The sequence below is a fragment of the Cupressus sempervirens genome, chromosome 10 (genome assembly GCF_028749045.1).
Source record: "Cupressus sempervirens isolate cs-2001-9-10 chromosome 10, ASM2874904v1, whole genome shotgun sequence".
NCBI lineage: Eukaryota > Viridiplantae > Streptophyta > Pinopsida > Cupressales > Cupressaceae > Cupressus > Cupressus sempervirens.
Window position 1 is genome coordinate 406797831 of NC_143127.1, and position 136357 is coordinate 406934187.

Below are 136357 nucleotides of genomic sequence, written 5' to 3' on the forward strand. Positions count from 1 at the left end.
CCCGATGTTATCAAAATAGGGCCTACAAGAATTATACTTATCCAAGGGATATTGATCCCATTCACACTCAAAAGATGGAATATCTTGCCTCTGATCCACCCTAAAAGGTCCTATAGTCATAGGCCATATCCAACATATTTTGTGTTGCTTTCTAACTCTGTCATATCTAGACAAGATTTGTCGAGAGATCTCTAGGAGAATAATTCTATCACTAGGATACCTAGGGAGCTTTTTAGGGTTGAGAGTTGTACCTGCTACCCTCAAATATGTAAATGTTTGAAACTAGATATAGTAAGCTCTGACTTCTGATATCTTAGCAGTTGCCTCTTCTGATATCCTCTTTGCATAATCCCCCTCTATGAACCGGACTATCGTGAATATGAAAGCATCATTTACAATCTTATATTCTTTACTTTGCTCTAAATGCTTCTTCTTTACTAGCTAGGGATATACAATGTAGGGTCATGCGTTTGCATCTTGCATGTTACCCTTCTTATAGAGTCCTAGATAATCTATCGCCCTTGTGGCTAACAAGTACACCAAGTATGATATCATGTAAAATTTTCTATTATTCTTCACCGCCACCAACTGCTCACCCAATTTCTCACTGAGAATGGAGGCCCAATTAAGTCGCATCTTTGCCATCTTGATGGTCTTGATAAAATGCACCATCCAAATGTTCAAATGCCCTGATGCTGGCAAACCCATGACTCTACTCAATAGTATGATGGAATATCCAATGTCTTCCTCCATGTACCCTCATATCATATCAAATTTTCCTACTTTTCATCTTAGAGGAGTCTTCTCAATAAGGTATGACGACTGTATGATTTTAGAGGCTTCCTCCACATGTTCCCTATACCATCTCTCTGCTTGGTGGTAGGTTAATCTGATAAATTGATCCACCCTTGGTAGATGGAACACCTTCTCTATATTGTTAGGTTGGAGGTCCAAGATGATCTCTCCAGTATATTTCTCTGCTAGTGTCATGATCAATTCTGAGGACTACACTAAAATTGGATGTGATGCTACATTTACTAGTCTAGAGTGAATCAGAGCGGATATCATCGGTGATCTTTCTATTGGTTTATTACACGGTATCAAGAATGAGCCCAAATCTATGTGACCTAACTCAATGTCCCAGATCTCTAAGTATTCATCCTGAAATCGTGATTTCATTGGCACACCCTAAAACATGAATACCATCAGCTTTGGAACCATCTTTGTAGCAAGGGAAGATGATCAAGATTCCATTGAATCTACATAGAAAGCATGTACATTAGTTTAAAATTGAAGAAAAATTAATTAATGACACCCTAATACTAATCTGAACCAAAACCCAAAAAACCTAATAGATAAAAAAAACCTAAAAACTTGGCCTTTTGACCCTTTTTTGCAAAAAAGGGCACACCTGACAAGTATACCTAGTGTTCCATTTTCCTTATACAAGTTTAATACATGGGTGTGCATCATCGCACCTCATGGGGTGTGCTGATGCGCACCCTTTTTTTTGCATAAAAGTAATGTTGTTTTTTTCTTCTTCTTTTCTAGTTGCACAGTAGAACACCTAATCAGGTGCACTACTGCGCACCTCAATTTTATGTTAAGGTTTTCTTATTTATGCATGTTTCAAAAAAAAAAAAAGGAGGTGCGCTACTACACACCTTAGTCTTAATGTTTATTTAGTAGTTTGCAGGTATTAAAGAGGTGGAAAGGTGCACCTCTGCTGATGCAGAGATGCAATTCGTGGGAGCAGAGAAGAGAAATGATGGAGAGAGAAGAGGGTCCCTTGGGTTTTATAGACCCAGGGACCCATGCACCCCTTGGTGTTGCACAACTATGTTGTTGTGCATCACCAAGGGTGATGACCTTTACCAAGATTTTTGGCACACTAGCACACCTCATGAGGTGTGTTGGTGCACCATTTTTACTTTGCAAGATGACTAATCTCCTCCCAAAACTCATTTTTTAGAATCAAGATCTTTGAATTAGGACCTAGACATGAACTAAGAAACTAAATAAAACCCCAAAAAAGACTCAAACCCCGGACTAGGGTTCTAGAAAATAAAGTAGGGGGTCCCCATTTCTAGTCAAAATGGGGTGTGCATTGTGAAACCACAACATGAATCAACTCCAATCTTCTTTGGAATAAGACAAAGGAAGGTAGAGTTAATCTCCTTCAACATTCTTTTTGCTCCAAAGAATTATTTGACAACATCACACACATAATTACCAACCATTTTCCATTCCTTCTGAAAGAAAAACATGGGGAAGCCATCTGAACTAGGGGACTTATCTCCTTCAAAAGAGTAAAGAACTTTGAAAATTTCCTCTTCCTTAGGGATCACGCTTATCATTTTATTCTAGTCATCAAAAACTAGCTAGGGGATAACTTCAAGCAACTCATCCTATTTAGTTTCATCAATATTCGGATTAGAAGACAATAAAGATGAAAAATATGAGACTATTTCATTAGAAATATCCTTTTCATTGGTAATTATTTGCCTTCCTTTATAAAGGCTAGAGATATGATTCTTGGCTCTATGTTTCATAGTAGATAGATGGAAAAACATCATGTTTTTGTCCCCTTCTTCTAGCCATATGGATATGGACCTTTGCCTCCAAAAGATCTCTACTTTAGAAATGATGTCATGGTATTTCACCAATTTTTCATTTTCTTCCTTAACTAACTCCATTGAATATCCTTCCTGTTGAATTCTATCTTATATAGATTTAAGATCATCTTTCATATTAGATTTACTCTCAAAAATATTCCCAAAGGATCTTTTATTCCATTCTGTAACTTTCTATTTGACATTTTAAAGTTTAGATGCAACTTGGAACAAATTCATTCCTTCAATATTCATTCTTTCGTCATATCCTCAAACTATGGATGTTGCATCCACATTTTCTCAAATCTGAACGGGAAATTCTTCCTAGCTTGAATAGTCTCCACCTTAAACAAAAGAGGAAAATGATCAAAGACAATATTCTAAATAGCATTGAGATTACACACAAAATATTTTGTCCAATCTGAAGATATAAGGCCTCTATCCAAATGAGCTTGGATGCACTCATTTCAAACTCTTTTATTACTCTAGGTATAATCAATCCCTTGAAGATCCACATCCATTAATCCTTCATTGCTGATAAAGTCCATAAAGTCCAGGCTTCCTTCCACTTAACTAGCATTACCTCCTTTTTTCTCATGTTCATAAAGAGGAACATTAAAATCCCCCAACAATAACCATCTACCATAATAATCAACACTCTTAATCTTAGACCAAGAATTTTAGAACTTTTTTCTAGAGTTTTTATTATTAGGAGCATACACATTAACAATATACCAATAATTATCCTAGGATAAACTTTGAAACTTAACCGTAATAAAAAAATTTATTGGCATCCATCAAAGAACTAGCTAACAAAGAATTTTTCCACATTATCATCATTCCCCAAGAAGCTCCTTCAGAGTTACTAGCCAAAATAGAGTAGTTACTAGAATATTTCATATTTTCAGCTTTATCTTTGTCTATTTTAGTTTCCTAGAGCACCAGAATATCAGGTTTTTGCTCTCTAAAAAAAAATTGAACAACATCAAGTTTATGCATACTATTCATCCCCCTAATATTCCATGTAATAACTTTCATTATGAATTTCTAGGGGTATAATCCATAATATTTGCATGTTTTCCATTAGCAATATTCTAAATACTTTCACTTTTTGTTGTCTTCCTAGTTGATTTTCTACCCAATTTCTCTGGGGTCCCAACATTCGGTACAACTTAAGAGAGCCAAATTCTAGTTTACTTCTTTGGGTCTCAACTCCTACTGGCAATGGGTTATCTTTTTTATCTAATTTCTTCCTTTGACCCTATTTCTATTTAGGTTCCATCTTATCAATTATCAAATCATTAGGATCTAAAACACTTGCAAAAAGAGGAAACTCTTGACAAGGAGGGCTCAACAAAGAACGGATATCTTCATTCTATAATTCCTCTAAGATTTCAATCTCATCCAGTTGACCACTTCTTTCCTCAAGAATTTCTCCTTTCTTGGTCTCCTCTAATTCTTCTAACTCTTCTAGCTCGATATCCTTATTTTGATATATGACCATTTGGTTCTTAGGACTATCAACATTCTCAATATCCTTCATACTCAAATCCTCAATGTTTTGGATATTCTCATCTACTTCCTTCATCTTCTCCTTATTAAGATTAGCTTGATCATCTTTCAATTCATTTAAGACCGCCTCTTCGGGAAGGACTTCAGGTTTCCAAACCCTTTTTGAACCTTTTTTTCCACATTTACTATCTTTTGTTTATTTTTACTTTTTACGGGACAATTTTTTGCCCAGTGACTATTTTTTACAGACAAAACAAGCATTAGGCAGATCTTCAAAAGCTATCTCTTGCACCCACTTTCCTAATTTTGAATTTAATTCCACCTTATGGGCAAGGTCCTTGAGGTGAGAAACATTCACATAGATTCTAGCACAATGAAGTTTAGATCTAGAAGCCATCATATTATCAATAGCTATAAGTTCTCCAAAAGAACCATCTATCCCTTTAAAAATGTCTTCATGCCAAAACTCAAGTGGGAGCCCTATGAGTCTAGCCCATTCCGATGTAGTAAGGAAGAAAGCATTAGAAAGATCAATATTTGGTTCCCACTTTTTAATCGTTAAAGTGATATTACCAAAAGACCAAGGGCCTCCACATAAAACCATATTCAAATCTTCCTTGCAAGTAAAAACAAAGGAAAAGAACCCTTTCATCATTAAATCAATATCCACTTGACCATGAATAGCCCATTTCATTTTAATCATTTTTCTAAGAGCATCAATATATGGGTGGGCCCCCAGAAATTTCCCTACTAGGGTAAAATCCATAGTCAAAATAGAATAATCAACTATCGAATCCAGGATAAAGATCTGAAACTCACCTTTTTTCCAATAGGATTTTGAAGTAACAGGTGGAAAGGAAGAGTTTCCTTGTAGCCTTTTCCCAAATAAATAAGACCACTTTCATTGACCCACTTCAAAATCCTCCTACTCTTGAATACATGATCCTTCAGTGTCCATGCCCACATCCACTAAGAGATTACCATCCTTCAATGGGTCCCTTTTTTGGACTGAACTCTCAGTTAGGGGATCAAAATGATCAGAAACAAAGACCCCACATATTCTAGAACAAAATCCCAAAAAAACTTTGTCTTCTTCCTACTCCAAAAACACACTAAACCTTGAATGTAACTTCCCTACAACCCCTGTTGAACTCCCTGCTCCTAGAGTCCTTGCACCACCAGGGTCAATTCCTATTGTTAAATTCCTGCCAACTAGATTCCCACCTACCAGAGCTCCTCCCAATATTGACCTTCTTAATTTACCAGATCCGTGCCTATCAAAGCTTCTCCTGATATTGACCTAAATTATTTGAACTAAACATTGTTATAAAAAGATTGGAAATAAATTAGGAACATTTATTAATGTCGTGGAAATGGTTGATAAGGAAACTTTACAAATATTTCCAATAATATGCATAATGTGGAATGATTGTCACCTTATACCAAAAATGAATGAGGTTTTTTGTGAGGGGGAGGTTTGAAGGTAGCTTTTGTCTATGGAAGAAGGTTTGATGGTGTGTGAACATTGTCTATGTAAGGAGCATGATTTAGAAAAATGTAAGCAAGAGGGGCAACAAAAAGGGAGGGAGGATGAAAGGCTACTAGATAAGGCAATTGAGATGGATATAACAAAGGTAGGGACGCAAGAAGAAAATAAGAAGAGTTTAAAGGGGGTTGCAGTAGAAGTAGAAAGTACTATGGTCTGGAAAACTAGAGAAAATAATTGTGGAGATAGTGAATTTGGTGAGGCTGGAAAAGTGGTGTATGAGTAGGAGGTAGTGTGTGGTGCTAATGTGGATAGAAATAAGCAACAGGAAATCTAGGAAGAAAAGGATGGAGGGGCTAACTTGAAAACTAAAGTTATGGAAGGAAATGAAGGGAGTGTGGGCTTGTAATGGTTAGGGGGGAACAAAGAAGTGGAGGGTAATAGTAGTGTGAGGGAAGAGCAATTAGCTATCATTGCTAGAGAGAAACCACAAATTTTATGAAGTGATGTGTGTTGGTAAGGAGATGGGGTTACAAAAGCTAGGGATTCACAAAAAGGTTGTGAGGAGGAAGAAGACTTAAAGGTTGTTTCAGAGGAGGATAGGGATAGCTGTGAAGTGGAGGTTTTTAAAGATATTGAAATTTTCCCAATCAAAAACTTAAAAGGGGGCTCTAGAGTTTCTAGTTCAGAGGAGAGTTTGAATGAGGATGACCTAGATAGGGAGGATGTGGTAGAGTAGGATTACCTAGGTTTGGAGAAGAAAATGGCTCTTAAAGAGAAAAGAACTATAGAAAAATCAAAAAGTAAAAGGCATAAAGCTTAGGTGGGGGAGAGCCAAAAGAGAGAAAGAAGAACACTAAATGCTTTGATTCAAATTGCAGGGAGTGCAAGAGGCCAAAGTAAGTTGCAAGCGAGAAGGGGGGAAAACCCCTCCCAAAAGGGATGAAGGTTCTATCGTGCAATGTCAGGGGTTGTAATGCCCCTAGCAAGTTTTGCTTGATCAAGAGAGGCCTTGATCAAGCAAAACTAGATGTGGTTCTATTTCAGGTTACAAAGATAAAAATTAAGGATTTGGATGGAGTTAAAAGGAAGTTTGGAAAATGGTAAAGTGATTGGGTAGCTGCAAAAGGAGCTTCTGGTGGAATAAGTGTATTATGGAAAGGGGATTTGGTAACTGGGGTGGTGATGTAGAGGGAGAAAAACTAGCAGAATAATAGAAGACCGAATTTTGTGAATATAGCAGAAAAGTTGGATAGGTTTCTTTTAGGGGGAGATTGGACACGAGTGGAATGGATGGTGGAAGTTGAAATTTTACCAATCTATAGGTCGGATCACTTTCCAATTAGTTTGAGAATTCAGGAAGAAAGTTCCCCTGATAGATGCCCCTTGAAATTTGAAGCAATGTGGCTAAGAGTGGATGGTTTCAAAGAGATGGTTGAGCAATGGTGGATAAATGCCTCTTTTTGGGAGAGGAATAAAGCTTTCAAAATCTTTAAAAAGCTATAGCATATCAAAGGAAAGTTGAAGGTTTGGAACATGGAATCTTTCCAAAATATTTTCAAAAGAAAAGAAGAGTTGGAACTGTCTTTAAAAAATCTAAATGAAGGAATCATTCGACAAGGAATGAAAGAGGGGGAATTTACTAGAAGAAAAGAAGTTAAAAAAGGAATATGAAGAGATTATATTAAGAGAAGAAGTGTTTTGGAGGTAGAAATAAAGAGAAACATGGCTAAAAGAAGGTGACAGGATACCATGTTTTTCCATAATTTAGTCAAAGTTAGAAGAGGACACAATAAGATTTTTTTCATAAAAAATTCGGAAGGACTGGTAATAAATGATCTAAAGGAGATTAAGAAGGAGGCTCAAGAATTTTTTTAAAGTAGAGGAAGGCTAGAGGTTGAAGGGGGGGATTTATAAGGGGAAGTTTTGGAGTGTATTTCACAGTATGTTACAAAGATGCTTAATGTAATGTTAAGTGCAGTAATAACCAAAGAAGAGGTAAAATGGGCTCTATGGGGATTAGGAAAGGATAAAAGCCCAAGTTCGGATGGTTTTATAGGAAGTTTTAAAAGATTTTTTGGGATTGCATGGGGGATGAAATCTGGGAGATGGTGGAGGAATCAAGGAGAGGAGGTTTTTTTTTTAAAAAAAGATTTAAACAATACCTTCATTGCTCTAATGCCAAAGAAGGAAGAGTGTAGGTCTTTCAAAAAAATTAGGCCTATTTCTTTATGCAATATTTTGTATAAAATCATCCTAAAAGTGATTGCAAAACAGTTAAAGTTGGTTCTAAATGATGTAATTTCAAAGGAACAGAGTGGGTTTGCACCAGGGAGATTTATATTAGAAGGGTTGATTATAGCCCATGAAATGATTCACTCCATAAGAGTAAAGAAACTAAGTAAAATGATGGTGAAATTTGATATAAGTAGAGCCTATGATGAGGTGAATAGAGGTTTTTTGTTCAAAGTTTTGAATAAGTTTGGTTTTAATGATGTCCAAGTTCTATAAGATTTATGGTCTTAGTAAATGGAAGTTCTCAAGGTTTCTTTGAGTTAGAAAAAGGCATAAGACAAGGGGATCCATTATCCCTTTTTCTTTTTATCATTTCAGTAGAAGTTTTGGGGAGATTGATCTAAGAAAAAAACAATTAGAGGTTTGTCGAAAGGTGTAAAAGTGGCAAGGGAAGTGGATCCTATTTCTCATCTTTAGTTTGTGGATGACACCTTTTTAACAAGGGAAGCCTCAGAGCAAGAAGCCAAATTGATGAAAAAGACTTTGGAGATTTATGGAAAAGTTTCAGGACAGAAGATTAACTAGGCAAAGTTGGAAATCTTCTTCTTCAATACTCCTGTTAGTAAAAGATTGGCAATATGTAGAATTCTAAATATAAAGCAGGGCTTACTTCCAAGTAGATATTTGGGAATCCCATTGTTTTAGGTTAGAAATAAAAGTGATGTGTGAAAAGGTTTAGCAAAGCAGTGTTTTAAAAAAATGGAAGGCTGGAAGGGTAAGTGGATGTCTTCGACAGGGAGAATCTTAATGTTAAAATCAGTAGTTTCTATAGTTCCTATATTTTCAATGATGTGCCTTAAAATCCCAAAAAAGGTAATTAATAATGTGGAAAAATAGATGTGGAGGTTCTTTTTGAGTGGAGCAAGGGACCGTAAGAAATGACCTCTGTTAAAATGGGAGAAAATTTCCTGACCAAAAAAATATGGGGGAGTTGGAATTAGAGATTGGAATCTTATGAATACTGCCTTAGGAGCTAAATTAGTATGACAGATTATAACAAATGCTGATCTAATCTAGACAACAATTCTAAGGGGAAAATATCTAGACTCAAATAAAGAAACAAGGATTTTAAGAGTCCAAAACTATATGAAGGGGTCAGCCATTTGGAATTTTATTTTATCTTATAGACATGTCATAATAGACCACATTTCGTGGGTGACTGGAGATGGTAATCAAACCAATTTTTGGGAGGATTCCTAGAATGGTTAAAAAACTTTAGATGAGGAATGTGAAGATAGAGATTTGAAACAAAAATTATATGGTTCATGAGGGAGGAAAGTTAGAGATTATGTTATTGAGAAGGATGGAATTCTAGGTAAAGTGTGGGAGTGGAAGGATTGAAGGGTGGATGTTCTTTCACAGGGGCAACAACAATATTTTAAGGATGTTTTCACTCAAAGGAAAGTCTTCATTATTGCAAGTAGGGATAAGATTTGTTGGAAATAATCAAGACTGACTAGGTTACTAAGAGGTGAGGGGTGAATCAGTAACCTCAAAAACTTTAAATCAATTCAATACTTGATCCATTCATCATTCATTCATCTAATCTATTGTATGCATGAGAAAGATAAACATTTATAACACATGAACACAGAATTTTGGTGACCCAAAAACCTTCCAAATAGAAAGTAAAATTGGGGTGGGGATGATACCCACAAAACTTTGCTACTGTAGTATGAAGTTAGCCTGTTAGGGCTTACATTGATCACTTCTGATGATTTGCCCTATTAAGAGAAATTTGGACCACTAGATCCACCTTGTTAGAGGATTTACAAACATACAATGAAGTATGCACTCTATTAGGAGATTTACACAGAGACTATTAAGTCTACCTTGTTAAAGGATTTACAAAACTGATTCACCTGTTAGGATGAAAAAGTGGATCTACTTACAACTTGATTGCTGATTAGATCCTTGAAGTATAGATCACCTCTTGTGACCGATGAATCTTTACTACTCCTTGTAGACCTTGCAGAATACTCTACTCTGCTGCTAATTCGCATTTATTCTTCTCAAAGCATTACATGTCCATTCCTTAAAAACATATTCATATATTGAAAATGATATAATACATTACATATATACCATTCCAATAATTACAATTGCAAGATCGACCAAAACACAAGTGAACAAAATATTACTGAGTCGGCCAAACAGTAGAAAACTCGGGTTCTTCAAGCTAACTTGGTAACCTTCTGATACTTGACATCCACTACATTACTCGGCATTGTCATGCACTTAGTAGAAATAGAAGCTCGGTCCAGACTAATCACACAACATAGCTTGGAACTCGATAACCATTGGAGACTCAGTAGATATAGTATCACTCAGTAAAAACTGAATCCTTCATTTACCTTGCTTTCACTTGGTAAACACTACACTTCCATCACTCGGTAAACACTGGCTTCCATCACACAAACTAATGACTCGGTAGACATTGTGAAGCTCGGTGAACACTGTAGGCTCAGTAGATACTGCTAGACTGCACACTCACTCGATAGCTTCATGAATGCTCAGTATGAACTACTAGACTGCACACTCACTCGGTAGGTTCAGGAATGTTCGGTATGAACTACTTAAGTGATGAACCTACAAGGTAACCACTAAATGCTTGGTATACACTATCGACTGAGTGATGAACTCAATAATCATTCATAATCGAATAAGTGTTGTCACTAATGACAAATACAATATAATGCCAACAAAGATTAGTTGGTGTTTGGCAGCCTCAAGTAAGTTCTTAGTAAAACTTGGTTATGAATTAATAGAAGCTAGAGAAGATGTAAATTTTGAAGCTGGTGATTTATGCTGGAATAAATAAAATTTTCCAAAGGCTGGAACTTTCTCATGGTCAGCTATTCATGGCAGAATCTTGACTAGGGAAAGGAGAAGGAAATTAGGTTTTCAAGGACAAACAAAATGTGTTATGTGTGGTAAAGAAGAAGAAAATGTGAATCATCTATTGTTAAATTGTGAGGTAACAACAAAATGTTGGATTTATATTCAAGGAAAATTGTGATGGATGGGACCATGAAGCCCCTCTCTATTGGCCTTCTTCATTTCACAGCCAAGAATGACTAAGAGAAATATGTTGGAATGTGTGTGGAGGGTAAGCCCTTCAATTGTTATTAGGGAGGTGTGGAAGGAGAGGAATAGGAGAATCTTTTAGAAGGTGATAGAAATGGTGGAACAACTCTTGCAAAGAATTGATCACTTGATAGAAGAAGTTGTAAGTGCAACAATTTTTAAGAAAGATTTTTTTAAAAAGAGTGTTTATGAGCAAGGATAGAGTTATTTAAAAGGAATGGCCTAGGATCAAAATTGGACAGGATGGAACTAAGGGAAAGAGTATTTCAAAGGTGAATCTGAGAGAAAAGGCAAGGTGGGAATCTCCAAAGGAAGGATGGATTAAAGTAAATTTTGATGGGGCTACAAGGTGTAATCTAGGCAAATTAGGGTATGGGTGCATAGTTAAAGACCATTGTGGGGAGACTTTGGCTATAGAGGCTAAAAGATTACCTAATTGCACTAATAATGAAGCAAAGTTCCAAGCAACACTCTTGGAAATTCAATGTGCCAAGAAGGTGGGAGGGGTTAAAGTGATTGTGGAAGGTGACTCTATGGTAGTGATACAAGCGTTAAGAAACAACTCAATCTTTGCATGGCACTTGGGAAATTTATTGCTCTGTGTCAATGAGGAGTTAAAATTGCTAGAGGAATTTAAAGTTTGTCATGTTTATCGAGAAGCTAATAAGGAAGCATATCAACTTTCAAAATGGGTGGTTGAGTGTTTGGTGGAAGAGTCAGCTTGTTTTGAATGGTGTAGTTATTGGGAGGGAGTGTTTGATTATGATTGATGCAAAAATGGAAGTGAAGTTTAAATAATGGCGTAAATGATTGAATGGAAATGGCATAAACAAGGTCAATCAGTATGCAGTAAAGTTGTAAGATTTGGGAGATTTTGTTATAAATGCTCACATGATGAAAAGATGTGCAAAAAGTAGATGAAATTATGAAACTTTTTGATGAAAGGAAAGTAACACAAAAAAGGAGACGAGTGACATGCTTTAAATATAGTATAACAAATTTGAATAGATATTTTAAGATCTAGTGAAAGTGATAGGATAAAAGAGAAGAAAGATGAAAGCTATCTTTACTTTCAAAATGCCAAGACAACAAAAGGCGTTGTATGGCTTGGTTCAAAATAAGAGGTTGAGGTTATTGTTGAAGTGTCTATCGCAAGGAGTTCTGGAGGCAATTAAGGAAATGGTGGGGGAATTATTCTAAAATTCCACCCACCAAAAAAAAAAATCAATGTAGACATAATAGTTATGGTGATGGCATGGGGTCTTGAATTAGCATTTCCAAAATAGGAGGTTGAATGGGTGATGAAAATGCTATTCCCTAAGGACTTGATTGTAGGGATAGAATCTCTATGGGAATGGGTGTGGCTAGGGCAAGGGTTTGATTATAGTGAGTGTTTTGAAAATGAAGAGGAAGGCAAGGTGAGAGTAAAATTTGGGTTTTTCTAGTGGCCAACTAGGATGAATAAAGAAGATTACAAAGTAGAGATCAAATTGGCATGGTTGCTAGTAGTGGAGGAAATTCACATTTTTCAGGGAAAGGGAGGGAAGGAAGGTTGGTCTACCTCACAATAGATGTGTGATCATCATGCCCAAAGCCTGACTTAGGAATAATTTATTCAATCTAAGGATTATTTCTCCCACCATGAGGTGCATTTAATTTTTCAACCCAGGGACGTATACTTGAAATGGTTGGCATGGTATGTGCACTAGGTTCCTTGAAGAGTCATTATGCTTATGCTACAGGAAAGTGAAATGCATACAAAGAACCTACACTGGTGTTGTAGGCAAGTAACACACTTAACTCCTTACTGAAATGAATGTTGGAAATGCAACTCTATGCTAACCTATATTTCAACCTAGACCATCCACTATAACTGCTCTTGCAGATGCTATAGGAACATTCGCAAAGTATGTTGTTGCAGGAAGAAACTCTAACTTCTATCCGAAATATTAGAAATGTTGGAAGTAAATCTACACTACTCTAATCTAATCCACTCCCAAGTGGGCCCCCTTGGTTGGCTTCTACTAATCTACTAACACAGGATGTAAACCAAGAATTACTTCATTATTTTTCAAAAACTCCTTACATAAGAACAATACATAAAACTATAAATAACTCACTACAAGATACAACAATGTTTCTCCATAAACTTTTTCCAACCTCTTTAAACTATCAATCCAATCCCTATAAATAGAGGATTGACACTTATTCTAAAATAGAAAAGAAAACAAATAGACTGAAGATCCGCCAAAGAAGAAGAGGGAAATATAACAGCCTGCGGAATAAGCAATAAAGTTTGGGCAACCAATTCAGCACAATGGTAAACGTAGAGGGAATATAGCAACACTTCATCCCTGCATTCCTAGAATAATGGCTCCTCCTTTGTAGTAGCCATGTCTTCTGGTGTCATAATGATTCCTCTGTCGTAGCTAGGCCTTGGCGGTCCTTCTTGAATGTTGTCAACCACTCTCCAGCTTCTTCCTTTCCTAGCAAGTTAGTTGTGATGCATAAATATTTACGCAAATAAGAATAATCAAACTAAATCCAAATATTAGAACCCACATTCTGATGGTTATATGAAATATTGCATTATATGTATAATATTGGCAAAATATGACATAACTATCTACCCATGGTTTAATAGTTCTATCTGGACTTTATCATAAGTTCAACCGGTTATGAGTTCACAAATGTCCTAGCAGTATTAAAAATAGAGTATTAAAATTAATATAAAATAGAGGCAATAATTAGCCTCATCAAAGGTGACGAGTTTTTTGGTTGCCCATCTAAAGTGCCAGAGGAGTGTAGGAAATAGGAGAATCCATAGGGTGGTGAGGGTTTGATTTCTAGTAAACGTGGAAGATTAATTTGTAGAGAGGTTGTCTTGAAGTTTTTGTTTTTCACTTTTTCACTGATAAAACCAGAGTAAGGTTTTGAAATTTTGTTTTTGTAAGAGGGACCCGAAGGATAAACCTTGAAATGAATGGTGATGGGGCTAATTTTGTGAAGAAGACCAGCAAATGGCAGATTTAGGATAAAATTTGAGGAGCTGGTATGTGATGGCATTTACAGAAGGCAAAGCTTCACAGGAATATCAAGAAAATCGACTATGGCAAAAGTGTTTAATGAGTGGAGTTGAAAAGTGGAGCAGTTGTCGAATAGAAGTGAGGAAGGATAGTTGGCGAAATTATTATAAGGTTTTTTGTATAATATGGCATGGGATAAATATTTATTGTAAATGATGTATAGCCTATGAAAAGGGGCAATAGTTTGAATAGGGTGAAAAGATTAGTGGATGGGTTGATTACTAAAGTTGTATCAGGGAAGGAAAGACTAATTAAGAAAGCCTATATATGTATTGATGTGAAATCTTTGATATAAATAAAAACATATTACTAACCAAAGAAAAAAGATATAAAGAGAAATTTAATAGAATATTAAAATTAATTAATTAAAAAAGGATAAAATGAAAAGCATGAGTATTTAGAAGAGGATTAATAACAGGCATTCAAGAGCAAAAGGTAATAGGTGTTAACCATGTGGAAGAATATGAGACCAAAACATAAATACAATGATGGGCATAAAAAAGTGCATTGTAAAGCACCATAGAGGGTATTTACATCCTTTTTGGATCATTTATTGATTATATACCTCGAAAATAGTCTTAATTTACCTATAATATGCCTAAACAACTTCTAAAATGGTATTTAATTTTGTAAACTAAGGACATTCCTGATTTGGAATTACTTTTATTTTAAAGGGTGATGTCTTTTTACCTAAAGGGGTATGAAAGCTATTCAAGAATATATGTGTGTATGTGTGTGTGGTTTAAAATGTAAATATGGAGAAGGAGAAGGCCTGAAAGGTAGAAGAGATATTGGTTGTACTTTATATGAATATTTTATGGAGAAAAAATAATGATATGAGAGGGAGATTTTATTAGTATAATTATTTAAGGAATTGTATGTTTATTTCCTTTTGGAGAGAGTTACATGTGAGAGTCAAAAGGGCTGAGAGGGACTATTTTTGTGGAATTAATTATTCTTCAATCATTTAGGTTTGTGAAATTGGAGTGGGTTTGAATGATGCATCTCAAGTGGATTTATTTTATTCTACTTGTCTCCGTTCTCTTATTTTCACAAGACTTGAGTTATGTATTGAAAATATTGATTGCATTATTTATTTGATAAAAATATGTTTATTTATATGTTCTCATGATGTATTATATTTGTATACCCTGCTATCATAGTTATTTAAAGGTTTTGAGCTCTCTCTTTTTTGTGAAAATAGATATGTATTTTCCTATAGTGTTTAGCCACTAGTTTTTGAGATATATTTTCTTTTAGAGGGTTGTTGGTAAGTAGAGGAAATGAATATTGTATTATGATATCTTCCATGTGTTCTTATCTATGATTTTTTTAACATTCTTTATGTTTTTATTATAAGTTTCAGAATTATATGTGCCTGATTTAGGGGATTTAACCTTGTTGACCTCTTACTTGGATTTGATGATTGTAAAGACATATGTTTATAGTATTTATGCCTTATGATTTTTTATGTATTGAGGTGCTTATATGATGAGTTAGGGTCTTGTTTAAACTAGGGTTATTGGTCCCTAGGAATGTTGCTCCCTAGACTCTTCTATGATTTTGGTTTTGAATTTGTGAGTAGGGTAGATGCAGGGGCTTGAAAGTGGTTGCCAAAGGATCTTATGTATTAGAGACCAGAACCTTGTGTAGGCTAGCTCTATATGTGATTTTTTGCAATCAAGTGGAGATTTTAATAAAATCGATGGTTTAGGGGATTTGAGAATTCATATTAATTAAGATAATAAGGATGTATTGTTGGAGTACTTAGCAATAAGACAGTCTTTGACTCAAGGGAATGATCCCAACACTAGAGGACCATACATATCTCGTTGGAGTACTCAGGGAGAAGTTTTGTGCTACATTATGGTCTTTGGCTCAAGGGAAGGATCCGAACACTATAGGAATGTATGATGACACTCACCTAGATGTTGGTGAACCCCTAAATTTTTATTTGCTTATGATTTTCCATTTTCCTTATGATTTCATTTTGGCCATTATGCTTTGTGTGGCCTTAATTTTTAGGGTATACGCCTTAGATTACCTTAGAACCTTTGTGGATCGTGGTCTTATCTCCTAGTTTAGGGGAGTGGACCATTTATGGCTCCATGTGGTTGGGTAATAAGATATTTTTGAGGTCTTGATCGAGTTTTCATGGATGGCTTTATATGGCTCCTTGTTGAGAAATTGTTGAAGATCAATTCTTGAAGTCTATTTGTTGCATTTTCTTGGAAGGAATCTATGTGATATTATAATATAAAATATTTAAGAAGGAACAAGCCATATATATATGTATCATGAAATGAAAATGTATGTAATAAGGGTAAAGGGTATCTCAAGGAGAAATAAAGGGAAATGTAAACATATTATATTATTTCAAAAGATGAATGAAGTGATGATGCCATAACATTGTATATTTTGCATTTAGATGAATGTGTGATGAAATAAAGAATCATTTACTCTTTATAATGTTATTAGTGAATAGAAGGTGATTTAGCTTACATGTATGGTTAATTGTTTAAATATATTTCATGTATCTTTATTGCATGTTAAGTAGATCCATTTGATTGTAAGGACTAGGACATTTGTTCCTAATTTGGAAAGGGATATTAGGATGGATAATGTATTAAATTATGAGTAGTTGTAACACTGATAGATGGATTAATTTAAGTAGTAAGGATGAAATATTAGAAACAAAATTAATTAATGTTGTTTAAGGGTGACATTAGGGAGCTTGTTAGGACTTTACATCCATGGTTAACTGAACTTATCAAGAAAAATATGATAAAAAAATTATTCACCAAACTTCATATCAATATGTCCTATACTTTCAAGATTCCCTGGCATAGCATGACAATACAATTGTACTAAATATATGGATGAGAAATATAATTGAATTTGATATACAATTAGGTATGCAATTGAATTTGATATATTATCAAGTATGAATAAGAATGTATAGGATGTGACAAGATGAAGAAATGAAGAACTTGAATGATTTGGAATGATAGATCTCCTTCTTACAACCCAAACTCCACTACCACCTTGAAGGAAGAAGCTTGACGCAAGAAGAAAATACTTGACCTTGATGAATGCTTTAAAAAAAATCTAAGTCTCATGAACACATACATTCTTGATCTTGGTTTCTTGTAGGATGATGTATGTGAAAATATGATTGTGGATCTCATAATGAAACAAAAAATCAAGAAAAAAACAAAAAAATAATTTTTATATTGAGGTCTATTGAGCAGGTTGACTTGGTGGATAAGTGTCCAGACACCATTCCATGAGGTCACCTCTTCCTAGGGCCCTAAAACTAGGCCCACCCAAAAAAAAATGGGAAGATTTTGGCAAATTATTTCTAGATCTACAACCAAAGATTTGCTATCATATTCTAGGACATAGTAAATTCATATTTTTATTGTTAGTTTGATAATGGTTTTCCTTGGTCAAGACCTAGATTGAGGAATCAACCTTGAATTGAAATGTAAATGTATGTAAAGAAAAATGGATAGATGTAAATATTCACCTTACTTTTAAAAACCTGGTCAATAAGGATTTTTCCTTGTTGTATATTGTAGATGTTGAATTTGGTTTTTAGAAGTAGGATGTCTCCACAATTACGATGGATTTACCAAAACCAAATCAGGAAGACATGGATGTCAATGTACATCAATGAGGAAGACGATGAATTATTCAATGTAGATCTCCTTATTGACATTAAGGTCAATTTATCTATCAGTGACTCGACACTTTTTCAAATGGTTACATTGCTACCGAGATCATCATTCATCTTGTCGTATTAACCAACTGTTTCAGTTGCTCCTGAGCTAAGTAGTTAGAATGCAGTGTCTACTGATGACCTGAGTCAGTTTACAGCGTTTGCCAAGTTTCACAGTGTTTACCGAGCATCAAAGACTATGTATAGTACAAACCGACTGCAGCAGAAGCTACTAATTTATTCAGTGGAAGTGAAGAAGATCGTAGTGTTAACCGAGCTCTAGTATGTTAACCAAGTTATACTATATATACTAAGCTCATAGTGTTAACGATGTGAATCTAGGGTTGACCAAGTTATGTATTGTCAATTGAGTGATTCAGCAACTACCAAATCTCTTAGTGTTCACTGAGTCGCACAATGTTGACCAAATTTGAGTTACTTGGAAGTGATTACTATGGATCGAGCTTCAAGTTCAACCGAGTGCCAAAGATTTTCGAGCGTTGATAGTGTTTGTTGTGTATCAGAATATCATCGAGTTTGTCTTTTGAACCTAATTTATAGTGGTTGGGCCAATTTTGTGAATTATGGTGAAATTGGTATTGTAGCTGACTCTAGTAGGTTATTATTTGGATTGGTATATATGTAATGCATTGTATCATATCCAAAAAATATAGAGAGAGAGTATTATATGATGTACATGAGTGTAAATTAAAGGAGGCTACAAGTAGTATAAGGGACAACAGAGATTTATCTATCACAGTCAGGTGATCATTGCAATACAAGGAATTGATGAGACCAAAATATGGTCTATTCTATCATTTCATTTTCAATTGAATTTGCAAACTTTCTAAAAAAAGTAATGTTTAAGAACATGATGTTTATGATAATTTTAGACAAATGTGTACATAATTACTTTCCAGGACTAAAATGAATATGCTATGAAATGATATGTCATTTGATTACAAAATAGTGAGAATGATGTTTTTCTTCCTTGGCTAGGTTGGGTAGTTCTCCTACAACAATGTGACATAGGGCAAACTAATTTAGATGACATACTTTGAATTAGTCTTGATGTATGTTATTACTTTGGAGGCACTAATATTTTGCAGATTTAAAGGTGAAGTCAACTTAGCTAAGTAGAGTCAGTAGCCCGAGCAAATGGTGGTAAAATTCATTAATGACCTTCCACATCACCAACTATTTCGTCCATAACAACCAGTACCTATTTTCAGGAAAGCGAGAAATCCAAGGGTCATGAGCTCCTAAATTTATGTTCCATTTGGCGCCAAAGTTAATACATCTCTTGTAATATTCAATGTCATCCATTGTTTCGGTAGTTGATGGAGTCTAAATCTAGGAATTATGTTCCTAGTTTGTGCTTAAATAACTATAAGTCTATGTTCCAAAGATATTAATTTAATTAGTGGTTTTTAGTAGAATGAAGAAGTTTTCAGATTTTTTGAGTACTAAATGTAATCTTGATGTTTATTAGTATGTACGTTTACTATTGTTATGAATAAAAAGATCATTTCAGGTTTCCATCTTTGAGTAGTTCTACTTCACTTCTCTATGGGGGCCCACATAGGAAGTGAACTAATTAATTAACATAGGACTTGCATTTAGTTCATAGAACTAGAGTAGACTGCTGTTCCTACAGCCACTGATAGTAGAATTAGTGGATTGTTCCTGTAGCATAGGCAGTTGAAGTAGTTCTTAGCTGTATTTTCATGCTTTGTTGAAATAGATTTGATTCTCAGTTTTAGCATATATTTCCTGTACTATAATCATTTGAATTTTCGTAGAATAATTCTTAAGTTGAGAGAAGTTTGAAGCATATACTTTGCAGACACCATTTCAAGTTGACGTCCCTAGTTGATAAATTAAATGAGTCCAAATGAGTTGGGTTAAAAACACTCGGGATGTCCAATCCTAGATTAAGCAGTCCATTGTTGTAGTATTTTGATTCCTTTCTTTGGCCAAGCAGGAATCTCAACTAGAAAATTAGAGTTGCAGATCAGAGATCAATCACTAGTTCATCCTAATAGGTGCATCTATAAAATCCTTTAATAGGGTAGACTTAACAGTCTTTTGCTAAATATCCTAACCCAACACATACTTCATTATATGTTTGTAAATCCTTTAATAAGGTGGACCTCATAGTCCTTATTGCTCCTAACAGGGTAGATCACCAGAAGTGGTCAATTGTAAGCCTTAACAAGTTAACTTTATACTACAATACTAAAGCTTGTGGGTATCATTCCCACCCCAGTTTTACTTTCTAATTGGAAGGTTTTTGGGTCACGATATCTTGTGTCAAAGTGTTATGAATGTTTTAATGCTTTCATTCTTTCATGCATGCAATTAGATCAGAATATTATATGAAGGATTAATTGGTGAAATAAGATAAAGTTTTATTGGTTCTTGATTCACTCCTCCCCTCTTAGTAACCTATCCTACCTTATATTTCCAACAATTGTTATCAAAGATCTCGATTCTCACATTAGAGGTTTAACAACTTGAGATAAGATCAGAGGCAATGGAGGTATACAAGCTAGATAAGGCTATTAAGAATGAAAAATTGGATTTAGAATTAGCCATTGGTCAACTGAAGAAAGCATAGGAGAAACTCTCTCAATCATTGAAAAGAGGAAAAAATCTTGTAGTACAAATGGATGATAATCTCTACATTGGAAATACAATTGAAGACCTATACCCAGAAAGAAATTTAGATGAAGTTGATGTAGTAATCAAAGACCTATTAGAAAGAATTCCAATCTTCAAGAAGAAGTTAGAAACCTGAAAAGAGAGCAAGAAATTCAATCAATTAGATTATCTGAAGTCATGGAAGAAAAAGACAAAGCCAGAGAAGTAATAGAATAAAAGGATAATGAAATTCAACAACTATCCCTTCAACAAGTAGACTTTATTGATCAACTCACCAGTGCAAATGAAGAACTCATGAATCTAAGGTCAAAGAATGAAAGACTATAGAATGATCTTAGCATTGAAAAGAAAACCAATAAAAGAATGATGAAATATTAGGAAAGAATGAATCTATTGAATGAGAAAAGTCAGTATAGACACAAAGGAGAAGCTGGATTAGGATACACAGAAGAAGGTGAATCATCTTAGCAAGGAGCTCAAAAGAACAAAAGGCCTACTTGTAATCATTATAGTAAGATAGGCCATACATCATAAAAATGTTGGAGCAACAGTAAAGCAAAATTCAATGGAAAGTGTTATAGTTGCAACAAGCATGGTCATAGAGCAAGTGAATGCATGAAGAAACCTAAGTTTGAAAGAAAGTGTCACAATTACAAGAAACAAGGACACAAATCTTCAAAGTGCAAAACCAAGAAATGGAACCTAACAGAACAAATATGAAAGCAATATTTGGATGGGATTACAACACATGGTATAGATGTCACTGTTGTGGTGAGTTTGGGCATATTGGAGCAAACTGTGTGAAATGTCACATGAGGAAAAGGGATACTACAAAGAGATGTTTTATTTGTATAGAATTTGGACATCTTGCCAAGAACTGTATGAACATGGGAAGAATTGAAAATAAAAAGAAAGCCAAAGCTGATAATATTAGAAAACAAATAGGCACCAATGGGTGTCAAAATCTATAGAGAATGCAAGCCAAAATCATGAAGTGAACCCAAATCATTGAGTTGGGTGGCATTATCATTTTAACTTAGTTTCCTATGGAGATTATTGGAACTATGATTAAGAAGAAGTCATCTAACATCAGTTCCAACTAGCAAGTAGAATAATCCAGTCAACATTCAAGATGCACAAGGATCACCAAGTGATGGTGGAAATTCAAGACCTTACTGAGCTAGGTTGGGTCACAAGACCTTATGAAGTGAGGTCAACATACACTAAACACTAGACATAGATGTCAAGTTGTTGGTGACTCTACCGAGCTATGAATGCCTCTTAAGCATTAAAAGCCACACCAAGTAGAGGACAATCTATCATTGAGTGAGTATAAGTAAGAAGCATTAATGACAATTGAATAGAGGAAATTTGTTAAAATGAAGAAATAGAATGCATTATTTCACCACAAATTTCCAAAGCTATTTGTGAAGAATGAATTTAGAGCCCTTGAGTGATTTGAGTATTTGTTGTTGAAGGATTCTTGATTTTTCAAAAACCCTACTGAGCATGGCATCATCAAACAAGAAAGTCAAGAAAGGTTTTGAAATGTTAGTTTGTGGAGTCAACTGCAAGGCACCTACTTTTAAGTTAAGTTCAGTGATTGCAAAAGCACTCAACCTAGTTGGTGCGCAATCTCAAATTCTGCCCAAGGTATTACTCGTGCACAACCTCTGTTCATTTTACCACTATTCTATTTAGGAACTCAGAACCCTAGAAATTAATGAGGCATTGAATGAATTATGTGTGGATGGTGCATTAAAACCTGAGCACCAACATTTGGAAACCAAGGGTTTGACACATATTTCACATAAGCCAAGGGATTTTCAAGTCAAATGGATAAGACTTATCCTAAGTCATGTTCACAATGGGCAATTATGGTTGGATCAACCAATTTAGATTATGAAGAAAAATAATTCACAAAATCACTGACTGCTAATGCTAAACAAAGCAAAGACGACAAAAACCCTAGGTTAGGTTGAATTGGTTAAGTGAACTCTTGCCAAGTGGGACGAAAGAGGTATGAAGTTGAATGGCATAATAGACATGGAGCTAAATTTTGGCATACATGTGATTGCTTGCAAAATATACAACTCTAGTTGGTTGAACAATGTATCATGTGAAGTTGTTGATCTTGCGTACAAGGTGGTAAAGAATAATCTACCTTTAATCTCGTCGAGTTGTTGTTGAATCAATTCAACAAGAACATGGAGAGCATCAGAGTGTCAAAGAACAACTCATGTAAGTTTGGTTCCCTTTTGACATGTTTATTCTTCTTTGTTAATTTTTTTTTCCCTTTAAAAGGTTCAGTAGTATGGAGGAAGGATGTTCCAATTCTATATCAAATCAATGAATATATAGCAGAAATGGGTGAGAATTTTGACAACATCATGGATAATTATTTTGAAACATTCAAAGAAAAGATGCAAAATAGGTTTAGGATACCCAAGAAACTTGTGGAAGACTATGAAAAAGATATCTCTTTCATGATTGACTGTGACAAAGTATACATTCAAGCAATCAGACCTAATGTAGCATGTGTTAAGTCTCTGGAGTATGAGGTTAACATTGATGACACAAAAGATATCATTGAAGCTTTGTTGAATGAGCTTATAGATCCCAAAGCCACCTATTTCAAAACATATGATGAAGCAAAGGCAAGAATTGAGCTTGAGATCAAGAAATAAACAAAGGAAGGAAGAGAATAAAAATGTTAATGAAGAACACAAAGCAAGAAAGTTCTACTCTCATGCTGACATAAGGCAAAGGAGATGATGTAGAAGATGATGATGAAGAGGATGAAGCAAAGGAATCCAAATCTAAGAAGGAAGAGTCTCCCAAGAAGAAAGGGAAGGTCATTATAAAAAAGCTTGCCAAATCCTCCCCTATTGTATTCACAAGAAGGGCATCCAAATCCAAGAAAAAGTTTAAGTTAGGCAAAGATGAAGCTAAACAGATTATCTTCAAAAGATCTGCACCTACATTCCAAGAAAAATTGAAAAAGATGGAAGAAGGAACTAACATGGCATGTTTTAAGTTTCTCAAGTATCAGACAAGAAATGAAGAAGAGAAAAGGCAGTTTGAGGACACTCTTGTGACTAAATTGGGTAAATGGAAGTATTCAACAGATGAGCTCTCACAAAAAATTCCCAATGAACTCATGAAGGCAATAAAACCTAGATGGGAAAATGCAAAGAAGACTGCAAAAGACATCTTTGAACAGACTTTGAGGCAACTCGCGTCAAATCTTAGTGAGAAGGAAGTAAAGGAATCCTTGAAACAAAATGAGAAGAAGCTCACTCTCAAGTTAAACACATGCATGATATTGCTTAAGGATATTGAATATGTGGTGAAGGCGGCTGTTGCTACATGGAAAACTATTTATTTGTTGCATCAATCTAGTGACTTTATTGTGCACATTGATGACAAGGACGATGAAGATGAGGAAGAAGTAGAAATAAAAGACGATGAAATAGATTATGTGAATCTTGATAATGAGGAAGAAGAACATGAAGCTACTAGAGGAATCCTTCTAGAGATACAAAGCATTGAGGAAACAGATGCAGAGAAAATTACAACAACAATCATGGTGCTTAGTGCAATTTAGCTCAAAGATAGCTTCTACCAAGTTGGTTGTGGATACCACTACGACACAAAGCACCCAACCAAGCTTTGGATCTGTTCACCTGAGTGTTACATTGACCGAAGTGCCCAACACTTCCTCTATCAAGCATCAAGTTCCTCCATCATTAGGCTTGACCAAGCAACAACAAGGCATTCCTATTATTAGTGTCATTTCTACATTTGTTGCTAGTCCATCAATTTCTATAATTGTTTCTATTCCAAGTGTATCGACAACTAGTGCAATGACAGTTGAGAACCAGTCTCAACCAAGCACTAAAGTCTTAGATAAGGGTAAAAAAATTGTTCGTACCACTCTTAAAGAAAAGGGTAAACAAGAGGAAGCAATTGATTTGGATGAGGATATAGTTATTCCAAATTGGGATATCTCTACCCTCACCCCTGATCAAATGGATACCCTGGGAGAAATATTAAAGAAAAGAGCTAACCAACAGAAGCTTAGAGAAGAAAAGAAGAAAGAAAATCAAGTCTTTGAGGACATAAAGATCATATTTGTTGATGCTCTAAGTATTGAGGTTGATAGTACACAACCTATTCTTGATTAGCTAATTGAAATTGTCCACAAATTCAATGAAGATTAGAATGGATAGGATAAGCTACTGCAAAGAGCTGAAAGAAAATTTGAGAACATGGAACAAGTTGCACAAAAAATTGCAATAGATCAAGTAGAGTTATCTACTATTCTTGTTTCACTGGAAACATCTGTTAATAATGTTATTTCATTATTTTTCAAGTTGAGTGACACATCTATCTTCACAAAGGAGATCACGGATAAATTGTCCAAGATAGAAGAAGATATGAAGGCAAGTGCACACCAGTTGTCACTCAACCCAAGTTATGGTTTTGCACATTTCTCAAAGATTAGTTATCTGAGAAATCTATTGGTAGAATCATTAAGGGAAGAAGCCAGAATCAGGACCACACTTGTAGAAATTTAGGGCATGATTCTTCCAAACATGTATGCATTGCAAAAACACATTGCACGTGCAAAGATACTCATCCATGACAACAACATCTCTATAGCTGACCACATGATGGAATTATCAGCAGAAGTTCATATTGCCTTGCATGCAAGTAAGGTACTATAGGAGAATTGGGACAAGACTATGGTACTTATTCTGAAGGTACATTATGATTTCTTGTCATGTTTTGGTATTAACATATAAATATTGATCGCCTTTGGTATGTAACGCCCCGCCAAGGGATCCAAAAGAATTAACCTAAAGTTTCACTAAGTTTGCTAAACATTTTTTTTTTTTAAAGTAAGAAAGTATGACATACACATCAAACAAATAGTAGCGGAAGCACTAATATGTAATCATCGACAAACATACATTGCAAGTTACATTTCTTAAAGATCCCAAGACGTTGAGTCACGTTTAAATTTAATTAATTCTAAGTCTAACAACTAACACATACATATAAAAGAATAATCAGAAACTCCAATGTCCATAATATACATTTGTTCCGAATGCTCCTTGGCAAATTAATTCGGAATGCTCATTCATCCACTGTACATGTCATAGGGTATGAAAGGCTTAAAAGAATATACATATGTAAAGATCAAGATACAATATCCTCAAATCCATGATACAAAGTACAGTAAAAATATATGAAACTATTCACCATACATGATACATCCATACATCCATAATGATAAAACATCTATCATAAAATCTAACCATCCATCATAATAATCCAAGAACATAGTGAAGTTAAATGCCAATCACAAAATCTCCAGCCACGGTGACCACAGAACAGATCTCAATGGTAAGAGTAAAAGCACTACCACCCGACCGCGTGGAACCTAAATGGTCCACTCCCACCGCGCTGAGGAGATAGTCTCAAGTCCCAAATAGGATAACAAAACCCATAATCATAAATACTCTCTAAGTCCAGGAAATCCTATAAGTATGCTAACTCAAGGGTTCCTAAAAAGATCGACATCTAAATCCCAGAGGTACCACAAGACACGTAGGAAACCTAATATGCAAGCGGGAAAGTGTCATCGCAAAAGTCATGTAGAAGTTACCCGAGCAATCCCTTAGGAATCCCGGGTCCCTACTGATCCTGCGGCCACTAGTATCCTCTTGTACTGACGAGGCATACTATGAAATGCAAGGTCGTAACCAAGCGTCCTCTCTACCCCATCCTAGTCTGTACTAGCACTCATGGCATAGGAGAGAACATACAATTATCTTGTTAGGTTCATTTTCTCTCATTTAGTGTAAATGTTTTCACTTATTAAAAACGACTTACAATGGGTTTCTCAAGGCAGCCTCTTAGGGCTCCGACCCCCATTGCAAGCCACTTCCCGACTCTACACATAGATAACCTACCCTAGCTCATGAACTCATAAATCAAAGAATCATAATAAAACCATCTCAGTCCTATACGAGCAACTGAAAATATCATAAAAAGATAATCCACAAAATATATCAGTTCTTCATGAGCAACAGATAACATCAAATAGTAATCAAGTAATCACGACAGTTCTCTATCAACAACTGAAGGCATCAATGATAAGTCACAAAATCCAATGGTTCTCTAATGAGCAACCAGAAAGTAATACAAGTATAACTGATCGAGACTCAGAAATGGTTATCAAATATAACTGATCGAGACTCAAAAATGGTTAAGTTAGGTATTCTCAATACATACACCTCAGCTTCACACAAGGAACTGGAAAGCAATCACAAACAGTAAACACAATCATGTCATAGAGCACTTCATCACATTACCATGGTCAGGTTAAGAAAGATCGAGACCAAATCATCAAGACATCACATTCACAACCCCGAGCCTCTGGTAACAACCTGAACTGGTCAACGCTAAACCAACCCCAAAACATTCAAAGTACAAAGACAACATCAAAGTCTCAGAGATTGGATCTAAAAGTATATTATTTAAGTTAAGGTAAGGTTTGTGATTTAGTTTAATGTCGAATTCAAGTAACGAAGTTTTCACAACTACCCTTTTTCGAATAACCCATTTCTATAATAACTTTCATTAAATCAATATCCAAATTTATAATTTAGTCAAATAACATTCATTAATAATTAACTTAATTAAACTAATTTTAATTAAATTAATCAATATTTATTAGATCTAATTACTTATTTTAATCCCACTACTAATTGTTAACTTATTAATATTTAAGCAAAACTATTAATAAATTAAAATCTACAACTATATCTATACAATTAATATTTATTTATTAAATATTTAAAAAGTTTAATATATTATAAAAATTGAATATATTATAATTTTTATTATTTAAATTTTTTAATTAAATAAAAATTCATTTTTTTAATAATTAAAAAAAATTATAAAATTTAAAAAAAAAAAAAAAACGAAATCTCACAAACGTTTATAGCCCGTCGGCTTTGGCCGCAGGCCTGCGGTCGCAGGGCCTGCGGCGGCAGGTACTCTGTACCTGCCGTCGCAGTACCTGCGACGTAGGTACTGTCGGCCTGCACCGACAGTGGGGGCGGGTACGGGGTAATTCCCTCCCCCCCACTATATATATATATATATATATATATTTTATATATATATATATATATATATTTTTTTTATATGATTTTATTTTATTCTAATACAAATAAAATAAGTTTTTTAAAAAATTAATTTTGTTTAATCCTTTTTTTTTTTTATAAAAACAATTTCTTGCAAAGGGTAAATATGTAAAATATAAATATATATATTTATATATATATATTTATTTTATTTTTTATTTTTTATTTATTTATCTAGAACTTTTCAATTTCATTAAAACAAAACCCTTATCAATTAGATCTTAATTTCTAAATCAAGAAAACAATGGTTCTAATTAATTCATCCAGTCTCCATGGATACAAAAATTATTGACGAATAATTAATAACTTCACAAGATTTGAAAGCTTAAAACTTTTATCACAGAGAATTCAGATCTACAAACCCCAGACACGAAGAAGGCAGGAAGGGATAATTGCAAATTTAATGGATAAAAAACACAAGACCCTACCTGATCCTGATGCTATTATGCAACCTCCAGAAAACTGTATGTGAATTCGCTCCTCTCAATAACTTTCCCCTTCAAGACTTTCTTCGTATCAGCCTTCTGAAATTTGCTTCCAAAAATTGTCTTCCTCCAAAAATTCTCGTCCAAATTCGTATCCCCCAACAATGAACCCCCAAAGTTGTGATAAGCAAATTCTCCTCAATTCGGGGCACTAATTGTGCGTTTACCCGAGAAGACTCTTTGCACAACTCAGTTAACTCAAATTAACTTTTATTATCTTTTCTAATCCTTTTGCATTCAACTTTCATGCACATTAAGTTGAATGATTAAATAACTTTATTTAAAATTTCACTTGACTTCAATTCTTAATTATTTTATTACTTTAAATCTTATGTGCACTTTTAAGAAATTAAAATAACATTATTAATTTTTATAATTTAATCTTTTAATTTAATTCTTATATTTAACTCATGATTAGATCATGCGATCTAGAATTCTTAATAAATTAATATCTTTCAACTTTTTAATTCATTTTAGAACTTAATTGATAACATATTTTAATTAATTTAAATAACAATAATATTTAGCATTTATTTAAAAATGAACTCCAAATATATTATTATTAAATTAAATAAATATTATCCTGTTCTAAATATATCTTAAACTTTAATTTCCAACTTTAATTCTTTTATTTGATTAATTAATTAATTAATTAAATATAAAGATATCATAATAATTCCTTATTAAATTAAATCATTAATTAGTCTTTTTAATTAGACTTAATTAATAGAAAATACACCAAGGACTCATAAAGCAACATACGAAAACCCATCATAGAAAAATACATACCAAATCAAACACAAGGGTTATAATCACCAAATTACATCATTTGATGCATTCGGAGAGTACTTAACTCAGATACTTATCCTAATTATCAATTAGGACAATTGGCTAAAGGGTTTAGGATTTGGACTTAAGAGTTTATCTCCCCTCTCTTACCATTGAGACAGTGCGATAGGGTACGCTCATCCTGACAATTCAGGGAAGTCGATACCCGGTACCTGCAACCTGCATAAAATCCACGCATGTACAAACACAATATTCTAAGCTAAACAGGCAATGGCAGGAAGTGGTGCATCGTGTAGATCCCGACTAGCAGGTGACTACGACTCCCTTCCTTAACCATATCAAAAACACCATACATAAATAAAACAGCACGCACACCATACACATGCAGTATGGGGTAAGTATCCATAAGAAACACATGGAATAATGAACCATCTAACTAATTATCATCGATAACTGAAACCATTGAATAATCATCATACATGCATGAAATATAGAGTACCAAGTAATCTCATCATATAATAAGCTGAGTGTAAACATCATCTGATAATCTCTAAAATAATAATACTACTCATCAACATAAATTGGCCTAAAAGAGTTTGGCAATCATATCATAAATGTAGCTCGAAAAATGTAAACTAGGGGCAGGCACTACATGGTATTTATGTCAAAAAGAGGGAGAAGTAAATATGTTTACTATAAAAGGAGGAGAAGATATAAGATATTGTATAAAGAAGAGAAGTATAGTATACTCCATAAGCATGTACATTATATATATATATATATATATATATATATATATATATATATATATATATATATATATATATATATGTATGTATGTATGTATGTATGTATGTATGTATGTATGTATGTATGTATGTATGTAGGTATGTAGGGGGAGTAGTATAGTATTATAAAGATACTTGTATAGACAAGCAAAAAGCATCTTTACAAAAGCAATTTTGAAAAATCAGGAAAATAGAGTATGTTACCGAGCTACAACAATAAGAAGTCAAAACTATGTTGAAGACTCAAAATGATGATAAAGGAAGTTTTTTTTTTTTGAATTATAGTTTTGAATTTTAGATTTTTGGTTTGATAAGTGTTTTTACCACTAATGCCAAAGGGGGAGATTTTTGACACACACACACACACACACACATACACACACACACACACACACACACACACACACACACACACACACACACACATATATATGTATGTATGGGGGAGTAGTATAGTATTATAAAGATACTTGTACAGATAAGCAAAAAGCATCTTTACAAAAGTAATTTTGAAAAATCAGGAAAACAGAGTATGTTACCGAGCTACAACAACAAGAAGTCAAAACTATGTTGAAGACTCAAAATGATGATAAAGGAAGTTTTTTTTTTTTTTGAATTATAGTTTTAAATTTTAGATTTTTGGTTTGATAAGTGTTTTTACCACTAATGCCAAAGGGGGATATTTTTGACATTAAGGTCAATTTGTTTATCAGTGACTCGACACTTAGTCAAATGGTTATAATACTACCAAGCTCTATAATTGCTACCAAGCTCATCATTCATCCTGTAGTGTTAACCAACTCTTTCAGTTGATCCTGAGCCAAGTAGTCAGAATGCAGTGTCTACAGAGCACCTGAGTCAGTTTATAGTGTTTTCCAAGCTTCATAGTGTTTACCAAGCTTCAAAGACTATGTACAATGCAAACCGAGCATAGTAGAGGCTACTGACATATTTAGTGGAAGCGAAGATGATCGTAGTGTTAACCAAACTTTGGTATGTTAACCAAGCTCTACTATATCTATTGAGCTCATAGTGTTAATGATGTAAATCTAGTGTTGACCAAGTCATGCAATGTCAACTGAGTGATTCAATAGCTGTCAAATTTCTCACTGTTCACCAAGTCACACAATGTTGATAGAGTTTGAGCTACTTGGAAGAGATTAGTATGGACTGAGCTTCAAGTTCAAGCGAGTGCCAAAGATTGTCAAGCATTGACAATGTTTTCCATGTATCAAAACATCACCGAGTTTGTCTTTTGAACCCGAGTTACAACAATTGGGTCGACTTTTTGAATTATGGTGAAATTGGTATTGTAGCCAACTCTAGTAAGTTGTTATTTGGATTGGTATATATGTAATGCATTGTATCATATCCAAAATATATATAGAGAGTACTATGATGTACATGAATGTGAATTAAAGGAGGCTACAAGTAGTATAATGGACAACAAATATTTATCTATCATAGTCATGTGATCATTGCAATACAAGGGATCTCAACCAACAAATTAGAGTTGCAAATTAGAGATTAGCCATTGGTTCATCCTAACAGGTGCATCAGTCAAATCCTTTAATAGGGTAGACTTAACAATGTTTTGCTAAATCTTCTAACCAAGTGCATACTTTATTGTATGCTTGTGAATCCTTTAACAAGGTGGACCTCATAGTCCTTATTGCTCCTAACAGGACAGATCACCAGAAGTGGTCAATTGTAAGCCTTAACAAGTTAACTTTATACTGTAGTCCTAAAGCTTGTGGGTATCATCCCCATCCCAGTTTTACTTTCTAATTGGAAGGTTTTGGGGTCACAATATCTTGTGTCAAAGTGTTGTGAATGTTTTAATGATTTCATTCTTTCATGCATTCAATTAGATCAAAATATTATATGAAGGATTAATTGGTGAAATAAGATAAAGTTTTATTGGTTCCTAATTCATCCCTCCCCTCTTAGTAACCTATCCTACCTTATATTTCCAATACTCCTCCCCTGATTCCAATTAAATGTTAGGTATTGAAGAGGAAATGTTCACAAAGGATCCTTGAATGCTTGATGAAAAATTCCTTGCTTGAATCCTTGAAATGCTTGAGTGCAATGAATACTTTGAATGAAAAGTGTGGGTACCTTGTGATGTCTAGATATTATAGAGTTTGGATGTGAAAATGAAGATCACAAACCTCCTTATAATAATAATGTGGAAATTGGTCCTTGGTGTGAGGCTTGCAAACTACCTCATATGCCATAACAATGTCTGGTAGCAAGAAGCATATTAGAAGACAGAATTCACTTGAGAGATGACCAACAAACTATGAATATGTTATCATCTAAACCATTTTAGGGAGAGGATGGCTCTTCCAAGGAAGAGTATATCCCTGATGTCCATACGAGGAGAACAAGACACCAATATACTTAACAACTCTTCTTTGATAACAATGAAAAACCAATACTAGAATATCATTTGAAGAAGAAATAAGGGCTTGTACAATTATAGTAGATGAACAAGCAAGGAGTAATTACAAGCTGAGAAATAAGACTATCAATGTGGATGTAGGAAGAAGAATGGAAGTACCTACTTTACATAAGAATGATAAAGAGAAAAGGATTTCCAATTATCAACAACAAATGAACCCACAGGTAATCCATCCTACAATAGGTAAACAACCGGTGAGTAATAATTCATTCATTTCTAATACTTTAGGCACTCAATTGAAAATTTTAGTAACATTTTTAGAAATTGTTAAAATTCTAGAATATGGAAAATAAGTCTTAAATATTTTGTCTAAAACTAACAAAGAAGGGTGTGTCAATATTGGTGAGACTTGTGTTATTTATTTAGGGACAAATATCAATAAGAATGCCCCACATGTGGACCCTTTTCACTTAACTTTACTAATAAACAATAACTTAATAAGAAATTGCATGGTGGATTTAGGAGGAACTATGAACATAATGCTTGCCAAAGTTATGAAAGAATTAGAAATGACAATAGACATCCCCTATAGAAAGTGGTATGCTATGGATAACAGATCAATACCCATAGTGGGTGTAGTAAAAAATGTTGATTTCATATTTCCTACCTGTCCTGATATTTCCTATAAAATATATATTACTGTAGTTGAAGGTTCTTCTTACTATGGCATATTTCTTTCAAGACAGTGGTCAAATTTAGTTGGAGGAAATATACAATTGGACTTGTCCTATGCACCTATTCTAATTAATGGCCATAACATCAAGATTGATAAAGAACCAAGATATGAATATCTTATTGAAAACTTCCAACCTAATAAGATAATAATTTTTTGTGAGACAAATATTGATAATTTCCAGGTAAGTATAAGTAAACCTATTCAAGTTTTAGAGGACAAAAAGAAAGTTTTATTATAGGAAGAAGATAATGAGCTATGACAAATGCATTTTGATGGAGCATGTAGCAAGGAAGGCAATAAAGCCATCACTATTAGGTAAAATATTTAGGTATCCCTTTCCGTTGAATTTTGAATGTAGAAACAATATTGTTGAACATAAAGCCCTGATTTTAGGTCTATACATAGCCAAATTTCATAAAATAAAGTTACTTTTAGTGTTTGGTGATCTTAAGTTAATAATATATCAAAATAGAGATAAATGTATCACGAAAAAATCAAGATTAAAAAGGTATAGAAATTATGTATGTGATTTATTAGATTTTTTTAATACATTTTCAATTAACTAGATTAATAGGACATATTTATTTTTGGTTGATATAATGGCCAATTAAGTCATTAAAAAAATTGACATCCTGTTGCAAGAAGTGGTTCAAGTTGAGATGAAGAATAAACCAGTTGTTCTTGATAATGTGCAATAATTGGCAAGTTTTCAAAGATTATAGGATTTACTACAATTCTTGACATGTGAAAAGGATTACCAGGATATTGTTATTGTTTGGAATGGAATGGCTGAAAATAAAGGTGGAAAGGATACTATCTTTGGAGAAACAATTGCGCAACTTAAGTCCAATAAGAAACTAAAAGGATTGGTGACTTTAGAGCACATTTTTTATGAATGTGAAAAGCTTAAAATTCATTCCCCTGTTACTTTGCAAGAACAAGTTGAGAGAGTTAATCTTGGGACTAAATACTCTCTAAGGGAAGTTTTTATTGGGAAAAAATTATCAGCTAGGATAAGATCAGACTTAATTGCCTTGTTCAGAAAATATAGACATGTGTTTACATGGTCTTATGATGATTTGAAATCATATAGAGAATATTTATTTCGGCATGAAATAGTTTTGAAATCAGATGCTAAACCTTTCAAACAAAAGCAAAGACCAATAAACCCTATGCTAGCTCAAAAAATGAAGGAAGAATTGGTTAAAATGAGAGACATTAGCATGATTTAACCTATTAGATATTCTACATGGGTCTTTAATTTGGTTCCTATTAGAAAAAATAATGGAGATATAAGACTTTGTGTTGATTTTAGAAATCTGAATATATCATCATTGAAAGACAATTATGCTATCCCAAACATGGAGGTTTTGCTACAAAAAGTAATGGGAAATTAATTGTTATCCACGACGGATGATTTTTCTGGCTATAATCAAGTAAAAGTCAAAGAAACTAAATAATACAAGACATCATTTACTACTCTTGGGAAGATATGACTATACTAGAATGTCATTTGGTTTAACAAATGTTGGAGCAACTTTTCAAAGAGTTATAGATGTTGCATTTGAAGGGCTTATTGATCATATTTTGGTAGTCTACCAAGATGATCTCATTGCTTATTCTAAGAAATCTTAAGATCATTGTAAACACTTAAGAGTTTTTTTTTAAGGAGACTCTTGAATAAGGGATGTCTCTTAATCCTAAAAAATGCCATTTTTGAGTCACAAAGGGAAAGTTATAGGGTCATATTATTTCCAAAGAAGGAGTGAGATTAGATCCTAAAAGAGTTACAACAATTGATAACATAAAAGTCCCTAAGACTATAAAATTTGTTCAATCATTTTTTGGGAAGATTAATTTTGTAAGAAGATTTGTGTCCAATTTTGCATAAATTGTTGAACCCATATCTAAAATACTGAAGAAAGGTGCTAAAATGGTCTGGGATGATGAACACATAAAGAAAGCAATTAAAGAGGCCCATGTTCTTAAAGCTCCATACTTTGAAAAGTCATTCCAAATATCTTCCTTTGCATTGTATCATACAATTGTTGTAGTCATGCTTCAAAAGAATAAGGAAGGATATGAACAACCTATTGCCTTTTTTACCAGAAGCCTACAAATTTCAGAGCTGAATTGTGATATAAATGAGAAGTAAGCATATGCTTTGGTAAAAAAAATTAAATGTTTTAGGTCATACTTGGTTGGGGCAGATGTAATAGCATGAAGTTCTTAATGTTGTAGTTAAGGATATCTTCAGACAAACTAAGACTACAAGGAAAATATGCAGATGGATTAATCAAATACAAGAATTTAATATAAATATCCAAATAACCAAGTTGGTAAGAGGTCAAGCAATTATAAAACTTATAGTGATTCAAATTTGGAAGCAATGCAGATAAATCAAGAGGAATAAGAATATCCCCAAGCAAGTATTGAAATGTGGCCTTGGTATTCCAATATTGTCTACTATTTGAGGTACATGAAATATCATGAGGGTCTAAGTGAGAATCAAAAGACAACTATAGAACTACAAGCAACAAAATACATTCTCATTCAAGGTGATCTTTATTGGAAAACAGATATGGTATTTTACATTTTTGCCTGGATATGGGTCAAGCACTTGTGATCCTTAAAGGAATACATGACGAGGTTTGTGGAGGACACTTCTCTATAAAAACCACTACTTATAAAATCTTGTGGGCAGGATATTAGTGACCCCATCTTTTCAAATACTACACTACTTATATTAGAAAATGTGAAGCATGCCTGGAATTTCAGGAAAGCTTAAGTATGTTGGAGCCTTTCATCTTAGAGCCTATAAGATACAAAACCATTTCAGATGTGAAGAATTAACTTAATATGTGAAATCAATAATAAATCAAGTAGTGGACTATCTATCTATCTATCTGTAATTTTCTTCTAAGAAAATTACAACTTTGTGAAAGGTGATATTATTTGGCTTACTCATCTACATAGATATATTTTTTCACCCATCATTTTATTTGCATTTAAAAAATCTTTTCAAACTCTATTTCTCCTTGAGAAAGTTCTTGCTCATTCAAGAGTATAAATTATAAGTTTGCATTCGTGATTTTTCTCCTTTATAAAGGTCAAGATAGAAGGTACAACCAACAAGGTTTTGCAGAGCATAAAGTGTGGGGGTTGATTGATTGTGTCTCAACTTTCTTTGCTGACCAAAATTGTGTTGATTTCCCAGCATCAAGCAGACAACGCTTGTTACTCCCTAATGTCATTCATATGTTTAAACCACTTGGAAGCTTTTTCCAACTAAATGGAACAAACATGAAAGTAGAAGTGCATAACACTATAAGCCTAAAATGTCGACTTCACATTAAAAATTTCCACATCATAGTTTGATGTGTCGATTTGATATAATTTGAATAAAAAAAAATTATTCTCAGTAATTGAACATAAAACCTTCAAGGTAGCCCCAAAAGAAGGAAAAATCATCTCAATTGAGAGGAAAATGAGACAATGTTGTATTCTATGAGGCCTTTATGAAGAAAGAGCCTCCAAGATGGCTCTAAGTACATGGTTGACAATTTTGTAGGAAATGAAAAGAGGCACATATGGTTAATGATTATCCAAAGTTTATAATAAAGATAAACAATATCCTTTCAAAAAATTACTTGCAACGAGGAATAGAAAATCATAAGAAATAAATTCACCTTGAGGCACATAAGAAATGGAAATCTCCAAAGCTTTAAAAGGAACATCATATAGAGATAATGGTGGCAATTCCCTAATGTTTCTAAATTTTGTCAAAAAAACAAGTCACACTTCCCCTTATGTACCACTATTAAAAAAATTGACATCTTACAAAGGAAACTATGCACAAAATTCTTACATTTATAAAGTAAGTTTATAAAAAATTCAAAGACAAATATGCCTAGAAAATCAATCCTAAATTTGTTCTATCTTGTTATATGCTTTCAAACTTACACTACAATTAAAATAATCAAACTCAAACAAAGCAACTCCAAATCTTGAAAAAATGTAGTTAGCAGATTTGGGTGAGAATGGGGAGGAAGAACTATCAAACCCTATTAATTCTACCAATAACATGGGAGTAGGGAAAATTTGTCAGGATGAAATGACAAGTGCAATGAAGAAAACACCAATTGTTGAAGTGAAGAAGGGGATAGATTCAAGCAATATCATGGTGAGTAGGGCTCAAGCTATTGATGGGTCTCAAAGAAATAAATTAGAACAAAGGCCTATGTTTGGGATGTTAATTGAAAATGGTTTTATGATCCCTTTCAACTTTTTTGGGTTTCCCTCTACAATAGCTCAGACTATAATTTGGAAACCGAGTTTCAATATTCAAATTGGGGATATAAGTATGCAATGTTTTGGAAAACAAGACTAGTTCCAGGAGAATAAATCAATCTCAAGCAAGAAATATGTGTGTATGTCAACACAAAATAGTACAAAATAATCCTAAGGCATAGGAAGATCCGCCAAGATATGTATGTAAGGAGGGGAAGACTAACAATGATACATCCAACAACTATGCCAAAAGTTTTAGAAATCGTTGAGCAAGACAAGCAAGAGCAAAGTAATGGAGAGGAAAGTTAAAAAAAATTGGGTCTCTCTCCATGGATATTGGGGTGAAATCACATGCAAAAGACATGATAGAACTAGGAGAAAACATTACCATGAGCACATACAACCCAACTTCTACACCCCTATGAGCTTAATGAGCTTATGTTCATGAAAGAGAGGATCTAAGCTTTAGAAATAAGAAGTCATACAGAGGATAGTAAGATAAAGGCAATCATTGAGGACAATATGAAGTTAAAATGTGAAAACAATCACTTAGAGAACATGTTCAAAAATTACAGTACAATATGGAAAAAGGGGACTGTGAGTTGATTCTATTAAGACAAGCAATGGAGGAAATAAAAACAACATGAGGATGCAAAGTAATGAAGGATAGAAGAGATGATCTACAGATTAAATAAATACAATTTGTAATGGCAAACACGGAGTTAAAGGAAAACCAACTTAGGGAACATATAGAAGAAGTCAAATCATGGACCCAAGTAGTAAAGGGATTGTCAAACACACCAATTGACCTCATTGAAAAACATGTAAGGAGACATATTCGAGATGAGAAAGATAGAAGCGATAAGGAAATAATTATCATCATTAAAGGGTTAAAAGACACAAGATTTGATAAGGGATTTCCTTAAAGACCATTTAGAGTAGCACAAAATAATCCAATAAGCACGAAGAATTGGGAAATGCACAAAAGATAACACAAACATGCATGTAAGGGTCTTTTTGAAGAGAACAAAAGATAAGAACATGATACTAAGGAATAAGGGGATCCTCAAAGGTACACACATATATGTTGATTACAATCTTATCATTTTCAACAAGAAGAAAGAAGAAAAGAATGGGAAAAGGTAAATGCAACAAGGGAAGATGGAAAGTGGCCATGGTTGAAAAATGGTAAGGCCCAAATTAGTGAAAGAAAAAACATAAGAAATAGGAACTTTCCCCCTAGGAATACCTGGACATTATCTTGCTCATGGAAACTCATGAACATGATGGGTGTAGAGTGCTAGAGTTTGAGGGATACAAACAGATTTTAGTCTAGAACAAAAGAATCAATAGTGGTGAAGGGCATGATATTATCACCATTTTGTTTAAAGAGGCTTGGGATATATGCATTAGTATAGAGAAAGAAGACCCAAACAAATAATACATATGGCTGAAAATCATAGAGAGTCTGACTAAGATAAGGGTGACAACTTGCTACTTTGCACAAAAGGGTTCAAAAACATACAAAAGGAAGAACCTAGATCGGGATAACCCTTATGCATCACTAAAAAAGGATAGCTCTATCTTTAACAATCTTGGGGAAGTCCTTATTATCAAAGACTTCAATGCTAGGAAAACAAATAATCAATCCCTCGATCTGAAAAGAAGTGATAAAGAAGAAAGTGACACTCTATGGTTAGTAGAGGAACATGATCAATTTTGGAAAAGAGCTTCAAGGGACAGTGAAGACAAAGTCAATTATTTTGGGGCATAATTACTGAGCTTGTACATCTTATATAATATGGCAATATGCAATGGTTTGAAAGGGTAGCCAAACTCAAGAGGCATTACATGCAAAACTTATAATGGGCAAAGCGTTGTTGACTGTGTTATTTGCTCTCAAGCTCACACCAAAAGAGTCAAAGAGATGGAAATAAGAGTGCCCTTTTGAGCTAAGGTCAAACTACAATCCAATTTTCTTTAAAATGGCCTTCTTGAAGTAGCAACAAGGAGACAAAACACACTTTAAACAAACAAAAGGGTACTCACATGGAAATTTTTTAATGAATCAGGAAAATCAGAAAATATTTAATGATGCTCTTAGAGGCATGATTTGAATTCCCAAAAGAGGATATACTTTCACATATCAACAAAGGGTTAGCAAAGACAACTTAGTTTTTATAATTCTTAAGGTATTAGAGAAATGTAAAAGAACCAAGCCCAAGAAAGAGGCAAAAAATACTTTCCTAACAAATTTGTAGTTTGATGAAGAATGCAAGTTGGCTGAGAGAAAGTTGAGAAAGAGCATGAGTAAAGAGAACAAAAAAGAGTACAAGGAGTTGTTAAGAGGTAAAAAGAGGCTTATGTGAGAATGAGAAGATTGAAGCTGATCATCTTAGGCGAGCAAAACCCTAAGAAATTCTTAAAGGAACTGCAACAAAAGAGAAAACAAATAGTTAACAATATCATAGGGACCCAATGGCTTGAATATGCAAGGATATTATATGAGTGCAAAAAAGACAAGCATAAACCTTCGATAATCAAAGCTACAAACAAGCTTTTTACTATGGAAGACATATTCCAAGACATAAAGAAATTGACGGGGGGCAACGCCCAAGACATTGATGGGCTGCAAGCTGAATATCTAAAATGGGGTAGCGATAACTTGGTTCCTCATATTTACCACATCTTTAATGATGTCATTGGGAAGGGGTTTCTTGAAAATTGGACTACTAGCATGGTTATCCCTCTACATAAAAGCGGAGACATAACTAATTCGTCAAACTATCAAACTATTATGATGAACCCCCTCTTGGGAAAGCTCTTTGGTAGCATGGTAGAACGCAAGATCAACAAGTGGGTTGAATCAAAAGGTAAAAGAGCTAAGGGGAAGGCATATTTCAGAACAAAACACTCCACTTTTGATCACGGGGTAACACTAGGATTCTTGGTTGAAAAGATTTGGAACACACAGGGCAATGAGGCCTTTTGTTGCTTTATCAGCTTTAAAAAGGCCTTTGACATAGTGCCACATGATAGGCTTTGGCTTAGAATGGAAGAGCTCAAAATTTCCACTGAACTTAGGGTTGCGACAAATAGATTATATGAGTACGTCATTGTTAAAATCATAACTATGGAAGGGATGTCAGATAACTTTGGCAACGATATAGGGGTCAAACAGGATGCCCCCGTTCACCTACACTATTTGGGTTATAAATTGACAAGTTAGAAGAATGTCTAGACAACAACAATGGCGATGGGGTCCAGATGGCTAAGTACATGATAAAGCTGCTTCTTTATGCAAATGACCTCATTTTGATTGCTAAAACTATGGATGGTCTGAGGGAACACTTGAAGGCGCTTGAGGCCTTCTGTCAAGCAGTTGGGATGCAGGTGAACACTAGCACAACCAAGGTGATGATATTCTCTTTGAAAAAAAAGAGAGGCAACAAAACACCTTTCTTTTTAATGGCAACCCATTAGAGATGGTGGACAAGTACAAGTACCTTAGGGTCAGTTTCAACAACAAACTTAGTTGGGAAACTTGTAGAGCAAAAAGAATTCAAGGAGGATGGAAAGCGCTATACTCCTTATAGAATATATGTACAAGAATGCAAAACTACGGGATTGGAAAACCAAAAAAGTGCTCTTTGGCTTGTTAGTTACCCCAGTGATCCTATATGGATGTGAGATTTGGGGAATCAACATGTCGGATCAGAAATGGAGATAGGTAGAAAGAATCCAAAAGTATTTAATCATCAACATTCTCAAAATTAAAACCACAGTCCCTATGAGATCCTATTGGCGGAAACGAGCATCTTCTCATTAGAGGCATCAACAATGGTTTGATCATTATGCTATTTACAAAAAGGCCAAAGTATGGAAAGCCATTGTTGGCCGAAGCTGATCATGGAAGACAGGTTAGATAGATGAAAGAACATGTGGATGAAACAATATGTTAATGGATGAAAAAATGGAATATAAGCATACATGAATGTTTAAATAACAGTGCTGAGATAAAGAAGTTTGTGAAGGAAAAATTCAGGAGTTGTATAGCTGCATATGATCAAAACAAAATGGGCATAAAAAGGACTATTATATCAAAGAATTCAACCCAACAAGGGCCCTTGGGGAGAAAACATACATAGAAGCAAATATTAAATGGAGAGCCAAGATGCTTATTGTGCAACTTAGGACTAGCTCTCATCATTTGAGATGTGAAACAAGTAGATGAACGATACCCAAGGAAGAATAGGAGGAGAGAATATGTTTGTTGTGCAACTTAGGATGAGCTCTCATCATTTGAGATGCGAAACAAGTAGATGAACGATACCCAAGGAGGAATAGGAGGAGAGAATATGTTTGTTTTGCAACATAGGAGAAGTCAAGACCAAGCGCCACTTTCTCATGGAATGTACAACATACAATGCCATCCGCTCCAACTATCGAGATATTCTAGCAAAAGACAAGTTAGATACTCTTTTTGAGGAAGAGTGGTTGAACATGACAACATATTTACTAGTCAATATTCATTGTTGAAGGGCAAACTTAGAGAAGCAACTCCAAAAGGCATAATATTTTTATCACATGGGGATACTTGTCTTTTGTCTTGTGGGTCCCATAGGCTACTTTGGCCTCACAGACGTTATTAAAATCATTCATTAATTCATTCATCCAACACAAAGAAAGCAACTCTAAATCTTGAAACTTCACCACAATGTACACAATATATACTGCAATATGCTAGTCAACATACCAACTATATCATTGCACCTCAACCTCAACTATTAGCATCGACATTGCACCTCAACTATGACAATACAAAAGTGACCAATAATTTCTAATACCAATTAAAGCATGATAATTGGTTATTTCGATGTCTCATTTTTTATATAGTACACCGTAATAAAATATATGAAGTCTGATTTTTTTTTTTTTCCAGTGTCCCCTTGGTAAGACATGCGCTATAGTTTGCTGTTAACGTTGCCCTACATATGAAACTATTTCATCAATGTATTGAAAAAAAGACGCGAGCAATTTTTCTCTGTCTATAAAAGCATATTTCCTTTCTTAAACCCTTTAAAAGCCCTAGCTGCAGATATTCAAAGGTTAACAGAGCGAAGCGCAACTCAAAACAGACTAATCTCTCTTGAGCTCGTAGCATCGAGCGAGCATGGGTACTTCTGTAAATTTGAAGAAAAACTTTCGAGGCATCCCCGCTCTACAGAAATTCTACACAGGGGGACCTTACAGGCTTTCTTCAGACGCCTCTTTTCTTGTCTGCGCTTGTGATGACCAAGTTAAGATTGTGGAGGTGGCGAATGGCTCCGTCAGAAGTACGTTGGAGGGAGATTCTGAGCCTATCACTGCATTGGCACTCACCCCTGACGATAAATTACTCTTTTCTGCCAGTCGAAGCGCGCAAGTTAAACTCTGGGATTTATCGTCTTTCACCTGCATCAGATCGTGGAAGGTAATTCATACATTTATTTAGTCGTCTCTTTATTCTCTATTTATTCTTGTTTACTGTTTCCACAGTTTTAGTTTTCTGAATGGCAGTATTGGATAATAATGTCATACAGGAAAAAGTTGGGGATTTTTAAGCTTCAGAGCTTGTCTTACGAAGGCTTTGTAACCTAATTGATGCTTTATTTAATTTCGTTTTTGTAATTCATATCAGAAAGCTTCTATTAATTTTGTAGGCGCATAATGGTCCCGTGGCAGACATGACTTGTGATTCTTCTGGAGGATTGCTTGCAACTGCTGGTGCTGACAGAAATATTCTTGTGTGGGATGTGGATGGAGGATTCTGCACGCATTCTTTTCGAGGGCACCAAATGGGTGTTACAAAAGTTCTATTTCATCTGGATCCTCGTGGACGTCTTTTGGTATGTTGTGACTCTGTAATTATTGAATCATTCATGACATGTTTTTTCCAGCAGCTTTTAATTTTTCGTGTAGAAATCCAAGTGCCTTCTTAAATGTAAATTTTTGCGAATTGAAAATGTTACCATTATATAGATCTTCTTTTGAAGCATCCTTCTCATGATTGCAAAACGCCGAGTTTTGCACAACCTGGTTGATAACTTGATTCTGTGATTTACAGGTGATCTCTGGAAGTGCAGATGCCACAGTACGAGTATGGGATCTCAAATCTAAGAAGTGCATTGCTGTTCTTGAAAAACATTTTTCCGTTGTGACTAGCTTGGCAATCTCTGAAAATGGGTGGATTCTTCTTAGCGCTGGTAGAGACAAGGTACTATTTAATACAAAACTATAAATGTATGTGGTTATTTCTGTGTATCTGAAACTAAATAACACCTTGGCCCTGTCTATTTGATACAGTTTTAGGTATGCCTATTACTCATTTCTGTGATGTATATGCTTCTTAATCCTTCACATGCAATTTTGGAGGATTTTTTTCGTGCACTGCATTGATTGATTTTATTTTTTAGGAAATTCGGCTTATCTAAACTAGTCCCTTTTACAAGAACAGTTTTGGCTGGGGTGGTTTCTGGCACCAACCGTAGTTCATAAAGATGACAGCAAGGTTTAAGGAAATAAAGCAATTTTCCCAAATCTCTTTTATAATTTTATTATATTGAATATATATTTAGAATATTTATCATGTTTGGTTTGAACAAGAAAAAGCTCCAGTTGAACTGAACTTTTTGGTGATGAGCTTGATTTTTCTATTGGCTAAAGATAACTAGGGTCAGGGAGCTTAGACTTGCAAAAAAGTTTGCAAACTGCCATCACTCATATCGTATTTGTATTCACACATTAAGTCAAATCGAGAATGATATGAAACCTCTAATCCAGAAGATATATCAAATTCATCTGTGGGTTTAAATTGTACATTCTGCATCTCATATATAACAAGTAAATTGGGTAAGTGATCTTCCAAATAGGGGCCCGACCACCTTAGAATGGTAGGGGCCCACCCATCCTGCAATCTATAGCCTCCAAGACTATAGTCTCACCCAACTTGGCCCAGAAGAAATGAACTGTGCGATTAGGATTATTTTTCAGCTTAAATCATTGTCAACGGTGATCACTTTTGCGAATCTGCACCATACATCAAGGGAAATTAGCCCCCTAATGTGGAAAGCAGAGATATTCTACATTCTCCCTATTTGGCCAAACTTAAATAAAGCTGTGGTCAAAAGGGTCTTTACCTCTCTATAGTGGTCATCAACTGGTGAGAGCAGCTATGGATGTGACTGAATGAATTGCATCGGAGCGATTCTTGTTTTCTTCTCTCAGGTCTGTTAAGCAAATTCAGCAGACTGGACAGGAATTCCACTCCTTTTATTTTTTCCTTTTCACTTGTTTATAGATCAAAGTTTCCAAATTGGAACTGAGAATTGGTAAAGGTTTGGGTAACGCTTTTTTTTTCTAGCCAGACATTGTGGGAATTTTTTGACAAAAAGACATAAGAACGATAAACATATACTCGGCAGTTTAAAACACGGGAATTAAGAAGAGAATACTATATACAATGCACATGTTAGACAAAACTGCCACAAATTTGGTGAAAATCCTTGCCCTGGCCGAATTCACAAGCAAGTTGAACTCATTTCTAGTTCTAAAGTGAATTTTACCCGTGTACATGTTATATGTTTGGCCAACTCAGTAACAGTTCTCAATAATAAGAATCATAAAAAACAAAATCAAAATAAGTGTGAATCAGCAGTATTTTTCCAATCTTCTTGTGTAAATTTGATCTGAATACTTTCAAGAAACAACTGAGACACACATACACACTACTCAAAACACATTACTAACTCTTAAGCATATTCAGTGTCTACATTACTGATAGAGAAAGAAGAGAAGGCAAATGATAATTCTTCTCAAGATATGTTGTTCCTTTAACAATCACGTAATCCCTATTTCTCAGAGTAGTTATAATAATTGATGCACATTGATATACCCATACATGATAAACAATTAAAGGATAGGTCCTACTGAAAGGAAGTCACAAGAATTTTGAAGGATTGAAAAAGGTTTAAAAATAATCTACTCTTTTTTCCTGTAATATTGTACTTGTCACTTTTGTGCAAATTCTGAAGATAAATCTGTGCCTCACATTCCACTATGTTGCAATGAACTCCAATCCAGGATGAAACTCCATCCCAGCATTCATTACAAAGATTTACAATCAAGTTGAGATTCTTCTTTCTCAGTCTCTCTCTTTATCAGATATATTCTCATAATGAAGAAAGGTTTTGACAAAAAAAAAAGCAACACATGTGATGAGAATCTTCACACCAAATTAGTAGAGAAGGGGATCAGCTGTATTGTTCAACCTTCACCTCATCTCTCCTCCCTTATAAATCAAAACCAAAAATCTACAGTTACCAACATAGAAATCTTAAAACGTTATTCATATTTGGGCATCCAAATATTAATATTAAAAACAGATACTTAAATTGCAATCTCTGATTAGAAACACAATGACTAGCAAAACTCGTTTTGCAGCAATATCCCCATTTCATCAGAATCCATTGGAGGGTGGCAAGGAAGGATGGGCTCTTTGGTCTGAGCAAATAGATTCAGGTCCAACCTTTGTATTTTGGGATTCCCTTGATTGAATATATGATTGACATATATCAGAGTGGAAATTTTCTCTAATTTATTCTCTACGTGCTGAACCTCTACATCTATGTTGTTATGACCTTCACCAGCATTTGATGAAATGTGAGGTTCAACGGGGTTGTTGGCATTATCCCATCAGTTTTATTTCCCAGATTGTTCTGGGTCTAGCATCATTCTCGTCACAGTTTACTGCAGCTCCAACTCATCCCATATATAGCTTTTGCCTATTGTCATGACTCATAAACTCATAATCTTTACTGCTGAAGTCTTATATGGGGATTTTTGGTTTTGTGGTTGTTGTAGAATGAGAAGTCTATGCACACCTTTGAACCAGTGATTTTTATCTTTTTAGGAGCTTAATGTGTGGAGGCAACCATCACCATTTTCACCATGAATTAATAAATTTCGGCATGGTTAATTTGTCAGTCATTATAGAATGTACACCAGAATTATTAACTTATTATGTTCCCTCGAGTTTCCAGAACGGGGGATGGCGGAATGGGTTTCTGTGACTGATGAAGGTATGCTCTGATACCACTTGATGAAGGGCTACACCACCCTACCAACTCATAACCAAAAATGCCACGATATGAAGACAAGAGATGACAAAACGCTTCAAACAATTTTATTATACTTGAAAATCCAATATTAATTACAATAACATTTCTACAAGATCTCTCAAGATCCAATCCAACCCAAGCTAGTCCAGATCCACACTCTAGTAGAAACCTCTGAGATCTCAACTTGTGCTCGCAAGCCACCAAGCAACTTCTTTGTTTCTAAACCGCAGCCACTAGCTCTTCTCCAACTTTATCCAAGATCCAAGTGTAAACTGCCTCACATGGGGCACTCTGTCCACAGACTCAGGAAAACTCACTCTTCACTTCCTCCTTTTTCACACCTTGAAGCCTTCACCTTCCAGCTTTCACACTTTGAAGCTTTCACCTTCCAAAGTTTCTACTTCTCGAGCTTGATTTGAAATGCTCATATGCCTTGCTTAAATAGGCACTTACCACCCAATGCATAACTTATCCACAACCTTCTAGAATTCCACCTACACAATATCCACAACCTTCTACAATATCCACAACCCTCTAGAATTACAACTAAGCATCACCATGTGGGCCAATTAGAAAATTACATTTCTTTTATGGATCACAACAAATATTAAATGCAAGATTTAAAAAACTTTCCACAAGCTTCTAAGATGCCACCTACACACCTCGATTAATGTAATGACAACTATTTTTCTTTTTTTTTAATTTATGCCACCTATGCACCTCGAAAATAGAAATTCCTCCTTTTTTTCTTTTTCTCCTTTTTCCCTTTTTTTAAATTTATTTATTTCCTCTAATTTTCGTCACTTTCTCTCTCCTTCAGTTTTTTTTTTAATTAATTTTTTTTTTTTTTTTTTTTTTTCCCATGCAAGATGCTTCTGCATTAGACTCCCCAGGTAGCTAGAAAAGTGTGTCCCACACTTTGACGCCAAAAGAAAGGCCTACAACCATCTTCATCTTCATCAAAGGTTTCCACCTCAATAGGGACAACAAAACCACCATGCAAATCTTCCACATCTGCATTACTCTATCAAACACCAGAATCTCAACCATCCAATTAGCATGCTCACCCCTAGGAATAAATTGCACATAATGCTTCATCAAAAAAACCTCACTCACATCAGCAACTAGTGAATCCACACCAATAGAAACAAACCACGCATCAGCAACAACAAACTCCACATCAGCACCAACATGTAGATCTCCATCAATATATGCCAAACCAACAATCTCATTGCTCACAACAAGATGCTCTGCAATACATAATTCACCTCCAACAGCAACCGGATCATCCACGACCAAGTGCTTTGCAACATACAAGTCATCACCAACATCAACTAGATCATCCACAACCAAATGCTCTGCAGTCTCCATGTCAGACTCAACCAATTGATCATGAAAACCAACCTCTGTCCCAACATCAACAAGGTTATGAATATCTTCAGCAATAACCTCTAGTTGCTCTGCAGGTTCTGCATCAGGCTCCACAAACTGATCAGCAAAACCAACCTCTGCCACCTTGACCTTCTTAGGTTGATCAGCCAATCTAGCATCCAACCGAGCAAACATCTTAGAAAAATTTCTTTCTACTATATCATGGATTTTCGCAATCATTTTAGGGTCCAATCCTCTTGGAGCCGTCTCCCAAGATCTTCGTAAACCCTCTACAACAAATCCTTCCCACCCTCCTTGTGACAACCTCAAATTGTTTGCAAGTCAGATTGCAACTTGCCACCTCACACGAACAATCAGGAACCACATCACAAGTCTAGGACAACGGATCTGCAATCCACAAGCTCTCTACAATCATCCCTCAACAAATTCAGTCTTCCATCTCCGCATCCATTGATCAATTTGCATGTCCTCCCAAGGTCCTGGTGCAAACTGCTTTAGCTTCGGCGATCTGTCTACACGCTCAGGAACTCCCGCTCTGATAAACTTTTCCCAACCAAGGTCCTGGTACAAACTGCCTCACACTTCGGCGATTTGCTTGTAGACTCAGGAACTCCTGCTTTGATACCACTTGATGAAGGGCTACACCACCCTACCAACTCATAACCAAAAATGCCACGATATGAAGACAAGAGATGACAAAATGCTTCAAACAATTTTATTATACTTGAAAGTCCAATATTACTTACAATAACATTTCTCCAAGATCCCTCAAGATCCAATCCAACCCAAGCTAGTCTAGATCCACACTCTAGTAGAAACCTCTGAGATCTCAACTTGTGCTCGCAAGCCACCAAGCAACCTCCTTGTTTCTAAACCGCAACCACTAGCTCTTCTTCAACTTTATCCAAGATCCAAGTGTAAACTGCCTCACATTCAACGCTCTGTCTACACACTCGCAACTTCATCACAATCTTGCTGTAAACTGCCTCACATTTGGCGCTCTGTCCACAGACTCAGGAAAACTCACTCTTCACTTCCTCCGTCTCTTTCACACCTTGAAGCCTTCACCTTCCAGCTTTCACACTTTGAAGCTTTCACCTTCCAAAGCTTCTACTTTTCGAGCTTGATTTGAAATGCTCATATGCCTTGCTTAAATAGGCACTTACCACCCAATGCATAACTTATCTACAACTTTCTAGAATTCCACCTACACAATATCCACAACCTTCTACAATATCCACAACCTTCTAGAATTACAACTAAGCACTACCATATGGCCCAATTAGAAAATTACATTTCCTTTATGGATCACAACAAATATTAAATGCAAGATTTAAGAAACTTTCCACAAGCTTCTAGGATGCCACCTACACACCTCGATTAATGTAATGACAACTATTTTTCTTATTTTTCTATTTATGCCACCTATGCACCTCGAAAATAGAAATTCCTCCTTTTTTTCTTTTTCTCCTTTTTCCCTTTTTATTTATTTATTTCCTTTAATTTTCGTCACTTTCTCTCTCCTCCAGATTTTTTTTTTTTTTTTAATAAATAATTTTCCCATGCAAGATGCTCTTGCATCAGGGACGGTAATTTTTTTGGCGATTTTGGGGACGGGGGGGACGGCTATATATATATAGGGAAATTTTAAAATATACATTGAAATTTGCAAATATACATGTCAGTCATATGAAACTAAGCACAAAGCATGATATTTAATCATTATCGAACCATAACATACAACATTTGAATTATCATCTAGGAAATAATAACCGATTTCAGTACTCAATTGTCAAAATGCATATTAATATGTCAACACAAATATTAAAATATAAGTTTGGTAGTGAACAATATTATAATGATAAACATGATAAATCTGAAAATCAAAATCTGAATATGCTCAAAGCTATAGGCCCAAAGGTTAGAGGGCTGCCATATATATATAGATGGAAATTTTAAACTATACATTGAAAAATGCAAATATACATGTCATTCATATGAAACTAAGCACAAATTATGTCATTTAAACATTATAGAACCATAACATACAACATTTGAATTGCCATCTAGGAAATAATAACCGATTTCAGTACTCAATTGTCAAAATGCATATCAATATTTGAACACAAATATTTAAATATAAGTTTAGTAGTGAACAATATCATAATGATAAACATGATAAATCTGAAAATCTAAATCTAAATATACCCAAAGCTATAGGCCCAAAGGCTAGAGGGCTGCCATAAAGTAATAAGTATCAATGTATCATAATCATGTTCAAGTTGAACAAAATAAAATAAAATAGAGAAATGTAGCAGACTGCTGCTCCTATTCTGCCTCTACCGCCATGGCATCAAAATCAGAGTCCTCCTCACTATCATCCTCTACAGGAAGCGTAGGCTCATCTAATGAAACCCCAACTAATCCTAGTGTTGTCTCATCCTCATCTATCTGGGCCACATCCTCAGGTTCAACATCCCACCGCAAAGTTGGTGTCTACCTATACTCTGGAGTTTGACGATCTGCAAGTGGAAGAGCATGATGCGCTGTCACTAGCTTCTCCGCTCTTTTAGAGGTAAGTTTGTTCTTCTTGATAGAGTGGATAAATGCATATGTGGACCAATTCCTCTTTACAGTTGAGGAACTAGCAACCTGTGCAAGGAGGCGAGTGGCAAGTATTTTTAACTTAGGTGTATCTCTCCCATGCTAGGTCCACCATCCAATAGGATCTCTCCGTGCCAAAACAACTCTATCCAACCTTGCTTGTGGCTTGTATAAGTTTGGGCTAGGAAGGTTGGTGAAGTCAAGGAATTGTGCACAAAGAGTAGAGACATCTTGAGTTGAATACATCTTATCAATTGCTTTTGTGAAGCCATCCAATACCTTGGGATCATCACATGGGAGGCCCCTTCCACCCAACCGTGTATACCATTTGGGACTTAAAGCAAAGGCTGCCATATGAAGCAGGTTATTCATCATGTTCCACCTCCGCATCACAATAGGCCTAATATGCTTTTCATAAAACCCTAATGTAGGATCCTTTGTTGCAACAATTCTCTTCATCTTCCCCAACATGCAGTCAATAGTCTTATAGATCTCTCCCAAACTAGGACCATCAGTATCAACATATCTAATGACATCTACAATGGGTGCTATGATAGAGCAAATATATCTGCAAGATGCAAAAAGAATTTGAAATCAGAATTAGAAATTTAAGAATTTTAAGACTATTAGTAGGAAAATCAGCAAGCAAAAGACTAACATTAAATTAAAAAATCAGCAACTTACCTCATTGTGGACTGCCGACTCCCATCAAGGATCCTTTGTTTCACTTCTTTTTCTTCAGAGGATTTAGAATTAGACCATCGTCCCCACTCTGGATTCACCACCATCAATTGAAGGGCCTCATGCACCTCAATCATCCTCTCCATCAAGATGAAATATGTGCAATAACTATAGCAACAATTATAAATTAAAATATTAATAAAGTTAAAATTAACGATTAAAAACATCACATGTAAGTTTGTAATGCTTATAAATAAATTTTTTAAATAACTTAAAAGTTTAAAACAAACTAAAAGTAAACTATAATTAAAACTGACATACTTGTCTCGATTGGTTTGAGGAATTCCTTCTTAGAGAAGGACCTGAATAGAGCAAGTGAAGTGTGGTGGTTGCAAATAAACATTTGCACTTATCTAGCTTCTAACACTGTCTGTTTCACCCATTTAATCTTTTCTATGTCCTTCAATGCATTGTTCAAGGAATGAACACAACAAGGGGTCCAAAAGATGTGCCTATAAGCATCCTCTATCATCATATCGGCTGATTTGCACATAGGTGCAGAATTTGTGATAACTTGTACAACACTAGACGACCCAACCTCCTCTATGACATCTCTCAAAATGGTGAACTAGAATTCTGCATCCTTCTTTCTCGAGCAATCTATGACTTTCAAAAAATAAGATCCAGCGGGGGATGTGACGATGATATTGATGAGTGGTCAATGTCTAACATCGGTCCACTCATCCATCACAATAGAGCAACCCATCCTAACCCAGGTGCGTTTCACATCTTCAAATAACAATGCAACCTTTCAGTACTCTTCATCTAGGATGGTGGTTCGTAGCTTATGCTCACTAGGGGGTACAAATGAAGGGTTCATGTTCAATATATCTTTCACCATTTGTTTAAAATAAGTGGAATGAGTTGCATAATATGGGATACCATTAGCAACAAAGAATCTAGCAATGGATGCCTTACACTTTTCCTTTGCCTGTGCATTAAACATACTTTCCACTGAGCCCTTCTCACCACTACTCATCTTTCTATTCCCTCTAGACTCAATAGGGCTGCCACGAGTGTCAATGGTGGATGACGTGCCTAGATGATTGTGAGGGAATAGATGGTGATGTCACTATCAAATTTTGTCCCTCCATTTCAGCCCCTAAGTGCAATCTTTGGCATTCTAATCTTTGTGTATCAATCAAGTTAGAACAAGCTTTGATTCCATGATATGTAACACCTTAAAAGTGTGAATTCACCCTTGTATAGCTGCTCCTAAAATCATTAAGACAAACATGACAATCCCACACCCTAGTCCTTCCTGAATTCTTTTTATCTTGTGACCTAGGTGTGACATATTGGAGAAGAGGTCTTTTCCTATTGAAAGGACCCTTTGTAAAATTTTTCATAATGGTAGAAGGGCATTTAAACAAATTAGATTTAGGATCAGCTCTTTTCCTAGTCCCACTACTAGCAACATCAGCCCCAACCACATTTTCGTCCTCATCACCACCACTACTAGTACTCCCACTGCTGCTCATTGTGCTTTGTTTTGAGATTTAAATATGTAATGAAAAAAAAAAATTCAGACTTTTTAAGCTGCAAATTTATTTAAAAAATGAAAAATGGAAACATAAGGAGTTGCATATTTGGTGCACAAAATGGAAGCTCAAACCCTTGGTCAAGCTCTTGGAAACAAAAATATCACACCTTCTTGCAAAATGAAAACTCCAGCCAGCTGCAACACAAAATGAAAACCAAACAAATGACAAAACAACTAAAATGTGGTCTCTTTAAACCTTTTAGGGCATTTGGAGGGGTGGGGCCCACTCGGGCAACCAAGTTGGTAGCCTTAAAATTATATTTTAATGTTCATTTTTTTTAGTTTATTGTATGCAAATAATTGGGGACGACCGACTGTCCCTGGTACAGTTGGGGGATCTCTAGGCGTCCCCTTTTTGTTCTAGGGACAGGCAGGTTGTCCCCCTTTTCTTTCCTAGGTGTCCTCGAGCTTCAAAGACATCCCCTGGTGATTTGCAAAATTTGGGGATGATTGGGGGACGTCCCATACTCGTCCCTTCCAATTTGTCTTCTACTTTAATTCCGTTCACCATTTTGAATGAAGCAAAAATTAGCCTTGTATAAGGAAGGAATAATGTAAGTTTGTCTTTAGAATTTTTCTCTAGTTAGGCTTTGATACCATGTAAAGAAACTTGGATCTGTTTTAGAGAAAAACTAAGTTTAGTAGTATTAGTAACCTTTGAACAATATCCTTTCCTTGAATGCAAGATGGAGTATGATGACAATTTCTTATCTCAAAATTCCAGTATGCAGAGACTGTCCATAATAATTTGATGACTGTAGGTATCTAGATTGTGACGGTTATTAATTCATCTCGAAATCTAAGGGAGAATCTTCCCTAAGACAGAGACACACTTCCTTCCAACACTAAAAAATGATGAAGTTTTAAACCACAAGAAAAGACTACTATGGGCAAGGAAAATGATTGAAGAGAACAATGTGGAACCAGATGAAGTTTCTAGTAAAAATAAGAAAACTAGAAATAAAAAATGCTATGTTGCCTTAGTAACAAACTCACTAAAACAAAACCAACTAATGGTCAAGAGGCCTTAAAAAGTCAAGCATGGAAAGATGCAATGGTAGAGGAGTATCAATCCATTCTAAAGAATGATGTCTGGGATATTGTTCCTAGACCTAAAGACAAATCTGCAGTATCTTCTAAATGGTTGTTTAAGATCAAGTATGCTCCAGATGAAAGTATTGAAAAACATAAAGTAAGATTTGTTGTAAGGGGTTTTCCTCAAAAGGCCGGAATTGATTATGAAGAAACATTTGCCCCTGTTGCACAATACACTTCAGTATGGATGATAATTGCCATTGCTGCATCCAAAGGTTGGAAAATACATCAAATGGATGTGAAGACAGCCTTATTGAAGAAGAAGTTTACATAGAACAACCTGAAGGATTCATGACACATGACCAGAAACTATACGTATGTAAACTAAAGAAAGCACTCCACGTGTTGAAACAAGCTTCCAGGGCTTGGGATGAGCAGATAGACAACTATCTTCTCAAATTGGGATATTCAAAAAATGAAGCTAATCTGAATATATATTTCAAAATATCTAATGATGACATGTTGATATTTGTACTTTATGTTGATGATTTATTGATAACAGGTGCAGATCATCTTATAGACAAATGCAAACATGATCTTATAACAGAATTTGAAATGAAGGATCTAGGTCTTCTACGTTATTTTATGGGCCTAGAAGTACAACAAAAGGAAAATTACATCTTCCTAAATCAAGAAAAGTACATTACATATATATTGACCAGATTTGGAATGATGGACTGTAAACCCTTATCTACTCTAATGGAAACTTATCTTCATAAACTTAAAATTGAAGCAATAGATTCAGAACTAATTGATCCTACTCACTATCGGCAAATTGTTGGATCTCTTATGTACTTGGTGAACACTCAACCAGATATCTACTTTGCAACAAATGTGTTAAGTCACTTCATGTGTGAACCCAAGAAGATTCATCTTATGGCAACAAAGCATATTCTAAGGTATCTCCGAGCAACAATTGGACTAGGGCTGAAGTATGAAAATTTTAAACTACAACTTCAAGGGTATATTGACTCAGACTGGGTAGGGAATTCTATTGATCGCAAGAGTACTACTGGATGCTGCTTTAGCATTGGGTCAGCTATGATATCTTGGTTTACTAGAAAACAGTCAGCAGTTGCTTAGAGCTCTACGGAAGCAGAATATATGACAGCTTCCACAGGAGCACGTGAAGCAGTATGGTTAATGAAACTTTTGTATGGACTATTGGAAGAACCATTGGAATCCACTACAATTCACTGTGACAATCAAAGTTGTATTAAATTATCAATTAACCCAGTATTTCATAACAAGTACAAACATATAGAAATTCCTTACCATTATATAAGGGATATGGTGGAAATAAATGTTAGCAAGCTAAGGTACATCAGTACTAAAGAACAAAAGGCTGATATCTTCACCAAACCTCTTGCTAAGTTGAAATTTGAGTATTTCAGGATTAAACTTGGTTTATCTAAACTATAATCTAATATTATGTAAACTTTTATTGAATATATAATAAATCAATATTGCAATATTGTGGATGTGTTGTGGCAAGAAAGATGATGATCCTTCTTGTGGTTAAGGTCACTATTGTAAGATGACGATCTTATCAATAGGTTGACTTGTTGTCGTGTGTCTATAAATTGGTTCAAACACATGATGACAGATGTATCTAGATTGCCTACATTCGGGTTGAAATTTCGAATTATGTTGAATATCTTGGTACTATGTTATCACCAGGATTAGTGATAACGGTTGTCTCATAAACAATGAAAATGAATGAAATTCATTTTCTCAAATTGATACAAGTGCCTTGGATGTATTCAATCCTCTTTTCACTAAGAGGGAGTGTTAAGAATATAGCTTCATTCAGATTGAAGCATTTGTATTTACTATGGTTATGAACATATATATAATTGTGATATTAATATAATAACATATTCAAATATATATATATATATATATATATATATATATATATTCATATTATTAAATGTCATTATAAGTCAAACCATATTAAATATTATTATATTCTAACATGGATCGGTAAAGGCAAATAAGTGTTTTATTAGCATATGTATTGGTTATGGAAAGTCACGATCTCATGAGAGGTTGAGACTCCTGTGGCACTGCCACGGGAAAGTGACACCCTCCCATGATATTGTGACTCTCCTAGAAGATACATATGATGATATCGGGTGACTTTCCTTATCAATGAATTAATAACTGTGGCATTGTAGATACCTACAGTCATCAGATTATTATGGACAGTCTCTGCATACTGGAATTCTGAGATCAGAAATTCTCATCATACTTCATCTTGCATTCAAGGATAGGATATTATTCATAGGTTACTAATACTACCGAACTTAGTTTTTCTCTAGAACAGATCCAAGTTTCTTTACACCCGGGATGTCCCTGTCTCGAAAACATGGGTTTTTTGGTCAGGGACGCGTCCCCGGGGTACATAGTTAATTTATAAGCATTTAACAAAGAAAATCTATTTTTTTTGTATTATTTGACAATCATAAATATTTATATATTTTGGAATAAAGGAAACTAAGTGGCCTAAAACAATATAAGAAGAACAAGCAGCATCATAAAAAAAAAATACAAAGATGCAGCTAATAGAGCACTCAGTACAATCAAGAATAAAAAAGAATAGAACTTAAGAATCTAATGTGAAATACATAATGCCAATAACATGCTTCTTTGTGCATTAAGCTATGAGTTGGAGCAGAGCAGCAAATCCACAAAGCGAACTTGTGAAGAAACCACACAAGTCAAATTGGTTAATCCTTAATTGTGAAGATTTGTGTTGATGAGGTAAGGTGTGATAAACTCAGAACATGGAAATGAAATTCAGTGACATCAGAAATGACAATATACCTGATTTTGCTCAAAATAACAATTCCCACTATGTAATTTATTTCCAAATAGTATTCTATTCAATTTAAGAAAATTGTAATCACTTAATAGCAAAACATTAATACCAAGGATCTATGATCATATATAAATAATTCCTATTGAAAAACATAATATCCTATATGCATTGAATCCAATTCTTGGCATATTTACAACAGCCAACCATATTAGGAATTTAATGGGAAGGCCTGGTAGGGTGCCCATAGACTGTTCCTCACAATTAAGTCCAAGAGTGTGAATGACCAACCGAGTCAATTTGACCTCTTGGCTCACAAGCTTCCCAACTTGGGGTGGGCTACTTAATTGAAGGATGCATTGGTTCCTCACAACTAAACTCAAGAGCATGGAACAACCAACCTAATCAATTCGATCCCTTGGCCCACTAGCTAACCAAGCTCGGGATGGGCTACTAATTTGGGGAAAACTGGTACTACTGCACCTCCCTACCACATTTCCTCACTTATCCAGATATGATTGCTTATAGGAGAATTAACTGAATAACTACTAATGTTTTTGATGAATTGACAAATTAATAATATATAAATTAAGGATCCATAAGGGATTTCATAATAACCATAGGGGATTTCATAATAAACTATAAGGGATTTCATAATAACCATAGGGGATTTCATAATAAACTATAAATTCAACAAATCACTTTGATAAATACAAATGGCCTCCTTTTCTGAATTCAATTTAGATCTCAGAATTCAGATCTTGATCTATGCCTTTCTCCAAGTGAGGATCTGCCTTATATAGCCTCAAGAGAGGATGAGAAGTACTATGAATGTTCTCTCTATTAAACTAATTGCTGCCTCGTCATCAAATTGTGTCTTCTTGGAATTCCTGCTTTTTATGATTCATTTAAAGATAACTATCCTTAGATCGCTGATCATGTGAAGAGATACTTTGTTTGATTTAAGAAGGGATCTTTGAATATGTTTTGATTTTGGTTATTTCTTTTATTTTTTTATTACTTAAGGGAGGATCATGAAAATGTTCTTATGGCAGGGGCATAACTAAAGAGTTGATTAATTATTGACATTTGTTCTTGTAATTGAGTGTAAATTTGATAAGAAATTTTGGCAAATGGAATCTTGTACCTTTGAAATCATTGAATTCTTAATTTAATGGATTGAAATAAGCAAATGCAGCATTTAAAGTTGTAATCAGAAAATCATTACTGTTGTTGTATTCACTATGAAGCGGCATAAGTTATTCTTTCATACAAAATTTAGAGTGTTTGATAGATTGTGCTTATTGGATGTATATTGAAATGTTTGTAAAAAGAGTAAATAGTAAACACGAACTAACTGAGATTTCAATCTGTTCCTATGTAATCATACAATCCATCTTGATTTTGTTCATGTCTAGATTATCTGAGCCTTTGGATTTTTTTTTTCTGAGAAATATTGTAGTATTTTGTAATTTAATGGTTAACTAGAATGGAATATGGCATTGAATTTTAGGTAGTTAATATATGGGACCTGCACGATTATCAATTCAAGGAGACAATTCTGACATATGAACCATTAGAAACCGTGTGTGCAATTCCAAGTGTATCGAAGCTGGTGTCTGGCCTGAGCCAAAATCAATTATCACGTAAAAAGGAAAAGAATAGTGAAGTATATCCAGTGCACTTTCTGACTGTTGGGGAACGTGGCATTATTCGCATATGGTTTTCTGAAGGGTAAGTTGTCTAGTTAAATTGAATCATTTTAGTTTCTCATTGTAATATCATTATGATGTTACTGAAAATGTGTGTGGCAATTCTTAATATTTTTATTACCATTTGCTCCCACAAAATTGCAATTTCTTTTAGACATATTGCATATGTTGTTACATGATTGTAAATTATCTCAACGATCTTATCAATTTTCACAGTGCCATATGCCTATATGAGCAGAAGTCTTCAGATGCAATTATTAGTTCTAATGAAGATGATTTAAAGGGAGGTTTTATATCTGCTGTCCTCCGACCCTTGGCTCAAGGAGTTTTATGTGTCACTGCTGATCAGCGTTTTCTGTTCTATGATCTGGTGGAGAGTAATGAAGATGAATGCGATTTGATGCTCAGCAAACAACTTATAGGTTACAATGAGGAAGTGGTGGACTTGAAGTTTGTTGGAGAAGAGGAGAACCTCCTTGCAGTGGCAACAAATTCAGAGCAGGTACAGTTCTTTTTAAAAAATGAGCTATATAATTTTTTGCTTTAGCAATGCAAACTAGAATGATTTTTGCAAGATGTTTTGTAGATTTGTTTGATACTGTTATATGTTGAGGGTCATCCAGAAGTTCTAGTCAAGATAATTATATTGAAAGCTTAGAAGTCGTGAAACTGTGATTTAAATTGTTCGGCTTCTAAATTCTTGAGTAGCTTAAACATAAACTTACATAACTTGTTGGTGTTTGCTATGCTTTTGTAATCGTTCATAACTTCTAATGTAAGTTGTTGCAATGCAGATGGCGACAATATTAAATATTTTATGTTTTTGCACTAAATAACCATCTGCCTAATATTAAATCTCTTTGCGACAATTGAATCTGCAGCTGCATGTGTATGACTTGGCCTCCATGGCATGCACCTACGAATTGCAAGGGCATACAGGCATAGTTCTTTGTCTTGACAGTATTGCTGTTTCTGGAAAAATACTTTTGGCTTCAGGTGCCCAAGATCATTCGGTAAGAATTGAATTGACAACACTTGGCCTATTATGATTCAGCAAACTATTTGAGTGGCGAAATAGTAGAAATTGACCTTTAATCAATTTTTTTTCAGTAGTTTGGTGCTGGATATTATTTGTTACTTTACAAATCATATAACAAGTGCTTATTTTATTGAATAAAAATGTGTCATGTATTATATTCTTGTAAGTACCATTTTCATTGTTCTATTGTTGATTTTCATGGAGGATCTGCTGCAAATGTACTAACCATTGCCGGATTGGTATGTGTTTTCCAAATGCAACATCCTCCTAAATTTATATAGAGAATAGGCCATGAATAGACATATAGGGACATGTCTATTCGTTAATCAGATAATCAATATGATAACAAATTTAATTACACACACACACACACATATAAATTTTTCTCATATAACAATAACCTTATATCTCAATTATAAAGGACACACATATTATATCTCATATGTAATAGATTTATCCGACTAAAGCTATCAAACATCAACACTCCCTCTTAGCTTAGAAGGATAAACACATAAGAATAAATATTACTTTAACGTAACAATTTTAAGGATATCTCATTTGATATTTCAGAAGGTTTCCACCATTTGATATCTCATTTGATATTGTGTGTATTGGTCTTCCAGAATATCAACACACGATATTCACCAAGTACTCAAAAAGGTTTGATATCACATCTGATATCAAGAGTATTGGTCTCCTAGAATATCAATGATATTCATCATACTCAAAATAAGGTTTGATATCCTATCTTGTATCAAGAGTATTGGCCTCTCAAAATATCAATGATATTCACCAAGTACTCAAAATAAAGTTTGACATCACATTTGATATCAAGAGTATTGGCCTCCCAGAATATCAATGATATTCACCAAGTACTCTTTGAGTAATGACCTTCCAGAATGTTGAGATGCAAGACATTCACCATATACTCAATTTGTTTGATTTCATAATACAAGTTATTATAAGATCGACACCTTACAACAACTTCTGCAAATACAAGTGATATCATTTGGAAGTCGTCACTTCCTCATGATGTACACGAGGGATAGGCCCACTATAGTCACGAGGTATATTTGTCAATCACAGTCCTCTTGATTGCTACATTAAATTATTGATCACCGGAGAATCCATCTCAACATGGTTTACTCCCTTTGAATCAATATGACTGAGATCACCAAAGGTTGACTGAATCATATCCTCTATCTGCTCCCTCTCGTTCAAGGTTGCGTGTAATGAAATGTCAGTCTCCCTCTGAATCTCAATCTCCCTCTTTTCTTGTAATCACTTCTCGAAAGCAAAAAAGTCAAAGCACATGACTCTTATAGTATATAAAAAAATACAAAAAAGAGAGAGACTTCATTGATTAGTTAAATAAAACACTCACCATCGGAGATGACTCTGCACATCCTATAAAAGGAGTGGGGACCTGTAACATCAAATTAGATCTTGGCATCACTATCCAACTGCAAAATGTATTGTTTGTACGAGGAATTAAAAGATACCTAGTATCTATATCTGCCCTAGACGATAATGGATATACAGTCACTTTCATGAATGGAAAAGTCTTGGCATGTCCAAAGAATGCTATTGGTAAGAAGGCTAAAACAATACGTGTAAGACATGGATACTTATACAAACTTTGCATTGAGTCAAAACAAGCACTCATCCATGAAACCCACGACGCCAAAGAAATCTAGTATAGAAGATTCAGATATATACATTTTCGAGACATCTATGGAGAAATTAGTAACAAGACTTCCCAAACTAAGCACAATCCGTAATGAAACATGTAAAGGTTGTGCTTAGGGAAGAACGCTAAAGGATCTTTTCAAAATAGTCTAAGCAAAACTGAAAATGTATTGGAACAAGTCCATTCAGATTTATGTGGACCTATGTCAACTCCATCTATGGGAGGGTCTCTATACTATGTAATTTTTGGGATGACTTCTCCAGAAAAACCTGGATCTACTTCCTGAAATGCCAAGACTTAGAAGAGATCCTTAAGAAATTCAAAGAATTTGAGGCCCTAACAGAAAACTCATCTGGAAAGAAAGCTAAAACCCTGAGAATTGATAATGGGAAAGAATTCACTTCTGAAATCTTTATAGAATTTTGTATTAATGCCGAGATTAAGAGGGAGTTCACTGTACCCTATAATCCTCAACAAAATGGGGTAGCTGAGAGGAAAATCAGATTCATTGTGAAAGCAGGAAAATCAATGATGTATGACCAAAATCTTGACACTTTGTTTTGGGCAAAAGGGTCAAGAACAACTGTCTACATACAAAATAGATCTCCTCACTCTCATCTTGATAATAATACACTAGAAGAGGCCTTTATGGGGATAAAACATGATATAAGCCACCCTGGGATATTTGGATGTCCTGTGTATATATACATGTACCTAAAGAGAAAAGGACAAAATTAGAACCTTCCGAGAGAAAAGGGATTTTTGTAGGTTACAATGAAACTTCTTATTAATTATCATGGATCGCTGCATATGTAATAGCATTGCCTTTTTGGTATATGTTTTTCAAATGCGTCAATCTCCTCTCATATATCTTGTGAATGAGACAGGGAGAGACATGTCTCCTCATGAAACATGTCTACCCATTATAATTAATAAAATAACAAATTATAATATCTCATATATTTTATATATACAATTAATACACACACACACACACACACACACACACACACACACACACACACATACTAGTCTCATAGGTTTAACCAACATAAGTTGCCAAACATTAACACTCTCTCCTAACACTCATAGGGAGGATTAACATGTAACGCCTCGCCTGGGAACCGAAGAGAAATAAACCTATTATATTACAATGTTTACTGTTTTTTTAAATTTTTTAAAAAGTTTAAACAACACCAAGATACCATTAATGTGGAAGCAATATGAACATACACATCGAATACACATAAGCAATTACATATATAGTTTCAATTCCTCAAGGTTTCCTTCACGTTGAGTTACGTTAAGAAGTCTATATTAATTAGTTTGTCTCAAGTACAATGTCTCATGATCATAAAGAAATAACAGATTTATAATCGCATAAGCAAATGCATAAGTATCACTAATACAATGAAAGTATATCCAATAAATAACATCCACTGCACATGTTGCAGGGTATTTGAGAATAGATATAATACATCAGAATGCATGATAACATATATACATCAACTGAAAAGAAGTCTCTGAGATAAGAAATAAGAATGATAAAGGTACATCTCCTGCAACAAACATCCAACAGCTGGCAATGTGAGGGGGGGGCCCAAATGGTAAGAAGATACTACCTCCCGACCGCGTGGTCACCTAGTCAGGCTTCCACTCCCACTGTGTAGGGAAGATAATGAACGATCCACATATGATTAATCAATCAAGAAACAATCCTAGGCAAGGAATTCCTAGTAGCCAAAACTACCTCAAAGGTACACATACTACTCAAGAAGATAAGATACTTCAAAAGAAAGAACACTCAATTTAATACCAACACCGCATAACAAAACATCATTCATAAACCAAGAATAGATAAAATCACCAAAATCATAAGATAAAGTCAACGAAAGATATCCACCTCAAGTCAAGAACCACAAGTCAAAAGTACATCATCAATGAAAGTAAATAACCACAATAAACACATCCAACAATAAGTACACCACCAGAGGTACAAACGAAATCAATAGAGGAGACTCAGGGTACATTCTAGGGAGTCTCATCACATTGTCAAACTACTTGAGTTACCCTGGACTGATCTCTCAATAGACCCCGGATCCTCAAGCGTTGAATTACCCTAGACTGGTTACTCTGAACCTCGGACCCTCAACGTAACACATGTGGAACTAGAAAACCCTCTCAAGAAGACGAGGCAAACCAGTCATACTGTCATCCCATTCCCATCCTTAGTCTATACAAGCACTCAAGGCATGGGCGGGGCAAATATCTCTAACTTATCTTTTAAGTGTGTTTCCCCAAAATATTAATTACTAGATTATCACTTATTACATAACTTACAATAGGTTACCCTGGCACAGACCACTTCGGGTCCCAGACCCCTACTATAAGCCACTCCCAAAGACACGTACCTAGAAAACCTCTCCTAAGCACATAAAACACAGTTGTGTTCCATACAACAACATCCATAATGATCAGGGTCGGTTCCTTAACAAGCAACCCAAAAGATAAGTTGGTTCTCCCAACCCAGGTCAAGTGTTCAACAACATAAAACTCATAAATGCAACTTCTAGTTTAAAACATAAGGCCATTACAATATTTCGAACAAATAAACATCATAAAAGAAAATTACAAAAGCCTCTGGTGTACGCCTAGTTGGTCAACTAGACGACTGACCACGAAATCAACATCACAAAAACTCTACAATCAACCAAATACAACACCTAGGGTTTCAAACACATGATTCAATTCAGTTATTTTTCAGTAGTCTAATTTAGCCATAAAGATGTGTTCAATAATAAAATGATTTTATATATATATATATATATATATATATATATATATATATATATATACTAGTTAAAGAAAAACAAAATATTAAACATATATTAATTCTCCATTTTACTAAATTAAATTTATTATAAAATAGAAAGTTTAACCTATACATCAAATCCACTTTTATATATTATTTCAAACTATAAATACCTACTTATAAAAATAAATAAGCTACATGTAGAATACTATAATAATAAGGAGCAAATATCTAATTTCCTGAATTTGTTTTTTTTTTCATTATTTAAAATAGAGTCAATAAAAAAATCTTATCTTAAAAAGCCCATAAAAGTTTTAACTAGATCAGCAAATATAGATCAACAAATATATAAAGGGAAAAATGCTATTATAATAATTTTGGAACTTTAACCCATAAAAAGTGACAGTTATAAATTTAAAACAACTTTAAAACAAAAGCTAACACCTTGACATGCCTAGAAAATAGGTTTATGACTATTAGTGGGAAAAGTCTAAATAATTTATTAAAGAAACAATTCAAGTTGGTATGGTGAAATGACCCTTTTCTAATTTTATATGATATTTAAAATCTCTAATCAGATTTTTAAAATCAAACAACCAATATTTCAAAAATCCACCAATTTCTCAATAAAACCCAAATTGGGTATGCCCGGAATAGTGCCAAAAACTTCACAGCTTCATATATGATTAATAAATCTGAAAGTGGACATTTTTACAGAAATTTCACCAGCATAACAGCCTAAAAAATTGTCATTTCCAGATCTGTATAGCATTTACACAACAGCTCCCAAATGGAAGACAAAAACAATGCTCATCGGGCTCTCAAAATTAACACAAAATAGCCCAGAAACACCACAAAAACATTAATAATCTATCACAGAAGTATAATCACGACCAAATACATATATTCAGCTCTATTTTAACATCTAATGTCTGAAATACAGCAGCAACCCAAATTGATATGAAATACTCAACCGGAAATACCAAACACTTACAAAAACACACCTAAAAAATCCACAAATTTGCACTGTTCAGCACAAGGGCAAACTTTGCATGAGCTTGCACATGGAATGGCTTTAAACTCCCGTCCTTAGCCTTCTTGGAAACCTGCAAACTCTCATTCTTGGGTCTCCTTCTCCACAGGTTTGGCAGCCTCTGAAGAACAACAAAGCAATGAGCAAAAATCAAGTTCTGGAATGAGCCCAAAATGCCTCCAAATCCCTTAAAAGAGGGCATAACCCTAACTCACGTCCAAGAGGGGTTAGTAAACATATTTTAATAATAATTTTCATTTATTAGTCCATTGGTTTCCAAAGATTAGCCCCTTTTTCCGAAACTTCACCTTTTGAACCTGCCTGCCTTAGCAAAGATTATTATTATTTTTAATTATTTGAAAACGGGACATGACAAGTCCTCCCCTCCTAAATATTGCTTGTCCTCAAGCAATGAAGGTTGGAATGCTCAAGGATATGTGCTCCTTCCCAAGTTGCATCCTCCAGTGGTAATCTTTTCCATTTGACCAAATGCTCTATGATGCTCCTATTTCTCAATCTTTTCTCTCTTGTATCCAAAATCTCTTCTGGTATCAAAACTAATTTCCCTTCATCATCAAGAGGCGGTAATTCTGTAGATACTATGGTTTGCTGGCCTAGAACCTTCTTTAGGCAAGATACATGGAAAACATTATGTATTTTGCTGTTTGATAGGAGCTCCAATTCATAAGCTACCTCTCCTACCTTCTTGATGATCTTATAAGGCCCATAGAACCTTGGCTTGAGTTTCTCTGCTTCACTCCTCTTTAAGGTGCTTTGCTTATATGGCTGCAACCTAACAAATACCAAATCTCCCACATCAAAAGATCTTTCAGGCCTTTTCCTATCAGCATACAACTTCTGTTGGTTCTGTGCATGTTGTAGATTATCCTTGAGGGACCTTATTATGTCTTGGCTTTGCTTGATGAAATCACTTGCTGCAGGTACTCTGCTATCTGAAAGTACTAGATCAACAAAGGAAAGGGCATCATAACCATAAAGAGCACGAAAAAGAGGCATACCAATAGACATGTGATGAGATGTATTGTAACAATACTCCCCTAGGTGCAACCATTTCACCCAAGCATGTTGTTGATTTGAAACATAGTTCCTCAAATATCCCTCTATCCATTTATTAACTATCTCTATTTGTCCATTTGTTTGAGTGTGATAGCTAGTACTGGGAGTGAGTTCAGTTCCTGCCAAATGAAAGAGCTCTTTCCAAAAAGAGCTGAGGAATCTACTATCCCGGTCACTGACAATGTTTCTAGGCAAGCCATGTAATCTAAAAATTTTCTTGAAGAACAGTTCGGCCACTTGTGATGCCTTGAAATTAGATGTGATAGGAAAGAAATGTGCATACTTAGTTAGTCTATCTACCACCACATATATGCAATCCTTACTTTGAACTTTGGGCAATCCAGTGATGAAGTCCATGGAAATACTTTCCCATTTTTGTTCAGGAATAGGAAGTGGCTACAACAACCTTGCAGGAAAATTTTGCTCACTCTTACTTTGTTGGCATACTATACATTCCTTAATGTGTTTAAGGACATCCTCCTTCATACCCTTCCATGAAAACCGCTCTCGAATTTGCCTGTATGTCTTAAGTATCCTTGATGACCAGCCAAAAGTGTGTCATGAAAGGCCCTCAATATCCTCTCCTTAGTTTTTGATCCTGGCACTAAGAAGATCTTGTTCTTGTAATAAATCAATTCATCAACAACCTTGTACATGTTATCATCCACTAACTTATCCAAAATCTTGGTGGCAAAGAAATCTTTAGCATACTCTGAAATTATGGAGACTTTCCAATCAGCAGAGATAGATGTTAGGGAATACAGAGTGGGCTTTCTTGAGAGAGCATCAGCAACCACATTATTCTTTCCTTTCATGTATTCAATATCAAAATCATAAGCTTGCAATTTGCTTACCCATTTTTGTTGACGATCATTCAAATCCCTTTGGTTCAAAAAGAACCTGAGGCTATTATGATCTGTCTTTACAACGAATCTCCCACATACCCAATATTGTCTAAACTTATGAAGTGCATGCATGATTGCCAACATTTTCTTATCATAGATGAAGTAACCTTTTTCTGATTGATTTAGTTTTCTACTCCCAAATGCTATTGGATGTCCCCTTTGAGTTAGGACAGCCCTTATACTTTCTCCAGAAGCATCACATTCAACAACAAAAGGTAAAGATAAATCTGGAATTGCAAGCACAGGGCATGAACTCATTACCTCCTTAAGTTTATCAAATGTTTTTTGTGCTTCTTCTGTCCAAACAAAAGCTCCTTTCTTTGTCAAATCAGTCAAGGGGGCAGCAAGCTGAGAAAATTCCTTGGCAAATCTCCTATAGTAGCTACACAACCCAAAGAAACCTCTCAACTATGTAAGATTAGTGGGTGGAGGCCAATCCAAAATTGCCTGGATTTTTTGTTGATCAACCTGTACTCCTTTAGAACTTATAATATGTCCCAAATATAGGATCTCTGTCAAACCAAACTCATATTTAGACAGCTTAGCATAGAAGGATTGCTGCTCCAAGATTCCCAAAACAGTGTCTATGTGCTTTAGATGCTCTTCCCATGTTTTATTGTAAATCAAGATATCATCAAAAAATACCAAAACAAATTTTCGAAGATGCTGGCTGAATACCTTATTCATACAAGATTGGAATGTTGCAAGTGCATTAGTGAGGCCAAATGGCATAACAAGAAATTCAAAGTGCCCATAGTGACATCTGAAAGCAATCTTTTCCATATCTTCACTCCTCATTCGGATTTGATGGTACCCTGATCTTAAGTCAATTTTTGAGAAGTATACAACACCATGTAACTCATCAATGAGTTCATCTATGCGTGGTATGGGATACCTATTTTTTATGGTCTTCTTGTTTAGAGCCCTGTAGTCTATACACATTCTCATTGTACCATCCTTTTTCTTGACAAGTACCACAAATGATGCAAATGGACTAGAGCTAGGCCTTATGAATCCCATGTCCAGGAGTTCCTTAATAGTTTTTTCAATTTCTTCCTTATAACCTCTTGGATGGCGGTATGGGGTTGTTATAACTGGTTTGGCACCCTGTTCTAACTCTATAACATGCTCAAAACTTCTATCTGGTGGTAATCCTGGAGGCAAGTCATTGAAAACTATACTATGCTTATCAAGAATATTTTGAATTTCAAAATGGAAATTACCTTGATTCTTTGGAGAGCTTGTTGGATGGATTATGACTCCTGCTGCCCATGCTACTTGTCCTCTTCGGAAAGTCCTCTCCATCCTCTTTGCAGAGACCGCCTTAGGTGCTCCATTCGATAAGCCTCTCAATAAGACTTCTTTCCCATTGGAATGAAATTTAAACTCCATAGTTTGATGGTTCATGTAATAGCCTCCAATAGAGTGCAACCATTGAACACCCAATACAAGATCTGTCTCCCCAATGCCAACAACATAGAAATCATCACATAACTCATAATCTCTTAGGGTCATCTTGAGTTGTTTCACCACCCGTGTGCAAGGCATAGTGAATCCATCAGCTACAGTAACATTGAATCCATCAAAATCTTCTACTTTAAGCCCTCTTTTCATGACAAATCCCTCATCAATAAAATTGTGAGTTGCTCCACTATCAAGAAGAACTGTCAACCTTTGTCCTGCTAGTACCCCTCGCATTTCGAAAGGGATGGTATCATGTGACTCCTGATAATGCTGCTAAAGTGCCACCCTTGCTGCTTTCTTTTTCTTTCTCTTCTTCTTCCTCCTCCTTAGTGTCATGAAATTCCTTATGCCCATCTGAATCAGATTCTGAAGCAACTTCAATATAGTGCACTTGACCTTTTCCCAAACATCTGTGTCCTGGAACCCATGGTTCTCTACAAGTGAAACAAAGCTTTTTCCTTCGTAATTCACTCCCAGTCTCTTCATCTACCTTCTTTTTTGCCACATTTATCACATCTTTTGGTGGTAGTGTTGAAAAAGTTTTTTTTCTGAAAATTCCCATTATGTTGCCAAAGATTTGGGGGTTTTTGATTAGTGACTGATTTCATAGGCACGCAAGTTTCAAGTTGCAAGCTTTTTTTGATAGCTTCTTGTAAGGTTGAAGGTGAGAAAGCCTTAACCAAACCTTTAATAGAATCTTCCAAACCATCAAGAAAAAGATAAACAATCCTTTTTTCACTAATATCAGGTACCATAACAACCATTTTTTGAAACTCTTCTATGTACTCATTAACTGATTTGGTTTGCTTCAACTTTGACAATTCTTTAAAATACTCATCATCATCCTTGAGGTCAAATCTATCTATCACTCTTTGACTGAAATCATCAAATGTAGTTACTTGATCATGACCTTGAGTAGTCATTCCATGATACCACCAATCATAGGCTGCATCTTCCAAGTGTAGACTTGCAAATTGAACAACATCACTCTCCTTCATGGGTTAAGTGTGAAGAAGGTCTGTAATTTTTGTAGCCATGCTCTAGCTGAAATTTTATTTGTTCCATCAAAAGCAGGTGCTGTAAACTTGCTTATTTTATTTTTGAGCTCTCTTCCACTTATGTCATGCTCCCTCTTGTACTCTTTCTTGGGCATCAAAGTGTTCATCATATCCACATATTCTCTAAAAAGAATCGAACTGCGAAAGTCATCATCTAAGCCATTGTAAGTAGCTCTTAATGCAATCAAGTTACCTGTAACCTCTTCCACGGGATTAAGGACTGGATTTGGTACTAGTGGCTCATGTGCAGGCAAGAAAATAGTTTTTGTTGATTTAGAGGGTGTGGGTTTCAGATTTCTTGGCTCCTCTGAAGTGCTCCCTTTCTCATTAATAGATGCAACTCCTTGCAATTTTTCTGTCAATATTCGCAAAACCTCTCTAGTTTTTGCCAGACTATCCACTGTTTGCTTCTGAGTGTTCTAGATGTCTTGGAAGAATTTCTTTGCCATCTCATCTTAATCAGCCATACTTTTTCCTAACTTGGATTTTGTACTTTTAATTTTAACTGGAGGTTTGATCAAAATTTCTTTATTCTTTTCTCGCTGCAAATATCTCTTCTCTCTTTCACTTAGTTGCATGCAAATTTCTACAAAGCCTTAGGATGGCAAGATCATAGCTCTGATACCACTGAAATGACCCTTTTCTAATTTTATATGATATTTAAAATCTCTAATCAGATTTTTAAAATCAAACAACCAATATTTCAAAGATCCAACAATTTCTCAATAAAACCCAAATTGGGTATGTCCGAAATAGTGCTAAAAACTTCACAGCTTCACATATGATTATTAAATTTGAAAGTGGACATTTTTACAGAAATTTCACCATCATAATAGCCTAAAAAATGTCATTTCCAGATCTGTGTAGCATTTACACAACAACTCCCAAATGGAGGACAAAAACAATGCTCATCGGGCTCTCGAAATTAACACAAAATAGCTCAGAAACATCACAAAAACACTAATAATCTATCACAGAAGTATAATCACGACCAAATACATATATTCAGCTCTATTTTAACATCTAATGTCTGAAATACAGCAGCAACCCAAACTGATATGAAATACTCAACCAGAAATACCAAACTCTTACAAAAACACACCCGAAAAATTCACAAATTTGCACTGTTCAGCACAAGGGCAAACTCTGCATGAGCTTGCACATGGAATGGCTTTAAACTCCCGTCCTTAGCCTTCCTGGAAACCTGCAAACTCCCGTTCTTGGGTCTCCTTCTCCACAGGTTTGGCAGCCTCTGAAGAACAACAAAGCAATGAGCAAAAATGAAGTTCTGGAATGAGCCCAAAATGCCTCCAAATCTCTTAAAAGAGGGCATAACCCTAACTCATGTCCAAGAGGGGTTAATAAACATATTTTAATAATAATTTTCATTTATTAGTCCATTGGTTTCCAAAGATTAGCCCTTTTTTCCGAAACTTCACCTTTTGAACCTGCCTGCCTTAGCAAAGATTATAATAATTTTTAATTATTTGAAAACGGGACATGACATATGGGTTCAGGCCTGCTTTGTAGGAATAGTAAAATGTCAACTATAGTAAATTGTACCTACGATTGTTTTTGGAAAAAAGAAGAAGTGAAAGTTAGCAAAGATTATAATAATTTTTAATTATTTGAAAACGGGACATGACATATGGGTTCAGGCCTACTTTGTAGGAATAGTAAAATGTCAACTATAGTAAATTGTACCTACGATTGTTTTTGGAAAAAAAAGAAGTGAAAGATGGGAGATGGGACGATTTTTTGGCGGATTGTCCCATAAAATTTATTTTTAATATCTACCTTATTTTCAAACATGTGATAAAATGAGGAATTATTGTTGTGCTTATATATATATATATATTTTATAAGTTAATCTTCTTTTTTTAAAAGAGACTTTTAACATATATACTTTTTCTTCGTTTTCTGTACAGGTAGTTTGTAAGGAATTTTTTCCAGCAAGGTTAAATTCTTAATTACTATTTTCTAAAATCAAGTTGTATCATAAATACATACAAATATGTATACAATTTCTTTTTTTTGAAGGAACAATATAAACAAATTTGTAGATTAATTCTATGTAATTTTTTAAAATCAAACTGTAACCGATTTAATTCATTGTTTCTACAATTTTCTTGTAATTTTTTTTTTGATCAAGGGTTTGATAAGCACAATTTTTCTCAAATCAATACAACTAAATAGTAACTATATTTCAACACCCATCAAACACAAATCAGACAAATCTTTTCAAATGAAAAATACCATTACGGGTTTCAAACCCTACCTCACGCTGATGCTAAAATTTGACAACCAGTAAAATTCTTATTACAAACGAAATCCTTCAAGCCAAAAATTCTTTTCTTTTCCAAAACCTAGAGTTGCTCTCCAAAACTTGTGTGTGCAATAATGACCCAAAAACCCTCTAATATAGAACTCTAATTACCTTTTAGGGTTTTTGTCTCCACTCGTTCTAAATTGCAATTATTTTATTTTATTATTCCTTTCATGCACACTTAAATCACTTTTTAATTTAAAAATATTCATTTGTTGTTATTTTATTTATTTCTCCACATTATAGTTAAAGTAATTTTATAAAAAGACATTTATTCATTGTTTAATTAATAGAGATAACTTAAGTGCATGCCACTAAATTTTAAATCTTTATTAATTAAATAATAATGCTATACAATATTTAATACTTAATTTCTAAATCCTTTTAACCTAATTTTCTAAAATTAGGACTTTTAAATTAAATCTTTTAATTTAACTAAAAATCCATTTAATTCCAAAAAATGCAAGATCATCCTATTTTAACATTTTTTCACTTTTAAATTAAATAATATCTAAAAATTCAATATCAACGATCAATCCAAGAATCATAAATTTTTGTTCTGTTAGGCAAATCACCAAGTCAAACCTCAAGAAATGCATAAGGAAAACCCACCAAAGCAAGAATCAAACCACATACACACAAAAGACTCACAGGCTTTAAAAAGGGTAGACAGTTTGTTACGAGTCCTCCTTGCAGGACAATTATTTAGGCTATGTCTAGGATTGAACCTGATCATTATCTTCCCATTCTCACCATTTGAGTATTTGTAATAGGACATGCTCATCCTGGCAATTTAGGGAAATCGATGCTTGGTACCTGTATCCTGCATAAACGACAAGCATGTACATGTATATAAATATATCTAAACTAAACAGGCAATGGCAGAGGGTGGTACATCGTGTAGAACCTGACTAGCAGGTGACTACGACTCCCTCTCTTAACCTTATCAAACACGTCAAACAAAAAGATAAAATAGACATGTGTGCCATACACATGCAAGTATGGGGTAAGTATCATAATAATCACAAGTCAAACATCAAATGCTCAAGTATAATAATGCATCATTACGAATATGAAACAGTCATTATTAAAAACATCATCTCACATCGCTATGAAAGAAATCTCATTTATTAACTACGAATCATTAAAGCATCATTAATGCACTAGTAACCACAATCATTAAACAACACGTGAAATATAAAACCAAGTAATCATCACTGATATATCACTAATCCTAGTCATGAAATAATATCATAATACTGTAAATCCAAAATCTCTAAAACTAATCAATGCATAAAATTGGCCTAAAAGAATTTGGCAATCAAAACATAAAAGCAAACCATGGGTGGGTATTACATCACATTTCTGAACAAGACTATTGAAGAGGAAGTCTATCTAGAAAAATCTAATGGATTTGTGATTCATGATGCAACATCCCATGTATACAAATTGAAGAAAGCCCTGTATGGGCTTAAACAAGCTCCTAGAGCTTGATACGAGAGAATTGACAAATACCTTACAAGAGTAGGTTTCTCTAAGAATGAAGCTGATCCAAATCTCTACTTTAAAGTTATTAAAGGTGACATGTTGATATTAATTCTATATGTTGATGACTTGCTGATCACAGAAGAAGATCACCTAATTGCTCAATGCAAGAAGGATTTGGCTCTAGGATTTGATATGAAGGATCTAGGTCTACTACACTACTTTTTGGGATTGGAAGTTTGGTAGAAACTTGATGATATCCTTCTAAATCAAGGAAATATGCTGTTGACCTTCTAGAAAGGTATGGAATGCTGAACTGTAGGCCTATGTCCACACCCATGGAAACAAACCTCCATAAGTTGAAAGAAGCAGCAATTGAATCTAGATTTGTGGATCCTACTCTATATTGACAAATCATTGGATCCCTGATGTACTTGGTTAACACACGACCTGACATTTCCTATACAGTGAATGTCTTGAGTCAGTTTATGTGTGAACCATGTGAAATACACCTTGTTGTTGCTAAACACATTTTGAGGTACCTATAGGGTACTATTGGATATGGACTCAAATATAAGAATGTTGATCTAGAATTACATGAATACTCAGATTCAGATTGGGCCGGAAGTGTGATTGATTGTAAGAGCACATCTAGTTGTTGTTTTAGTTTGGGATCAGCCATGATCTCTTGGATAAGTAGGAAGCAGTCTTCTGTAGCACAAAGTTCCACTGAAGCCAAATACATTGCAGCCACTGTAGGAGCTAGAGAAACAATATGGCTTTGAAGATTGATTATGGGACTGTTTGGAAAGTCCTTGAAACCTGCTACTATTCATTGTGACAATCAAAGTTGCATCAAGCTCTCAATTAATCTTGTTTTCCATGATCGGTCCAAGCATATAAAAATCCCTTATCACTACTTGAGGGACATGGTTGAAAGGAAAGCAATTCAGTTGGAATATATTTGTACAAATGATCAAACAACAAATATCCTCACCAAGTCTCTCTCTAAAGTTAAGGTGGAGCACCTCAAAACAGAACTTGGTATGGTTGAAATGTAAATTAATTGAGACTACATCTCAAAATTTGTTCTTTTGTACTAATTTTTTTTTAAAGATGTTTAATGTGTAAACTCTTATCATATGTGTGACTTTATGACTTTATGGGTCTCACCTGTGTATATTACTGAAAGGTGATGATCTTTCTGATAATGTACACTTGTATTTAACATTGTAAGGTAACGACTTTACAATGTCTACTATCATGCTGACTTGATAGTTAAATCTCTCAAACTAATTGATTGATATCATGCTGACTTGATATCCACTGCAGATCAATTTGTTCTAAATGAGATAATCAAGGTGGACATTTTGTTATGTATTGTCCGCGGACATGCCATGACATGTTATGGTAGATATCATGTGACATAATGTCAGTGCACATACCATAACTGAGATATACAAGTATCATGCTGACTTGATATTTTGTATACTCCTTGATATCACGTGCTAGGTGATATCTAAATCCTTTTATACCTGGTTGCCTTCCCTAGCTAAGAGGGAGTGTTGAAATTGGTAGCATCGGTCAAGGTGGATGAATATAAGATCTGATGGCTAAGCATGCATAGATGTATACCAGTTCACTTTGTGAACTGGTATACATGCATACATACTAGATTGTATATAGTAAATCCATCATCGAATTCTTTCAACAACGATATGACTGTAAACATTTCCGAGGTACGAAACCCTCTCATCTCTTGATTTCAATCATGCATTACTAATATGCAATACTGTCGATCTGCATTGGTTATCATTAATCATGATTGATATAAATTAATTTGTTTGCCAAACTACTGACTAATCATAAGTTAGATTGAAATATCATGTCTCTTGCTTATCAATGGTCATGACCACCCTGTCAAAGGGCTATATATGTGATATAGTTGCAAGAGAATAGAACCATAGAAAACATAAAATCGTTCTATATCTGCATCGGATATCAGAAACAACAAGAGCTTTAAATCCATAATTAATTCCTCAAGTCTGAATATTGATTTTAGGACTGTGATCGCTTCAACCTGCAAGAAAGGACGATAAAATTAGTATTCTGTAAGTGAAATAATTCCAGTCTTTGATTAAGTTCACCAGTACATTCACAGACTCATTAGCTAGAAAAAAAAAGTAGTGTTAAGAAAATTATAATCTTCCTATACAACAAGGACTTGCTTAAATTAAATTTTCCCATTTTATAAAATATGTTTGACAGAAAGTTTTAAGACCAAATATTAAACCCTAAATTTAGGCATACTTTATAATGTTTCATTTTCCTGTTCAGTCTTTAAAGAAAATCTTAAGCCAAAACAATCATGGGAACATTAAGGTTGTATTCTAAAAAAATTAAACTTGAATGCATATTGCACGGTGGCCAGCCTAATCCTGCATTCATGGCCTCTCACATTACTTTAATGGAAGATAATAGAGAACTCATAGGAGACTCAGAAAAATTGAGGAAAGTGACTGGAGCCATCTTAGACTTTAGTACAGCACACTTGTCCCAATCTTGGAGGCATCACTCACTCTCTCTCTCTCTCTCTCTCTCTCTCTCTGCATGGTACAGTGAAACAAAACCATACTGATCTTGGGGAATAAATTTGGTAAACCGTTGAACCCAAACTCAAGCCGCAACATAGTGATTGACTAATGTCAAAGAAATTGAAGCAGAATTGTGAATGGAAGTTTTAAAAAAAATGAGAGAATTTTCAATTGGGTTGAAGGGTAACCCTTTGATACTACATTGATGCTGTGTGCTATATAACTTTCATATTTCTTTTGATTTTTTTCAAATATCAGTTTCAATTTAATAAACTAGTCTTAGTTTTAACTTTTAAGTTTGTTATAATCTTTTCCTTTTGTTGAACTTGACATCTATTCAAAATTTCAATACTTAGTAATTTTAATTATATGTTCCCTTTTATAAATAATAACATGGAGAAAATTCATCATAACAGTATAAAGTTGAATAATTTTAACATTAAATCTACTAGTATTCTGCTTATAATAAACTTCAAACATTTAATATTGTGTCAAGAAAATTAAAATCTTCCAATACAAATATGTTAGGTAAATTTATTTAATCACAATCATAAACAAATCTTGCCTAATATAAAGAGCTGGGTTGGGTAGCTGATAATGCAATAAATTAAATACTGAAACAAATGTAATGGTTAAATGAATAAAATAATTGAAAATTTAACTCTCAATCCAGAAGACAAAAATTGTCATAGGTGTCACAAACTGATTTGCCATTATACCAGCAAATTGGTATCTGTTAGATGACAACTTCTGAACAATAAAATTCTCTGTAAACTGCAAGGTTAAAAGCTGTGCTATTGATCTGATCCCTGTGTCAGCAGAAGTAAAACCTTGCACATACAGAACCTGATGCGGGGATCTGAACTTCGATTGTGGGAATTTGACTTGATCTAGGAAAATGGTGTTTGAGAGGCACTGTCTGGGAACTTACTAGACAAGGATTTGTTCCTCTTGCATCAAGCCCCTGGACAGGCTGATTGGAATGATAATGAACAAAGATACAAACTGATAATGCAATTACAATGCTTTTATGTGAATGCTTATTGATGATGCTAGATGATTCAAACGAACTAGAGTTAGTCCTTAAATACACCATGGCAGTGTGCGATTTAAAATTTCAATTTAAAAATTATGGATTTTTTAAAGGCAGTTTGGATACAAGCTGGAGAGCTTGTATATTGAATATTCTGACTTAATACCTTATTATCAATTTTTAAATGAAAAAGATTTATTATCACTTCCTTTTGAAGATTTTCATTCCCATGATACTGAATGTAATTTTTAGCTCCTATTAGTGAGTCCTGCTCTTATGATGATTATAAGATACAAAGTGTGAGAGATGTTAAACTTTGATGTATAGAGGAAGGAACCTGAGCTGTGCGCGGTAAGCAAATTGAATCTTCTTTGAGCGTTTGCATCAATTAAAAGCATTCAGATTGAAAATGTTTCAAGTGCTTTAAGAAGTTATAAAAGAATGCAATTTCCTGTATTATCTCTGTTGTTTCCTGTAAAGCATTATATTATTTAATTATTTCTATACTACCGTGGTAGTTTCTCTCTTATTATGCAGTTTCTGCAGATAAATAATAATAAATTTCTTGTAGGTAAGAATCTGGGACACAGAGAGCAGATCGTGCTTATGTGTGGCAACAGGCCACATGGGTGCTGTAGGGGCTGTTGCCTTCTCAAAAAAAGCTAAGAACTTTTTTATCAGTGGAAGCAGGTTAGTAGATGTTTGTGATGACATTACATTGAATGAGCCAGTTGATTTGGAATACTTATATATATGTGAGATGAAGTGGTTTCAACTTTTCACGTCACATCATGTAAAAACTTCTGATAAAAACATGTTTTGAAGTAAGCTGTATGTTTGTATATTTTCAAAGAATTCTGCAGAGTGTAGGCTTGTTAAATATATCGAACAAACTTTCAATGATCTGCACCCATGGACCTTTTGAATCATCGCCTCCTAACCTACTGTATTCTTCAAATTTGCATTGAAAATGCTCAAGGAAAGGTCTCAGATTTTTAACCAAGCATTTTGTCAAGCTGATTTGAGAATAATAAGAAGCCTTGCATGGATAAACAAGCTCACTGAAAATTCCAGCCTTACCCAAATATTATAGTTACCCAAGCAGTTGCCTCTTTAGCTGCATAATGGCAAAATTAAAAGTGGAATTTGCTTAGTGTATGCTAATCTATAAAAGTTAGTAGGATCATAGATGTGGCATATGACATTGCTTTTGTGAGCTTAGCTAGCCAATGGGTTTTGGGCCTAGCTTCTGGCTCTTTAAGGGGTGGTTTTACTTTGCCTGCTTTGTAAGAACAATGTCAGACATTATTGGCATTGATCTGACCTGAATGAGCATGATTGGTTCTGTATTGTTTGATTGCCATCTTTAATAACAGATGAATGTTATACCCCAGGATTGATGTTATCTTTGATTTGCTTGTTCTTAAGCTTCTTGCATGGGGTTCTTTTGAGTTCTTGATTCTTTGTTTGTGAGATTGCACTTGTAAAGTATTAACTCTGCATTACTGTTTTGGTGAAGGCATAGTCGGAGCCTAACTATGGCAGATCTGTTCAAGTCGCTTTGGTTTATGTTGGTGCTGCAAGGGGAAATTCTAACCTACTGACTGATTTATAAAAAGTCAGTAGGCCTATAGATATGGCAAATGACTCAGAACATAGAAGTCTTGTATCCTGTAGTCTGCAAACTCGGACTCAACTCGGACTTGGCAATTGAAACATTTGCAAAAACTTGGAGAGTACTTGGCAAAAGCTTGTCAATTTTTTTAAATACTTAAATTTCTGTTCCTCCTTTTGAAAAATTGTTTAATGATAAACAATATTAATAGAATTAAAATATAAAAGTAAAAATAAATTATAATTTATAAATGACAAGAATAATTTTAAACATAGATAATTTAAATTTAGTTAATTTTAATGAATAGTCAAAAGGTATGAGATGAAAATTGGCGACTTCCTCAAACATAAGATATAGAAGGGAGAAACGAATTTCATTTGAAAGGGTGAGAAGGAAGGAAGAGAAAAGATAAGTTGTGAATTAAAAAATAATTAATATATGAGAAAATAAGGAAGTGACTGTTAATTTTGGAGGATCGCTGCAAATGTAATAGCACTGCCATTATGTTTGGTATGTACTTTCCAAATGGCAGTGTCCTCTTGTATTTTTATGAGGAATAAACCAAGAGGAGACATGTCCCTTCATGGGACATGCCTATTCATTTATATAATTAATATAATGATAATCTTAATTATATCTATATCTATATATATATATGAATCATTATTATATTAATTAATCTCATAGGTTTATCATACTAAAGCTACTAAACATCTACACTCCCTCTTAGCTAGGGAGGATAAACACAAGACATATATTACACCATTAGTAATGTTAGGAATGACACATAAAGGAAATCTTTGATCAAAAGGTTTCCATTATTCTGATATCACATTTGATATCATGAGTACTGGTCTTCCAGAATATTGACACAAGATATTCACCAAGTACTCAAAAGGTTTGGTATCACTTCTGATATCATGAGTATTGGTCTTCCAGGTTACGTGATATTCATCAATTTCTCAATAAGGTTTGATATCACATCTGATATTATGAGTATCGGTCTCTCAGAATACATGATATTCACCAAATACTCTTCCTCTTAACTTTATAGGCTAAATATTTCTATAATTAGTGTTATTCCCAACTAAATGGTGCGACTCATATATTCATTTCCTTGTCACTGACGTATTGCTAGTGATTTCTCTTCCCATATGAGTCGCTTACGTGGCCGCACAAGGATTTGATTGGGTTTGATTGTCACATCAACATGTTATGTTAAATATGACAATCTCAATTTTACATGGTTTGTTTGAATATTCCATTATTATATAGAAGTGTTGTGCCCAAATACACACTGGTGATAATAGTCTAATAAAGCTCGATAAATTAATCACTCAATCCACATTTTGTGGACTCTTAACCGGTTGCACAAATTTATCGATCCTACAAATTGCATCAAAATTATTTCATTCCCTACACATATTTCATTTCTTATGTTGAATGTTGGGCACTAATTGTGCTGCAAAACAATAGGTAATCTTTCTCTGGTTGTTCATCGGCGATGGGGTCGAATCACCTTTTTATTTGTTCCTTCCAATAATCATACTTTGGATCTTTCACATATATCCTTTGTGCTATAATCGCGGATCGATTTTCCTAGGGTGAGAATGTTTTTCAGATAAATGTTGGTGAATGCAAGTCCATACTCTTTTCAACGGTGGGAATGGCATTTGTAGCTACACAGATAAATGTTTTTCTTTTCTTATTGGCTTTTTTGAATCCAAGGTTTCTATACACCATTACGTATCAGCTCCAACTATTACCTTTCTTTCGAAAACATATATGCTTTTGTGGATGTGGATACCTTTCTTCGACATTCCCATTCTTTTGTTTCTCTATTTTCAAATCTATGTGCTTACGAGCCTCATGGGATTTGGCAATGCAATGTCTCAGCTGGGCACTTGGTCAAACATGTCGCATACATGTTGTTGTCCATAGCTTCAAGTTTTGCATGCACATCTATTAGATTGCTTCAAGCCAACTCTTGTTGACTGCATTTGATCAAAGTTTCTAAGGCCTTGTCAGAATCATTATTCTACTGTCACTTTGCAAACATGACAAAAACCTTCACATTGACATGTTCTAATACGAATCGGCAATACATTTCAAATGTGCTATGAGTCTTGTAGAAGACATTGTCTTTTGATGTGTATATTGTGCATAGTATGGCCATTTCTCAAATAGTTGGTGTGTAGCTACTGCTGCTAGAATATCATCTATCATTTTCAATCAATTCATTTGTTGCGCATTATGAAACTATCATGTACCAACGCTGTGGTTCTCAGCTTCATACTAGCAGTTATTTCAACCTTTTAACAATATATTGTATTGAGCACTTGTCAATGGTTTGTTTATTATTTTGTCGTGACCTCTGATATGTAAGGCTATTTGTATTGCTTTCCTCTGTTTTTTATTGTTAGCACTCATACCCGCCACTCTCTCTCCTGTTAGGGTTCCTTCGATTCGGTTTGCTTGTGTTTTGTCCTGTCAAATACAACTCACTCCATTCATATGGTTTTGATTGGGCTTGAACCTAAATTTTTGCTCTCCATTCTTAGTTTCTCATCTTGCATTTGCAGTCTTGGCTCTGATACCATGTTAATTTTGGAGGATCGCTGCAAATGTAATAACACTGCCATTATGTTTGGTATGTACTTTCCAAATGTCAGTGTCCTCTTGTATTTGTATGAGGAATAAACCAAGAGGAGACATGTCCCTTCATGGGACCATGGGACATGTCTATGTATTAATATAATTAATATAATGATAATCTTAAATATAGTTGTATATATATATGAATGAATCATATTTATAATAATTAATCTCACAGGTTTATCCTACTAAAGCTACCAAACATCTACAGACTCATTCAAAATGCAAAACTAAAAGTCATGAAGAGTTGCGATTATGAAAGACTATGACTATCTCAAATGGTAGAAATGATGAAGGATTGGTGACTTGTTTGAAAGGTTGTGATTGTGAAAGGTTGTGACTTTTGCAAAGAGCATACATGATGAAGAGTTGTGACTTCTCCCTCACATCGAAAGATATAAAGGGGAGAAGGTTTCATTTGAGGAGGATCCAAGGGAGATCAATTTGGAGGAATAATAAATTATTCTTAAAGGCGACAATGAGAAGTGGTGAGTCTATTATTATGAAAGGTGGTGATCCTTTTACCAATAAAGTATAAAGGGGAAACTGTTCCTAGCATTTGAGGGACTTAACTATCATCACTCACCAATACATTGAATCAACACTCCCATCACCCATCACTATATGAATACCCATTTATTCAATTTTCATTTACTAATATATCAAATAATCAAGTTAGAGGAAATTATTGAATCATACATAAAACATCAATTGGGAATCAAGTAAGCAGATACATCAATCAAGGAAAATAAGATATAAGGACTCAAATTGAGTCATGCGGTCTTATGCATTATATAGTAATGTAGCTAAGTTGTTCAGGTTCAATTCGAAGTTTGAGAACCGGTTCGCAAGTTCGTCAAAATTTTGGAAAGGGGTTTGGGTTCGTTAGTACGAAAACATGTAAAAATAATAAATATATATAATATATATACATATTTACGAAGCATGAGTTAAAATTAGAATGTAGCATAGTAACATAAACACATTTAAACAACAAAAACACCATAAATAGTTTCTGCAAATGTAATTATATTGCCATTGTTATAGATATGTTCCAAATGCAAATTTGAGGACTCATAAATATGAGAGGAGACATGTCTCTTCAGTCTCATGAAGAGACACCTCTCTATAGTTAATCATCATTAGTTAGTATATTAATAATATAAATCATCATATGTATAATCTATAAATTATTATATATATATATAATATAATATATGTAATATATATTATATATATAATAATATATATAAAAGAATATTTATCTAATGACGATTTACCATCAATAATGAATCTCATGATCATACCAATTTGACAGTAACTACAAACTTAACACTCCCTCTTAGTTAGGAAGGATTGATATAGAACATATTATGTTCTTGAGTATATGAAGAGCTATCATCTCAGTATGATATTTCCTAGAATGGCATTTTAAGGATATCAACATAAATCCATCAACACACACACACACACATATGGAATTGGCTTCGATTCACAATGAGGATAAATTTCTCAACACTTCTTTAGCAAAGAGGGAATTGAAACGATTTCTATAACTTTAATATGAATTTAAACATCACCTTAAGTGTGGTCTATAATGAATTTATGTTATGGTGTCCGGCAAGATCCGGCCCAAAGAACCATAACAATTTAATTTCACGGTGTCCGGCAAAATCCGGCCCAAAGAACCATGCTAACACTTGTTCCAACACATTTTGGTGTTAGGAGATAGGTCTACTATCGATAAGATTGTCACCTCTCAATAGTTACCTTATGTTCATTATCATAACTTCCGGTACTTCGGGACAACAACTTAATGTAGTTTGTTATTTTAATAGGTCCAACTATTGATAAGATTGTCACCTTTCAATAGCTCCCCTCTAAATATATACCTTAATGAAAAATCATCACCTTTCATGACATAATGACAACATCATGTAGTGCCTCACATGATATCCGCCATGAACCAAGTTAGAGGGTGGACCCACCATAGCTACTCCTAGAGGGTGGAACAAGGGTTTTCACCTCAGACTTCTCTCTCATAGAGAAAAGCGCATTACAAAGAATTTCTCTTAGAACAGGTCCAACTATTGATAAGATCGTCACCTTTCAGTAGCTCCCCTCTAGATATATACATCAATGAAAAATCATCACCTTTCATGACATAATCACAACAACATCATGTAGTGACTCACATGATATCCATCATGAACCAAGTCAGAGGGTGGACCCACCATAGTTGCGACTAGAAGGTGGAACAAGGGTTTTCACCTTAGACTTCTCTCTCATAGAGGAGAGCGCCTTAGAAAGAATTTCTCTAAGAACTCCTCCTCATAGAGAAAATATCATCCACAAAGGATCGCATCTCAAAATTTCTCCCTTTGAATATCGATCTTGGGAAGTAAGGTCCTCTAGTTACTTCCTCAGAAACTCTCTTCACCCAAGGATGCTTGTCGAACTCATTTTGAACCTGATATCCATTTTCTGATTTTCTGGTGATAAGTCATCACTTCCTCATGATATACATAGGAGTAGGGCCATTAACATCATGCTTTCTAGACTCCCTCTAAGTATCAATCTTTTAAGCTCTTGTGTTGCCTTAGAAGAAGTGTCATACTCTCTCTTAATGTAAAATGATCTCATAATTTCAATCATCAAGATATTTGCTTCAAGAGCCTCACTTCATCCGTATTGATCATCAGGGTCTTTGGAGCTACTATCATTAGATTGAGTCTGCACAATATTTTGTAGTATGTGTAAAGTACCAACCCTCTTTTCCTGTAAGAACATCCTCAAACATAAAGAAAAGGATCAAGGCAAATAACCCTTATAATATGCATAGAATTACAAATAAGAGAGAGACTATAGTGAGTGGATAAATGTAAAAGTAAGAAAAATTATCTGCACATTAAAGTCCATAGATATTTGAGAATGGAACATCTCCTTTCAAGTGGGAATGAAATATTGGTTATGATTCATCCCCCGACAATGTAAAATTTCCACTCTTATATTTTAATTACAATCAACTTCAATAAGACAATCATGCATGAGAGATATCAACCTCAAATAATGTTATCTGAGGAGAGCTTACATTTATACCATGTCCACCACCCAACAAAGCTTTTACTTTTATGCCAATATCATATCTTTGTACCAATTGTATAGATTTTCTCCTCTTGTGAATTCACACAGTTTGATGCCAATATAATCAAACTCTACTTTAGACTACTATTGTATCTTGTAATATAAGTTGCACATTTCTCAGAAATACTGCATTGCTCTGCTTTAGCTATAATTATCTTAGCAATAAGCTCCACCAAGTATGCCAACAACTGACATGCAATGAAAATTAGAACCTATATTAGCTTAGCTCAATATATGAAAACCCTCAATATTTATCAATCAAGGCAGATAGGGTTGTGCTTTTAGTATTGTCAACTTGGGCTATCTCCTTTTCCAACTTTCCATTGTAGTCATGCGTCATCCCTTTGAATTCATATACCTTTTGAGTCCTTGTTTGAATCCAGCACAAGACACTTATTTTTCCATAACCATCTCCAATAGAATCTATGACGATCATAAGAAATGGAAGTTCCTCATTCATATAAATGAAAAATGGCTCCCAAATCTTCAACATCAGTTTTAATGCCTCACAACAATACAGTGAGGGGTAAAAGCTATAGTTGTAGTCCATACAAAAGATGCAACAAAAAGAAATGTGTTATGTATCCTTTTGCATAGCAGAAAACATTCTTCCATTGAGTGTTTTAAAAAATGGCTTCTCTCATGTGATCAAATCATTGTCATTGAATCTTTCCCTAATCGTTGCATCGGACAGTGTGAACCACCGCGAGCCAATTATATATGATTGTAGTGATATTCATTCTAAGACGAAGGTTAGGCTCTAAATAACTTGATGTCCAGGCTATGTAGTCACTTAAAATACTCAATTTTCTACAAGATCTTGTATATCTTTATACTAAGAATCTCAGCCAATATTTCTATCATTGAGTATGATTTCAAGTAGTAGGCGAGGCATAATACACTGGAATTTATCTAGTTATTTATGTATGGAATTAGAGTCTACTATAGTTGCTTCCTCTGATGATCATCACATGATACAGTGATAGTCAACAACTAACTCTTTCTGAAATTTTGATGTCTACCAGTAGTCACAACACTAATGATCATGATACAACAATAGGTGATTTGATTATTAACGGCTTGTTAGATGATTCATATCAATGATTGAGGTGGATATCTTTTCCTTGTATCATTTACATAGTCTTATCTTTTCCTTGTATCGTTTACATAGTCTTCTTGAATGATTAATGTCATCACATTAAAATATCGGCTTGCATGCTTTACTACGATATAGATGCGAGGTATTGTTAGAATTGGACTCTTCCCGTAATAAGCTCTTAAACATTATATAGTACGTGATGTTCTTGTTTGAACTTGCTAACCCCCAAAACATGATAGTAGTGGTGAAATATTATCAATTCCATGTGCATAGAAAATACTATTTCCTATCTCATAGGATGATGGTTAGGCCAAAAAACGAGTTGCTGAATTTGGATTTGTGTCTAGTCTAATGCGATACAAGAGCCGTGAACTAAATTGTTAATTTCCAATGATTTTGTTTTGCAATCTTAACTGGTTGTCAGAAAATACTTCATTCATCAATTGTACTAGGTCTCTGCCATCGGTTGGGATTTCATGGTTAGCATCTTTCTTTGAGTTGCTAGTTATATGAGTGTCGTTACTTTTGACCGCCACATAGTTATTTGACTCTCAGTGATTCTATACCCTCATAAAGTTCGATGTGTCCCCGTCAGTATATTGTAGCAATAAAAAATGTGTTAACGAAACTTTGCCTCCGGATCCACTTACGAAAGGATGATACTCGTTATTATGGTGTATGAATTCTTTATTTGTAGAATTGATGATTCTACACATGCGACGCATATTGTCTCTGTGATTCATTGTACACAACCCCAATGCGACAGTGATATGGGAGATTGGAAAGCCTTCGAAAGGTTGTCTTATCATCTTCCTTGTTGTGTGTTTAATATCATAAGGATGATTGATTGATTAATGTTGATGCTAAATAAGTTGATGCCAAATAAGAAGCGTTTTGCTTGATTTTGAGTGCCTCTTCCGTCCTTCTTTAGACTAACTAATTCTTGAGATTTGAACTCTGGCTGCAATTCATCTCTCTGGCAATAATTTAGTATAGAAGATTTATGTTTAGAATTTCCTGTTTCATAACCTCATTAAAACCTATGTGGGGGAATTATCGGGCCTTCAACATGTGACTTTAAATAGGCTATTTTGATGCCCAGGCTCCTCCATTGTATTGGTAAATAGGGCTTCTGTTGCATTCTTATATTTATTTTATCCGCACATCTTCCCTTGTCTTTCCATTACCTTGCTTCCTATCTGTAACTCCTACGTTTTGAATGGAATGAATTGTTCGATGACTTCATCCTCTATATTGGTGATTGGTCAATCTTCCCATTGAATTTATAGAGTTGTTGTCTCCACATTTATGATATGGTGCTACCTGTGTATGGCTCGACATATCCTTCCTTTCCTCTTCGTACATGGATTTTTTTCCTTATCTTCGATCAGGCAAGATATTTTATAATTGTCTTATTTTCTTGATTGAACTTTCTACCATACCTTACATTCTTGCATTTACAACTAGCTTTGATACCATGTTAAGTAACATGGATAATTTCTGCAAATGTAATTATATTGCCATTGTTATAGATATGTTCCAAATATAGATTTGAGGACTCATAAATATGAGAGGAGACATGTCTCATGAAGAGACATGTCTCTATAGTTAATCATTTGTAGGGTTGAATGAATGAATGAAGGATTTTAATAATGTCCACGAGGCCAAAGCAGCCCATGGGACCCGCCTACTAACAACTAGCCTAATACAACTGTAACGCTTTGACTAATTCTTTTCTTCGGTGCATTTTGATGATAAGTTTGCCGTCTTATTCAACTATTTTTCTTCGAAGAGGTGGGTCATATTGCTGTTGTTGTACACCGGGCATTCCATGACAAAGTGATGTTTTGTTTCAATGGCTCCTGTGTCACAAAATAGGCAGATCCTATTTCTCCATTCCTCTTTTGGCACTCTCCATCTACCTGTCTCACATCTCAATTGGTGAGAACTAGTTTTGAGCTGGGCTATACGTATTTTGGTCTTCCACTCAATTGCCGCACCTAAATACGCTTTTTCCTCCTGGCATGTGTTGGGGTTAAATTCCTTAATATAGTGATATCTTTCCCTCCCCTTGCCTTGTCCACATGATGCTACAAAATCTTTCACGAGCAAACTTCTTAATTTCTTCAGTACCATCCAGGCAGCTATGGATGTTGACGTTCCACTTTTGCATCCATTTGTTGTTTTGCTTCATCCATGTGTTTTTTTTCCTTTCGAGCTTTTCTTCAGTGACTAGCTTAGGCCAACAATGATTTCCCATGCCCTAGGTTTTCTTTAAGTAACATATCAGCCGGACCATTGCAATGACTTCTAAGGTAAGTAACATATCAGCCAGATCATTGCAACAACTTCTAAGGTAAGTAACATATCAGCCGGACCATTGCAACGACTTCTAAGGGAAAGGCACCCACTTCAGCTGATAAGATCTCATAAGGCACCGTGGTTTTGATTTTAAGGCTGCTGATGATAGGGTGTTTTTGTATTCTTACTACCTGTTTCCATTTTTGATCTGACAAGCTGTTGCCCCAAATTTTAAACTCATACAAAATCACAGGTGTGACAAGCAGCCCAAATAACATTTTCTTTGTCTTCTAATCCCAGAGTTCAGCATTCCTACACTTGTTCTGTAAAGAATACAACGCCTTCCAGCCCCCTTGAATTCTTTTAGATCTGCACGTTTCCCAGCGGAGTTTGTTCTAGAAGTCTATTTCCAAGTACTTGTATTCGCTCACAATCTCTAGGGGGTTACCCTCAAAGAGAAAAGTGTCTGGGGGTCTCTTGTTTCTCTTCAGTGAGAAGATCATAACTTTGGTTTTGCTGGTTTTAACTTCCATACCCACCTCCTGGCAAAAGCTTTCCAATGCCTTCAAGTGCTCTCTCAAACCATTTGTTGTCTTGGCGCTAATGATGAGATCATCTGTATATAACAATAGTTTTATCACATAACTAGCTAGTTGAACCCCCTCGCCACTGACTCTATTTAACCATGCTTCCAACTTGTCAATGTAAAGCCCAAACAAGATTAGAGATAGCAGACACCCTTGTTTGACCCCCCCATGTCATTGCCAACGCATTCCGATAACCCATCTGTAGTTCTGATTTTGGCCTTAACCTATTCATATAGTCTGTGTACTGCTGTCCTTAGCACCATAGTGATTCCCAGCTCTTCCATTCGTTTCCAAAGTTTGTTACGAGGTACTGTGTTAAAGGCTTTTTTGAAGTGCACAAAACAACAAAAAGCCTCAACCCCTACAGTGTCCCATATTTTCTCAACTAGGTATTTAAGAGTCACCCTGTGATTGATAGTGGAGTGTTTCAGTCTAAAGCTTGCTTGTCCCTTTGCTCTTTTCTCCTTTGTTTCAGCCCATTTATTGATTTTTCGTTCTACCATGCTTCCAAGTAGCTTGCTGAGAAGGGGGTTGATCATGATGGTCCGATAGTTAGAGGGGTTGTTTGTCTCCGCTCTTGAAAATTGGAACCACCACACTAGTTGTCCAATTTTTAGGGAAACCTTCCTCATTGGCACTGTTAAAGATATCATTGATATGAGGTGCAAGCAAATCAACACCCATTTTAGATATTCAGCTTGAAGCCCATCAATATCCTACACTTTACTTGCCGCTAACCTCCTTATGCCTTGAGTGATATCGTCAATGTTGAATAGATCTCATGTGTGCTTAGTTGTTGGAGTACCATGTTCCCCTTGCTTGCATTCATAGAGCGCTTTGGTATATTCCAGCCATTGAGTTCCGGTTATGTTATTCTCTGCCTGCTTCTTTTTATGTCCGAGTTCATTCCAAAGCTTTTTAGAGTTGTTTTTCTTGAGATTAATCAGCTCAAGTCTTCTTAAGATCACATATTGTTCCTTCTTGCATCTTAGCAACTTGACATATTCCTTATTTTTTTCATTATTCTTTTGTCTTCTCAAATTGCTTTTTGCTCTCTTGCATTGATCATCAAACCATGGGTTAGCCAGGGATGTGCTCTTAGTGTCTCTTTTGGGTTTAGATCTTTTACATTCCTTGAGAGCCTTGTTGATAATAGAAATGAGATTATCTTTGTCCACATGATGCTGTTTGGCAGCATTTGAGTTCTTTTGCTGCTTGTTAGATATCCTACTAAGAGAGTTTCTGAAAATTTCTTGATTTTCTTGTGTCATTAGTATCCTGCCAGTCAAAGGACGTTTTCTTTCCTTGTAGATCTGTCAAACATTTTGTTGATCTTTTATGTGAGTGGCCAGCTTGAGTGAAATCGGATTATGATTCGAATTTAGACCGATTTGTGCAATTCCCCTATCTCAAATCTTTGCGGTGTAGTTTTGAGAGCAAATGACGTAATCCACTACACTCTGCCCGTTGTAGGTTTTGCAAGTGATGTTTCCTGAATTAGGCTATTTCCTCACACCATTACAAATGACCATGTTGTGAAGGCAACGGACACCCAGTAATTCTGCCCCAAAATAATTGACCTTGCTTTGTTCTCCTATGATGACTCCCAGTGTTGGACCCCCTCTTCCTCTAACCATATGTTGTGGACACCAAAAAAATATTTAATTTTTTCCCAAAAAAGCACTTTCCAGCCATCCGTGGGGCCCACTTTCCTGTGGGTTCAAACTAGGTTCAAACTTTTTGGTGCTGGTTCGCCTGGGTTTGAACTCAGTTTGAACTTGCAGGGCAAAAATAGTACCCTGGTTGAACCAAGTCCGAACTGGACTAGAACTGCGAATTGGTTCGAACTTTTCCTGGTGCGAAGGTGAGGGGGGGGAGGTACCTGTGCACTTAGTAATTTAGTATGAATGATTAATGTTATATGCAATCTAAGAATATGGTCTTAACTTTTTTGATCAGTTTTTTCTCTGTAAGAATATGGTATTGGTATGTGACCTTTTATAGGTAGCATATAGTATGTAATGTGTAATTCTTTTCTTTATATGTTTGCTGTAATCAATCATGATAGGGATAATAGGGTTAAAGGAGGGGAAACAGTTATGGGATCCCACAAGCACTCCAGCGGACATCTTATTGTGGTGATGGATAGTGCCATGAGGCCAAGGGGGTGGGAGGAGTTGTAAGGAGGCATGGATTGTGTTAGGTTGTAAAAGGAATACATGCAATCCTATTTTCACTTTTACATCTCTATTGATGTGTATGGACTCAAAAAATATATAATCTTGGAATGTTTGCTTTAGCACATTCACATAAACACCACTAGGGAATTTGAGTTACAAATCTGTGGCATGTCTTGTAGCAGCTCTTATGTGTGATTGCATATGAGTTTGGTTAGTCCATTGATAGATAACTAAGTAGAAAAAGCTAAGAATGATATATTCACCAATGCTTGATGACCATATAAACCTCAGTTTGTCATTTTTCTCTTGCCATTCCTCCTTGTTGATTGGTCTCTGTCGGCCCTACGATTGACACAAATCTCATTGAATTTGTTTCACTCCCTGATTTCAAGCAAATTACATAAGATACTTTTTTCTAGTTTCAATTTGTGTTGTTCATTGAACAACTTTGTACAAGGAATAGAGTTTATCATTCTTTGTGAATTATGCAACCTATGCCATCATGTGCTAACTCCCAAGGTGTTATATCAGCTCAATATGGGTTAAAAATAGATTGTTTTTAGTTTCAGAGTCTGCTGTTCATTAAACAACTTTGTACGAGGAATAAAGTTTATCACTTTTTGTTAATCATGCAACTTATCCCATCAGGTGCTAACTCCCAAGTTGCTATATCAGTTAAATAGGGGCTCACTGACAGTCCTTGGGGCTGAGTAGGTGAGTTGAGTTTAGCTATTATCTAGCTCAGCGGTCTTCATCCTGCACGATTTCAACATTCATTAAGGTATACCCCTAGGAATACCTCCCAAGTTTAAGCTGAGCAAATTGTAGGAGATGGAACCTTCACTTAAAGTTAGCTTAGAGTCCTCCATGGTTTGTAGATTAACGAATTTTGCTCACTGATTGAGAACCTTGACCTTGTGAGTGGAATTTGGTTCTTGGAAGTGGAGCAATGATCTTGAGAGCTTATGTAGAGTATCAGTCTGCTTTGAGACAGCTCATTATTATGAAGAAAGTAGCTTATTATCCTCTTCAATAGAGGGCATAAGCTAAGTTCAAAATATTTCAAATGCTGCAATTCCAAGAAGAGACATGTAATGATCCCATCTTTTAGCTCTCACATTCTCCAAAGTCTAAGTGGAGGATAAGAAGAAATTAAATTAATTTCTTATAAAGTCATTCAATTAAAATTAAAAGGTGACTTTGTATTTAATTAATTTAATTATTAATTACAAGGGAGTAGCTTCTAGGGTATGTATTAATTATTGGAAGGACGGAAGCCTCTCGTGATTTAATTAATTATTGCCAGGGAGAAATTTCTAGGGTATGCATTAATTATTGGAAGGAGGAAGCTTCTAGCTCTTGCAATTAATTAATGTTTTAGTTCCTTCTAGAAGGATGAAGAAAAGGATAAATAGGGCTGAAAGTCTCATTGCTGAGCATCGGATGATTATGACTTGCATTTGATAAGAGCTTGGATGTGTGAATCACACTCCTTTTTTCGGCAATAGAGGACGTTCATTCTCTGTTGTAACATTCTAGACGTCATTCCCTTAGGGTTTGGCCTTTGGAATACATCTCTTTGTAATTGATTGCAGCATTAATATAATTTCAGCCTTGGTTCAGCTTTTGGGCATTATTGGGTGTCCACTACAGTGGTATCAAAGCTATAAGTCCTGCCATCCTATGGAGATCATATAGATAGCCGGATAAAGGAAAAAGTGTTTGAAAAAATGTATATTAGTCCAAATCAAGAGGTGATGTTCAGACAGTTATTGGGTACATTAGAGAAGGGGCAACGTATGCAACAGGAGCAAAATAGGATGCAACAGGAGCAAAATAGGGGAATGGATATGATGTTGCAGCTTATGGCTAGATAGATGGGCATCAACATTGACGATTTGTATGTTGCTCCAGAGCAGAAGGTAGTTGATTCCTCAGGTGGGATCGAGACATGTATAGAGCCAGCCAGCTATGATGTTGGTGATGTGGGCATTTCAGCAGAGTTAGTAGAGACATGCGTGCAAAGTCAGGAGACCACATATGAAGCCTTGTTAGGGGATGATGATGTAGCAATAGTGGAATTAGGAGAATGCAAGGGAACTGTCATATCAACAACCACTTCTATGTCAGTTCAACCATCCAACGAGGAGTTTGGTAATAAGCATGCGGTTGTAGATGTGTGCTCTGATGATAGTACACTTGTTATTGCTAATGAGGTGAGCAATATAGTGACAGAGTCATATTATACTATCGATCAACAAAGTGTTAATGTTCACTCTTGGGATAGTACTATGTTCAACATGGATACAACATTGTCTTATGACAATCTGATGTTTGAGGCTGATCATTTGCCTGAGTGGAGTTGGGCTTAGTTCTCACCATCTACAAAGATTCAGTTTTGTGTTGCAGCAGTTAGGAGGAAGAGGTTTCATAGATCTTCTATGGAGCCACCTTTTGCTGACATTCAGACTTATACTTCATCAACACAAGTTTTGGGAGCTAACTTGCAGGACATGTGGTTGGTCTTAATGATGTTCATTTGCAGTTTGTTTAATGTCCATATGGATATCACACATTACTTCAATTGGGATCCAGGTGGAGGTTGGAGTTCATTATGTTACTTAATTGCTTGAGGACAAGCAATTTCAAGGAGGGCGGATTTGTAATGATCCCATCTTTTAGCTCTCACGTTCTCCAAAGTCTAAGTGGAGGATAAGAAGAAATTAAATTAATTTCTTAATTGAAATTAAAAGGTGACTTTGTATTTAATTAATTTAATTATTAATTACAAGAGAGTAGCTTCTAGCGTATGTATTAATTATTGGAAGGACGGAAGCCTCTCATGATTTAATTAATTATTGCCAGGGAGGAATTTCTAGGGTATGCATTAATTATTGGAAGGAGGAAGCTTCTAGCTCTTGCAATTAATAAATGTTTTAGTTTCTTCTAGAAGTATAAATAGGGCTGAAAGTCTCATTGCTGAGCATCGGATGATTATTACTTGTATTTGATAAGAGCTTGGATGTGTGAATCACACTCCTTTTTTCGGCAATAGAGGACGTTCATTCTCTGTTGTAACATTCTAGACGTCATTCTTTTAGGGTTTGGCCTTTGGAATACATCTCTTTGTAATTGATTGCAGCATTAATATAATTTCAGCCTTGGTTCAGCTTTTGGGCATTCCTGGGTGTCCACTACAAGACACTTCCACACATAACATTTTGGCTTTCCACATCTTTGGACCACTGGAATCACATTGTTATTAAAACCAAGTTTAAGTCAATTGATGGACTAATAGATGCTTTCTTTAATGGGTGACACAAGGCAGGAGGAGTGAAGGTCATCTCCCAGCAACCCTCGCTTAGCGTTACACACAAAAGCCACCAAGTAGGAGAAACCACAAGAAATTATAGAGAGAACAATGTAGAAATGATGAGACAATCTTCATGCAACATGCCAGGCATAAGGCCTACTTGGTTGCAGCCGTATACATTCAAATCACAATCAGGGAGCTTAAGGGCTCGGGCTTGCAAAGCCAAATCTTTGTATTTTCCTTCTATCTAACTTCATTCTCAGGCAAATTATACAAATTATAGGTCCTACTCCAAAGGAGAATTCAACGACCTTTCAAACAAGCAAATAAACTTCCGTGGGGCCAAGGATAGGTCCACACGTAATCCAGGAAGAGGTTCCCAAGTGCGCAAAACACCATGATGCCAAACAAAACCTCACCAAAGCCAAATCTGCAAGGTACTTGGGCTGCTAGGAAAACAGCCCACCTGAAACAAAGAAAAGGATAACTCTTGCAAACGATGGAATTAGATTTTGCGAGCTTATGAGAAGGATCCATGATAGGTTCGCATTAAGGAGCAAACTGCGCGGAAAGAGAAAACATGAACAACAATGGCCATTCTCCAAACAACAAATATGAATAATGAAAGGAAATCTTTTTGGTTGATGCGAGATTGCCAAAGTACCCAAGATGCTCTTGCATCAATGGGACTACTACAATTGATAAGAATATTTTTTCATTCAATGCTAGTTTATATAATGGCCATTTTACACATGTTGTGCTTAGTCTAGAATGCCATTGAGGAAATAGAAACAATTTCTTTGTGAGGAACTAGAGTCTCATTAAAATTTCCACTCATTATGTCGTCAATTGTTATTAACGCATGGAAAAGGTGGCCTCAATATTGATGTGTGTAGTATCCCGAATCGGATATTTACTTGATTTTTTTGTGGAATAGCATTTAGATAGTAAAAACATGAAATTGTAATATAAATAACGAGCAAGGTAAACCATAGGAAATAACCCAACTGATAGTTATCTGGTTGTTTCCTCAAACTGACAATTCAGAACTTAAACCATAGGCAAATGCACTATGAATCGTAATAGATAAACAATAGATCTTCCGATCGCTATAAATCCATCCTTTTAAAATAATGTTAAGGAATTTAAGCATATAACAATGTGTAAAAACCAATAATATTAAACTCAACAAACTCTTTTAACTTCTTAAAATATGTTATTGCATTATACAACAATCCAATAACCAACACTACGAATCCAATCCTTAAATATAGATTAACAGTCAGAATTGGAATACTAGAATAAGAACCTGTAAGCGCATGTGAAACACTTGAACTGACGTCTCCCGAGACAATCGGTTTACGTCCACTATCTGCTAGCACGAGGGGCTACGTCCTCAAACTAGCTGAAAGCTGAAGCTTTCTAAAAAATTCTCACAAGAGAGAAAACTGAATTGTATGATAAAATCATGCATATTCAGCAATGAGCCTCTTTCCCCTTTTAATACACAAACTAAGACTCTTTGACTCCCCTCTGGCTTTCGTCCTATTCCCTTGTGGCTCTTCAACTTCCCTATGGCATTTCGTCTTATTCCTCCTCGACCTTTTGCCCTCTTTATAACATTAAATTGACCTTTTCATAATTTGAGTCTGTGTCTTAGAGTCAATTTTAACATTATATAAAATAAGACTTCAATATTTCTAATGTCCCAAAAAGGGGACATTACAAATCTCCCCTCCTTAAAATTGTTTGTCCTCAAGCAATCAATACCAGGATCCCGTACGAGTCTGCAGGTAGCCCTGTAGTTCAAACTGAAAACAATTCCGTCACACTGCAAAACTAGATGTCTTTCTGCAATCTATTTCTCAACCGGATCCCTGTATCCTATGTAACTCTTTGAAAAAATGCTGCACATGTAAACTGTAGAACTTTGATCACCAATGCATCTAATCTCAAATTGAGAAGAATTACAACAAGGTCCTCAACAAGCCATAAATACATATGATCAACACCTGGATCCCAAACCCTGTTGTCATAACCAGCCGATATGGTAAGGTAGAAATGTATCAGTGAACTATGCATAACCCAGTGATGATGACAAGCCGATCTAAATAGATGATGTAATAAACAAGTTGCTCAAAAACTGAGTGTAACACCCTAGGTGTAATAAACACCAAATTGTCATCTTCAATTTGGAGAATCTCTGAGTACATAGGTACTATGAATAAGAATGAAGCTGAAAGAGCATTTCCTATTATCAATACATAATTCTCCTCAAAACTACACCAAAAACTATCCAAAGGCTGATGTAAATAATCCAACTAACTCCTGTATGGTGTGAAATCAGGAACCCAATGTGGACTGATCTTATGATGCACAATCGTAGTCAAATCACCACCTCCATCCTGTGACCCATATTCCTTGCTAGGAATCGTACCAGGATTCCATATCCTGAAATCAGAATCATCTCCTTCATGATAATCAAAAGGAGAGTCCTCGTTTACCTCAAGCAGGTGATTATTGAAAATTCAATCAACATCAACTTCAAACACGGGGTTATCGATAAGCCGAAAGTGATATGAAACTTTGGTACTTGATCGCTTGGGGCAATTATCCAAAACATACGTCTGCTGAATGCTATCAAGTTCATCGATTACCTCTAGGAAAAATTCCTACCTCTCTTTATCCTCCTGCTCTTGAGAGTGATTCGTAATCCTAATCTGATTTTCTGCTTCCTGAAGGGAAATCCGAGCATCATTCAATGCCTCCTGTGTTTCCTTAAGCTCTCTATTGAGCTCCTTAATCTCATTCCTCTCTTTATTCAGTTGATCAACATGTGTTTCAGCAACCTTAAGAATGTTATCCCTGTTGGAAAACAGCTACAAATATTCTGATTTCATAGTTTCAAAGGCTGTTTTGACCATTTGCAAATCAGAAACAAAGCCATTCTTCTTCCACTCCCTTTTGAACCTTTCTGTAGAGATCCTCAACCATCTTGTGAGTGCTGTCATAATGTACCAAAGATGCCACAACCATTTTTTCGTTAACCTTCAGCTGGTTTCTAAATGCATGCATTTCACTATCATGTTGATACACCTCATCGTCTTGTAGTGTCATCTTGGATTGTTCCTCTGAATTCCTATCATGGGCGTAGGAAATATATGGTTCATTACACAAAAACCCCAACCTATTATTACCTCTTGTGCGACTGTCCTCATCAGCCTGTTTGTCAACACTAACCTCCAATTCACCAACATAAAAACTTGCACCCTACGTAACATCTTCTACATGGTCACTGAAATGCTGTAAAATAATGGTAGTTGACTGCTCTTCTTTTTCAAGAATCTATATGCTAATCATGATTTTTGCCCTGGTCCGTTGCAAGAAGATCTTGAACCAATTTCAAATACTTCCTCTTTGCCATCTCAGTCTTATTTTGTTGCTTTAGATGAAAATCCAAGTAATCATTGAATGATAAATCATTTTGAGTTTGGGTAGGAAGTTCTTTATACTCTCCATAAATATTGAGTATTTCTGCTCTTATAATAGATTTTGAATTTTAGGCTAAGTGCTCTTGTAGTTTCATAGTACCTTTCAAGATTTTTGTTAAATCTTTTCCCATTATTGAATGTTGTTATCCCGTTATTGTGAGACTAACAAACAGCTACATTCTATTCCAGAATTTCCTCGATGTTCCTGAACCTCTAAATTTTGTAGATTGGCATTGCTTATTTGTTTTTTTTTTTTGCAATAATTTTTGAATAAAGAACTTGTTAAACAACAACTGTTAATAGACTCAATTCCACAGTGTAATCTGTTCTATTCTGCAATTTAGAGTCACAGTGTTATTTATGAAATCCCAACACTTACTGACCGCTGCTCAAAACCTTCGCTGCCTATATTGGTGGTGACTGGTTAATGTTATATAGAGGATTTGTATTGTTCTGTCTTGTTTGTAACAATGCCAGAAACAGTTATAATTTTTTTTGGCTTTCTCGTCTAGTGATGAAGTTACTAAATCGTCCTCCTTTATATGCAAATTCAACCTAGGTATACCAAGTATTTCCCTTATTTCCTTTGCTGTGCAACCAGCTTGCATTGGTCCATGCCTTCCAACTAAACACACTTTCCCACGCCTTCCAACTAAATATTACAGAAGTAATTGGTAAAATACTTGCTTGTTATTAATAGAGACCAGACTGTCAATTTATACAAAAGAATGAGATGATGTTTCTTTAGGAAACGATCGTAAAGAATAGAAACATTTTATTCTAGAGAAAGCAAAAAATGAAAACAAACTAAAGCTAATTAGATATTTACAATAGATAATCATTAACTAATAATAGACGACTTATATATTATTGTAATACCCTCTCTTAATGGTTAATCTATCTAACACACCAAGTTGTCCTTTGAATTTGACAAACTTATCAGGACCAAGAGGCTTAGTGAGAATGTCTGCAATATGATCTGTGGTAGGAACATACTGCAAATCTATAGTCTCGTCTTCAATCAGCTGTCATATGTAATGACGGTGAACATCCACATGCTTGGTTCATTCATGGAAGACTGGATTTCGTGTTAACTTGATAATGCCTTCATTATCAACAAATAGAGTAATCGGTCCTGTTGGTGACATCTGCATATCCCCAAGCATCCGATGAAGCCAAACAACTTCACATCTTGCTTTAACAGTCCCTTTGTATTCGGCCTTTGTAGAAGAGAGAGAAACTACCTGCTGCTACTTATTGGTCCATGTGATTGCACTGGATCCCAAACTGAAACATATCCAGATGTTGACTTTTTATCATCAACAGAGCTTGCCCAATTTGAATTTGTGAACCCATTGAGTTTAGGATTAGAATTTCGAGAGTATAGAAGTCCATAATTTGAAGTGCCCTTCACATAATGAAGCACATGCTTTGCTACCATCCAATTATCAGCTTTAGAAGCTGTCATAAAGCATGAAATATAGTTGACTGCGAAGCTGATATCAGGCCTAGTAGCAGAGAGGTAGATGAGACTGCCTACTAGTTGCCTGTATGTAGTATCATTAACGGAAGGAGAATCAGACTTTGTTGATAACTTGAACCTTTCTCTATAGGTGTATATGCAGGTTTGCAATCTTGCATACGAAATTTGTCTAACAGGGCCTTGGCATATTTGGACTAAGAGATGAATATACTAGAAGATTGTTGCCAAACTTCAACACTTAGGGAATAATGCATGAGCCTAAGGTTAGTCATATCAAAAGACTGGCATAAATTCTGTTTGATTCCCTAAACCAAAGATGTCGAACTGCTAGTGATGATCAGATCATCCACATAAATAATGAGAAGGATGATGTCACTGTCAATAGTCTTGATGTACAGATTTGAGTTTGAAGAACTCCTTTTGAAGCCTTGATCACTGAAGTACTTGTCAATTTTTATGTACCATGCCTGAGGGGCCTGCTTCAAGCCATAGAGAGCTGTTACCAATCTGAGAACCTGATGGTCTTTACCAGCAACCTTGAAACCAGAAGGCTGCGTCATGTAGACCTCTTCATGGAGATCACCATTTAGGAAAGCACTCTTGACATCCATCTGATGTACCTTCCAGCCAAATTGTGTTGCTATAGCTAGGACTAATCTGATAGTGCTCATCTTTGCAGTAGGAGCAAAGGTCTCCTCATAATCAATGCCTTCATGTCGAGAAAAGCCCTTCCCTTCTGTATTATAATAGTGATCACTCAGGTGTTAATTTGGTTTGAAGAGAGGGAGCCATCGTTCAAGTTTTTCCGTAGACCTTCATTGTGGACATTTCCTCTGCGACTATCATTGGCAGAGTGTTGTTTGAATGATTGTTTTGCTGTAGGTGTTCAGTGAATGCTTGTTGTGCTATTTCTGTCTTGAGATCATCAGGAATGTTGTATGAAGATTATAGTTAGTATTCGTATCCTGATTCTCAGGGGTGTAGGATTCATTGTGTAATCAGAGCATTCTGAGATAACTTATCTGTGTTTACTATTCTATTTTATAGCTTAGAGGATTTATTATTATTCTCTGTTAAAGAACTTTGTAAAAGGATCTGACCTTTTTCCTTTTCAAGTGATAATTTTGGTGTGACTGGGATTTTCTCTAATAGGAGGGTTTTCCCAAGATAAAAATTCTTGTGTTCTGCAAGTTTTTCTTTGTATATCTGGTTCTAAATTTAATATGGAGCTTTACTATTGCCTTATGATTCCCTCTAGTCTACTAGTGATAACCATCAATGGCATATTGGCAGTTATAAGTGATATTTTTTTTCACTGCAGTTCTGCAATTTATATATTTCAACCTTCTGTTTGATTGACTAGGCATCACATATCTCAAGGCCTTTCCTCAGGCATGAAGGAGGTGTGCATTAATTCAAGTAATGTTTTCTTAATGTCCATGGTTATAAAATTGATAATTTCACAGCTTACTGCCCCATGATGCCCTACGCTTTACATGTAGTATGGCTGCATTGTCTCAAAGGGGACTTATTAGTAAAGGGATGGTTGGCAATTTTTTCCAGCACTATGGAACAATAACCTTACTGGCCCAAACCATACCCCTTATCTGTCCTCAAATCCTCTGACCAAATTTCGACCCTTATAGGTTGCCTAACCCTCGTTGCTAGTCATGCTATGCGAGCTCATGGTGACAATACATGAAATAAATTTAATGGTTTAAATTATAAACCATACATAACACGAGGGTTCAAGACACAAGGATTTTCTCTTTTCCTTTTTTCTTAGTTCAAGTCACACATTTATAAAAGTAGAGGGTATACAAAAATAAGAGATTGTTCTTCAACTACCATCAGATAAGACTCTTTACATTAAGTTGCATGAAGCACAGAAGCAAATAATACACAAACTATTAAATCCTAAATTGTTTACCTGTAGGAACTTCAATAAATAAACTAAAAAAAGCTAAAATGCTGCTTTTATAAAAGCAATGTTACAAGTTTAACCCTGAACACTTCTTGTTTTAATTTTTTAGGATTCTCTAGTATATACAACAGTAAAACATTCTAAAAAACAATATTTTATGAATTTGCATATACAAAGACCAACAATAAATTTTGAAAACAAAAAAGCTGTCATTTGATGAACATATATTTTAGAGATTTGGGAATGGATGATGAAAAGAGTAAAATGCAAATGCCAAAGTATGGTTGAAGGCTTGATGAATATGTTGAACAATAAATTCGGATTTATGAAGACCTGCCACGAGCTTTTCTTTGTGCTCTTGTTCTTACTTTCTTCTCACTCTTGCAGCGTTACTCTTACAATTCACTCTTGCATGATACGATGACAAACTTGCTTGTGTTTAGGTTTGAGGGTGAGATGCCATTTATAGGGTTTATAAGTGCTTAGGGTGTGAGCAAGGACAATATAACTATTAGGATTGATACTTTTGCTTCACTTATTCGTAAACAAATCCTTAAAACTTTTCTTTTTTGACATTCCAGCTGCAAGGGACAGCTAGGAGTTTTTCCTAACACTAATGATTGTATTTCATTTGTAAATCTTTGGGAAACCCTGACATCTCCCAACTTCCCCATTAGGGGGAAACTTGGAAAGCAATGGAGTGATGCCTCTGAAATGTCCCTCTCCAAGCGAATTACCTTGGGGCTATAACCTGCTTGCAGGGAGTGGTGGGGGTGCATCCCCCTGGTGTCCTACCATCTTAACATTCCAGTCTCCGAAACGGTCAACTTTTTTGGGTTGGGGGGGTGAGGATGCAGGTCCCCGTGGAAGATTACTAACAAGAAAGTTTTCTTCTATAGGTTTTTGAGTTGTCTAAATTTGAAAAATGTTCCGAAACAGAATTAGGCATACCAAGTAATTGTTAGTAGTCTTTTTTGTTAAAATTCTGTCACCTGTCTTTTGTTCAAACTTGTCTACTTCATGTGTGGTTCTATTTGTATTTGTGAATTTTCCATTTGGGACACTATATCTTTAGTGAATACCAAAAATTACAAGCAAGCATTGAAATGATTGGGGATTTATTTATTCTTCTGTTTCAGTGATCGCACAATCAAATTGTGGAATCTAGCAAATGTGCTCGAATCTAATGGTGCTGAAGAGCCAGTCAAGCTCAGCTCACAGGCAACTGTTGCGGCACATGACAAGGACATAAATTCTGTGGCAGTTGCACCAAATGACAGTCTTGTCTGTACTGGGTCTCAGGTTTTTGAGCTGTACACTGCTGGTTATATATTGCTATACATTTCTTGCTTAGAGCAAATATTGATAATAACATTTTTTATAAAAGGGATTTTTTGATTGCCTGTGCCATATCTTATGTGCCTTAATCAGGATAAAACTGCTCGTGTGTGGAGGCTTCCACATTTAGTACCATTGATGGTTTTAAGAGGCCATAAAAGGGGAGTTTGGTGTGTAGAATTTTCCCCTGTAGACCAATGCGTAATGACAGCTTCTGGTGATAAGACAATCAAAATATGGGCATTATCAGATGGGTCATGCTTGAAGACTTTTGAAGGACATACTGCCAGTGTATTGCGAGCTTCATTCCTAACTCGTGGGACACAGTTTATTTCTTCTGGTAGAATCACTTGCTCATCCTCTAAATATCAAATCTGTTTTTAAATGTAATTGCTTTGTTTTCTTCTAACATTAATGATTGTGTTTCATTTGTTATATATTTGTCATTTACAATAATAATTCTGCGTGCTGTTTGAAACTTTCTTGTTCCCAGGTGCTGATGGCTTGTTGAAGTTGTGGACAGTTAAGTCAAATGAATGTATTGCAACTTTTGACCAGCACGAGGACAAGGTGAGCTTTGGATTGCCTCCGAGTTTTCAAGCCATTAACCATGCATGAGATGAAATGTGTTTCATGCACCGGTGTCTTTTCCATACTTTTAATCTTGTATATACGTTGTTTGAATATTTGTTTTCATTGCACAGACATGAAACTACATTTGATGTTTTGGAGGCTCCAGTCTCTTTTGTCGTCACTTCCTTTGCTTTTTTTTTTTAAGTCATCACTCTAGATTGCAAGCTGTCAATCTGTGCAAAGCTATATTCCAGTGTTAAGATTTTGTTCCACGTATGTCCTTGTTGATAACATCATTTTGTGTGTTCATATTAAATTTCACTGTTTAGAGTACTTATTATATCTCATTTAGCTAAGATTCATTTGGTTGTGAAGATTTTGGCATATACTTTCATTGATTAAAAAAGAAAGAATCTGATAAGTACATTGATTACATTTCTAATCATACACTTTGCAGATCTGTTCCTGGTGTTAGAAGGATCATTTTTATTTTCCCTTTATTTGTTTATTGTTCAAGTTTACCACTCTAGATTACAAGCTGTTGATCTATGCATGCTATATCATGTGTTATGATTTTGTTACATGTCAGTATCTCCTCATGCATAACGTAATTTTGTGTTTATACTACATTTCGCTGTTTTATTGTATTTTGTATATTTTATTGGTAAAATAGGGTTGGCTTATAGTGTCATTTATTAATAAGAAAGTGTTTGTCTATTTCAACTCTGACAATGCCCGATAACTACATTGATAATATTTCTAATCATATACTTGTGCAGATTTGGGCCTTGGCTGTTGGCAAGAAGACGGAAATGCTTGCAAGTGGTGGCAGTGATTCTCTTGTAAATCTGTGGCATGATTGTACTGCTGCAGATGAGGAGGAAGCTCTTCTCAAAGAGGTATTCTTAACGAGTTTCAGTTTGATTGTAGTACTGATTATGCAGTTGGGCAATACTGTCATTATAATGGCTATTATATTGAAAATCAGTTTGTTCGGCTTGTTGGTCTCTTACTACTGCTGTAGCTTTGGTCTTTGTTTTTGAGCCCTTACATATTCTTGACATATTTCATATTTGGTTACATGCCTTCTATATGTTGACATATATGCCTTGAGATGGTACAGGCAGAAGAAACATTGAAAGATCAAGACATGGCAAATGCTCTAGCAGATACTAATTATGTCAAAGCAATTCAACTTGCATTTGAACTAAGGAGACCGTATAAGCTCCTAAATATCTTTACAGAACTTCAGAGGTGGGGTCTGGTGCTTGTTTCAATAGTTTCCCCATCATTTTTCATATTTCTTGAATTATTTTTCTAACTTTAAGTCTACTTTTGTCAGAATATGGCATGAAGAGAATCATATACGTGCAGTGATAAGTGGCCTAGGGAAAGAAGAACTCAGATTGCTTTTAGAATATGTTCGAGAATGGAATACAAAGCCAAAATTTTGTCATGTTGCTCAGTTTGTGTTATTTCATTTGTTTAGTGTCCTTTCTCCTACAGACATCATGGAGGTATTTCTGTATTCAGGTCTTATACTATTTTGGGGTGTGCATGTACATAAATAATATATTTTCTTGATCATATACATATTTTGGTTTGTTTCATTTCATTTTAGGTGCGAGGCATTAATGAACTCTTGGAGGGTCTTATACCATATTCACAGCGACACTACAGCAGAATAGATCGGTTTGTGAGAAGCACATTTCTCTTGGATTACACCCTTGCATCAATGTCTGTTCTCACTCCTCCAGAGACAGTTTTGCCATCTAATTTACCATTAAGGACAACTGGACAAAAAGAACGGCATCAGTGTTCAGTCACTGAAGCAAATTTGACCACTGTGGAGCCTGTTTTGGAATCAGAGAAAAGGGAATGTGCAGAAATTGTAATGGCAAGTTTCAACAAGAAAAAATTGTCTCATAATGATATGGTTAAAACTACAGATGGAGATGCTAAAATGAATAGTACAGGAAATGTTAATTGCAAGCCTAGTGTGGCACAGCATGGCTCATCCAAGAAGAATAAGTCTGTCAGCTCAAAAAAAAGAAAATCTAGTACAATGTTCAATGACAATCTAGCAAATGCTACAAGTGCAACTAAAACCACTATTGCACTTCAAAGTTCTATTTGCCATTGACTCCATATCAAACTTGGCTCAGGTGTGGCATGGCTTGGTTCATCCAGGAAGCACAAGTCTGTCAGCCCAAGAGAAGGAAAATCTAGTGCAATTTTAATGACAATTTAACAAATGGTACAAGTTCAAATTCAACCTCTATTGCACTTCAAAGTTCTGTTTACCGTGGACTCTATCCAACTTGAACTGGGCAACATCAATTCAGAACCAAAAAGCAGTATTTTTTCAAAAAAGAACTATTCCTCATGCTGGACTCCAAAGAGAAGGAAATATCATGCATGGGTTAAAGTTGCAGGACAAACAAAATCAGTGTAACCTTACTGTTGTTTCATAGATTTTTTTCTCATCATATTTTGTTGAATTTCTCACAAGAGTATTGCTTCTAATAGCATCAAGTGCTTCAAAGCATGTATTCTTATCTAATTCTATTCACAGTGTTTGCTTAATAGTCAAAAGAACTCCATGGTCATGTTTTTACAGTGGGGGTTAAATCAATTATTAGAGCACAAGTTTTCCTGCAGAATGGGTAACCTGCAAATGTGCCTCATGGGGTCAGTTTAAGTAAGGTTGTTTAGATATTTTCAAGATTCCTTATTCCTTATCCCATGTGAAAATTTCCTTACCCCTTATCCTACGCGAGTCGAGCTCAACAACTGGGGGCTGGAAAGATGATTTCAACCTTATAGAGTGCCTTATGTAGCCTGGCAACACAATCATTGTATTTTCTTGTAATTACGTATAATGCAATTCAATCTAGAGGCTTATCAATTTTATGAAAATTGTAGTCAAATTACTTGATCTAAACAATAAATACTCCACAATAGACTTTGAAATAGGGAACATGTGATTATGGATAACTATTCAAAAGGGAGTTATAATATTCATATCGTTAATAATTTTGATATTGGTAAGTAGACATTCACATTGGATTACGAGCTCCACAACATGTATACTAGTCTCTATGCCTCTCACACATTTCCCTCAATTATTCTTGTTACATGTACACATTCTTGTATGTATGTGTATATATAGAGATGCAAGCATTCGTGTATGGCATATATTCAGTTTGGGTCACATATTACATGCATGTTATCCACTTCTACATACACAAGCACACATCTACATACACGTTTTAAGGATTTCTTACATGAAAGGTGAGGAGCAAACCTTTTTATAGTCTACAATATGAGTCATCTACTTGGGTGCTGCATATATTCAATTTGGGTCACATATTACATGCATGTTATCCACTTCTACATACACAAGCACACATCTACATACATGTTTTAAGGATTTATTACATGAAAGAAGAGGAGCAAATCTTTTTATAGTCTACGATATGAGTCATCTATTTTTGGGTTTACATATAGCTTTAATAATATGGGATTACTCCATACACTTTGTAGGGAGTTATCTAATTGTGCTACAAATGAGGCATACATACCTTGCCCTTTGTGAAATTAGAATATATGATTTATCTTTCAAATGCATAAGTTCACTATAAACCAATTCAAGTTATACCATACCTTTTGTGTAGTGGATTACGAGGTGAATTAGAAGACCATGGATATTGGTGGTGGATAAAAAAGATGCTAATACATACTTCTTGAGGTATTGGAGACCAACAATACAAATTTTGTGATCCTTAAATAAGGGAGGGTGAAATTAGGCGATTCTAGAACTAATGATAAGAGATATAAGATGTATTGATCATGGTTTTTTTAGTAAAACAAATTTTATTTATGGTTATACTCCAAGAGTGACCAAAGATGAAGTTATATGATAAACTAAAGTCAAGCACACTACTAAATGAGATAGGCTAGTCTTGTAATATTAAATGATCTTATTTTGTCTCAAAATATCTAACAACGTTTAAATAGACCATTTTGTATCAATCGTCTAAAGTCTAAGTTGTGAGAGAATTTCAAATATCTAATTATTAATTTAAAGAAAGCCACTTATTACATCAATAATACTTGTTACTTGGCAGTGCTATATTTTTGTCTTCTAATATATTTGTTTAAGGACCCATTGTATTGGATGATGGGAGAATATTGCATATTCCTATATACCATGCACATTGATTGGAACAATCACAAAATGAGAGCAAATTTAACAAAAACATAGAATACATCATAGAAAACAAGGTTCACACAAAAAACCACAATGCTGAAATTAGAGAGGAAAAGGTTATGTACAAGATAAAATGATCCTATAACATGCTACGAGATGTGGACATAAAAAAAAGCCAAATAGTACATGACAATGACGAAGAGTGTAATTTTGGACATTGCATTTTCACTTGAGTTTAATAAAATGATGGACTTAGTGGATGTTAATTGTTTATTTCTAAGGTTATTCAAGTCGGCTTGACATTGAGTTTCATATATATAAAAGGTCAAGTTGTGGATTGAAATAAGATGTGGAAGATAATATGATGTGAATAAAGAAGGATATCTGATTAAGGGCAGAATATCCAAGGAGTTGCAAAGAGTATCCTGATCAGGAAGTATCTAGAGGATAATCCAGAATAGTGATCTAAATTTGCAAATCAATTCCTTCAATAATCAGGTCAAATCATTGTTACTCTCTAACAATTGTAGCGGTGAAGAAATCTCTTAATAGAGTTGACTTAACAATCATTTTTGTAAATCCTCTAACAAGGTGACATTTGTAGATTGAAGTGTCCTAAGACCTATAACAAGGCTACTGCTAATAGGATGATTCAAATCTTTTAACAGGTCACACCTAACAGTGTGTTTTGTAACTTTTTACAGGGTTGGCTTCTAACAGACCTTACTTCTTTTGGAGAACCAGTATTTGGCACCTCCTAATCCTTTGACTATGGATCATATGGTAGATTAAAAGAATCACAATACAATGATGATTGCCATTGCTAACTCTCTCAACTATTCTGAATTTGATGAAGTCAAAGATTACTCTCCTGCCTTTGATATGTGGAATAAGCTGGAAAAGATCTATGGAGGAGATGACAATGTGAAAAGAGCCAAAGCAGAAAGTCTAAGAGGCCAATTTGATCATATGAGAATGAGAGAAAATGAAAACATTGCTAAATACAAGGAAAGAAAGATTTCAAAAGCTACAAAGATTACACAGATAAAGGTAAGAAATCTTGTTATATTGTTGAAGATTTTGACATGATAATGAAGATGAAATTGTATACATTGCTATTAAAGATGAGTAAGATGATGAGGATAATGAAAAGATGACACTTATTTCTCATGTTAGCAAAAATAAAACATGGATAATAGATGTTCTCATCACATGACTGGTGATAAAACTGAGTTTGAATGTTTGGAGCACTATGATGGTGGAAGTGTTAAACTTGGAAACAATGAACCATGTTATGTGAAGGGAAAATGATGCATTGCATTGATTGATGAATTCAAATGTGATAATGCTTACTGGTTTGAAGGACTGAGGCACAATCTTCTAAGTGTGGCACAACTAAACAACATTGGATACAAGGTAGAATTCGTGCATCAGAAGGCCAGGCTACTAAAGGGTAAATGAAACCTAGTTGGAATTGGCAATCAGACAAAAGGTAATCTATTCTATCTAGATCTCACTGAAAGTTCATGCTTTTTGGAACAAGTAGAGGAAAGTTAGCTATGGCATAAAAGAATGTGTCATGTAAGCTTTGATAATTTGTTTACTATAAGTAAGAATAAAAGAGTAAGAGGTATTCCAAATTTGAAGAGACCTGAAATGACCATATGCAAACGATGTCAGATTGGAAAGATGGGTAAAACTAGCTTCAAAAGTAAGAATTACAATACTGAAGAAGTCTTAGATTAGTTCATACAAATCTTTGTGGACCAATAGGCATAGAACGCTATAGTGGAGATAAATATTTCATTTTGTTTGTTGATGATTATTCTAGGATGGTGACAGTAATGTCCTTAAAAGACAAATCAGAATCTTTTTAAAAGTTCAAGTGGTATTTGGCTAGAGTTGAAAAAGAAACAGGAAAGAATTTAAAATGCCTAAGGTCAAACAGAGGAGGAGAATTCATCTCTAATGAATTCAATGAATTTTGCAATGAAAGAGGAATCAAAATATGGGTATCTGCACCTGGTACACCTCAACATAATGATATAGCAGAAAGAATAAATATATCCATCATGGATTGTACAAGAACACTGATGATAGAGAAAAATGTTGCATCCAAATACCAAAGAGAAGCAATCAACAAACAATTCATACCTTGAACTGAGTTCAATTGAAGAAAGATACAGATCAAACTCTTTATGAATTATGGTATGGCTATAAACCTAATGTATGTTATTTCAAAGTATTTGGAAGCAAATGTTATATCTTAAAGAGACAAGGAAGGGAAAGTTTGATGTAAAAAGTGATGGAAGACATATTCCTAAGGTACTCCAATAAGAGCAAAGCATATAAATGTTTGAATCTTGCTACTCACAAGGTTATAGAAAGCACACATGTAAAAATTGATGAGTTTGCAAAAAAGAGTCTAGAACAAAGCAGCAAGGAACTTGAGGACTACAAAATTTTTGTTTACTTTGAGTTTGATACTTTACCAAAGGTACAAACAAATGTGATTGGGCAACAACAGATAACATCACTCCAATAGTCAACACCACCCAAGTCACCTATGTTTGCAGTGCAACTTGAGTTGCAACTAGAGCAAACGAGCAACAGGCAGTGCAAACCAAGTTGCAGCCAACAGAAAAGGAATCAAAGTTACAATCAGAGGAAACTGAGTCTCAAATAGTGGGACCCGAGCATAGTTTAGAGTTTCACAGAACCTTTGAGCATGGTGAACCAAGTGAAACAAATCCAGAGTCTAGAAGTAAGTACTTGCTAGATATGTCAATAGGCATCGTGCACCCGAACAAATAATTGGAGATCAGACAGGAGGCATAATGACAAGGAACAAACTGAAAGGTACATGTTTGCTTATTGAATTTGAACCTAGAACTATAAAAGATGGTATTAATAATGAAAGTTGGATAGAGGAAATGATTGAAGAGATTGAGAAAATTGAAAGGAACAATACTTGGACTCTTGTTCTTAGACCTAGGGACAAAAATGTTATTGGTACAAAGTGGGTATTTAGAAACAAATTGAATGAAAACGACGAAGTATCAAGGAATAAGGCAAGGCTAGTGTGTAAATGATGTGCTCAAGAAGAAGGTATAGACTATGGAGAAATATTTGCTATTGTTGCTAGACTTGAAGGGGTTACAACATTGCTTGCATATGCTACATTTAAAGGATTCAACGTACATCGATACCTGGTAAAGATTGGTTTTTAGAGAACCAATGATAACGCTAGTCTGTATATTAAAGGACCACAAAATAAGATATTGTTAGCAAAAATATTTGTGGATGATATATTATTCACAGGTCATGATGGCTTATGTAAATCATTCTCTGAAGAAATGAGGAAAGAATTTGAAATGTCAATGTTTGGAAAGATAAAATTCTTTGTTGGTTTACAAGGTCATCAAATGGGAGATGACATTCATATTACCCAGTCAAAATATATCAAGGAGATCTTGAAGACCTTTGGAATGGAAGATTCTAAACTAGTTGGAACACTTATGTGTACTAGACACAAATTGTCTAAGGATGATGATTCAAAAGAGGTAAACCAAACTACCTATAGATCCACGATTGGGAAACTTCAATATGTTGCTCACACAAGCCTGATATTGCATTAATAGTTGGCATAGTTGCAAGGTTTTCTGCAAATCTCAGAGAAAATCATATGATGGCAGTCAAACGAATTATGAGATATCTAAAAGGCACCCAAGACTATGGTCTATGGTACAACCCAGGAGGAAACATTGAGTTAAAAGTCTTTACTGTTGCAGATTGGGTTGGAAGCGTTGATGATAGAAAAAACACTAGTGGAGGAGCATTCTTTCTTGGAAAGAGGCTAGTGTCATGGACCAGTAAGAAGAAGAATTGCATCTCTCAGTCTACAACAGAGACATAATATGTTGTTGCATCACTTAATTGTTCCAACATAGTTTGGATCAAGAAACTGTTGTCAAGAATAAATGAAGTCAAGGACCCAGTGGTTATCTACTATGATAACACAAGTGCAATCAACATATCAAAAAATCCAATGATGTACTCTAAGACAAAACACATTACAATCAAGTATCATTTTCTGAGAGAATTAGTTCAAGATAAAGAGGTATGATTGAAAAATGTGAACACAAAAGAGCAAGTTGCTGACATATTTACCAAACCATTACCTAAGGATGCATTTTTGTATCTCAGAGGAAAGCTAGGGGCCATTCCCCTATTTGATGCTCACTAGAGTATAGATTAGTGATGCATCAACCTAACTACATTGAAGATTTATCAAGTTGATGCAAAGAAGTCAGAGCTCATTGCATATGAATCAGTACATTAGGTACATTATGAATTCATTGTATAAAGTCTTTGACATTTGATGTCAAAGTGGGAGAGATTGAATATGTCATGTTCATATCAAAAGAATTGAGGGAGATTGATTTCATGAATCAGAGGAAGAAACTTGTATATCACCAAGAGGGAGAACTTGATCAAATGGAGTCTGAAGATACGATGTCAAAGGGAGAATCTCAGAGGGAGTTCTCATGGATGAAGAATCAGAATGAAACTAAGGATATTATAAAATCTTATAAATCATTCTAATTACTCTAAGTTTCCTTTGCTTGTGACATGTTGTGTTGCTATCAATGCCAAAGAGGGAACTGTTGAAAACAATTATTCAATTATATATTGTCATTGATGTTACACAAATGTTACATTCTAACAGAGCACTACTAGTAGTAACTGAGCTCAAAAGACTCTAGTATCAGCTGAGCAAAAGTTCAAAATAAGACAAGTTTGGTGATCAAGTGTTAACTAAGCTAGGTCGGTCATTGAAGGATTTATATGTAAACCAAGTTAGGTCGGTTACCAAGGAACTCAATGGTAACCAAGTGACCCAATTTCAGTGTCAGCCGACCTACAATAGAACAATTTTTTTTATGGAAGTCAACTTAGTGGATGTTAATTGTTTATTTGTAAGGGTATTCAAGTCAACTTGACATTGGGTTTCATATATATGAAATATCAAGTTGTGGATTGAAATGAGAAGACGTGGAAGAGAATAAGATGTGAATAAAGAAGGATACCTGATTAAGGGTAGAACATCCAAGGATCTGCAAAGAATATTTTGATTAGGAAGGATTCAGAGGATAAGCCATAACAATGATATGAATTTGCAAATCAATTGCTTCAATAATTAGTTCAATCATTGATACTCTCTAACAATTGTAGGAGTGAAGAAATCTCTTAACAGTGTTGACTTAACAGTCATTTTTGTAATTCCTATAACAAGGTGGCATTTTTAGATTGAAGTGTCCTAAGACCTCTAACAAGACCACTCCTAACAGGGTGATTCAAATTCTTTAACAGGGTCACACCTAACAATGTGTTTTGTAACCTCTAACAGGGTTGGCTCCTAATAGGGCTCACTTCATAAGAGTGAAAAATTGTAACTAGTTGCATTGGTGGTTTTCCCAAATTGGGTTTTCACATTAAATCTTGGTGTTATTTTCTTACTACTTTATCATTTTGAAACTAAGTTACTAAAGGTTAATACACATTAATATTTCAAGGTTGCTTTGTTAACCGAGTTACAGTGAATATCTAGTTCTAACCAAGCTATGCAAGGGTTTGAGTTAATAAGAAGTTTGTATTGACATCTAAAGGATTTGGAATTATTTTAGTGGTAATTGATTCACCCCTCCCCTCTTAGTTACTCTTATATTTCCAACAATTTTTTAGAGTGGGGTTGTCGTTACACCAAAAAATCGATCTGTCAATGTTCGATACAACCACTCAACTTATAGTACACAAGAGGCGGTTAAGCCCTTGTCACGAGTCTTGAGGGGAGCATTGGATAAATTTTCAACAATCTCCCCCTCAATGTTACTCGAGGGTCTGATGATTTGAACCTGTGACCAAGTTTTGATACCACTTGTTAGAGTGGGGTTGTCGTTACACCAAAAAGATCGATCTATCAATGTTCTATACAACCACTCAACTTATAGTACATAGGAGGTGGTTAAGCCCTTGTCATGAAGCCCAAGGGGAGCACTGAAAAATTTCCAACAGTTACTAAGTGATAAGATATGCTTGATCATAGAGACTAAAATAACTAAAAATGACATCATAAAATGTTGTAAAAAAGTATCCATTACAATTGTTTGAGTGAATCATGCCTTAAACTAAGAATCTACAAAATTACATGTCAAACAAAGAAAATCTTAAACACAAAGATGTCAAGCAAATATAAAACTTATAAAATAAATTGAATTATATCACATGTGAAAAAGAAAAAGAAAAGAAAAGAAAAGAAAAGAATATTATAGGATCAAAAGAATGAAAAGTGAATTTGATGGAGAAAGAACAAAATATTATAGAATGAAAATAATGAATAGAGAATTTGATTTAGAAAGAACAAACTAATGCATGCAAAAAGGAAAATAAAATATTGAAAATATACTATACTTTGTAGTTAGAAATCATGAGAAGAGAACACATGATTCAAGGTCTAGATTATCCTTTCACTAGGAGCCATTAGAATCAACAAATCACTTGAATTAATGTGCTATTTCATTTAGAGATTATGATATTTGACAAAAAGAAAGATCACTTAGAGTAGTAGTCTTTCTTGCTAGGTGGTCCAAGATACATGGTGGGAAATTTGACACTTCTCGTTTTTATTATAAAACCGTCAAAACACAGGTGTTGAACTTATAATAGATCAAATAAAATATGCCACTTACAAAAGGTCACAAAAAAACCATTTTCTACAAAGTCAAGGCCATTAGAAACCCCTTACAACATTGTAGTGATACAACTAGGAAACCCAACTCAAGGGCGGGTATGAATTTTGCCTTCTACTAGACAAAGACCCACCTTTCTACATATGAATAAAAATAGTCTTGGTAATACTATTTTTTATAACATAATTACAAGTAGGATCATGAGAGTAAATCTCCTTGGAGGGTCTATCACCACTAGGAGCAATTTGCAAGCCATTAACCACCTAAGGCTGAAGTAGAACAAGGGAAACATGACTAAGTTTGTAGGGCTAGAGGAGGCTACACTAGTAGCAAGAGGAAGTGTAGGATCAAGGCTTGAGGGGGCCATAACATCAACAAGAGGCTCAACATCATCCTAGCAGAAGTGATCATCAACTTGTGAAGAGTTATTAGGTGAAGAATAAGAAACTTGGATAGTTGAGTGATTATCATTACCGTCCTTGCACCAAGTAATAGTGTCTTTACAAAAAAAGGAAATATTCTATAGTTGTTTGGATACTAAGGAAAACATCTACAGATCAAAATGGGAAGCCCTCATAATCTAGTGACTAAATCCATGGCCTATACCCAACCATAAGAACTAACATCCCTAGGGAGAGGCACAAATATGTCAATGTTGATAAAAATAGGAGTGAAATTAAAATGATCCATGAATGAAGTAGTATCATTAACCTTTGAGAAGCAATCAATAGAGTTGTGAATGGCCTCATTGCAAGAATTCTCCAAAAATTGGAGGGGAATATTGCAAAGACAAACCCACAACTGTCAAAAATGATCACACCTACAATTTAAATTAGAAAGTAAAATGATAATGTACCGCTGCACATGTAATTAGAATAAAAACCTTCTTAAAAATATTGACACATATTATGTACAATATGTTAAGATAGTGTGAAGGGGAAATAAGTAAGAAAGGATCCTTAGGGTGGATGTATAACACTAGCTTATATAAACATGACTCCAAAAATACAACAATGAAAATAAAGATGGAGGTGGTTGTGTTGTTACAAAAGAGGATAAATTATGGTAGCATTTGAAAAATTGTCACCCCAATATAACAATATGCACAATAGATGAATATAGTTTCATATTTTTCAGGGGGAAAATGACATCAATGATAATGATAATACAAAGTAGATGTGGCAAGTTTACCACTTTCTCCCTAAGCCATTGAATATAAGAGAAAGAAGGGTTTCCAAGCATAACTCTCAATAAGACCTAGTTTACATTAGCAAAACCCAAGTGTGAAAATGGGATGCCAATGCCAAACCAAATTTTTTATCAAGGTTTTCTATAAAAAAAACTCCCAAACTAATTTCTAACAACTATACATAGATTTTGGTCCATTTACAATATGTATTTATGCAAAAATAGGCAAAAAGTCAAAGAAAGATGGAGGAAAATAATCCTTCACTTGGATCCCTTGGTGTGCATGCAATGAGTTGATATCACCAAGACATGCAAAAATGACCCCAAACATGCATGCAATAATCTACATGCAAATTTTCAAAATCATGTGATGGTCGAGAAATTTTGGACCTAACCCTAACTCCAAAAAATTAAAGTCTGAAAAGTGGCTAAGTCTACATCTTGATTTTTAGAAAGTTGACCCCAGGAAATTTTCATACTCTTAGATTGCAATACTCTAAAAAACTAAATCCCTAAAATTTCTAAGTCTAATAAAGTTGAACTCTAGTTTTGTCCACTTTTTAGCTTATTCTTGTGGAAACATTCATGTATGTTCTTCATATAAGAATCAATCAATGATCTCTTTCACTTCCTCATAGTTTGAAAATGTCACAAATTTAAATCTTCTATTGTTTCTTTTTGAATTCATGAAACATATGGAAAAAAATTCAAGGTTTTCAACACCTTCCATTATATGTTGAATATCTTCCATATATCTGATCAAGTGTTCGAGGTCCTTTTCTATATTCACTTCCTTAATGGTGCCCTTAAACTTCTTAAGAATGTTACTAGTGAGATACATTTGGGTCTTATCTACATCTTGATATATCTCCAATTCAAGTCCATCAAAGAACTTGTCATTTTTTGCTACCCAAAATATTGCATCATTCCACATTCCTTCAATTTTCTCATAAACAATACTAAGCTCCTTGATTTTAGTATCCATAGAAATTAACTGATATTTAAATTTATCCAATTCATTTCCCTAATAGAGCTTAGTCAAAATTTAGAAATTATATTTCCAAATCTTCTTAAGATTAATCCTTGCATCTTCCCATATCCTTGTCATATCAATTAAATCATTGAGACTCTCTATCATGCTCCCCAACAAGGTTTCCTGTTATTGACAATTGTCTTGAAATCTCACAAAATAATATCTAAGATTTGTATAATGTATGCTTCAAATTTAGATTTCCATTCCATATATGCCTTAGTAAAAGAATTAAAAGAAATGTTTTGGGCCTCTTGCTTTTTTAGCATAGCATATGATGTGGCCTACGGGTTATCAAGGTCAATAGGACAATTACCTTAGAATGAATTCTTCCAAAACCTAAATTTGTGTCTTGAGATCTAGGATTTGGGACCCATCCCAATCCAAATACCTAAGTAACTATTTCAATCCCAAAGAAGTCAATGCCTTCCCACCTTCCCTTTTGGGTTAACTCGAATCAACTTCCTCAATGACATAGTCATTAGGAGTAATATTTTCTATATCTTCCATGGAAGGATGTATTGTAACCTATGCCTTCCACCTATCGGTGTTATCTTATGTAACATATGGTATTATTTGTGTATCTTGGCTTGCCTCTCCCTTGTGGAAGTACTATCCTAGAACTGGGATATCTACATCATCGTCCTTAATATACATTCTCTTTCTTGGTTGAACTAATTTCCCTAACCAAATGGGCTTCAAGGGTGCTGTAAGAGGCAAGTATGGTATAATTGGATCTGTTTGAACCTTTTTCTCTTTAATTCCATCTCATTTTTGCATTTCCAATTCTAGAGCCTTCTCTTTATGTGGAGAAGGGAAATCTTGTTGTGGTGGTTCTTTAGAAGATTTCTCATGTTGATTAGTGTGATAAACTATATTAGTATTCTATGATTTCTCTTCATCTGGAGATGAACTAGCCATCACCTCAACCCATAACCCATGTGTCAATTTACTTCTCTTCTTTTAAAGTATTTATAGCTTTTCCTATAAAGAGTGGGATAATATAAATTTCCTAATTAAATTATGATTCTTTCCGTTCTAGATTATGTATACTTACAATGACTTACAATGACTTCCAAATTAGCACCGCGTGGATTTTTGGCAAGGCAGACAAAAATCATGATGTGTGTAGGAAGTTGGGTTAAGGCAACTGCCAAATAAAAATAGATTTATTAATCTACCTCTCAACTTCTAAATAACCCTCTGCATGCACTGGCAATATAATATAAACCCTCCTTAAATAGCGCTACTATTTTAGGGTAGGGGCGCCTTGCTTTCATTTGCATCGGCCAATAGCCATTTCAACCCACCCCCCCCACAATAAATAAGTGGCTTCCATGTAAATGAATAATTCAAAAGATAAGGGAAGACCATGGAAATTATAATAAAACAAAATATTATATATTTTCCAAGTTAGCCCGATAATATAGGAGGCACCTTCATGTAAAGTACGAATGGTGAATTATAATATTTTCTTTTAACATTATTAATGGGTATGGTTATGATAGATAGATCTCTTCTAGTGACTAAGAAACTAATGTAAATAGAGGAATTGATACTTGAGGTTGCTCTTCTTGTACAAGCATTGTCATTTCCATCAGGCTCTTGAATGACATTTTCAACTTCTATTTCTCATTCCTCAAGTTCCTTATCTTTCTCTTGGGATTTATCTCATGTCCCATCCCTATCATCTTTTGATTAATTTTGTTTCTTTGTCCTTTGGGGGATGAATGGAAACCTAATTTTTACCCTCATCCCTAGGAACCTCTTCTCCATTTGCTCTGTCCTTATTTCTTTCATCTCTATTAGTTTTTAGAGGTAGGACCTCAGTTTCTACCTACTCCAAAATTGTTTGTGTGCATTGGTTAGATCTTGTGTAGATGATGGATCACAATTAGGACTAACTAACTAGACAGGTGGATACTAAATACTAGGCATTGCTTCAAAATAATATATGCCAAGTTCATCGTAACCAACATCACCTCTAGTTTCCTTCTCACCCTTACTACTCTCCTCTATGTTAACGACATCTTTGGTTCCTTGGGATGGGGAAGCTTTAGCCTATTTATCTTTCTTAGTTGTCTCTATAGATATGAATTGTCTTGTCCTACCAACAAGTAGAACATGCTCTTCTTCATCACCTACCTATTGATCCTCTAGTAGTGGCCAAAATTAAGTGACACTATAACATGTTTTCTTTTATCACTGAATCAACATCTTTCTACTTAGAAGTATAATTGTTCTTTACTCATGCCATGAAGGGTACCTTGGAAGTGGGTGCTTCCTCTATCTCCTAAACATAAACACTAACTTTCTTTTGTTTCTCTTTCTCTACCCTTGACCTCTCTACATGACTAGACACTATAGGCCTATCATGTTGATAGAGCATCTTTGACTTCATAGGACTAGTAACCTTCTTCTCTATTCCTTTTTTCACCTTAGAAGGCAAATCAAAGTGTTGCTCTATGGGCACGAGATCAAGCATGAAAGGATTTATGACTCACCTCACTATCGGATCTATGATGTGGCTATCACAATGCTTCACATAATCATCTTTATCTTGGGCAATATCATAATTAAGGACTAGATGTGTGAACACTTTCTCTATATTATAAATTTGATCAAGGTAATGATCAGAGTCTTAATCCCAAAAATTTGGAGGAATGTTAATCTTCAAGACATCTTGATCTAAAACCATGTCCAATCTATATTGATCTATAATCATAACTTCATAATCATCTACGCCATTGATCTAATGATCTTCCAAATGTGACTCATGTCTATAGTTTCTCCCTACAACATGACTATATGTCCCAATAGGATTGAAGTTTGACATTATCAACTTGAACTCCTTGAGAGGATTTTCGTTTTATTTTGAGTCTATATATTTGTACACCTTGATGTCCTATATAGAATGGCAATGAAAATAGTAAATTCCTAGCAATGTTTCTTCTTATTCTTAATGTGTTTATAGGCATCTATTAACTGCCTATCTATTTTCATCAGTACCAATTTGTGGTAAGGATATCGGGGTAGCCTCTTTGGATTTAATGTACATAATAGTATACAAATATATGTACAAGTTTGGAACTAGATGTAGTACATACTGATGGTACAAATATTCACAAATTATTCTTCAAATAGCCTCTTGGCATAATCATCCACGATGGATCTGATGACAATGAAAATGCAAGAATCATTTACAATTCAAAATGTTGGACTTATATCCTCCAATTTCTCCTTTTTCACTAGTTGCGGGCATAATGCATAAGGAAATGCATGCAAATATTAAAAAGGTCCCTGTTGGCACAAAATTTTGCACCCTTGCTTGAGGTATGACCCTTAAGCGACCTCATGTAATATGGAAACAACCTCCAAGTGTGGGACTTCTGCTTTGAGGTTCAATCTCTAGAGAAGGCCAATTTCCTTACAATCAGGATGCACTTAAACTATTGCTTTTGAGGGAAAAGGGAGAAGGAGATGGTGAAATTAAAAGTTGAAAGGTAAAGGTGATGCACCAGATTGAAATTTTGGTTACTACCTCTGCCTATAGCTGCACTTAACATCAATGAAATACCCAATTACAATAATCTTAACTCTATTCTATTTGCTAAGGAACCACATGCAGGTTTGGAACTAATTGAAGTGCTGAAAGGAAAATGAATTTCACTATGCAACAACTACTAGCATATTTAACACAATGTAAGAATCAAGAAAAATAAAATAGAAACATTCACTACAAGGCACATACATGTAGTAGAAAGTAGAATGCCAAGAAAAGGTAAGAAACAAGATATTTTCATTAATGGAAGGCAAAGGAAATACAATTGTAGAGCATAAGGCTACTACAAAAATTCAATAGAGATGAACCTAGAAAATATGTACCAAATTACCTTTTTAAAGAGATCTGGCATAACTCAATTACAAACTTCCACCAACTAGAGTTATAATTATAGAGTGCAAATCAAGAAAGAATCAGGAAAAATCTGATTTTGCACACAAATATGCTCATGAAGTGATAAAATGGGCCAATAAATGCTTCCCCAACCAAGAGAATCATGCCCATGCCCTTCGCAAGTGGCAACAATGGAGGACAACCATTTATGTCGCATGCAAAATGCAAAAAATGCAGTTCAACCATAAATATTCATCTCTTGAGTCGCATCACAGTCAGTAGGAATAATCTAACATAGACATGAAAATGCACAACAATTTTGACATGTGAAACATTGTAGCATGAAATTCCTTCTACACAATAGACTTGTGATGATGCACAGAGCACGAAAATACATCGCAACACGGAAACACACTGCATCACACAACATGCAATGCCACACAGGGCAACATCGTAACCTACGCAAGATTGAGACATCGAATGAGAAAAAAAGTGTTCCTATGATAAGCCAAATCATTCAATCAAATTCTTCAACACTCGAAAATGAATTGTAGCACAAGATCGCAACTTGAAAGCTCCTCTCTTCAATTTAACCTGCAATTATGCATGGGCATGAAAATGCACCACAATTTTGACCTGTGAATATCGAATGAACAAAAAAGGACTTATTCGACAAGAAAATCATTCAACTAGCTCATTTGATTGCCTAAAAATGCACAACTTTTCTTGGCCAAAAATTGCAAAACTTATCGCATGAAAGGTGTCTTTGATCAGTTATTTGTAATGGGATAAATGGTAACAAAACTGTCAACATTAATGGTGACTCAAGGGGGATGCTTTCCTAGTAAGCATCTGATTAGTCGCCTTGAAGCAATCTATGGGGCATGAAGTCATAAGCATCAAAGTCATGATGCACATATTTGTCAAATATAAAAAATTAGCAATTCTGCAACTAACAAAATATCAAAATTCTACAATCTCTAGGAGGGAAACAACTGTGCCCATAGAGATTATTGTAGAATTTTTTTTTGAAATGAAGGCTCCCACTCCCATGAAGGCTCCTGTGCCTACTTCTGTCCAAGTTGCTCACACTGGAGTTTAACATGCAGTCTCTCTCACCCATCATCTTCGGGCTGATGCTGAGGATTCCCATCATACTCTGGCTGCAGTTGTGGAGGCTTTTTACCCTCTTGATGTGGCTCAGGTCCCTGTCGCAAGTCCTACTCCTGCTGCTCTAGCTACTCATGTTGTGGATGCTCTCCATTCTCTTGATGCTTACCCTAGGTCTCAGGTTGCTATGGGGAGATCATAAACCTCTCATGTGGATGTGGCTATTTTTGAGGCAAGTATAGGTGCTCCTATTTTTAAGAAGGGGATTCATTTGGCTGTGCATTATGTTAGTCATTCAGCTATGAGTGTATCTATAAGTAACCAACTTGTGCTTCATCTAGATTTAGAAATTGTTGATGAGATTTCCACATATGTGGAGGATTACTCTTCTACTAATGCTATTTTTCATTTTAGGGGTTTTTGGCCTTCTCTTTCAGATTTGCATGCTTGGATTTCCAAATATTGGAAACCAAATATTTTGGATTTAGTTCAGAGTTACCCTGTGGCAAGGGATTTTTTTATTGTGAAATTTGCAAATGTTGAAGATAGAAATTACATCCTGTGTCATGGTTTCTCTTGAGAGGAAAGGTTCCCCTTGATGGCCAAACCTTTATATCCAAATTTTGATCTAACTACTGAATCCTTTAATAAGATTCCTCTTTGGGTAAGGCTTCCAAATCTTCCCCTTCACTTTTGGCTAGATTCAGTCTTGGAGGCTATGGAGGATGCCCTTGGGGATTTCTTGTTGGTTGATTCGATTTCTTCCAATATCTATAGGATGACGTATTCTCACATCCTTGTGGAGATGGATGTCACCAAGGGGCTCCTTGAAATGATTAAGTTGGCTTCTCCAAATGGTTCTTGGATTCAACTTCTTGATTATGAGGGTATTCCCTTCAGATGTAGGAAATTTCATAAGACCAACCATCTTGTTGCATGATGCTCCTTTGACAAGGTTAGATCAAAGAAATCACCTTCTTGGTGGTTGGGGGTTTTAGATGATCATTATATAGTTCAGAAAGTATGCATAGATGTGGATGGGTTGGATATCTCTTCTCATATTGATCTTTCTTTGGCTAAGGATTCTGTTGCTGTCTTTGATGATTTGAATGTTGTCCCTATGACAGTTTTGACGTAGAATGTTCTTGTTGAGCCTTCTTCTATTGTTGATTCTGATGATTTGATTGTTGTCCCTTTGGCGGCTTTGATTCAGAATGTTGTTGTTGTCCCTTATTCTGTTGCTGATTCTGTCTAGAACACTATTTTTGGTGCTTCTCCTACTACGAGGGTTTTGGGGGTTAGTGGGGATTGGCAGAAGGTTGCTGGGAAGGTGGAGGATGGTTGGACATCAATTAAAGGAAAAAAAGTCAAATCCTCTAAACCTCCATTTGATATGTCTTTATGTTCTCAAAAGACTGGACCAATACATAAATATTGATGGTTTGTGGCTTCTTGGGTTGTTTGCCCTCTTGTTGGGAACTTTGGTGTGTCCCTCTAGTTTGTCGGGTGGTATTCCACAGTTGTTTTAAGATCCTCATTGTTATATCTTTCTTGTCCCTTTGTACAAGGTTTCAGGTCCTTTCAAAACCTATTTTTACTTAATCAAAACAACTATGCTCATACACTTCTTGGAAAATTGGAAACACCTATTCTAGTAAGTAAAAAAATTACAAACAAAAAAATTAAATGAAGCCATTTCCTGGCTTGTTGAAGTAGTTTCCCTTCCTTACTAATTGATTGTTTCTTTCATGCATGTGGGAAATTGAATAGATCAACAAGCATCACAAGCATATTGTTGCACTATGGAAAACCTTTCTAATATTGAGAAAAAAGAAGCTCTCAAGCACTCGGATGTTGTCTTGTTGAGAAAGACTTACTTGCTCCTTCTTGTGAAACTCATCCTCATGCTCAAAAGTAAGAATGATCGGGGGAAAATTGCTAATTTTTTGCAGAGATAGATGCCTTATAGGGAATTATCTTGATAGAACTAGATCTAAGCAATCACCTTGACCACACTTTTGTGCTCTACAACCTCCAAATCCTTATGGCCAACAGGGGTTGGCTCTGATTGTATGGTTGGTAATGTGTGTGCCCCCTCATGTTGCAAAAGGAGAGGACTACTCTGCTTGAAGCTAGCAAATTTTCACTTTGGAGGCTCTTGTGGCTTGCAATTGGGCAAGTTTGAGCCTTATCTCCTCTTCTACAGTGAGCTTTATGTCAAGATCCTCCTTAAATCGAGCCTTAAGCACCTCCCACTTTGGAGAGTAGATGATAACCAAAAACTCATGTTCATTATTATAATATGAGGGAAATAGTGGACATCTTGATAAAGAGAATCCATATTTAAAGCACTTAAGAAAACAACTTCATAGAAAACCTGAAGAAATACAAAAGATCAAAAATATCTTGACACATATCAGCACTTGGTCTGTTGAAACTAGTAGATGCATAGAGTTGCCATGGTTTTAAACGAATCCCTCCAAAGGCCGATTTCATTGAGAATAACACACAAATTCTCAATGTATAAAGATTGAACTGGCTAACTAGTAGAATTATGAAGCTAAAATATGTCCCATCGAGCATGCCAAAATTTGTTGACACAAAAGTCTGCATCCTTTCTCGAGGTATGACCCTCAAGAAATCTCATGTAACATGGAAACAACCTCCAAGTGTGGGACTTGCACTTTGAGTTTGAATCTCTAAAGAAGGTAAGCTTCCTTACAATTAGGATGCACCTAAACTACTACTTTTGAGGGAAAAGGGATAAGGAGATGCTGAAATTAAAAGTTGAAAGGAAAAGGTAATGCATTAGATTTAATTTTTGGCTACTACCTTTGCCTATAGCTTCACTTAACATCAATGAAATACCCAAATACACTAATATTAAGTCTATTCTATTTCCCAAGGAATCACATGCAAGTTTGGAACTGATTGAAAAATGTAACACAAGCACAAAAATGCACAATAGTTTTGGCCTACGCAAGATTGCATCATGAAATTCCTTATGCACAATAGACTTGCAATGACGCATAGAGCACAAAAATGCACCACGATGCAACATCGTAGCACAAAAACACACTGCAGCGCACACGACACGATGTCTTACAACACAAGATCGCAACCTGCACAAGATCACACCATCAAATGAGCAAAAGAATGTTCCTTCGATAAGAAAACTCATTTGATCAACTCCTTCGATGCCTGAAAATGCACTGTAGTGCAAGATTGTAACCTAAAAGCTCTTCTCTTCAATTTGACCTGTGATCATGCATGAGCATGAAAATGTACCACAAGTTTGACCTATGAATATAAAATGAGAAAAAAATGACTCATTTGACAAGAAAATCATTTGACTAGCTCCTTCGACACCAAAAAATGCACAATGTTTTTGTGCACTTGAGAATTCTAAAAATGCACAACTTTTCTTGGCCAAAAACTGCAGAAACTTATCCCATGAAAGATGTCTTTTGATTGGTTATTTGTAATGGGATAAATGGTGACAAAAATGTCAATAGTCCCCTCTTTGTAAGACTATGATACTTAGCCCTTTCTACAAGTAGATACATAATGTATGAGGTCATATAAAACCTTGAGCTATATTTGACTTGTATTAACTAGTCATTTAAGTTTTCACAAGTCAGAGTAGCCCAGTATATCCTCAATTTCCTTCTCTTAATCCTTTCAATGATATATACCATCCAGGGTTCAAGGTTTTACACCGATAAAAATACATACACTAAGCTTAGTAGTGTGACTACGTTACCCTCCATGTCTTCAATCAATCATCCCCTCCTTATATCAATTCTTTCCAATTTTTTCCATTTGAGATGCTTGATCATATACTTATAATTAATCAATCTATAAGAAATATCTATGTTATCTTCAAACCACCTAGTTACTCTCTTAATGGAGATCATGTAGAAGCATCCACCTTAGTAATATGGAAGACCTTTGCAATGATATCAGGCCTCAAGTCCAAGACAATATCACCAACAATGTTCTTATCTACCTTCTCACCTTCTGCATAGTGTTGCACCAGAGATGTGATGAGGTTAGGAGACTACATTGACATATGGTGGGAAACAAAATTGACCACTCCAACTAGAACCAAATGTGTGTAATTCTTAAATGTGGTATCCAATTGAGTATATTATCACAAAAATGCATCCCATTCAATGTGACCAATGTCTATGCCCCTAATTTCAATGTGTCAGTTTCCATATTTGAAGGAGGCTTGTTGCCCATGTACTTTTATTTCACTTGGTAATAGGTAGACATCTTCATAGTTTCTACATGAAAAAATGATATCAATATTTATTGAAAGCGAAAAACAATCATCATTAATCTATTAAACTAGTTAAGACAAGGAAAAAAACCTACAAACCTAAAGCACTAAAACTGAACTTACCATATTTCCTAAAAACAAAGGAAAACTAGAGCTTTTCCCTTTTGGAGTGTGAAAGATAGCTCAAACTATGCAAGTCCAAAAATAGGTAGCACTCCTAGTAATTAAGCTTTATTGGAATTTACTAATTATTAGATTCTCAAGGTTGTGGAGTCACCATGTATCGTCAGTGTGCAATACACTGATAGTGCATTTTTGTTCCCCTTACAAATTTGTGAATATAAAATTGTAAATTTTTAGGTTTTCAAAGTGATCAAGGATATTTGGGGTGTGAAACTCTAAAGATCCAAAAACTTTCAGAGTTTTCGCAATTAAGCACACTTGGAGATTCTGTCAAAACATGGCAGTTTTCAGTGTTACATAGTGTAAAATTATAAAACATAGAGACACAACCAGATGATCAAATATTGATGACAAAGAAACTTGTGACCTATAATGATAATTAAAACCCTATATGTAAAAATTCAAAAAAAAAAGGAGAAAAACTATGGAAAATGCCAAAAACCCTACCTTGAAATAGTTAAAAGGGAAGGAATTTGCGAGATTTGGATAAAGAAGAAGACAATCCAAAACTCTCTAGAAGTTCATTGGTCATCACATAGAAAAATGTACCCAGAGATATAAATCACCGAATTACTAAAAGAAAACCCATAGGACCCTTATATAGTTCTGCAAAGCGTATGCCATAATCACACAGGAATAAATTGTTTGACCTTTCATTAACCTTTGAGAAGAAATCAATTGAGTTGTGAATGGCCTAATTGCAAGAATTCTCCGGTATATGGAGGGGAATATTGCAAAGACAAACCCACAAGTGTCAAAAAATGATCACACCTACAATTTAATTTGGAAAGTAAAATGATAGTGCACCATTGCACATGTAATTAGAATAAAAGTCTTCTTTAAAATATTGATACATATTATGTACAATATGTTATGTTAGTCTAAAGGGGAAATAAGTATGAAAGGATCCTCGGGATGGATGTATAACACTAGCTTATATAAACATGACTCCTAAAAGACAACAAGGACAATAAAGATGGAGATGGTTGTGTTGTTACAAAAGAAGATAAATTATGGTAGCACTTGAAAATTTGTCACCCCAATACGACAATATGCACAATAGATGAATATAGTTTCATATTTTTCTGGGGGCAATGACATCAATGATAATGATAATACAAAGTAGATGTGGCAAGTTTATCACTTTCTCCCTAAGCCACTGAATGCAAGAGAAAGAAGGGTTTCCAAGCATAACTCTCAATAAGACCTAGTTTACACTACCAAAACCCAAGTGTGAAAATGGGATGCCAATGCCAAACGAAAGTTTTAGCAAGGTCTTCTATGAAAAAATATTCCTAAATTAATTTCTAACAACTATACATAGATTTTGGTCCATTTACAATATGTATTTATGCAAAAATAGGTAAAGAGTACCCAAAGATGGAGGAAAATAATCGTTCACTTGGATGCCTTGGTGTGCATGCAATGAATTGATATCACCAAGACATGCAAAAATGGCCCCAAACATGCATGCAATAATCTACATGCAAATTTTCAAAATTGTGTGATGGTTGAGAAATTTTGGACCTAATCCTAACTCAAAAAAATTGAAGTTTGAAAAGTGTCTAAGTCTACAACTTGATTTTTAGAAAGTCGGCCCTAGGAAATTTTCACTTTTAGATGAGAAAACTTTGAAAAACTAAATCCCTAAAATTTCTAAGTCTAAAAAAGTTGAACTCCAGTTCTGTCCACTTTTTAGCTTGTTCTCCTGGAAACATTCATATGTGTTCTTCATATAAGAATCAATCAATGATCTCTTTCACTTCCTCGCAGTTTGGAAATGTCACAAATTTAAATCTTCTATTGTTTCTTTTTGAATTCTTGAAGCATGTGGGAAAAAATTCAAGATTTGCAACACTCTCCATTATATGTTGAATATCTTCCATATATATGAACAAGTGTTGGAGTTCCTTTTTTGTATTCACTTCCTCAATGGTACCCTTGAACTTCTTAAGAATGTTACTAGTGGGACACATTTGGGTCTTATGTACATCTTGATGTATCTCCAAGTCAAGTTCATCAAAGAACTTATCAGTTCTTGCTACCCAAAATATTGCATCATTCCACATTCCTTCAATTTTCTCATAAATGATACTAACCTCCTTGATGGTAGTATCCATAGAACATAACCAATCTTTTTATTTATCCAATTCATTTACCTAATAGAGCTTAGTCAAAATTTAGAAATGTTATTTCCAAATCTTCTTAAGATTAATCCTTGCATCTTCCCATATCTTTGTCATATCAATTAAATCATTGACACTCTATATCATGCTCCCTAACAAGGTTATTGATAAATGTATTGAAACCTCGCAAAATAATATCTAAGATCTCTATGATGTATGCTTCAAATTTGGATTTCCATTCCATGCATGCCTTATTAAAAGAATTAAAAGAAATGTTTCAGAGCTCTTACTTTTTGAGCATAGCATATAATGTGGCCTACGGGTTATCAAGGTCAATAGGACTACTGCCTTAGAATGAATAAACCTAATTTTACATCTTGAGATCCAAGATTTGGGACCCATTCCGATCCAAAGACCTAAGTAACCATTTCAATCCCAAAGAATTCAATGCCTTCCCACCTTCCCATGTGGGTAAACTTGAATCAACTTCCTCAATGACATAGTCATTATGAGTTTTCTATAATTCCCTTGGAAGGAGGCACTATAACCTATGCCTTCCACCTATTGGTGTCATCTTGTGTAACATATGGTATTCTCTGTGTATCTTGGCTTGACTCTCCCTTGTGAAGTACTATCCTAGAACCGAGATATCTAAATCATCATCCTTAATATATATTATGTTTCTTGGTTGAACTAATTTCGCTAACCAAATGGGCTTCAAGGATTTTGTAAGAGGCACGTATGGTATAACTGGATCTTTTTAAGCTTCTTTCTCTTTAATTCCATCTCGTTGTTGCATCTCCAATTCTAGAGCCTTCTCTTATGTGGAGAAGGGAAATCTTGTTGTGGTAATTCTTTAGAAGATTTCTCATGTTGATTAGTGGGATAAACTATATTAGTATCCTATGATTTTTCTTCATCTGGAGATGAACTAGCCATCGCCTCAACCCACAACCCATATGTAAGTTTACTTCTCTTCTTTTTAAGTATTTATATCTTTGCCTATAAAGAGTGGGATAATATAGGTTTCCTAATTAAATTATGATTCTTGCTGATCTAGATTATATATACTTACAATGACTTCCAAATTAGTATCGCATGAATTATTGGAAAGGCAGACAAAAATCATGATGTGTGCAAGAAGTTGGGTTAAGGTAGCTGCCAAATAAAAATAGATTTTGTAATCTACCTCCTGACTTCTAGAATAACCCTTTGCACACACCAACAATATAATATAAGCCCTCCTTAAATAGCCCTACTATTTTAGGGTAGGGGGATCTTGCTTTCATTTGCACCATCCAATAGCCATTTAGCCCTCCTTAAATAGCCATTTCACCCTCTCTCCTGCCCCAATAAATAACTGGCTTCTATGTAAATGAAGAATTCAAAAGATAAGGGAAGCCCATGGAAATTAAATCAAACAAAATATTATATATTTCCCAAGTCAACCCGAATTGATAGGAGCCACATCCATGTAAATTATAAATGGTGAATTATAATGTTTTATTTTAACATTATTTATGGGTATGATTATGATAGATATATCTCTTTTATTGACTAAGAAATTGAGGTCAATAGAGTTATTGGTACTTGAGGTTGCTCTTCTTGTACAAGCATTGTGTCATTTCCATTAGGCTCTTGAATGACATTTCAACTTTTAGTTCTTATTCCTCAAGTTCCTTATCTTTCTCTTGGGATTTATCTCATATCCCAACCCTGTTGTCTTTCGATTAATTTGGTTTCTTTGTCCTGTGGGGGATGAATGAAAACCTAATTTTTTCCCTCATCCCCAGGAACGTCTTCTCCATTTTCTCTATCCTTCTTTCTTTCATCTCTATTAGTTTGGAGAGGTAGGACCTAAGTTTCTACCTACTCTAAAATTATTTGTGCACATTGGTAGGATCTTGTGTAGATGATGGATCACAATTAGGATTAACTAACTAGATGGGTTACTAAATGCTAGGAATATCTTCAAAATAAAATATGTCAAGTTCATCACCTTTAGTTTCCTTTTCACCCTTACTACTCTCATCTATATTAATGGCATCTTTGGTTCCTTGGGATGGGGAAACTTTATTCTATTTATCTTTCTTAGTTGTCTCTACAACTATGAATTGTCTTGTTCTACCAACAAGTAGAACATGCTCTTCTTTATCATCTACCTATTGATCCTCTAGTAGTGGCCCAAATTAAGCGAAACTATAACATTTTTCCTCTCATATATTTTTCCTTTTATCACTCAATCAACATCTTTCTACTTAGAGGTATAATTGCTCTTCACTCGTTCCATGAAGGGTACCTTGGAAGTGGGCACTTCCTCTATCTCCTAAACATGAACAATATATTTCTTTCATATCTCTTTCTCTATCCTTGACCTCTCTACATGACCATACATTACAGGTTTGTCATGTTGATATATCATATTTGACTTCATAGGACTAGTAACCTTCTTCTCTATTCCTTTGTTCACCTTAGAAGGCGAATCAAATTGTGGCTTTATGGGCACGAGATCAAGCATGAAAGGGTTTAAGACTCACCTCACTATCAAGTCTATTGTGTGGATATCCCAATGGTTTACATAATCATCTTCATCTTGGGCAATCTCATAATTAAGGACTAGATTTGTGAACACTTTATCTATATTATAAATTTGATCAAGGTAATGATGAGAGTCTTAATCCAAAAAATTTGGAGGAATGTTGATCTTCAAGATATCTTGATCCAAAACCATGTCCATTCTGTATTGATCTATAATCATAACTTCATAATCATCTATGCCATTGATCCAAGGATATTCCAAATGCGACTTATGTCTATAGTTTCTCCTTGCAACATGACTATAGGTCCCAATATGATTGAAGTTAAGCCTTACCAACTTGAACTCCTTGAGAGGATATTCACCCCATTTTGAGACTATATATTTGTACAATTTGATGTCCTATATAGAATGACAATGAAAATAGTAAATTCCCAACAATATTTCCTCTTATGCTTAATGTGTTTGTAGGCATCTATTAACTGCCTAGCTATTTTCATCAGTACCAATTTGTGGTAAGGATATCGAGGTAGCTTCTTTGGATTTAATGTACATAATGTTATACAAATATATGTATAAGTTTGGAACTAGATGTAGTACACACTGATGGTACAAATATTCACAAATTATTCTTCACATAACATCTTGGCATAATCATCCACAATGGATCTGATGACGATGAAAATGCAAGAATCATTCACAATTCAAAATGTTGGACTTATATCCTCCAATTTCTCCTTTTTCACCAATTGCGGGCATATGCATAAGGAAATGCATACAAACATTAAAAAGGTCCTTGTTGACACAAAATTTTGCACCCTTGCTTGAGGTATGATCCCCAAGAGACTGCATGTAACATTGAAACAACCTCTAAGTGTGGGACTTGTGCTTTGAGGTTGAGTCTCCACAGAAGGTTAGCTTCCTTACAATCATGATGTACCTAAACTAATACTTTTGAGGGAAAAGGGAGGAGATGGCAAAATTAAAGTTGAAAGGTAAAGGTGATGCACCAGATTGAAATTTTGGTTACTACCTCTACCTATAGCTGCACTTAACATCAATGAAATACCCAAATACACTAATCTTAACTCTATTCTATTTTACAAGGAATCACATGCAGGTTTGGAACTGACTGAAGTGCTGAAAGGAAAATGAATTTCACTATGCAACAACTACTAGATATTTAACACAATGTAAGAATCAAGAAAAATAAAATAGAAACATTCACTACAAGGCACACACATATAGTAGACAATAGAATGGAAAGAAAAGGTAAGAAACAAGATATCTCATTAATCAAAGGCAAAGTAAATACAGTTGTAGAGCATAAGGCTACTACAAAAATACAACAGAGAAGAACCTAGAAAATATGTACAAAGTTACCTTTTTAAAGAGATCTGGCATAATTCAGTTACAACAATGAGGATCAAACTCCTACCAACTAGAGTTATGATTACAAAATGCAAATCAAGAAAGAATTAGGAAAAATCTAATTTTGCACACAAATCTTCTCATGAAGTGACAAAAAATGGGCTGATAAATGCTTCCCCAACCTAGAGAATCATGCCCATACCCTTTGCAAGAGGCAAAAAAGGAATGAAAACCACTTGCGTCGTGTGTAGAACCCATAAAATGTAGTTCAACCATAAGTATTCAACTCTTGGGTCACATCATAGTCAGCAAAAAAAACTAGCACATACACAAAAATGCACAATAGTTTTGGCATGTGCAACATTGTAGCATGAAATTCCTTCTACACAATAGACTTGCAATAATGCATAGAGCACGAAAATACATCACAACATGAAAACACACTGCAGTGCACAACATGCAATGTTGTGAAGGACAACATCGCAACCTATGCAAGATCGAGACATCGAATAAGAAAAAAAGTGTTCCTTTGATAAGCCAAATCATTCGATGAAATCCTTCAACACCTAAAAAATACACTGGAGCACAAGATAGCAACCTAAAAGATCTTCTCTTCAATTCAACATGCGATCATGTGTGGGCACGAAAATGAACCACAATTTTGACCTGTGAATATCGAATGAGAAAAAAAGGACTCATTCAACAAGCAAATCATTCAACCAGCTCCTAAGTCAACTCTGAAAAATGCACAATGTTTTCATGCACCCGAGAATGCTTGAAAATACACAACTTTTCTTGGCAAAAAACTATAGAACTTATCCCATGAAAGATGTCTTTGATCAGTTATCTGTAATGGGATAAATGGTGACAAAACTATCAACATTAATGGTGACTCAAGGGGGATGCTTTCTTGCTAAGCATATGATTAGTGGCCCTGAATCAATATATTGGGCATGAAGTCTTAAGCATCAAAGACATGATGCACATATCTGTCAAACATAAAAAATCAACAACTCTATAACTGACAAAATGTCAAAATTCTACAATCTCTAGCAGGGAAACAACTCTGCTCATACACTTCTTGGAAAATTGGAAACACCTATTCTACTAGGTAAAAAAACTTACAAATAAAAAAAATTAAACAAAGTCATTTACTGGCTTGTTGAAGTAGTTGCCCTTCCTTACTAATTGATTGTTTCTTTCATGCATGTGGGCAATTGAATAGATCAACAAGCATCACAAACACACTGTTGCACTTTGGAAAACCTTCCCAATATTGAGAAAAAAGAAGTTCTCTAGCACTGGTATGTTGTCTTATTGAGTAAGACTTACTTGCTCCTTCTTGTGAAACTCATCCTCATGCTCAAAAGTAAGCACGATAGGGGGAAACTTGCTAATTTATTGTAGAGCTAGATGCCTTATAGGGCATTATCTTGATAGAACTGGGTCTAAGCAATCACCTTGACTACACTTCTCTACTCTACAACCTCTAGATCCTAATGGCCAATAGGGATTGGTTTTGATTATATAGTTGGTAATGTGTGTGTACCCTCATGTTGCAAAAGGAGAGGACTACTTTGCCTGAAGCTAGCAAATTTTCCCTTTAGAGGCTCTTGCGCTTTAGCTGCTTGTAATTGGGCAAGTTTGAGCCTTATCTCCTCCTCTTTTGTAGTAAACTTTGTGTCAAGGTCCTGCTTAAATTGAGCCCTAAGCACCTCTCGCTTTGGAGAGTAGCTGATAGCCAAAAACTCATGTTTATTTTCATAATATGGGGGCAATAGTAGACATCTCGATGAAGAGGATCCATATTTGAAACATTTAAGCAAACAACTTCATAAAAAAACCTAAAGAAATACAAAAGATCAAAAATATCTTTACACATATCAACACTTGGTCTGTTGAAACTAGTAGATGCATAGTATCACCATGGTTTTAAATGAATGCCTCCAAAGGCCGATTTCACTGAGAATAACACCCAAATTCTCAATATATAAAGATTGAACTGGCTAACTAGCAGAATTATGAAGCTGAAATCTGTCCCATCGAGCATGCTAAAATTTGTTGACACAAAAGTTTGCACCCTTGCTTGAGGTATGACCTCAAGTGACCTCATGTAACATGGAAACAACCTCCAAGTGTGAGACTTGCATTTTGAGGTTGAATCTCAAAAGAAGGTCGACTTCCTTACAATCAGGATGCACCTAAACTACTACTTTTAAGGGGAAAGGGATAAGGAGATGTTGAAATTAAAAGTTGAAAGGGAAAGGTAAAGCATCAAATTGAATTCTTTGGTTACTACCCCTGCCTATAGCCGCACTTAACATTAATTAAATACCCAAATACACTAATCTTAAGTCTATTTTGTTTCCCAAGTAATCACATGCATGTTTGGAACTGATTGAAGTGTTGAAAGGAAAATGAATTTCACTATGCAACAACTTCTAGTAGATTTAACACAACATAAGAATCAGGAAAAATAGAATAGAACCATTCACTACAAGACACATACATGCACTAGATAGTGGATTCGTGAGAAAAGGTAAGAAACAACATATTTCATTAATGGAAGGCAAAGGAATACAATTGCAAAGCATAAGGCTACTACAAAAATACAACAAAGAAAAATCTAGAAAACATGTACAAAGATACCTTTTTAAAGAGATCATACATAATTTAGTTACAACAATGAGGATCAAACTCCAACCAACTGGAGTTATGATTATAGAGTTCAAATCTAGAAAGAATTAGAAAAAAATTGACTTTGTACGCAAATATGCTCATGAAGTGACATAAAATGGGCCAGTAAATGCTTTCCCAACCAAGAAAATCATTCCCATACCTTTTGCAAGTGGAAAAAAAGGAATGACAACCACTTACGTCGTGTGTAGAACCCAAAAAATGCAGTTTGATCATAAATATTTATCTCTTGGGTCGCATCACAGTTAGTGGGAAAAAAGTAACACATGCATAGAAACGCACAATAGTTTCAACCTGCGCAACATTGCATCATAAAATTCCTTCTGCACAATAGACTTGTGATGATGCACAGAACATGAAAATGCACCACGATGCAACACCACAGCACAAAATCACACTACAACGCACAACACACAATGTTGCGCAACAGAAGATCAAAACTTGCACAAGATTGCACCATCTAATGAGAAAAAAGTTCCTTTGATAAGCCAACTCATTCAATCAACTCTTTCAACGCTAAAAAATGCACTGTAGTAGAAGATCACAACTTGAAAGCTCCTCTCTTCAATTTGACCTGTGATCATATGCAGGTACGAAAATGCACCATAATTTTGACCTATGAATACCAAATGAGGCAAAGAGGACTTATTCAACAAGAAAATAATTAGACCAGCTCCTTTGACACCCAAAATGCACAGTGCTTTTGTGCAACTAAGAATGCTAAAAATTGCACAACTTTTCTTGGCCGAAAACTGCAAAAACTTATCCCATGAAAGATGTCTTTGATCGATTATTTGTAATGGGATAAATGGTGACAAAAAATGTCATCAGGCCCCTCTTTGTAAGACTAGGATACTTAGCCCTTTCTACAAGAAGATACATAATGTATGAGGTCATATAGAACCTTGAGTTGTACTTGACCTGTATCAATTAGTCATGTAGGTTTTCACAAGTCACAATAGCCCAGTATATCCTCAATTTACTTCTCTTTATCCTTTCAATGATATATAACATCCAAGGTTCAAGGTTTTATATTGATAAAAATGCATACACTATGCTCAAGAGTGTGACTGTGTTACCCATGTCTTCAATCAGTCATCCCCTCATTATATCAATTCTTTCCAATTTGTCCCATTTGTGAGGCTTGATCATATACTTATAATTAATCAAACTATAAGTAATAGCCATGTTGTCTTCCAACCACCTAGTTACTCTCTTAATAGAGATCATATAGAAGGCATCCACCTTAGTAATATGGAAGACCTTTGCAATTGTATTAGGCCTCAAGTCCAAGACAATATCACAAACAATGTTCTTATCTACCTTCTCATCTTCTGCATAGTGTTGCACTAGAGACATGATGAGGTTAGGAGACTACATTGACATATGGTGGGAAACAAAATTGACCAATCAAGCTAGAAGCAAATGTGTGCAATGCTCAAATGTGGTATCCAATTGAGCATACTATCACAAAAATGCATCCCAATCAATGTGACCAATGTCTATGCCCCTAATTTCTATGTGTAATATTTCCATATTTGAAGGAGGCTTGTTGCCCATCTACTTGTATTTCACTAGGTAATAGGTAAACATTTTCATAGTTTCTACATGAAAAAATGATATCAATATTTATTGAAAGCAGAAAACAATCATCATTAATCTATTAAACTAGTTAAGACTAGAAAAAAAAAAAAAAAAAAACCCTACAAACCTAAAGCACTAAAACTAAACTTGCCATATTACCTAAAAACAAAGGAAAACTATAGATTTTCTCATATGAAGTGTGAAAGATAGCTCAAAATATGCAAGTCCAAAAATAGGTAGCACTCCTAGTAATTAAGATTTATTGGAATTTACTAATTATCAGATTCTCAAGGTTGCGGAGTCACCATGTATCGTGAGTGTGCAATACACCGATAGTGCAAAATTGTTCCCCTTACAAACTTGTGAATGTCACATTGTAAATTTTTAGGTTTTCAAATGGATCAAGGATATTTGGGGTGTGAAACTTTAAAGATCCAAAAAAATTTAGAGTTTCAACAACTAAGCACGCTTGGAGGTTTTGTCAAAACATGGGAGTTTTCGGTGTTACATAGTGCAAAACTCTAAAACATAGAGACACAACCAAATGATCAAATATTGATGACAAAGAAACTCGTGACCTATAATGATAATTAAAACCCTATATGCAAAAATTCAAATAAAAAGGAGAAAAACTATGGAAAATGCAAAAAACCCTACCTTGAAAGAGCTAAAAAGGAAGAAAATTTGCGAGATTTGGATGAAGAAGAAGACAATCCAAAAATCTCTAGAAGTTCATTGGTTATCACATAGAAAAATGTCTCCAAAGATAGAAATCGTTGAATTACTAAAAGAAAACCCATACGACCCTTATATAGTATGCCATAATCACACATGAACAAATTGTTTGATCTTTCATGTATTGAAAGTCCAAATTGGGGCTAACCTTGACAGTGGCATGATTTTGCTCCTTTGGACTCTTTGGGGTTT

The 136357-nt window shown here is 35.0% G+C and overlaps 1 protein-coding gene across 1 annotated transcript; it reads left to right on the top strand.

Annotated features, from left to right (window-relative positions):
- Window positions 1-42098: 42098 nt before the first annotated feature.
- On the top strand, window positions 42099-105382 carry TOZ (Transducin family protein / WD-40 repeat family protein). Its single transcript, XM_089803087.1, has 14 exons — window positions 42099-42651; window positions 42881-43066; window positions 43285-43434; window positions 58046-58266; window positions 58461-58746; window positions 59126-59257; window positions 77332-77450; window positions 101692-101854; window positions 101984-102230; window positions 102384-102460; window positions 103243-103362; window positions 103587-103717; window positions 103806-103980; window positions 104085-105382. Exons 1-14 carry the CDS (start codon window positions 42352-42354, stop codon window positions 104604-104606), a joined length of 2829 nt encoding a protein of 942 aa, XP_089659213.1. The 5' UTR covers window positions 42099-42351; the 3' UTR covers window positions 104607-105382.
- The last annotated feature ends 30975 nt before the right edge of the window (window positions 105383-136357 follow it).

Coding starts and splice junctions, on each gene's coding strand:
- TOZ (XM_089803087.1), top strand. CDS start 42,352: ATGGGTACTTCTGTAAATTTGAAGAAAAACTTTCGAGGCATCCCCGCT. Junction 77,451..101,691: donor TTTTTTATCAGTGGAAGCAG/GTTAGTAGATGT, acceptor CTTCTGTTTCAG/TGATCGCACAATCAAATTGT. Junction 102,231..102,383: donor GACACAGTTTATTTCTTCTG/GTAGAATCACTT, acceptor TCTTGTTCCCAG/GTGCTGATGGCTTGTTGAAG.